The sequence below is a fragment of the Podarcis liolepis genome (genome assembly GCF_965112155.1).
Source record: "Podarcis liolepis genome assembly, chromosome: 5".
NCBI lineage: Eukaryota > Metazoa > Chordata > Lepidosauria > Squamata > Lacertidae > Podarcis > Podarcis liolepis.
This window is the reverse complement of record NC_139556.1, coordinates 75,808,010-75,952,188: the sequence shown is the minus strand read 5'-3', so window position 1 is coordinate 75,952,188 and position 144,179 is coordinate 75,808,010. Positions and strand designations below refer to the sequence as shown.

At 41.7% G+C, this 144,179-nt stretch overlaps 4 protein-coding genes across 8 annotated transcripts in view; 2 read left to right on the top strand and 2 right to left on the bottom strand.

Moving 5' to 3' along the window:
• The window catches only part of PAQR9 (progestin and adipoQ receptor family member 9), a 5,286-nt gene extending 864 nt beyond the window's left edge, over positions 1 to 4,422 (top strand). Inside the window, exon 1 of the mRNA XM_083505161.1 lies at positions 1 to 4,422. This exon is cut by the window's left edge and continues 864 nt beyond it. Coding sequence (XP_083361287.1) covers positions 533 to 1,906 — 1,374 coding nt within the window. The 5' untranslated portion in view covers positions 1 to 532 and the 3' untranslated portion in view covers positions 1,907 to 4,422.
• Positions 4,423 to 43,784: 39,362 nt separating this feature from the next.
• PCOLCE2 (procollagen C-endopeptidase enhancer 2) lies at positions 43,785 to 67,418 on the top strand. Of its 2 annotated transcripts, none has more exons than XM_083503713.1 (9): positions 43,785 to 44,170; positions 49,651 to 49,756; positions 54,587 to 54,842; positions 55,242 to 55,363; positions 60,780 to 60,916; positions 62,368 to 62,519; positions 63,216 to 63,299; positions 64,393 to 64,560; positions 65,813 to 67,418. In XM_083503713.1, the coding sequence occupies exons 1-9, from the start codon at positions 44,079 to 44,081 to the stop codon at positions 65,941 to 65,943; spliced, it is 1,248 nt and encodes a 415-aa protein (XP_083359839.1). In that variant the 5' UTR covers positions 43,785 to 44,078; the 3' UTR covers positions 65,944 to 67,418. The 2 variants fall into 2 exon arrangements, with proteins under 2 accessions (XP_083359839.1, XP_083359838.1); XM_083503712.1 differs by having other exon boundaries at positions 63,213 to 63,299.
• A 2,384-nt stretch (positions 67,419 to 69,802) lies between these two features.
• On the bottom strand, positions 69,803 to 90,778 carry TRPC1 (transient receptor potential cation channel subfamily C member 1). Of its 3 annotated transcripts, none has more exons than XM_083503664.1 (13): positions 90,033 to 90,778; positions 86,516 to 86,670; positions 86,209 to 86,310; positions 84,409 to 84,617; positions 82,961 to 83,092; positions 81,984 to 82,179; positions 80,146 to 80,482; positions 78,003 to 78,142; positions 75,187 to 75,330; positions 72,310 to 72,485; positions 71,981 to 72,182; positions 70,581 to 70,775; positions 69,803 to 70,119 (listed from the first exon to the last, which is right to left on the bottom strand). In XM_083503664.1, exons 1-13 carry the CDS (start codon positions 90,166 to 90,168, stop codon positions 69,892 to 69,894), a joined length of 2,352 nt encoding a protein of 783 aa, XP_083359790.1. In that variant the 5' UTR covers positions 90,169 to 90,778; the 3' UTR covers positions 69,803 to 69,891. The 3 variants fall into 3 exon arrangements, with proteins under 3 accessions (XP_083359790.1, XP_083359791.1, XP_083359792.1); XM_083503665.1 differs by having other exon boundaries at positions 84,415 to 84,617; positions 90,033 to 90,775; XM_083503666.1 differs by having other exon boundaries at positions 83,360 to 84,617; positions 90,033 to 90,772.
• A 1,549-nt stretch (positions 90,779 to 92,327) lies between these two features.
• Positions 92,328 to 143,642, bottom strand: PLS1 (plastin 1). Of its 2 annotated transcripts, XR_014526317.1 has the most exons (17): positions 143,320 to 143,642; positions 123,056 to 123,159; positions 121,129 to 121,292; positions 118,890 to 119,019; positions 117,968 to 118,100; positions 116,114 to 116,195; positions 114,311 to 114,476; positions 114,025 to 114,167; positions 113,414 to 113,509; positions 112,166 to 112,361; positions 102,766 to 102,844; positions 101,577 to 101,691; positions 99,180 to 99,313; positions 97,924 to 98,047; positions 96,175 to 96,299; positions 93,589 to 94,486; positions 92,328 to 93,537 (listed from the first exon to the last, which is right to left on the bottom strand). XR_014526317.1 is itself a non-coding variant. In XM_083503668.1 (16 exons), the coding sequence occupies exons 2-16, from the start codon at positions 123,123 to 123,125 to the stop codon at positions 94,351 to 94,353; spliced, it is 1,893 nt and encodes a 630-aa protein (XP_083359794.1). In that variant the 5' UTR covers positions 123,126 to 123,159; positions 143,320 to 143,642; the 3' UTR covers positions 92,328 to 94,350. The 2 variants fall into 2 exon arrangements, 1 of the variants encoding a protein (XP_083359794.1); XM_083503668.1 differs by having other exon boundaries at positions 92,328 to 94,486.
• Between the last annotated feature and the right edge of the window lie 537 nt (positions 143,643 to 144,179).

Genomic DNA, 144,179 nt, shown 5'->3' with positions numbered 1-144,179 from the left:
CTCCAAGGTAAGCCTAAGGAGATCGAATTACCAGTGAGAGGAGGACAGCTCCGCGGAGAGAGCAGAAGGGATCCCTTTTCTTGGCCAGGGTTTCGCCTAGTATTCAGAGAAAGTGACAGATGGGAAGGCAGGCAAGCAAGGGGGGGGGGAGGGAAGGAGGGAGGGAGGGCTCACGCGGCGGCGGCGGGGGCGGGGCATCCCCGGCTTTAGCAATTAATCGGTGCTCCCGGAGAGCTGAAAGGCACTGCAGTCTATGCCCTGCGTCGGGGGCATCAATCATTCAACCGGCGCGCGGCACCGAGGGCGCAGTTGGGAAAGGGGAAACTTTCCCCGCAGATGATTTAAGAAACCGAAGCCGCGGCGCAAGCGGGTGGGGAGTCTGGCTGAGCTATAGAAATTGACCCAGGCGTGCCTGGTCGGGCTTGAATTACCGCGGCGATGCGCCTGCCGTTTCTCCCTGCAGGAGCTGCTGCAGGCTGGGGGCGAGCGAGGCTGCTGCTGCTGCTCCTGCCTGCCTCCTGCCCTTGCTGCAATGAATGATGCGGGAAGAGGAGGAGGAGGAGGAGGCGGTGGCCGCCGGCGCTGCTCGGGCGAAGCACAAATCCGCCGCAACTCCTCCAGTAGCAGCAGCAGCAGCAAGGAAAGCGGCTTTGCCTTGGTGAGCTTACATCACAATCCCGGCTCGGGCTGCTGTTTCTCTAAGCGGCACGCAGCAGCCGGCGGCCGGCCTCTCCTCCAGCCCCACGCCGGGGAGCCGTCGAGGGAGGAGGGCGCCAGGATGCCCGCGGTCGGCGGATCTGACGAGGGCCAGGCGCCCCCTGGAGCCGCGCCGTCGCCCAAGCCTGCCCGCTCCTCGGGCCGGCCGCCGTCTCGTCGGGAAGGCGGCCCCGGCCCGCTTCTGCGCTGGGACGAGGTCCCCGACGACTTCGTGGAGTGCTTCATCCTGTCGGGCTACCGGCGCCTGCACTGCACGGCGCAGGAGTGCCTGGCGTCGGTGCTGCAGCCCACCAACGAGACGCTCAACTTCTGGACGCACTTCTTGCCGCTGCTGCTCTTCGCCGCCAAGTTCTGCCGCCTGCTGCTGCTGCGCGGCGCCGGCGACGTGCCCTTCCACCACCCGGCGCTGCTGCCGCTCTGGTGCTACGCGTCGGGCGTGCTGCTCACCTTCGCCATGAGCTGCACGGCCCATGTGTTCAGCTGCCTGTCGCTGCGCCTGCGCGCCGCCTTCTTCTACTTGGACTACGCCTCCATCAGCTACTACGGCTTCGCCAGCACCGTGGCCTACTACTACTACCTGCTGCCGGGCCTCAGCCTGCTGGAGCCCCGCGCGCTCAGCCGCTACCTGCAGCAGCGCCTGGGCTGGCACGTGGACTGCAGCGCGCCGCTGGCCGCCTACAGCGCGCTGGTGCTGCCCGTGGCCTTCGCGCTGGCCGTGGCCTGCACCGTGGCCTGCTGCAAGAGCCGCTCCGAGTTTTGCGCCTACCCCTTCGCCATCCGCACCTTCGTCTTCGTCATGCCGCTCAGCATGGCCTGCCCCATCATGCTCGAGAGCCTCCTCTTCGACCTGCAGGGCCACAACCCCACGCTCTTCGTCCACTTCTACCGCCGCTACTTCTGGCTCCTGGTGGCCGCCTTCTTCAACGTCAGCAAGATCCCCGAGCGCATCCAGCCGGGCCTCTTCGACATCATCGGCCACAGCCACCAGCTCTTCCACATCTTCACCTTCCTCAGCATCTACGACCAGCTCTTCTACGTCGAGGAAGGCCTGCAGCAGTTCCTGCAAGGGCACGCGCCCGCCTCGCCCACCTTCGCGGGCACGGTGGGCTACATGCTGCTCTTGATACTGTGCCTGGGCCTGGTCATCAGGAAGTTTCTCAACGTCCCGGAAGCCTGCAAACACGATTGAGGTAGCCTCCCCTTACGGTTTCTGTTGCAGGTCTCCATTTAAATCGCCCGGAGGGTATTTTTTTAAAAAAATATTTTGTTTTGCTGGCTTGCCGCAGAAAAACTCAAGGAGGTTAACTCTCTAAGAAGCCCTGGTACCTTTCAGAGAAAGGTGCTAAGAAGAGCACTGAATTCGTCCAAATCAAGCACTGAACTCCTTAGGGGAAAATGAACACTTCTGTTTCTCTGGAAACAAATTTAGATTTTAGAAAAAGGCGCTCTAGCCGCATCACTGTATACAACTTACTCTTATTTATTGCTGCTTAGGATACAAAGAAAAGCCATTTAGGACCCTTTCTTGAACTCTCCTACTATTTGATCCTCAGTAAATTTTTTGAAAGCAAGCCGCGCCGTCTTACTTTCAACTAATGTGCCTAGGATCAAGGTTTCAGGGGAACAATATGCATGGACCATATGAATGCTATCTACTGATTTCAGACTGCCTAGGAGATGTTATTTCAATTAGCAATATATGCTAGGCCTGCACTGACAAACTGTTGAGATTTAAAACCAGATAATGCACATGATGCACTCAAGGATGTGTGTGTGCATTTTCTGTTAAAGTATTTTGAAGTCATATGCACTGGAACTTGGTTTTCAACACAAGCAGATTGAGTTCTGTTTCTTTTTGCATTAACTAGCCTTGGCCCCCAAGGCAAATGCAGTACTTAAAACTTCTGTATAGAAATACCTTTAAGTAACTGTGAACTATAGTGGAACTGGGTTATAATTTGATCAAAAGCTGTTGGTTAAACTGTGAGAAACAAAAGGTGAGCAGGGAACATAGCCAGCCCAACCTCTACACATAAAGCCCGTCTCTTGCAAAATGCTTGCAAAATACAGTCGTACCTTTATACAGAACGCCTTGTGAGTCTAATGTTTTGGCTCCCGAACGATTGAAACTCGGAAGTGACTGTTCTGGTTTTCAAACGTTCTTTTGGAAGCCGAAAATCCGACAGGGCTTCCCTGGCTTCCAATTGGCTGCAGGAGCTTCCTGCAGCCAATCAGAAGCCACACTTTGGTTTTCGAATGTTTTGGAAGTCGAACAGACTTCCGGAACGGATTCCACTTGACTTCCAAGGTACAGCTGTACTCTGGTTCTGGTGCCCATTTACAAAATATGCATCTCTTGTCAGTTGTGAAGGGTGCACATTTATATAAATGGCACATAAGCTGAAAGTATAGCTGAAGGAGTTGTTCACTTTAGAACTAACATAGTTTCAGAACATCTTAGAAAAAGTAGCACTAAATACAGGACCAAATCACCAGTGAGTTTACAGTGGTGCCTCGCAAGACGAAATTAATTCGTTCCGCGAGTTTTGTCGTCTTGCGATTTTTTCCGTCTTGCGAAGCACGGTGTCGGGAAAGTTTTGGAAAAGCTTCAAAAATCACCAAAGTCTTTAAAAACCTCAAAAAAGGCTACCACACCGCGTTCTATGAGTTGCTCCTCGAAGTCAAGTCGCAACTGTATTAACGATGTTAAGAAAAAGGAAACAAACTTGCAAGATGTTTCTGTCTTGCGAAGCAAGCCCATAGGGAAAATCGTCTTGCGAAGCAGCTCAAAAAACAAAAAACCCTTTCGTCTAGCGAGTTTTTTGTCTTGCGAGGCATTCGTCTTGCGAGGTACCACTGTATTAACATGTCAGAATATGATTGCACTATTAGTTTTCCTGGCATAACAGCCACAGAACAAACTTTCTGATTTGCTTACATACATGCATACATACATACATACATACCCAGGGGGGTATGGCAGAGTTGAGCTGAAAGAGAGCTTTACAACAATCCAATGGCAAGTTCTTTTATCACCTCCTGTGCTATATGATAGTGGCAGGGTTGTTACACCTCTTGGTCAAGTTTACAGTTTCATAGAAAAATATGTGGATGTCCCAGGATAGATGACAAGGAAGTATTCATGAAAGATGCTGAAAATTTTATGTTCACGTTGATAGCAACTGTTATCTCAGGACTATAACTCGGGGGGGGGGGGGGACTACTTCTGAATTTTGATTGTGTAAACAAATCATCGGTAAAACTTATGAAAATAAAAGCTCAGAGGCACAGAGAGAAAATCCGCAACTGTACTGTTTCAGGAGAGTTGTGGAAGTAAACAAAGCACTGGTCCATGATTCCTATTCCAAGAAGAAAAACCAGCATTTAGAAACCTACAATAATAAGCTTTTATGGACTAGAACCCATTTCATCAGGTGCATGAAGTGTTTCCTCAGTTGGAATATAACACACACACACAAACTGGGGGCAGTGATGGGATCATAAGCAGCATAGCAAAGAACAACCTGAATTGTGGGCAAGACATGCTGTGCCATTTCTGTGCAAACTCAGCACAGTGACCACCCACAATGCCTGTAATTGCTTATAATCTTAGCTTTCCTGTGCTAATTTGAATACCCATAGTGTGGGAGAGAACCTTGGGCACAGTCAAGCCCTAAATGAATAAAATCAGACTCCTACAAGCAATTATAGTTTGGCAGTTTTACATCGGGGCTCCTATTGAAGTTGTTCTGTTCATCAGCTGTCTGTTCATCAACAGCGGTGTCCTGGGTGATTTATTTATTTGTTTATGCTTTTGATCATTGTGATTCTCAAAGAACGGATACAGTTTTAAAACAGCACAACTACAATCATAAAAGTGTCACCGGTGAGGATAAAGCCAAGAGCCGGCATTTAAAAACAATTAAACAACTAAGCCGGACAAATAACAAAACACTTGCCTAAAGAGGAAGGTCCTAATTGCCTGCTTAAAGGGGGCAAGCTTCCAGAAGAGAGGATTGGAATGTTCTCTCCCTGGTTTGTGAGCTTCCCCATTTTTTGTGTCAGATTTGTGTCTAGTTTGTCCCTGGTAGACAGCAAAAAGACAATGTTTGCAGGTCACTGCATATATCCACTTCAGAGAGGAGCAGGTGAATGAGCCCCTGACAGAGTGGCCTTGTGTAATGTTATTACCTTCTTGTTGGGTAATATTAGATTGTGTAATGTTGTTACCCTAAATTGGTATAGTCTAGGTTTGTTGCAGAATCTGGTTCCTCAGGTGTGTGTCTCACTAGTTGTCCTGTTGCTGGTAAGGGAACTCTTAGAGATCAAGCCAGCCACAGGACCTATGAAAAGGAATATCATTGTCCGACGTGGTCATCCATAATCTTGCAGACCTTTGGGTAGAGGCCTCTCCTTGCTTACGACAAACACCCTTTTGCTGTCTTGCCTAACACAAACAGGTCAGTCTTTGCCCAAAGTCTGTGTACATCAGGCATTAAAAAGAAAACAGCAGAACATTTCACTCTCCCAGAACACACTTCTGCTTACAGGAAAATCACTGCACTCCAAAACCAAAGGGAGTTTTCCAAGGGAGGTTCCAGCACGGAAATGCCAAATTTGAATGTACATATAAGCAGTTTGAATCAATTATTTTAAGAGTCAAATTGGAAACAAATCTTTCTCTTCCACTCTGGGCTTTTGAATTAGCATAGCAAAGCACAGAGCATTACTGCAGTTGGGAGTGGTCACCGTGCTTATTTTGCATACATCTGAGCTTCTCATGGAAACATTACTGACTGTTGAATTTCATGGCTTTTGAGCTCCACTGTTTACTATTTTGCACCCTCTATACCTCCAAGTATGACTGTAGAAAATCTACCAACTGAAGGTACCTCTTTGTGTGTGTGATGGTGGGTTCCAGTTCACAAAACCTTATGCTACAATATACCTGTTAGTCTTTTTGATGCCACAATACTAAATGATTTTTATTTTTTACTATAATGAACTAGCACAGCTACCCCTCTGTTGATCCATAATCCTACATAAGAACGTAAAAAAAGCCCTGCTGGACCAGGCCAAAGGCCCATCTAGTCCACTATCCCGTTCTCTCAATGGTCAACTAGATCCCTATGGGATGCACAACAACACTCTCTCCCCTCTTGTAATTTCCACCAACTCATGTTCAGACTCCCATATTGACAACATAGCCATTTTGTAGCCTTATCATGTAGCGGTGACCCTGAATTTTGATAGCAGAAACAACACGTATTGTGGGTTGGCCTAAATTGAATACTTCAAAATGTAAGGAAAACATCAGGATCAACTTGGAAGAGTGAACTATTTGTCAGGAACTTAAGAGAAGTAAAATTGTCATTCTGTCCTCTTTCTCTGTTCCTCTGCTATTTCCTAATTCAACATTGTGCAGTCATAGATGGGCATTAAGAGTCACCTAATTTCTGGATAATCCGAAGGTTGTTGGTTTTTTTTAGGTGACTCTGTTTTTTCAGTTTCCTGTTAGATGTGTGGATAAAGAGCACCCCCACCCCCTTAATGAAGAAATTCTAGAGCAGTTCAGGGTATTTCAGTTCAAAAGTTGCTCTGTGATGAACAGTTGCTTTTATTCTTGACCAGACATTCTGTCAGTACTCATATCATTTTAAGGCTGTAAGCAAGGCAGTATTTTTTCCAGAGGGGGAGATAACATAATCCGAGCAAATCGTGACAATAATTGTCATGACATACTGGTATGGTAATATATAATGCAAGGATATTATACTATGAAATTTAGGTGGCAAACCATTGGTTTTCTCCATTGGAAATAAATGGTATCATTTGTTAGTGGATTGTTCCTGGTTTGATTTGAAACACAGGTACTCTTCTCTTAGATCATCAAATCACAGATGAGACCAGAACACTGAGGCCCTCCCATGCAGATAGAATGGTTGGGTTCTGCTTAATAAGCCAAGATGAACAAGTTTTTTGCCTACGCCTGCATCAGAGCAAGCAAACAAGCCAGGAACTCTTTGGCCAACCATAGTTTCCCATTTAATCCAGACTGGGAAGCTATGGTTGCCAGCTTCCAGGATATTAAACCATAATTTGAAGTTGGTTTGGGCAAAATGGGAAACTATGAATAATTACAGGGCTCCTGGTTTAGTTGTGTGTCATGAAAAGCTAGGAGCAGAGGGGCTGTGTGAGGGGAGGGGAAAGGACCGTTCATATTGTGGATAACTGAACTGAGATGTATTTATTATAATTTATATTTGTTTATTAAATTGTATACTGCCCTTCATCTGAAGCTCACAGGGTGGTTCACAACATAAAAATACAAAATGCGAACACAAATACATAATAAAACAAGAACACAGAAATCAAAGCAATAACCTTTCTCCCATAAACATATTTAAAAGGCCATAGAATGTTTAATCAGCCAAAGGCCTATTTATAAAGAAACATTTTCGCCTGGTGACTGAATGATTATCAGCACCAGATTAATGCTAAACCATCATTATGTTTTCCTTAACCATGTAACCATGTTACATTTTAATACATTAGGATTTTTTTATATAAAAAAATTAAATGTGCATATATATATTCCACTCTTCAACTCCAATGAAGTTTCTAGAGCAGCTAACAGAGAGTACCACCAACTATTGAAAATTACAGTCATCACATTAAAACAACAAATAGCAGGCCATGAGTCGAATGACAGGTGTTAAAACCAATTTAAAACACCAAGCCCAGTAAGATAACAGGTATCAGTACAATTATAAATTAAGTATCGGCCACAATCTAGAATGTGAAACCACAGTTTGGTACACATTTTGTGGCCTTAACCTTCATTAGTCTCAGTTATGGCTAAGCATTATATAAAAAGGAAAAAAGGGCCTTGCTGGGGAAATACATGTTTATTGCACTGTATGCAGTATATCAACATTTTGTTTCTCTTTAGCTAAGTCTGCCCAGCCTGTGACTTTGTATAGTTTCATACGCTTCTCTTCTCCAAATGAGGAGCAGCTGCAGGTTTTAACCTTTTATCGTATTCTGCACATATTCCGCGTATACGGCACAGTGAATCTGACATGGGCTTGCTAAAAATAAATGTTGTTGTTGGGGTGAAATTCATCCAGAACAACATAATTGTTTTAATGATTTGCCCCCAAAATGACTCACCCAGCCTTCAAAATAAATAATTTATCCGAAGCATTTCTGCAGGAGAGGCCATTAGAGCATCGAGTTCGGCAATTAAGAAATGCACTGGAAAATGGAAAAGTCAAGGAGTTAACACTCTCACTGCTATGAGAAACCTCAGAATCCAATTTAAATCTGAAAAGAGGTTTATACAGTATAATGAGTGGTGGGTGGGTTTTTTGTTTTGCTTTTTGTGCTTACTAGTTACGTCGTCAGGGGCATCCTGCAAAGCAATGTCAGAAAGGCCGTGGCGAACGGTAAAAATACATTTGATATTTAGACCATGTGATGGCTTCTATATATATCTCAATTACAGATAAAAGCTTATGGTGCTGATATGGTGTTAGCTGTTCTTACAGCTACTTACTTTATTACTCTTTCCACCTAGAGACCTAACAGCCTTTCTCCTAGTCGGGAGTCGTTCCATGATCCGTGGATATGAAGCATGCTAACCATCCCAAGTCCACCTAAGGAGTCAGTTGTTACTTGTGGTTGCTTACATGTGTTTTACTGGATCTATCAGAGGGCAAATATTTGTTTAGAAATCTTTATATACTGCCCTTCACCCCATTTGAATTTCAGGGCGTTGTAAACCCAATTTATATCATAACAAGAAATAATGAGACAGCCGATAAAGTAGATCACGTTAGAGCACCGTTTTTTAATTGAAAATCATTGCTAAGGCTATCTGTGCTTCAGATATCGATTGCCGCATTTCTGTGCAGGATTTCTAGGGTGCAAGTATTTGAATGTTTTAGCCCCGTTGAATGGCACACCTATAGCAAAGGCGGCATAGTTTGCTAATTGTTGATTTATCGTCCGTAAATATGGAGAGAAAGCTTCTATAATATGAAGGTCCATCATTTTCTTTTTGTTTTTAAGTCAGTGGCAAAATCTATGCTACGTTATTTGTGAGCAAGAGGCAACTCCAGATAGGTAAGAGGGCACGGCGCCATTCATTATATCCGTAGACATATTCTATGTCCAGACACCAACTCTGCCACTGAGGGCTGTTTAGGGAAGAGACTTGTACAAAGCTTTGAATATTTCTTCATTTCTGTAATGTGTCTGGATTCAACGCCTTTCTCTAAAACATTGTAGAGGAATGGGATGGCCATTGTTCATTGGTATTTAAGCAGTGGACCCCCTTTATAGAAGATTCCCTAACAGACCAGGGGTAGGAATTCTCAGATCCAGGAACCAGCCCTACAAGCCTATTTAGCCCTCAGGGCTCCGCCCCCAGGTGACACACCCTCCCCTGACACGCCTCCTCTTCCCAGGCCACACCCCTTCCTAGCCCTGCTTCACACCAGCCTCAGGTGTTTTTGCTGGAATGTGATCTTGAACTCTGATCATGACCCCTTGTTTGTTTGGATTGAAGACAGAAAGGTGTATGAGTGCAGAAACTAGCCTACTGCATAAAGTTAAAACTTACAGTTGCTTCTCTGCCCACTTTTGCCTCTGGGCTGGCATGAGGCCCCTGGAAGGTTTACCAGAACAGAATGTGGCCCTCAAGCCATACAAAGCTTACAACTGTGTTTCGTAAAATAGTGCACCAGTGGATGTTATCCTGAAAGCATCTTTATACACACTTATAAAGGGCAGGTGCTTTGCATACCAAGGGAAACCTGCTGGCTTTGGCAAAACATTTTGTTTGAGAGTTTATGTGATATATATGCCACAAAACATAGTGATTTCTACAGAGAACATAATGTTTCCAGTTGCTGCAGAACATGTTCCAGTTCTCAGTTTGTTTATTTTTCATCCCAAGTTGACCATACTACATGTTACAGAATGTCTGAAAGAGTGGCCTGGAGTACATTCATTTGTATGTCAGTTGTACCTACCTAAGAGTGCAGCTAAAAGTGCACTTCAAAGCATTTGTTCACCATCATTATTATTCATTAAATTTGTATACCGCCGTATACCCGTGGGTCTCAGGGTGGTTCACAACACATTTATTCAGAATTCGATTCCTTGAAATCAGTGGGATTTGCTTCTGAGTGAGAACATCAAGGATTATTGTGGCACCTTAAAGACTAACAAATTTATTACGGCATAAATTTTCAAGGACCGCGGTCCATCTCATCAGCTGCACTTTTTCAAAAATGGTTTCCTTAGGACTGGCATCAAAATATTCATCCCTTTCTGAGGCTAACATTTTCAAGTTGAGAGGCCACAGAAAAGGTTGTGAATCCACAATCCTCCATGTTTAATATGTAGAAATGGAGCAGGCAGACAAAAACGTTACCATTCTGCCTTACTCATACTGAGCTTCTTTTGAACTTAGTTTCTCATGTTCAGACTCCCACCTAGTTAGCCATTCCAACAGAACTGTAACTTGACTATTTTCTGTGTTTGAATCAGTAGAAGCCATCTTCTGTATTCCTCCTGGCAAAATTGTACGGGGACGTTGTACTTTGAAACTAGCTAAAATCATTTGGTTGTTGTCCACATGCCTTACAGCAGGATGTTGTTGGGTGACTCCAACTCCCATCAGCCCCAGCCAATGTGGCCTAGTGGTTAGGGATGATGGGAATTGTAGTCCAACAATATCTGGAGGATCACAGGCTGCACACCCTTGCCTTACAAGCAAGGCATCATGCACACAGTAATTGCCCAATTATGCACGTTACAGTTTCCTGCTTAAGTTGTTGGAGCACAGAGCTGAGAATTAAAGTTGCACCTGGATTCTAATACCAGTTTGGTTGCCAGCAGTCAGTATAGTCATTCACAAGTTTTTCATAAGAAGAAAATGTAATTAAGAACTTCACCATAAACACTTGGGACACAATCTGGTTCAACCATGGGCAGAAAGCAGGACAGAGTGCCTGGAGTCCTCCGGGTGTGGTTAGAATGCAACACCCATCCGCTTCTGCCAGCATGGCTAATGGTCAGAGATGATGGGAGTTGTCCAACAAGGTCAGGAAGGCCACAGGTTCCTCATTCTTGGTGTAGAGCCTTGTAGGTCCCCGTCCTTGCCTATATTTCAGGTAGCAGACTGAAAGTTATTACAGACAATAAGGGGTCTATGGCGTTCTCTATATTGCTACTCATCCAGCTCCATTCATTGCAACTTACATCGCTGCATAATGTGCGTATGAATGTAGGGAGGGGGAAACAGGGCTTATTTGAGACTTGGGTATCTTCCAGCTGCTGATGCCATGTTGGGGCCCTGTGGTCGTGGCTTTGTGGTGCAATCCAGCAAAGCTTCGGCACTTTTTAAAGTGCTGCCGATTTCAAGCACATGCTTGATTAACACTCAGAGAAATAAACAGTATGTTGTAGTGCTTAGCTTTGTCTAGATTGCTCACTTTTTTGAAATGCAGTTTTGTTGTCCTCACTGGGGAATTAAGATCCCCCTACCCAAATTAAGTTCCATTGATTGTGCATAGGAATTTAGTCAACAGGATTATGCCAGACATGTATTCAGTCATCCTTCTCAGTTACTCCACCTATAAAATGGGGATTATTTGCTTAACTACCTCATCAGAAATGTTTATGAATAAGTGTCTTCGAAACACTTTGAAAGCAATGCAGAAAGAACTAATGGAGTGTTTGACACTAAGAGTGTTGTTTACTTCTGGTGGTTCATTTTCTCATCTGTAGAAGAAGCATTTATGCCTGTAAGATTTAAACAAACAAACAAATGCTTGCAAACTCTTCCACTTGTGGTTCAGTTTCTGTTTCAAAAATGCAGAAATGATCTTGGGAGTGAACCTTATTGAATTCAGTGGGACTTAGTTCTGAATAGACATGGTTAGGATTGCACTGCAAATTCTCATTGTCTTTACCAAAATGCCTTACCCAGGTATGGTGTGAACAGCAAAGTGTCTTTACAACAGAATACAGAATTGCAAGAGAGGGGTAAGGCAAACATGTTTCTTTTGAAAATATTCATTGCTTTGCCCGGAATTTACCTTTAGTACATGCTTAGAAACAAGTCACTGTCTGTCCTGCCAGTGAAAATAAATAGGGGAAATTCTTGTTGGTTTTATATTGTTGTATTTGTTTTGGTACAACGCTGGTACAGTGTTGTTTCACCTTTCAGAGTGAAAGGCAAGGTACAGTTACACAGATGTAATAATGTTACTTCAGAGAAAATTATTCACAGTCCAGTGGGGCTGACTCCCAAGTAAGTGGGGACAAAATTGTAGCTTCAAAGACTCTATCCCTTTCCCAACCCTCGTGGTCCTCTTTTTGAAACTACTTTTCTGAATGGTACATCTGAGTAGGTGAGACAGACAAAATATATCTAGGGACTTACTCGATGAGTGGTGGTAATCAGATCTGGATAAATTTGAAGGGCAGTCTGTGCTTCAGCCAGTTTAAAGAGAAGGGTTTGGATTAAAGCCAGTTAATTCTCAGTGACTTCCACTGGATATTTATCTTATTTTATTCTTGGGTATTATGTAATTTATTTTTGCTGTCTTTGGTTTTTAAAGAGCCGGGGTGTGCCTGTAAGTACTTGATCTTATAAAAATGCAGATCTCTTTCTCTCCCATGTGTTGCTTGTTGATAACAGCCTGCTGAGAATTTTTCCTTCCCTGTCCTTCTGTTGGGAGCTGCCCAACATAACTTGCACAGAGTAAGAGAGATAACTCCAGCACCTATGTATTCTTTAAGGCCAATTTTATTTTCAGAAGTTGTGGTATGTGTATCTCCCTGGAAAGATTGCTAATAGAGGCATAAACTGCAATCACACTTGCTGCAGAATGGGATTTTGGTTTTTAGAGTCAATTCAGAAGTGTAGCTGAATGTATTTACTTACTCATTCATTCACAATATTTATTTGCTGCCCAATAACAGAGTTTTCTGAATGGCTTTTAATAACAGTAAAATGCAAGTACAAACAATAAAATATAAACCAGGAGAACAAAATCAGTATAACAAATCCTCACCAAGAAATAAATTTTAGATTTTAAAATGTAAGAGTCGAAGGACTAGGAAAATAAAAGGGTCTTGGCCCAAAAGGACCACAAAGTGAGCACTAGGCAAGTCTTTCTGGGGAGACCATTCCACAGCCAGGATGCAAACTGCAAAAATAGTTGTTTTCTGCTGTTGTCACCCAATGAACCCAATATTTTTTGGGGGGGGGAGGGTAAAAGAGGTGAGCCCAGGTGAATATAGCTCACATGTTTGGAAGCACTCATATGTCAGCATCTCCCTGGAAGTAGAAACTCTCCCTTCAGTGGAAATGTTAAAATAAAAACAGCATATTTGAACAGGGTGCCTATTGCCCTGCCCTGGGGTAGGCTTGAGCTATTCATTGTTGAATTTGTGGAGACCTGGTGCAACATAGTTCAAAATATCAGGCATAGCGGGGGACTATGATGTGCTGCTAATACAGGTACAGCTCACAGACATGCGCACACCCAGGAGAGATGTGGCGGGCCCTCTGTTCACATCAGCAGGGACGGAGGATGTGCAGCTTGCTGTTATGCTGTCTAATACCACTTCCAAGTAGTGTGTTCAGGGGGAACAAGGCAGCCACTGAACAACTGCTTTCTTGGTGGCCTGCCATGGATCTGGGGCTATGCACCTTTTCCTTGCATGCATTCTTTCCCTCTGCCTCCTTGCAGGGTGGCAAAAAAGAGGAAGGGAGGCGTGTCCCCAGAACTGGGCCAAATAAAGTTGCACTGTGTTTTTGAGGCTGGGAAGCTGAAATAAGAGACCTTCATTCAGCCACCTTCAGGAGCCTTAAATCAGGTGCCGTGGAAACTACTTATAGTCTCCCTGGTTGATGGCTGCAATGGGGGGGGGGGGGGAATCCTTCTCCAGTCACTTTCCAGCCTCTCTTTATCAACCTTGCAGCTCCCCTCCCTTCTCCTTCCATCCCTTTTCTGTCAATGTCTGTTCATTTCTGGGGGGTTCTTGTCTGATCCAATGGGCAACAATTTCCCCTGGGCTACCAGTGAAGGAACTCCATGGTTAAAGGGCCTATATTGTACATCCCACTATGAGTTCATATTTCTGAGTTTGCTGCTGTATTTAAGAGTTTATTGAATGGAATTTGTTAGGGATATCCTTGTACCTGCTGGTGTATTGAGCACTTGTTCTTGCCACAGGGTTTTGTTAACATGATGCCTGTGAAAATGAAGATAGTAAAGTGCAAGTGTTTATTTTAATCTTCTGTGTTTGCTTGTTTGCTTTTTAAAGGATTTGTTCTTAAAAGTCTTGGTTGCTAATTATATTGTAAAATCAAGGTACTGTACATTTTTTTGGCAGAAAGGGGGGAAGTAAAGAAATCCAAATAAAACTGTTTCTGAAATCAGCTTTTAGATCAGCTTGTGAAGTTTGCTTATGAACATTAGATCTGCTGGACCACAGTTCCCATTGTCTCCCATGTTACATGTAAATGATGGCCTTCGCAGCTGTAGTGATTCCATGCAATGTGTACATAAGTGTTCTCACTGCATTTTTACTGTCACTTAGACTCAGACTGTGATGCAATCTGGAAGATGTAATGGGTGTTACTCATGCTCATTGCAGACCCATTGAAATCAGTGGGACAAATCAGTCTTAGCTGATTTAAATCTCTTTGATTTCATTGTGCTCACTTTAAGCATGGCTCTCTCTGGATCTAGCCAATATGAGCAACTAAAAAGGAAAACCATATGTCATTGAATTGAACAATTTTGAAATGTGTTAAGTTTCAAGAAGGCTACATTGTGGTACAGATGAGCCTTGAACGCTTTGTCAGTGGTTTCATTTCAGTAGAATCAGCCTAGCTGGTCCTACAGTGATTATATTACAAGACAAAGTTAGGGCCCTATCATTTCTTCAGTGTCAGCACAGCACTGGGCACCATATTCTTAATAATAAGTCCTTAGGACATGACTATATTCAGAAACATTCTCTTTAGCTACCGTGGCTCAGGAAGATAGCAAAATCCCGACGATCATGTCATCAGGGTTTGGTTGCTTTAGGTAAAAAGGTAAGGTAAAGGACCCCTGGACAGTTAAGTCCAGTCAAAGCCGACGATGGGGTGCAGCGCTCATCTCGCTTCAGGCTGAGGGAGGTGGCGTTTGTCCACAGACATCTTTCTGGGACATGTGGGCAACATGACTAAACCACTTCTGGCACAGTGGAACACCACGACAGAAGCCAGAGCGCACAGAAAAGCCGTTTACCTTCCTGCCACAGCGATACCTATTTATCTACTTGCACTGGCATGCTTTCGAACTGCTAGGTTGGCAGAAGCTGGGACAGAGCAACGGGAGCTCACCACCATCGCACGGATTCGAACCATTAATCTTCCAATCGACAAACCCAAGAGGCTTAGTTTACACCAGAAGGTCACTGGTAAAGCATAACATTTTGCAAAATTCCGTACAGTATCATTCGTCTTGTTGTGCAGAGACGTCTCTTTTCATTGTTTTGTTGCCAGTTGTTTCTTAGGAAGGATCCAACCTCCTTTTTAAGGAGTGATAAGGAGCTTGTTTTGATTTGTACTTATTATTGACAGTCATTGTGCCCAATTGACTAAACACTGGAGTCATAAGATGCCCTCCTAGGCTGTATATCAGTGCCACAGGCTTGACAGAAGTCTGTGTCAGGAGCTTTTCTGCATCTCCTTGCAATCTCCATTGGTGTTCCTACTTGCAAAGCGCATGTAATCAGCAGGTGAGTTCTCACCTAGTTGGAAGGCAGCCTGCCATATATTCCGTTTTATTTTTGCACCTGTCTTTCCAGCTCCTCCTTTTGGCTTTGGGGTGTGCTATCGTCCCTCTGATCAAAAAGTTCAGGCTGGTCTTGAGCTGGAGAATGAAATCAAGGAGGCATCCTATCCTAAAAGGGAAGTGCTGTAGTAACAGGTGGCTTCAATTGCCCTCACATATACTGGGTACGTGCCTGTTCCAGTCAGAAAAGATACAGGTAGTATCTTTCTAGATATGCTAATTCTACAAACCTGCAGGCCAAGACAGGCAAGCTGGAGTGCTTGGCATCAGAGAAGAGATAGCTATTGCTAGGATTATAGAATTGCAGAAAACTGACTGCGAACCTGTTGAACATGATTGTCTCTAGATATAAACTCTACAGGAAGGAGAGGCGAAGGTGTGCTGAATGTGGCGTCATTCTTCTGGCTGCTATGTACAAAGCTCTTTTTAAAAAAATGAGACATGCACCAAAGTTATTATCCTTTACCCACTGCTTATAGGGAGTGAGCCCTATTGAGTACAGATGGCAGTGTAATTATGTCACTTGAGGTGGTGACCTGTTTTGTTAATGCAACACTAATTCACTTCCTCTCTTGACACACGGTAAAGTTGATGTTGCATTAAAACAAAAAACACCGATTGCCATCTTAAGTGACACAATTAATCATTGTTCACTTTTAGTGGCTCTCCACCTCGGATGTGTGCAGAAGATGAAAGCAAGTGTAAGAATTGTAGGTTTGGCCTTGTGTGTCTAAATATATTCCTTCATTAAAGTGCACATATTCCACCTTTCTTTTAAGATCAAGGAGGCTAACAACAAGCTGAAGCAAATAGGGTAAAATGTAAAGTAGGAAAAACTATGCACGTCTTAAGATTCTCGAAAGAAAATTGGGATATACGTGTAGGTGGGACATATAAATCATTTACGGTACAAGAGATTTTAGCTGTCCACATTAAGGGTATTGAGAGAGCAAAATGAGCCTCTCACAGGAGGCAGTTCCAGAGCCTCAATATGGCGACTGGAAAAGGCCTGTCCCCAGTCCCAATTAAGCATACTTTTGGGAATGTTGAGACACACGAGGTCTGGTGCATATTTCAGGGATGGGGAACCTGTGACCCTTCATAAGTTGCTGGACTCTATCTCCCATCAGCCCCAGCCTCATTGCTAACGGTCAAGGATGATGAAACTACAGTCCAACAATATCGGGGTGGGTGGGGCACAGGGTCTCCACCTTGCCATATATCATGTGGGTGAGATTAACAGCAGTAAAATTTGCTGTTAATCTAAGATAATTCTATAGAAAAGCACTAGTATGTCAGAGAAACCACCATCTGTGTAAGTGACAGCCATTTGTTTAAGTCTGGAAAGATTAAACACTTGTTATCTTTGGGGCCCACACTAAGACAGATGAGAGCTAACCAAATAAGGTGCTACCTCGGGTTACATACGCTTCAGGTTACAGACGCTTCAGGTTACAGACTCTTCTAACCCAGAAATAGTACCTCGGGTTAAGAACTTTGCTACAGGATGAGAACAGAAATTGTGTGGCGGTGGCGCAGCAGCCCCATTAGCTAAAGTGGTGCTTCAGGTTAAGAACAGATTCAGGTTAAGAACGGACCTCCAGAATGAATTAAGTTCTTAACCCGAGGTACCACTGTAGCGCATCATACTTTTTATTCACTGGTATGTATCTGCAAGCTCCTGCTGTGGTAAATTAGGTATTTGCCATGTTGTGCTGCATTGCTGCTGAGTTGTCATCATACCAGTGTCAGTTGTGGTCATTCTCCTGACATGACATTTGTCACAGTAGTGACTTGCAAAAGGCAAGGAAAGGGGATTGCATTCCGCACTAGAAAGCACAATAAAAAAAGAATGGTATTTCCCGGGAATAATTGAATTTCTTACTAAGGACATCAATAATGACTTGCTCGCCTTGGTCTCCATGTGCAGCAGTACCAGAAAGTAAGCAAAATCTTCAGCCTTGTATTACATAGCACTCTGGAGAGAATTGGTTCTCCTCTGTTTTGCAAAGCAAAATGGGAGGTTGATACATCCATGTTGCTGCTTTCTTAGTTTCCTCTGCATTGCCCATAAATACTTCCTGGTTTGCAGGTGTTCTTAACTCTGAAACACTATCCAGCTGCTTCTGGATTGCAATATATAAAGGAAGATTAGTCTGGGTCCTGTTCTGCAAAACATTTTATGCCTTGGGTAGGAAGTGCCACATTTTCCCGTGTATAAGACTAGGTTTCCCCCCTAAAAAATAATGTCCAAAATTTGAGGCATCCTATACACGGATAGATCTCCCCCCATTTTCTTAAATTCCCCCCCCCCAATAGAGAGTGTCCTATACATGGGGGCGTCTCATAGATGGAAAAATACGGTAGTTCCTGATTGTGTGCCTGGATTGAGGGATGGGCCAGTATAGAGCTCACCACGCAATTACTTCTTGTACACAAGCTATTGTACACCAAGAGCAAAATTGTCGTATAGTATCTTGGCATTAGGGACAGGTTGAACATATAATTCAAAAAGTGTATCATAAGTATGGATGGGCAAATCTGCCAAATTTTGGATGCTTTCAGTTTTTCATTTATTCCACTCTTCAGTTCAAAACAACCAAAAGTTCAGCTATTCATGTTTCCATGTCAGTTAAAAAGAAGAAAAGAAAGTGAAATCTTCATGGAAAGTTATCAGCGTTTAACTGAAAATCTCCTAACAGAGTTGTACTGCAAAATTCATTCTGAAGGATGACTACGCTTCAGAAAGTGAACTGTTTTGGGAAGTTCAAATTAGGTAAGTTTGCCTTTAGATATGAACTGAACTGGGATGATGATGATGACGACGACGATGATGATGATTTATTCTCCATTCATACTCTTGAGTTTGTTTTACCATCCATTTTGTCCACCAAGAGGAGGTTCCTAATAATAAAACCTCCATGCAGGCTTATTGCACATCTTAGAAATTGAGCCTGCAATCCCAAGTATGCTGAATTGTGTTAAGGCCCCACTGAATGCTGGGGTCCTTAATTTTCAAGTAAACAGGTATGGAATTGGGCTGTAAGTTTGCATTCAGGCAATATTTTTCTTTAGTAACATAAAGGTAAAGGGACCCCTGACCATTAGGTCCAGTTGTGACTGACTCTGGGGTTGTGGCGCTCATCTCGCTTTATTGGCTGAGGGAGCCAGCGTACAGCTTCCGGGTCATGTGGACAGCATGACTAAGCCGCTTCTGGCGAACCAGAGCAGCGCATAGAAACACCATTTACCTTCCCCCTGGAGCGATACCTATTCATCTACTTGCACTTTGACCTGCTTTTGAACTGCTAGGTTGGCAGGAGCAGGGACTGAACAACTGGAGCTCACCCCATCGTGGGGATTCGAACCTCCGACCTTCTGATCGGCAAGTCCTAGGCTCTGTGGTTTAACACACAGCACCACCCACGTCCCTTTCTTTAGTAATTGTTGCAAAAAAAAACAAGAAGTGAATGGGTGTGAGGCATGTGCCTCCTAAACTATGGTATCAACTGGGACAATGGTACCAAGATTCTTGTGCTATCCTTGCTTTGCTATTCCTGCTGATCCGTTTATCCATTTTTTTGAACTACAACTCCCATCATCCCTATGCATTAGCTATGCTGACTGTGGCTGATGGGACTTGGAGTCCAGCAGCATCTGGAGGGGACCAGGTTGGGGAAGGCTAGCCATAAACACTGCAAAGGTTGAAGAATGGAAGAGGAACTTCCTCACAGAATAAGCAGAAAGGGTTTCCATTACACCCGGTGTGACTTAATATGCACTGTATATCTTGGAGTCAAATTGAACCGACTAAGCAGGTCTGCAGACCTACGCGGACCTGATACAGTTTCCACTCACAATTTAATCTGATCAGAATTAAACATTCATGCTTTTACTGGGTTTCCTATGGGCACCCTTTAAGATTTAATGCACAGGGAAAACATTAAAGTTTTGCATTAAAAGAACTGAGGGCTGTGAGTTTTTTTAGTGCAAAGCAATACCCCCCCCCCCCAAAAAAGCTCTGTGATTCAATATGAATTGTAGCTTATGATACATACACCAGCCATATGTGGTATGTTTCTCTCAACTTTTTAAGTGCTTGTTTTAAGAACAGGCTGGAATACTAAGGCAACTTACCATATTTTTCGCTCCATAAGACGCACTTTCCCCCTCTTAAAATCTAAGGGAAAATGTCTGTGCGTCTTATGGAGCAAATGTGTGGTCTCTGGGGCTGGGGGAGACGACCCGGGCTTCCGCCGCCAGCCCGACCTGCTCTTTGGGGCTGGTGGGGGAAAGCCGGGCTTCCCCCACCGCCAGCCCCAGGGAGCAGCGGGAAGGCTGCACGCAGCCTTTCCACTGCTCCCAGACCTGCTCTTTGGGGCTGGCGGTGGGGGAAAGCCGGGCTTCCCCCCGCCAGCCCCAAAGAGCAGGTCAAAGGGAACCTGAAGCCTCCGGAACGCAGCGGGAACTCCCGCCGCGCTCCAAAGGCTTCGGGTTGCCTTCACTGAAGCCTGGAGAGCGAGAGGGGTTGGTGCGCACCGAACCCCCTCTCTCTCTCCAGGCCTCCAAGGTAGCCGCCTGAAGCCTCCAGAGTGCAGCGGGAACTCCCGCTGCGCTCCGGAGGCTTCGGGTTTCCTTCACTGAAGGCAACTGAACGCACCTTGTTTTAGAGGGGCACTGAAGGGGCGCTGCACAGAGAGGGGGAGAATTTTCTTTTCTTGTTCTCCCCCTCTAAAACAAGGTGTGTCCTATGGTCAGGTGCATCCTATAGAGTGAAAAATACGGTAAGTCCACAGTGGTTGGTTGAGTGGGATGAGACAGAATTGCTTACTTGGCTTTCCAATGCGGAGGTTGCTGTTGGTAACCAAGAGAGGAGGTCAGCATGGTGTGGGTGCAGCGGCAGGAGCATCAGATTGTCTTCGCTGCTGCACCCGCACTGCACCAACCGCCCTGCTGCCTTACCTCTCCCGCTCTTGGTTACTGGCAGTGACTTCCATGTTGGGAGTTTCCCACCCCTCCTTTCTGCAACCACCTGCACCCTTCTACAAAGCCTCTCTGTAGGGTTGGGGGGCCCAGAACAACACGGGAAAGGGAATAGGGCTGCTGGGGGACAGTACTGCTGCTGGGGCTGGACTACAAGGCTAAGGCCCAGGGACCTGCAGGTGATGGGGGCAGCACCAAAGAGGCACAAAAGCACAAGGATCAATCTGTGTATGCCAGGGACCCACCTGGCTGAACACAGATCATAGCAGTATCCTTTCTTCTTATCTTCAGAAACATTTTATAACCAGGGGACTGTTAACTGGACTTGCACATGGCTACACATGCTCATTTTTAACATTTTTACTTTAAAAATTTAAATATAATGCTAGTTATTTCCAAAGAACTGTTCAGCATCAGAGCAGGGAAGGAAGGGATTCTTTCCTTCTGGTAATGTTCTTAAGTTATCTTATCGGAGTATCCAGGTCAACATCTGTAATTTACGGTAACTTTTTTAAAGTATATTTGGTATTATATCTGGTATTATATCACATAAAAATTGACCGATATTTAGAATTACATAATAAATATGAGCACATGCAGAGTAGTACAAGATCCATGCTTACAATATACAATGCTGGTAAAGGAAAAATATTTATTGGAGATATTTCATATATTAAACTTAGTTGTAAGAGATTGCTAATATCCCAGACTAATCCCCCCAAACCTCAATTAATCAGTATTATTAAACCAATTGTTAGTTGCATGTGAAGTTTTTCTCTGCAACCAATCATTTTCCTTGGTTCATTAATCAATTTAAAAAAAAAAGGTTGTTGCAGTTAATTGTCAAACTTCCATCTGCTTGTACCTGTATAACATAACCCTACCACGCACACATGCAGTTGACCACTGGAACGTTCCATCTTCAAAATGGAAAAGGCAAGTAGTATGACTTAGTTTTAAAGAAAAAGACAGGACAGATTCCAGGAAGATCTGAGCACCTGCCAGTTACCAGATAAGCTGCACAAAGCATTATGCTTTCTTCCCCGCTTCCTATTGACAAAGAAGTTGGCAAAATTTATGCAAAGTAGATAATGCAAACACCAACATGCATTCCAGTAGCGGTTTGTCTGGTAGAAGTGTAAACAACAGTAGCACAGTGATTAAGGCATTAGGGGCCACCAAGAGTCCCAAGGAAGGAAACCTAAATATATCCGACACATTGTCATGAGTGCTTGGATCAGAAATGCATTCCAAAGGGGGTGATGATTAGTTAGGCAATGCGTGGCAAGAGGCAGAGCAGGGGAACAGAGTGTACGTAAAAGTCTGGCTCCGCTGAAGCTAAAAGAAACCTGAGATTGAGAGTACAGAACTTACATAATGCAGAGGTATGAGGTACATAAGAAGAACCCTGTTGTGCTTTATGATTTACATTTTTTGTTTTCTTTTTGTTATATTTGCACATTTCCCCCCCCCCCCCATGAATCAATTTTTAAAAAAAGCTTTTTTAAGAGCCCTGCTGGATCAGACCCAAGGTCTAACTCAACTGTTCCCACAGGGACCAGCTGAGTACATCTCTTCTTGTATTCCGCAGCAACCCCAGAGGTGTTGGTGCCTGTGATACCATAGTATGGCCTTATTTCTTTGCCCAAAATGTAAAGAATAATGGGTTGCTTGTTGCTTTATATTAAAAGGAGGGCCTGGTCCGGAAAAGGAGCCCATGGCCTACTTTTGAGCATCCCACAAGCATCTGCTTGGCCACTGTGAAAACAGGGAGCCAGAATAAATGGGCCATTGGCTTGATCCTGCAGGGCCCTTGTGTTATTGTGGGAGTAGTAGGAGGTGTTTTAAATTGACCACGAGGGGGAGCAAGAGGGCCACTCAGTGCAGTCAATTGTACGCTGTCCAGGGAGGTCAAGAAATTGGGCTTTGCGAGGCGTTCCTTGGCTGCGTTCCTGCTCCCAGGTTTCTCAAGGTCAATGCTTGCTTTGCTGCTTAGAGCCCAATCAAGAAATGGAGCTACTTGTAGCAAAGGCATCCAGACTCCTGAATGTGTTTTTTCTTAAGGGGATAACGCTGCTAAACAGTGAAATGTGCAGCTGCACTCAGGGAGAAGTGATCTCTCTGTTGTGAGGTCAAACCCAAGTCCTTTGCTGGGTTGCCGCCCGAGCCATTCGCTTTAAGAGCAGCACAGGATTTCCTCGGGGACCATGAAAAGGGTGGGAACCAAAATGGAACAGTACGATGGGAGTTTGACTGAGGAAGAGTATCTGTCAGAACAGCTGTTTTGATTTCATCGCAGTTGATGATAAATGAAAACGAAAAAGCGTTTGGAAAAGGGAGGAACTTCAGCTTGGGTGACTGAAAAGAAAAATTGGGTGTGAAGCACCGGCAGCTGCAGTGTGTAATCAGCCAAAGCAACCCCACATGTCTCATTTAAAACTAATTGATCTGATGTTTTTTCCATGTAAACAAGATGATCTGCACCAGTGCGAAGTGTGTGCTTTGCTTTAGGAGTGAAAGCCCATTGCTTTCAATGGGACTTTTATTTCCGAAGAAGTCTGTCTAGCTAGCATTGCAACCACAGTAAAGAAAAACGGGCAAACAAAATTATAACTATGAAGGACCACTAGAAGGTGAAACTGTGGGCTGGGAATGAGAGCTCTGCAGTGAAGCGTTCTAAATTTAAAAACCTAAAAATATAGCACTGGAGCTAATACAAAGGGGATCTTACAGTGACTTTTGAGTTCTCTGAAGCTGAAAATGCTGTTGTGGGTGTTTGTGAGTCATCACGTTATAGGCACGTTAAAAGCAGCTTTTTAATAATAATGTTACACGCCTTCCCAGTCTCCGCCGAGCGGCTGCACAGGATTCCAAGGGTGGCAGGCGTGCTATGAAGGGTTTGTGTTTTCTTTGGGAATGTAGAACAACAGGGGTTGTGTGACTTTATGATATATGGTTTATTTACACGGGTAAAAAACCTGGAGCTTTCAGTGGAGGGGCTCACAGCAGCAGCACCCCCAAAACATGCCAGATTATTCCACAGTATCAACATCCCTCCTCTGCAGCCTCTCTGGTTCCTGACTGCATCACTCTAGTCCTAACCCCATTGCTCCTAAGCTTTCCTTTTGTACCTAAGGGAGAGTCCCCACATTTGCATTCTTACAGTATTTCTTTTGATCCTGTGTTGCGTTAACACTTGCTTGGCCATGAAGGTTTCTGAATAACCTTGGGCAAAGCTTTGTCTCCGAGGCGTACCTTCCTGGCTAGCCTGTTCTGGAAAGGTAAGTGAGATTCAAAATAGTGGGGCATTTAGTAATGAGCAATTTTTAGAATTTGGGTGGTCTCCATTCTAAAATAAAATGCCTTGGATTTGGGGTGGGGTGGGGGGAGTGGAACCAAAGTGATTGGCCCACTTCTATTTACACCCAGGTATTTTTTTCAGTTTATCATCTCTAATGATTAGGAAAACGGGAGGGGGGAGGATAAAAAAAAAATCCCAAGTAGAGTGGTACCTCGGGTTACAGAGACTTCAGGTTACAGGCACTTCAGGTTACAGACTCCACTAACCCAGAAATAGTACCTCAGGTTAAGAACTTTGCTTCAGGATGAGAACAGAAATCGTGCGACGGCAGCAGGAGGCCCCTTTAGCTAAAGTGGTACCTCAGGTTAAGAACAGTTTCAGGTTAAGAACGGACCTCCAGAACAAATTAAGTTCTTAACCTGAGGTACCACTGTAAAACAAGAAAACGCTGCTTTAAATCAAAATGTTATTTAAGGAAGAAAAAAGTATAAGCACCAGAATGGAAGTAGTAGAAAATAAACACGCTGGTTAGTCTGCTGTTTGGCAGTCCTGGCCCACGTTCTCCAAGGTTGTAAATACATAACCTCTTGCAGTTCATTATGGCTGGAATCCCAAAATCCCATCCAGAAAAGCTGCTGTTCCTGACCTGGAGCCCTAAAGCCAGTGTATTATTTCAAACTGTCAGTCTTTCCCCCCACATCAGAGATGCAGTACAGGTATGGTCAATGCAGACCAAGTCCCAAGAGCAAACAGCATTCCTCCTGTTTTTACAAGACTTCAAAACGTAGCTCAAGGGGCTGGACGACATCAATTCCAGGGAGTAGGGCTGCTGCTTTTTGTAACATCCTTTCCTTGCAAGTGGAGGGTAGGCTGCAGCCATTATCCAAATAATCTATTTGCGTCTAAGCCTTTTAAAGGGGGGGGGGTACTAGTGGCAAGTGATTTCTGCAGCTCTTTGCATCTTTGGACTGTCCCTATTGTAACAGCAGATGCTGTTACAGGACAGTGTGGGAAAATAAATTTTACCAATGCAAACACACTAAGATAAAATGGTCTGAGGTTCAAAACAGAGGCTTGTAACAGAGAACTTCCTTTGTCCTATCCAAGAAGAGCATCCAGTTCTATTTCTTCCCCTCTCAAAAATTCTTGCAAAGGAATTGTGCATATTATTCATGTGATAAAGGTTGGCTCCAATATAAAGTATTTTCCACTGGGTTTTATATTGGACATCCGATAGATGGGCAAACAAATCAACACTCCACCCAGGCAGGCAGGCAGGTAATATTAGTTTAGATTAGGGATGAATACAGGAAGTGATGTTGCTTTAGAAGTGGTACATAATTTGGAGCATGTTTGTGTGTTACAAAATGCCCCTGAGGTTGTCAGGGATGGTAGGCCAGATCAACCACTGTGTTTGAGCTTAACAAGCAGAAAGCTGCTCAGCTCTGGATCAAAAGGCTGGGGAACGTCAAGAAAGGCAGTCACTGAGCCAGTCAGCAGGTGTGCAGTTGAACAGAGCAGCTAGAACAAGCATAGGCAAACTCGCCCCTCCAGATGATTTGAGACTACAATTCCCATCATCCCTGACCACTGGTCCTGTTAGCTAGGGATGATGGGAGTTGTAGTCCCAAAACATCTGGAGGGCTGAGTTTGCCTGTGCTTGAGCTAGAACAAGCACACACCCTGTCTACACACCCCTTGAAAAATTATTTGCACCAATCTGCATCAGCCAGCCAGCCCTCCTGGCCCACCCTGTCTTCTTGGCAATCCATAGGGCAGACCAACTCCACCCCACCCCCATTATTGACAGCCCTGCCATGTTGCATTCCAGCCGGACTGAGTGCCCCTTCCCACCACCCTGGCAGCAGAATCCATCCTACTTGTGTGCCTGGAGAAGCTTGACCCCTCGCAATCCAGCTTTGGAACAGAGTACAAGCAGGTCATTTTTTAAAAAAAAGGATTATTATCCAGCACATCTAAGGTATCCCATCAGCATGTTTGTGTGTGTGTGTGTGACAGGCATATCTGTTGGCATAGCAATGCCTCTTCTGAAATATATAGCCCCACAGCTGGTAGATCTCAGATATAGTATTGTACCCTTCATTACTCCAAATAGACCACTGCTTAAATTTATTTAATCCCAGGCAGCACATTAAAAAATTCCATAACAATCAACTTTGAATGATGCTATTTCTTATTTTTATTACTTAGGACATTTACAAGTGCAATTTACTTCATAAAAATATTTATTATCTTGGGACGTTTTCTCAGCATATTCTTAAAACACGAAATGATTGTGCAACCCAACCCCATTCTTCTGGTCGTTAAGAGAAGTGTCCTTATTTAAAATGAGATTTGAATGAGATGAGTTGATGCTGTTTAGCAGATTTAGTTTGGTTGATTTCACTGAGTTGTAGTTTCCTATATCTTGCCCATTTTCTTCAAGTACAAATACTCAGGGGTCTGCATTACTTCAAGGCAGTCTTAACCAGACTGAGGCGCAGAAGAGGGAGAATCCTGGCTAGGGAGAGCTATTTGGGCAGGGGGAGGGAGGAAGAGAAGCCATGGCTGATAAAGAAAGCAAAAGATCACTGGAGATAAGCTGTGAGGAAAAGCTTTCAGCGCACATCTAAAAGAAAATGAGCAGAGTGGGAAGGTCTCTGAGGGAGGACTCCCAGGCTCAATATCTGCTTTCAATATCTACTAAGTACCATATAGGCAATCAACATGGAAAATGTAGCAAGAGAAAAGGTGGAAACCTCAGCAGTCCATCCCTATAGAAAGCCCTTTCTGTTTACTTTTGAGGGAAATCCTTTGTCTCTCTCTGCCTTCTGTCATACCTTGCTGTTTGAAGATTACTCCCTAGTTGCTTGAATTTTTCCTCCCTGGATCTCTATTCTCTAATATTACATCTTTCATCACCATCCAGAGCCACAAGGAGTTTAGTTTATATATATAGCTAAGTAAATATATCTGACTAAAAAGCGATCCTTCTGTCCACATGTAGGAAGGATTCTGTATAGGGCAAAACTTGTTTAACTCATTCATCAAAGGCAATCTGCCTTTGCAGAGGTAGGGATTACAAACATTCCCAGTGGTAAAAGTGGGCAGCAGTGGATGGGAATACAGTGGTACCTCAGGTTACATACGCTTCAGGTTAGATACACTTCAGGTTACAGACTCCGATAACCCAGAAATAGTACCTCGGGTTAAGAACTTTGCTTCAGGATGAGAACAGAAATTGTGCAGCGGCAGCAGGAGGCCCCATTAGTTAAAGTGGTGCTTCAGGTTAAGAACAGTTTCAGGTTAAGAACAGACCTCAGGAACGAATTAAGTTCTTAACCCGAGGTACCACTGTACAGCATAGTTCCAGCACTACACAAACAAACAAACAAACAAACACAGAATCAGCCAATCATGTAAATGACCAATGTACTTTATGACACTGAAAATGGCAACAGCAAGCTATGCCAAAAGGGCTTCCAAAGATCAAAGAGACTTGGCTCTAGCTGGTTGCCAGAGTCTCGGGGCCAAACTACATGTTAGGCAGGTTATTCATGCTTTTTTAAAAAGCACTTAATCTGGACAATTTTGTTTTGGATAAAAGGCTGTGGGCCCTAATCTGGAAACATGCTCCAGATCCAAGTTGGAGGCCCATCCAGTTCCTGTTTTTTTCTTTAAAAAAAAAATTTTTTTTTGAGCCAAGTTTTTAAAAAGTATAGATCGCCAAAACAAAAAACAAAAAAACCAACAGAGGGAGGGTCAAAATAGGGAAAGTACAGTCATACATCATGTTAGGTTTGCTTCAGGTTGAGCGTTTTCAGGTTGTGTCCTGCAGCGACCCAGAAGTACCGGAAAGGGTTACTTCCGGGTTTCGCCGCTTGCGCATGCGCAGACGTGCAAAATGACATCACGTGTATGTGCAGAAGGGGCGAATTGCGACCCGTGCAGATGCACAGATCCCATTCGCAACCAGAGGTACCACTGTACTGGTCAAAGGATATTTGAATTAATATCTTGGTAACATAGGGAGCAATGCTATGCACAAGAAACTGGTGTCAAGCACACTGGTGTAAGTTAAGATGATTTAAAGTTGTACCAGATCCAAACCCCATTCAGCAGCTGATGTGCCTCAGCCTGGCAGAGAGAAAACAAGTATTTAAAATAGTGCTCCATGCTAGGTTGCCAGGTAATGTGACCGAGCTGAATGGGTTTCCGATCCAGCGTTGAATGCAAGGATCATCTATTCCAACCTCCTCAACTCGATCATTCATGACAGATGGCCATCCAACCTCTGCTTAAAAACCTCCAAGGAAGGAGACTCCACCACCTCTCGATGGAGCCTGCTTCACTGTTGAACACCTCTTACTGTCAGAAGGTTCTTCCTGATGTTTAGTTGGAATCTCCTTTCTTGTAACTTGAAGGCGCTGGTTTGGGTCCTACGCTCCAGAACAGTAGAAAACAAGCTTTCTCCATCCTCCTAAATAGTCCTTTAGCTATTTGAAGATGGCTATCTCAGTCTCCTCTTTTCCAGGCTAAACATACTCAGCTCCCTCAACCATTCTTAATAAGGCTTGGCTTCCAGATCCCTGATCACCTTGGTTGCCCTCCTCTGCACACCTTAAATTTGTGGTGCCGAGACCTAGACACAGTACTCCAGGTGTTTTCTAACCAAAGCAGACTAGAGTGGTATTATTACTCCCCCTGATTAGGACACAATACTTCTGTTGCTATAGCCTAGAATAGCATTAGTTCTTTTTGCTGCTGCGTCACACTGTTGACTCATGATAAACTTGTGGTCTGCTAAGACCCCTAGATCATTTTCACATGTACTACTTGCAAGCCCCATCTTATATTTTTGCAGCTAGTTATTCCTGCCTAAGTGCAGAACCTTGCAATTTGTCCCTATTGAAATTCATTTTGTTAGTTTCGGTCAGTTCTTCAATCTGTTAAGGTCATCATGAATCCCGACATCAGTGTATCTTCAGTAGAGCTGGGGTTGAGGACTTAACACTAGCTAAGCTATGAATCAGTCATTTCAGCCACACATCTGCTCAATCTGGTAAATCTTGCCCCCACTCCCCCACAATTATACCCTTAAATGGTGAGAATCTAACTACAAACACAGCAGAGCTTATATTAGCCATCTTTAGTTTGTGCAACCACAGACAAAGCAGTATATTATGCTTGGCAAGTCAAGTACCTTTTTAGATACAGATCTCAAGGATTGTTTGGCTTCAGCCATGTAACAATTCCAGTTGATTTATGTAGAAGGAAAAACAAATTTGATACATTGGATCCAAAGGTTCCTTTCCTCCGATACTGGAGGAAGAGTAAGTTCCTTAATGCTGCTTCTTAATGGGAGCTTAATATTTGTAAATTGATTTTTTCAGTTACCACAAATGGGTTGTTGGCAACAGCCTTTTAAACTTGATGTTTCTTGGAAAGGGTAAATGCAGATTAAACAGAGGAGAAATATGACCTGTCGTTTTTATGTCAATGACATTCTGTAGAACCTGCAAAAGCAATTGCATCGAAACCCCCACCCCACAATAAACACCCATCTGGAAGCATCGTTTATCAGCCCAAGTAGTAATTACAGAACCTCTCCCCACTCCACCCCAGTAACTGCTTCTGGTCTGAATCCCACAGAGTGAACTTTTCCCTTTAAAAACACTTCCTTTCGCAAATACTTTTCTGCTTTAATGTAACCTCCATCATCGTACATATTCAAGCATTTTAAGCAAAGTCTTGGTTTGATTATTACAGTTCTGTGCAAGTAAATCAATACTACCTTTTCTGCACCTCTGACAGCAAAATGAAACTGTGTTCTTTATTTGAAGTTATCTAATGGTGCATCTTTTGATTTTTTTTTTTTTTGCAAAATGAAAATAAATGTACTGGGGTGTTCTTGAAGGTGTGTGTGTGTGTGTGTGTGTGTGTGTGTTTAATGCAACATTTCAACGGCTGTCTTACATTAGATGTGCAAGCAAACAATGGCCTCTTGCAGCATACGGATTCCATATTTTTTTAAAAAAAAATATTACTCTTTTTCAAAGAGACAGTGCAGGAACAGGCCATTCCTCTGCTGATATTACAGAACATATGAAACCTGTTTGCACTTCTCTTGAAATCAACTGGAGCTTGGCAAGGCCCATCATATTATAATCCAAAACCAAACCTGTCTTTCCCAAAACCACATTGTTTGTGCATTTATTTAATCTTGATTATTCACTTTTCTTCCCTCCCTGCCCCCATGTGAATTTTGTGGGGAGCACCTTTCCTCTTTTCCTCTTTTCTGGTCTTGCTTTAATGGAAAATGCCCATCTGGCTATATTTCTTGATTGCCTGGAATAGCTGATTGGCATTAAACATTTGATGCCACTTAGTTAAAATGTTTCTTATGCTTTCCTTGTCATCTGCTAAATTTCCCACCAAGATGGCATTTCATATTAGGAAACTTAAACCATTCCGTGATCTACTGAGCTTGGAGCATAACAGCAGCAGCATCCAACACAGAAAATGCTTAGGAATTTAGCTGGGACTGTATTGCCAGGTTCTATTAACCTGTTTATGCTTTCAGTTGAAGTAAAGCCTACAGAAAGCTGGTAGAACAAAACCAGGCTTTTACTGCATTTTCCCAAAATCATGAGCTTCACATATCCTAAGAACATTTTTGAAAGCCTGTTGGATCACACCAGTAGCCCATCTAGTCCAATATCCTGTTATCACAAGAGCCAACCAGATGCCTATGGGAAGCCTGCAAGCAAAATCCTTATAAAATAACGTTCCTGTTTAACTCTCTCTGCAAGGAGTCTGGGGTGGTGAACATGATCGCCACTTTTATCCTCACAAGAACCTGGCGAGGGAAGTTAGATTGTTCTTGTGGGTCGTCCAATGAACCTGAATGTTGGGAGATTCAGGACAAGACAGAAGTACTTTTTTGCACTAAACTATGGAGTTTGCTACCGGCCACCACCAACTTGGATGATGACTTTAAAAGAGGATTAAACAAATTCATGGAGGATAAGGCTGTTAAGACACCATATTAAGTTATAATAAAAAAATTCCTTCCAGTAGCACCTTAAAGACCAACTAAGTTAGTTCTTGGTATGAGCTTTCGTGTGCATGCACACTTCTTCAGATACACATGTGTATCTGAAGAAGTGTGCATGCACACGAAAGCTCATACCAAGAACTAACTTAGTTGGTCTTTAAGGTGCTACTGGAAGGAATTTTTTTATTTTGACTATGGCAGACCAACACGGCTACCTATCTGTAACTGGACATATTAAGTTATGTTTCTGAATACCAGTTTCTGGCTCCTGTCCCACTTATGTACAGAATCACTGGCATTCTTATTGTATAAATTGCAGATAACTCTGCAGTTCACAACATTTTACAATGCACACTGAAAATGAGAACACGAGTGTGGTTAGCGTCATTTAGAGAAGAGCTTTATATTTAAAGGAGGGCTAAGTCCTGAATGGGAATTTATGCTCTCTTTGTGGGCAACACAAAGGCTGGCCATTGTGAGAACTTACTAATTTTTTTTATTTAAAAAAACCTTTCTAATCAATGCTAAAATATGTGAATTGTCTCCAAATTAAGACTGTTTTATTCACCAATGCTTTTAATTAATTGTTAGGCTATTTTTTTTACTGTTTCCATTGTTGATTGTACTTGCACAGCTATCTGCCAATATTTGCTTTTGTTTTAACAAGTATTTTATTAATCAGAATTTGTTTTGCTGTTTATTTACCTTGTAGGAATTATATATTCAAAATGAATGAAAACTGGACTCTTGATTTTCAACTTGCTTTTACTTGCTTAACTAGGGGGAGGATCTGTATGTAGTTCAATAGTAGATCAGATGCTTTGCATGCAAAAAGCCTGAAAATCCAATCCCAGACATCTCCAGATTAGGCTGGGAAATATCCTTGTCCGAAAGCCTGGAGAGCCACTCTGCGTAAACTAGAGGTGGGGAAACGTCAGACCACAGCCCAAATGCAGCCTATAAGCAGTGTTGGACCTTGGAGTCTCAAATTTCAGTGGTGCCCTGTGTGACACCAAAATTGGGTGCCCTCTCACCTTTCATGCTTCTTTCTAAATAATAGTTGTGGTGTCCCCAGCAACACTCCTGAGGCTCCATCCCCAGTGAGACCGAACTGGCCACACTGTCCTAAATCTGCCTCTCCTATGAGGCCTCCCCATTCAGCCCTCAGTCTCACCAGGCAGCTAACTAAGTCTTGAAACCACCTTCCCATTAGCTCTAGTGGAAGGCTGTTTTCAAACCCAATTGCCCTGTGTGTGGGGAGCATTCGAGGGTGTGTGTATGTCACATGCTGTGAACGAAGGTTTAAGACTCCCAGTGCATTGCAAGTTCCACCCCACATACACATGCACATGGCCATCCATTGGAGCCAATTGTCAGGGCTGGACTTTGGAAGCGATCAGGGGAGATGAAGAACCATCAGGATCTAAGACAACCAAGAGTTAGAATCAACGAGTCCCTCTCTCTCTCTCTCTCTCTCTCTCTCTCTCTCTCTCTCACACACACACACACACACACACACACAATGCAAGGTACACTATTGCTGAGGTACATCTTGTTGCTCAAGCAAGACTCAGTTGGAAAACAAAGACCTTTATAGACCTTCTCGCCAAGAAGGAGCCAATGGCCAGCTGAGGTAGCTGAAACCAGGTCAGATCTTCTTTAAGAGCCTGCAGTTATACAACTGACCACATAGGACAGTGGCCAGCAGTTCCGGACACCAGTGGAAAGCTGTTTCCAACCCTAATTTCTCTGTGCAGAGAGCATTTTACAGGGGTCAGCTGGGGAAGCAAAAATTCACCATCCCATACCCATGTGCTGCAATCCACCCACTCCGCAAAATTACCTCTGTGCGACAATTAGGCTTGAATGAAGCCTCCCGCTGGAGGCAATGGGAGGTTGTTTTTAAGTCTGCTTTCTGCATGGGTGTAATTTTCATAGAAGATGCAGCTGGGAAGAGAAAAGTGAATCCTCTTTTCAGCTGCAATCTCCATGAAGATCAGCTCCCTCCCCCCCACCTCCATCAGTTAGGTTTCAAAATAGCTAAAATGCTGGATTCAAGCCTAATTGCAGGATTGTGTGAAAGGGAGGGAGAATTGAAAGATGGTTGTATTCATGTATACTGTATGCATAAATTGGTGCGTTAAAGTGTGAGAATGGAGGCGTAGATGTATATGAATGGGTGGGTGGATATGCCATCCTCAGGCTTCTTTGTGAAGAAGGGCTGGATATAAATTAATTTGGGGGGGGGGGTGAATCAGGCTATGTGTGTGAGAGAAGCAGATACCTGTGTCCTCAGGCAGCAGAATGCTGCAGGGTGGTGCCCCTGTGAGTGCCCTAGCTGCCCCCTCTGCTGCTGCCAGAGAGGCAACATCAACTTCTGGTGAGATCTTCCTAAAGTTCTGTCATGCAACCCTAGTAAGTGGTGCTTCGACAGAGGGGCAGCAGCAAAAGGGGGGGCAGTGAGAACAGCACCTTCTAGTTTTGCCTCAGGTGGCAAAATGGGACAGGCCACCCCTGCATGTATATATACATTCACGCACATATATATCGGAGGGAGAGAGAAGGAGAGAGAGAGAAAGGGGTGGTCCCACTCACAGCCGGCATTCAACCCCAGAACCCAGGTTAGCCCTGAAGGACTGGGTCTCCAGGCAAATAAAATTTCCCACCCTGATGTATGTAGACAGTACTGGATCTGAATAGATCAATGGTCTGACTCAGTAGAAGTCAGTTCCCCTCTGTCCCTGTGTAACTGAGCATAGGGATCAGGCTGTTAGTGATTTTAGAGGTGGAGGGAGAAGAAATATAGATAGATATTTTGTGGTTTCAGTTGGATATTTGCTCTTCTGATGCTTTTATGCAGTTTTATGGTTCACATTACATTTCTGCAGTAACTCTAGCCAAGAGCATCCCTAGTGAAATCAGGCAGCATCAAGTATAAACTTGGCCCACGGTCCAGAATGCAAATGAAGTTTTTGGACAGTGAAAAGCTAAAGCAAGCCAAACTGAGACAAATGAAAACCCTGCTGTGCTGTCGCAGAGCAATTCATTATTCTGTATTTTAGAACTGTGTAAGGAAAATGGACAGAGAAATCCTAAGGGCCAATGCTCAGTAGTAGAGCAGATTTATTGATTGATTGATTGATTGATTGATTGATTGCATGCAGAAGGTTCCAGGTTAACTTTTCAGCACCTCCAGGTAGGGCTGGCTCCTGCCTGAAACCCCAAAGAGTGGCTGCCGATCAGTGTAGACAACTGCTGTGCAAGATGGGTCAGCAAGTCTTTATCAGTATAAGGCAGACTCCTGTGTTGCTATACTCACACCAGGGCCTGAGATATGCCACTGCTGGGAGGGGGAAACCACACAACTGGAGAATACAATAATGGCATAAAAACTACAGACCCTGTTCCCACCTCAGCAATACCCACATGCTGGCCATATCTGGAGGGAGCCAATGAACTCACAATGGTGGGAATGGTGTACCCCACTCCATAAGGCCCAGCCACCAATGCCCCTGCCCCGACTATTCCTGTCCCTACAACCTATCCCTATCAGCTCTGGTTCAAATCCTCTTGTGTTGTCCTCAACCAGAGTTGTGGGACACTACACACAAAGGGAAAGGGGTGGCCTCATAATGCAGCAACTATACAACTCCTGCAGCAGGCAGACGGTCGAGAACACACACAACTCTCCTGTGATAAGTGTCCAAGACCTATTCAGGAAGCAAAAGATCCTTTCCTCAAAGAGAGTGGCCAGGACACGCCTTGACCAAGAGTAGCAACCTCCAGTGATCACTGCATGGGGCACAGAGCTGGGAAGCAGGAGATGGGTGTTCAAGCCCCAGTGATGGGAAGGAGGCAACATGCCCCCATTCACACTTGGAACGCCTGGCCGGAGGTGGGGCAACAGTCATGTCAAGTGGCCAAAAAGAGAGCTATCCCAGGACTTGAACCCATAGTGCAAACACTGCAGTGCACTGTTCACCAAGCCACAGGAGCAGACAGGAATTAGACATATTAGGGGACCACTTGTGTGTGTCACCCTCATAACCAACAGTAGATGCCAGGAGCACACCACCTACAAGAGGAGGGCTAGGCTGGTGGAAGAGCTTACGTTATACATGTTGGAGGTCCCTGGTCCAAATACCTAGGACAGCTCCACCCTAGGAATGGGGATACCCAGGCACACCTGAGCCAATCTGCAGGAGCATCTGAGTGGACCAATAGCCTGACATAAGGAAAACAGTTCCCATCCCCCGCCTGCAATCCACACCCAATGTTCCCTGATAGATCAATCTTACTAGGAAGCACCTCAGCAGGAGTCATTGTAATGTCCCCCCATCATCATTCCTTTTCCTTCACTCCTTATTGACTACTTCATGTACCTTGGCGGCAGCACCCATCCCACCTGTGCACCCTCACAGTCCAGAAAGCCTGATGGAACAGAAAGAGGAGACATCACTGCCCCTGAGCCCTTCACACTCCCTCGCTGCCCTCCCATCACCAGGGTCTCACCTTGAGGCTACCTGAAGCCAGATCCTAACAGGCAGACAGATTGCCAACCCCAGCTACAAAGACACAACACATTTGTCACAAACCCCTAACATGAAAGCCTTTATTGAACATTGTGTCAGTCACAGTGATTCAGCACAGGTGATAATCACCCACACCCAGAAGTGCCCTAACCCTCTGAACTGCATGAATGTTGTACAAGTATTCTTTTACTCATTTTGTCCCTTTTTCTTTTCTTTTTTCCCCTTTTTTCCTTTTTTTTTTTTTTTTTTTTTTTTTTGCATGTTAAAAGTGCTGAAGTGCTTAGGATGCAAAATTTAACATGCACTCCAAAAATAAAGGACTGGGCTTTAAACAAATGAGGAAACAGATTCTTCTATGAAGCATTTTTTTTCATTCAGGAAGAAAAGCATTTTACTATAACGTTATTAGATGGGGGGGGGTGTGAACCAAATGGAAAACAAATTGACCACATTCCAATACGAGGTTGGAATGCTAATACAAAACCAGTCAAGTTTTTATTAGGTTAAAGTTAAACAGAGTGTTGTGCCTCAAGTACTTGGCTCTGCAGAGACATAGAAAAATATTTCCTATGATGGCAGCAAAATCAACAAAAGATGAAAAATGTAAACTTGACAGAAAGCTTATTGAAGTAAACAGAGGTCACATATACTGTGACATTTAGGATCCAATTGAATACTGATAAGTTATTGCAGGAGTAGCCAACGTGGTACCCTCTAGATGTTGCTGGACTACAGTTCCCATCATGCCTGACCATTGGCCATGCTGGCTGTGGCTGATGGGCGCTGTAGTCCAACAACATCTGGAGGGCAACACACTGGCTATCCTTGGGTTATAGGATTTGGCAGAAGAAGCCCTACTATGCTGTCAGAACACTCCAGAGCTGCTCTGCTGGTAAAAATAGGGTGGTTGAACAACTGCTGAGAGACACACATTTTTGTTTCAATCTACCTTATATTAATTCTCACATCTTTGCTCATTTTTAAAATGGGTGTGAATTGTAATTTGATGGTTTCGTATTGAATGAGATTACTTTGTACACTTATCTTGTGAGATCAATTGCCCTGGAAGTCAATTTATTAATCTCCAGAAGCTGCCAACTCACCATGGGCCACTTTGACAGAAGGGCCATCAATCATCTTATGTCCTATTACATCAGGTAATTGAAGGTTCAAACTTGCTTCCATTCAAGCCACAACTGCAATAAATTGTTTCTTCGTTTTGCAGCCCCGGCTAGGATTCAATCTGAGGCTGCAGAGAATTACGAGAGTATTTATAGCTGGCATTGTTTTTTTTATTATTATTATTGTGACAGCTACTTCTGTCACTGTACAGGGCAGCAGAAAAAGTTACCCCCCTTTTTTCATGGAAAGAACTGGGCACACTTGGAGCGCAATCCCAATCCTTCCTTTGCAAGCAGCTTTGAACTTTCCTTTGCCTGCAGTGATATGACACCAAGCACAGTTGTCTGTGGTTTTCTCAAAGAAGTGAGCCTCAAGCCCCAGTGGAACAGAAAAAAATGTTTTTTGCCTGTACCTACAGTTACTACAAGAAGTTTAAGAATACAGTGTTACTCGTAGGAGTCATGCATAAGGCTGCTAGATTGCTAGTTGGAGATTCATGCTATATGTTTAAATTAACAGACAAAGTAGAAGTTGAAGCAACTTTTGTCTCCAGCTTCATTGATTAATTTAAAGGAAATATGTGGCCATCCAGAGTCCAGGCTGGCAATGCTATAGAAACAAAACCATGGCCACATATCTCTTAGGAAAGCTTAGGTGACCCAGAACAACATGAGCATTTGAGGAGATCTTAAATGCATGCATAATTAAAGTAGCAGTGAAAGGATGGGATGGGATGGCAAGGTAAGGTGCATGTAACAAAGGGATTCAACACTGCACCCATTGAAAGTAAGAGAGCTACACTGCAGCCATGCCTTTAATTAGCTGTATGAGCAGGTGTGTCAAGAGTGGAATCTCTTAATGAGTTATAGTAGGTTTCCTGTTGTTGTTCATTTAACAGGCATAGTCATGGGGATTTAATGACTGGATAACAGTTGAAGCTAACAACAGATAAATACTTGGGAAGGAAGTAGAAGCACCATTCAACAGAGTATTGGAAAAAATAATAGCAACAGAAATACCCATGAGAGGATGCTCTGATCTGAAAGTTAAATGCAAGGCTGCCATGTATTATTATCATTATCATTATTATTATTATTATTAGTAGTAGTAGTAGTAGTAGTAGTATACTGCCCTTTGTCTGAAGATCACAGGGCAGTTCACAACATAAAAATACAAAATGAGAATACAAAATACATAATAAAAACAAGAACAAACCAATAATACTCCCCCCACTCACTCCCACAAACAAATTTATAAGACCATACAGAATGTTAATCAGCCAGAGGCCTGGTACAACCACCAGGGTACTGGAACTATTAAAATGTGTGTGTGTGTGTGTGTGTGTGTGTGTGTGTAATAATAATAATTTTGTTATACCAGTATAATAATTAATTAAAAAACTCATAATGAATAGTATATGTACTGAACCACAGGAATATAGTGAAGTGTCTATCTAAATTTACGTAAAAGTGTGTCAGTCCCCCTATGTACCCTAAGACCAAAGGTCTACATGACTGATTCTCAATTACTTCTAGATGCCGCTGTGGAAAAACAGCAAGCATTCTCCGTAAGATTGATTCAATGTAAACATCAAACAAACGGTTCGGTTTTTGCAAGAACTGAACTGAAATCGTATTAGTTCTCTTTCCCCACCTTTTATATCATACAATAAATGCTTTCCAGTTTCTTCTGAGGTGTCAATATTTTCATCCTCAGCTGCGCTTGAGGTTATCCCACTTCAAAAAGAATTCCAGTGTTGCCTGGCATTCTGACTGGTTGGCTCCACAGAAGACCTGGATGTGTTACCAGAAATTCCATCTGATTTCCTCACACATGGAACACATTACCACTATTGTCTCAGCAATGCAATTCCTTAGAAAATTGGAGGGCCTGCTGTGTCTCAGGCTAGCTCAGGTAATGCTGCTTTCCAGCTACTCCACAATTATATTTAAGTGCGTGTATGTCTGCTTCTTATCTCAGATATAATGGTAGATATCGAGGGTGAGTTGATTGAAGATGAAAGGATGCCATTTTAAAGTAACAGGAAGGATGAGAACGTTTACATTTTAACAACTTTACTTTCAAATATATGCTTGAAACCACCTAAAAGAGTGGATCTTGTTATTCCCTTCCCCCGAGGCAGAATCGGTATCTAATCAATGCCAGTTAATTATAATATGCAGTCTTTAAACTACGTAACTGCTTTGATTCCAATATACTCAAATTTGTTCTCTTAGTCAGCAATCCCCATACCATTAGGAATTTTATGTACCTGGGACAGCAGACTGAAGGATAATGCTTTGCTCTTTCAAGCTTTTGCGTATCCTGAATTCAAGCTGAGTCTGTGTGCACCTGTGCTTCATGGCTTACGTATCACATCCATGTGAGTCTGGGGGTATAAGAGGACCAGCTGGGTGATGGTGAAAAAAAGGCAGCCCTGAGTCCAAGGTAGATGCTTACAAGGGCAGTGGACATGAGCCTTTGACTTTTATTTAAAAGGAGCACAAGCTGGTCCAAAGAACACAGTTTTCTATCTGGGCATAAAATGTAATTGCAGTTGGTAGATGCTGAACAACAGTGGGCCCAGGAAAGAACCCCGTGGCCCCCCACTTGTCACTTTTCTCCAGGATGATGATGAAGAAGAAGAGTTTGGATTTGATATCCCGCCTTTCACTCCCCTTCAGGAGTCTCAAAGCGGCTAACATTCTCCTTTCCCTTCCTCCCCCACAACAAACACTCTGTGAGGTGAGTGGGGCTGAGAGACTTCACAGAAGTGTGACTGGCCCAAGGTCACCCAGCAGCTGCATGTGGAGGAGCAGAGACACGAACCCGGTTTCCCAGATTACGTGACTACCGCTCTTAACCACTACACCACACTGGCCATTAGTGAGCACTCTTTGGGTTTGGTCAGTCAACCAGCTACAAATCCACCTAACAGTTATCAGTTGCTAGAAACCACAGCAGGGGAGAGTGCTCCCTGTTGTGCTCCCTGGTTTCTCATAGGCATCCGGTTGGCCACTCTGAAACCAGCATGCTGGACTAGATGGGTCATTGGCCTGATCCAGCAAGCTACTCTTATGGTCTTACGCCCCCTGGATGTTGTTGGACTTTAAATCCCATTAGCCCCAGCCAACATGGCCAATAGTAATTATAGTCCAACTCCTTTTGAAGGGACACAGGTTCCTCATTCATGCCCAAAATAGTCTTTACAGAGCATGGCAGTGGCTAAATAATAACAAAGGCATTGATTATTACAATATCAGTGGCAATGCTGACTTCCTTGTTCCTTTCAGCTTCTGCAAAGAGCTACCCTTGTATGAGGGTGGTCCCCTCAAGAGCTCAGCAAAAGTTTGCTTTCTTGGGCTGCAGAAAAGCTCGCCCTGAAGCGCTCTATGCAGATTATGTTCTGTGGATAATCAGAGGATGCCATCCCTCAGCTCTGTAATTTCAGCCCATTTTATGATCATTATAAAAGGAACTGTAAACATTATTAAAATGAACAGCCAGCCTTTCACTTTACTTGGGTGGACACAGCAAATAATTTCTCTGTGTCCCTGGGTTGCTTATTTGAATAGTTTTAATTAAATTAAAAGTGTGACTTGATTCTGCATCAAAACAAAAATTTCAATAAACTAAAACCATCATTACAATAATATGTAACAGTACATGTGAAAAGGATCGAGGGGCCTTGGTGGACCACAAGCTTAACATGAGTTAATAGTGTGATGCAGCAGCAGCAGCAGCAGCAGCAGCAGCAGCAGCAGCAGCAGAAGAAGAAGAAGAAGAAGAAGAAGAAGAAGAAGAAAGCTAAGGCTATTCTAGGCTGCATCAACAGAAGTATAGTGTCCAGATCAAGGGAAGTAATAGTACCACTCTATTCTGCCTTGGTCAGACCACACCTGGAATACTATGTCCAATTCTGTGTCCACAATTTAAGAAGGCTGTTAACAAGCTGGAACATGTGCAGAGGAGGGCAACCAAGATGGTCAAGGGTCTGGAAACCAAGCCTTACAAGGAGCAGTTGAAGCAGCTGGGTATGTTTAGCCTGGAAAAGAGGAGACTGAGGGAAGATATGATAGCCATCCTCAAATATCTTAAGGGCTGTCATATGGAAGAGGGAACAAGCTTGTTTTCTCCTGCTCTGGAGGGTAGGACTCAAACCAATGGTTTCAAGTTACAAGAAAACAGATTCTGACTAGACATATGGAAAAACTTTCTGACAGTAAGAGCTGTTTGACAGTGGAACAGTCTCCCTCAGGAGGTTGTGCACTCTCCTTCCTTGGAGGTGTTTAAGCAGAGGTTGGATGGCCACCTGTCATGGATGCTTTAGCTGAGATTCCTGCATTGCAGGGGGCTGAACTAGATGACCCTCTATGATAAAATAGAGAACAGGCGATACAACTCACACAATAAATACAGCATAATTAGAACAGCTTATAATTTTTTTTTGCTAAATAAAAAATAGTTTTAGCCTTTCTCCAGAAAGACAACAAAGGACAAGTACTAGCTGAGGACCTCAGGGCAGTGTTCCAGGGGTGTGGAGACAAAATTCAGATATGACATGTGGCATACTATAGGATGCTGAAAAATCCAGTAAAGACAAAATAGTTGAACTGTAACTAAATATTTTGGCTTACCTGATTTACAGATCAAGCTTTAGTCGATTCTGGGATACAATCCCTGCCACAATCGTTTTTAAAACAGTCTCTATAAGAAGCAGAACAGGCACACTGAAAAAACACACACCCAGTATTCCACAAGTATTTAAAATGCAAATAGTATTAAAGGCCAGACTGTTCAGAATCTTTGTGTGGATTCCCTACAGTGCTGGCTTTAAGACATGATTTTACTACCATGATTTTACTACTTTTGGTACAGAGGATGACTTCAGATGTTCACATATGACATCAGATTCCACATCTGTGTACACCTGTTGCTGAAAAACACATCTGAAGCATTTCATCCCTACAGGGAACTTAAGCAACTCTGAAAAGATGTCCACTTTAGAAGGGATCAGTTTGAGCAGCCAAGTTTTTGCTATATTATAGTTTGGATTGTGATTTTATTATTTGTTTTTAAAGATTGTTTTTCACTGTTCGCCGCCTTTGGGTGCAAGAAATTGTCTGTATATTTTTTCCATTCTTTTGTTTACAGCACAGCTTTATGCATAGTGCAGGAAATTCCCCTCCTATTCACTTCAACAGCAAGGGGGAGAATTCAAAACAGATCAAGTGTTGAAAAGTGCCCCAACCATGATGCCAGGCTAGAGGGTAAGATATTGTGTAATTCCACACCCAATCACAGCACACCAGCATATGAACTTCTTGTGACCCCCGAGTTACAAAACCAAAGGTTGCAGAGACCCCAGCTAAGAAGCTGGACTTTGAGCCTGAGGTTGGTAACCAGGGGGCTGCTAAATCCAAAACTGGTGTGCAGGAGACCCCTGGACCAGATCCCACAGCACTAGGGCCTATAGAACCAGAGCTGGGGCCCACATGGCCGTCTTCCCCTGGGCTTGAGGAACTGGATGCCTTCCAATCTACCTCATCAGTCCAACAGCACACCAGGCAGGAAGTGATGAAGAAGTGGCAGTCTGCAAACCAGAGGCCTAGCCCTTTATAGACTTCAGTTCTCACAAAAGGGGTGCAGCCTAGGAGTCTGGACTAGAGACAGGGGCTCAAAGGCCTCAGTCCACCTCTAGTCTTTGTTGGAGCAAGTGGCTCACTCAGAGCTCTCCATGGTGCTGCTACACTTCACCCTGCCTTGGGCTCCTTTACCAGATCAAAAATAAATACAAACTATAAAGACCAATTCAGGCAACAGGGTGCACAGTATGAGGCTGCCTTGCATTATGCCATACACATTTAGGGCTCACAAAGGGTACTGGAGATGGAAAACCTTGGAGAAAGGACACATTTCACAGAAAGGCTGTACTTTGCAGAAAACAGCCCGGCCTCACAACACGCATGGGAACTTGAGCACACTGATGACGTTTATCTGCCTGGAATCTTGCCTTCGGATACCCGGCAGAAACACCCAACACAAGCTCAGCGCCAACAATAGGGGTTGCCAAGACAATGCATACACAGGCAAGTGAAGGTGGGGAGCACATATAGCTGCTGCCACTTCCTGGATCTCTACCTTGACTTCTGTTCAATAACAGGTGCTTGTTTCTCCTCCTTGCTGCCAATTGATTACCACATCCTATTGACACCTCCTGCCTGCGCCTAGGAAACAGCAGGAGGAACAAAAGGACTCTGGAGCCGATGCTTTGCGAAATAGCATGTTGTATAGCCTGGGCCAGCAGCTCCCTGTTCAAAATATTGCTTCTATTCTGGCTCTGCTTCTGATTCGCTCTGGCAAATTTCACCATTATCTGGAGACCTGGTAGAGACAGCAGGAAAACAGGTCTGCATCAACATCCTCAAAAGTGGATCAAGATTTTAATCACATCACCCCAACTCTTGGTAATGTTGCTGCCCAAGTGAGCCCAACCCCTGGGGACTGACCACGGCAATACCTGTTGAGAGTCTCACCCTCCACCAACTTGCCTAATGAAGAAGAAGAAGAGTTTGGATTTTGGATTTGATATCCCGCCTTTCACTCCCTTTAAGGAGTCTCAAAGCGGCTAACATTCTCCTTTCCCTTCCTCCCCCACAACAAACACTCTGTGAGGTGAGTGGGGCTGAGAGACTTCAGAGAAGTGTGACTGGCCCAAGGTCACCCAGCAGCTGCATGTGGAGGAGCGGAGACGCGAACCCGGTTCCCCAGATTACGTGACTACCGCTCTTAACCACTACACCACACTGGTGCCTCCTAAATCAGCGGGGGAGATCGTGTGGGCCTCCCTTGGAGCACAAGACGCTCAATCTCAGGGTTGTGGGTTCGAGACCCACTTTGGGTGAAATATACCTGCACCACAGGACTAGATAATCCTCGTGATCCCTTCCGACTCTACAGTTCCAACCCCAGCCAGCATGGCAAATGAGTGATGGGAGTTGTGGTCCAGTGATATCTGGAGTGCTCCCCCCCCCAACTCTGTAACCTTCCACGCTACCGAATGGCAGCGTTTTCCACACGCTAAATACACGTTGCGTGTGTATCTAAACTTTTGTGAGGAACCACCTCCTGAGAGGAGGAGGAGGAGGAGAAGGGAAGAAATCTAGGTCATTGCCTTTGAAATGGACCTGCCTCCGCTCACCGTAAAATTCCGGTGTGAGAGAGGGCTCTTTATTTCTTAACTGTGAAGCATTCCCCCTCAAGAGCTCTCTCTCCACCATAAAGGGGAGGAGGCCGAAGGGGGCGGCTATTCTCTCCTCCCCTCGCCTTAAGGAACAAATGGGATATTCACGGCGAGGGAACTCCTCCAGGGGCAGCGCCGTCTCCTGCCTCAGCGAGCCGCTTTATAAAAGTGCATGCCCCCGAACCAATCCCCAACCACGCCGCCGTTGCCCAGGAGCTGACGCGGCGGCCCCGACTGCGAGCAGGACACCATGAAAGCAGCCGCCTCGTGCTCCGTGGCCCTGGGACTCCTGCTGCTCGCGGCCGCGCAGCCCGCCACCAACCGGCAGGCGCAAAGACCCAGGTAAAGCCCGTCGATGCAGGCGCGCGCGCGCGCGCGGGAGAGCCAGCGAGCAAAGAGCCCCCCGACGGGCAGAGGATCTCCCGCCGCCTGTCCGCTTCCTCCTCTTGCTTGGTTGCTCCTCTTGGCGCCGCGGCGCCGCCTTGCGAGCACGCGACGCGCGCGGTATCCATCCCCACGTACGAGCCCACCCAGTAACTGCGCGCGTCTGACTGGCCTCGCGAGGCGTGCAGAGTTTTCCGGGCGGTTAAATTGCCACAGGTTTATTCATTTGCCCGCTCTTTCCTGATGTTCGTTCTTGTTGAAATGTGCTGCGCCGACGGGGAGGGTCTCTTGCCGCGTTGCCCTGCCCCGTGCAAGAGCAAAAGTCAGGCTTTGCGCTCTCTCTGTGTGTGTTTTCAAAGCATGGGAGGTCTCGCTGCCTCGGCCTCTTGTGAATGCCCGGGGTTTGTTGGTTTGCATCAGAGTTAGGAACGCTAGGAAGTGACCAAAAAGGAGTGCTTCTGAGCATGTGCAGATTGCATTTCCAGACCCTCCGAGTGTCCCTATTTTCCAGGGACGTCCCTAATTTAGAGAAGCCGTCCCTATTTCTGATTTGATCCTGAAATTTCCCGCTTTTCCTTAGGATGTCGCTAATTTCATTGGAGAAATGTTGGAGGGTATGGAGTTATCCGACCCCCTAGCCGTTGGAAGGCAATCCTATATAGGGAAGGGGTTGTCTTTTAATGTTTAATGCTTTATTATGTTTTTATATATGTTGGAAGCTGCCCAGAGTGGCTGGGGCAACCCAGTAAGATGTGTGGGGTAGATATAGTAAAATTATCATTATGGAATGGGAGTCCCTGTTTTCAACGGAGAAATGTTGGATGGTATGCATTTCCAAGTAACTCCAACTGCCCCTCCTGTGCATTCCTTAGGGGGAGTAAGGCGAATGAAAAAGGCATGGTTTCTATGCAGTCTGTTGAGATTCTTGCAAGGCAGAGGTTGGAGATGACCCTGGAATTCCTTTCCAGCTCTACAGTTCTGTGATTCTAGGAACCACAGCACCTCTTATTTTAAGCACAGCCTTATTGGCTATTGTCCGCTGAGATCATCATGCGTTTATAAGTATTCACAAACAGGACTGTTTTGAGAGGAGAAAATTACAGCGGACCAATAGGGGCTGTCTCTGGTCTTTGCTGTGTACCAAAGCCGTTTTTTGGGGGGAGCTCAGGGATATATAAGCTTTAGTTCTTTCAAGTTTTCTGCCTGAGCTACGTTTCAAAGTTTTGTGCAAATAAGGAACTGGGAACTAGTAACCAACTTCTGAAGAAGAGCCCCACTGTTCTGTTCCATAGAATTAGAGGTGATTTACACTTAGATGGTATCCAGGTTTGCTACTTTGTTCACCACAGTGTCACCCAGTAAATATGGTGATGTCTGAATGGGATTTGAAAAAACACAAGTCTGCAAAGACCTGAGACACACAGTGGACAGATACCGCTATGAACAGCCACAGCTCTCCAGAGCATGCCAGCCACATGTTTAAGGATGCAGTGTTCTGTTTTAAACATATACAGCACACTGATAGCCACTGCAAAATATAGGGAGTAAGGAGTTTTACATATGCCATATATATATGTTGGTCTAAGCAAAAGGAAAATTATTTATTTTATTTATTATAGTGAGATGACGTCCTTAGACACACACACACACACACACACGATTTAAAAGGGCATAGATTGTTTAATTAGCCAAAGGCCAACTCGTTAATTAAATAATGAGTTTACAGGTCTCTTCATCTGACCTTTTTCCTTCACAGCTGTAATGAAAACCTGTGCATTTGTGAAGATTGCAGACAAATCTGTTTTGCTGCACAATACATTTGGCAGCCAAAGCTGTCAATCTGTTCCTAACACACACACACACACACACACACACACACACACACAGAGAGAGAGAGAGAGAGAGAGAGAGAGTGTAAAACAGACATGTGCAAATGGAGCATGCAACAAAATGTTGCAGCGTCTCCCACCCTAATAGGAAGGCTCTTGTTTTTCACAGTTCTAGGTAGCCACGTCCTCCTGTAGGATGCATACTGTGTTCTATCCTATGCCCCAGTTTTCTATTTTTCTTTTTTCAACTGACATTCAGCATTCCGAAGTTTGCATTGAGTGTGCTTGAAGGGCAGCTTTGCTTTTGAAACTATTATTTGAGCATCTGCAAACCCTGGAGGTTCCCTCAATGATGCTGAGATCTCCCTCTTGTTTCTGGTATCCAGTTTTAGCTACAATTCTGTCAAAGCCGCCTGAGTTTGCTGTTAGAGTGAGTGATGCTATCTACAAACATGATGGTGTGTTGTCATTTTCTTACACCATTGTAAGGCAAAACACCATGGTTGAAGTGATCTAACTTGTGTCAGTGATTATGTGAAGGACTCCCGTCTAGAATCTGCAGAACTCCCAAGTGTGGCTCTCTTATTACAATGCAGCAACTTGAAGCCTTTTTGTCAGGAATGGGATGCTTTCGTGGACTGCACACAATCCCTGTAGAATCCTTCAACATGGCCTGATCCTTTCCTGATCCCCCTTTCCATCTGTATGTCAGATGGAAGTAATAGCAGGAGACAACTCAGGTCCTTCTGTGTGCAGAATCCAAAGTGTTATGATAGTACAGGATTTATTTATTTTATACAGAGTGCTGCAGTTTGGGGAATAGATTTCTAAAAGTGACAAGTGGAACTTGCCACAGAGTGTTGCAGTATGTTACAGGGATGTTCCTGTTTGGGGTCCCAGCCAGCCATGTCCTCTCAAAGGATACTTCATTCAATTCCCCCCACTCTCATTCCTCTCTGCATTTTCCCTTTTCCAACTGCACTCAACGTTACATAGCTACTAAACATACTCATTCCTTAGTTGGCAGAGGAGGCAGGGGTTGTTCCTCTTAAAATATTATCGTATATCTGCAGAGCTTAGGGTTTCTACCTCCCAGAGCCTGCATTTTGGCTCCGATCCTGTTGGCACTCACTACCTGAGTTTGCTATTAGGGTGAGACAGTGATTGCCCAGCCTGTTATTATTCCAAATTGCTTTTCTGCAAGATAATGACAGGCAACAATTGAAATGTGCAGGCAACAATTGAACTGGTGATATAATACTGCTTCTGAAGGTCCGTGAGTCTTTATATTCAAGCTGATGAGTAAACCCACTGAGAATCGAATCGGTACACCTTCACATGAGCCTTTTTCAAGGAATGCTCGATTCATCTGCTTAATCTCCACAAGTTACATGGAGCCTTAAGCTCTGTCTGCCCAGCTCCTCTTCTGTTTGGATGGTAGATGTTGCCCAAAGCAGAGATGCTAGAGTGGAAGTCCCCTGCACCACACCATATTTATTGGTCTTTGTTTCTGCTTTAAACAGTAGGCCGAGAATTCATGAACTATCCAGTGCAAAAACACTTCTGGGGAGCATCAGAGCTAAATTTTATTAAATTTGCCACCTCAGTAGTTCAGTGACCTATCTGAATCTTGCACAAGGATAGGGAAGCCCTAGAAGCGGCCTCAGAACTACTGTCCGCCCTTCTAAAATTACAGTATTTATCAGAGACTTAGGGATACACCCTTTGACACATGAGACTCCAAATGCTTTTTCTTTAAATCCATATGTATGATAAATGTAAATCCTGGACTGAGTAGAGGATTTAATTTTCAAGTGTCTGTCCTCTGCATCCTATTCCTCATGAGTCCATTCCCTCATGGCCCGAGAAACACAAAAAGAGGCTCCAGTAAGTTATATTCTGGGGTCAGCCTAGTGATATAGGAATGAATCTAAACTTCTGTCTTTTTAAAGCCTGTAATATCTGTAGGATGGGATGCGGGTGGCACTGTGGTCTAAACCACAGAGTCTAGGGCTTGCCAATCAGAAGGTCGGCAGTTCGAATCCCCGCGATGGGGTGAGCTAGGTAAAAGGGTTACTGTTAAACCGCTCTGGTTTTTCAAAATGTAATATATTCTCATTCAACTTTGTGAGTAAACCAGTCTCATAAGATTTTCAAAAACCTATTTACTACTAAATTGCTGCTTGCTAGTTATGCCTTAATTGTTCAGTCATTCTGAGTATATAGCCTTGGTTTGTAAATTTCAAAAACGTAGGTGAACCACAAGGCTTCTGGTAAAAAAGAAAAGTAGGCCATGCAAGTATGAAGTCAGTCCATTGCTGAATCTAGGTTATTCCTTCATTTGGCATTATTCATTTTTTTTCAGTCACTTTTGTGCCATCTCCTATTCCAAGTTAGTCTAGATGGAGATGAGTCAACGGGTAAGTCTTGTCCAGTGACCTTGCTTTTGCTACTCCACCCAGCCATGAGGTCTGTTGGGTTTTTGCCTTTTGTTTACTGCTTGAAGACTTTGGTCTCATTTGCCTGCCTGGTAATCTTACTAAGTCGTGTCTGTACCATCTCTTCATTCTAATACATAGGATAATGGTCTTTTCCCCTCAGTACTACTGCAGGGGCAGTTATCCATCGTTCCACGTTACCTAAACACATTGAGTGCTGCAATTATAAGATATTTCCCTTGCTCTCTCCTACCTATGTCCTGAATTCCCAATATATCAGTTTCTCATTATACAAGAATCAGATCTTATAACCTTCCGTAAATATCCAGTTTCATTATTATTCACTCTGGCTACTTTAAATAGTTCTCCACCACTTATCTCCATTCTATGTTAGACCTTTTCTGGTTGTCCCTAAAGGTAATGGGACCCCTGACCGTTAGGTCCAGTCGTGGACGACTCTGGGGTTGCGGCGCTCATCTCGCTATATATTATCCATACACATTTAATTCGTGATTAATATTAACAGTATGCTACTCTTCACAAAGCAATTTAACCATAGCTAATCTAAAACAGAAGTGGGAGCTTCCAGTCTCCTCTCCTTGAGGCCATACCAGAGGAGAAGAGGGGAAAACAGGGAGTGTGACAGCCTTGAGTGGGGCTAGGCTCATTCTCCTACTAAACTATAGTCTAGCACTATGTCTGAAAACAGCTAATGCATGTAAAGCATTTTTAATACTTTGGGATGGGGGACTGCTGTATACACACATCAAATTACCACCAGAGACAACTGCAAAGTACTACTAGACAACTGATAAACATCCTGTAGTTCTGCTGACTACCTTGGCAGTGGTGTGCATGAAAGAGCAAGATAGAGATGGGTGTTAGTTAAGTTTTCCTTGGAATTCAGCTATTTGGCATCTCCCTATGCAGAACAATCATTCTGTTCCTCCACACATACCCCCATGGCATAGACTTCATTACCTATCAGTAATGAATTGCACTCTATAGATGCCAGTTATTTTAGGCAGCTGTATTGTGTTACATTTTAAATAGTTTAATTCCTTTACACGGATGCTCTAGAAATGGTGTCAGCAGTACATATTAGATAACAGCCATTCTACTCCGCCTTTATAATACTGTCTCAGAAGTAAAGCTTTTCTTTGTTTTCCAGGTCTTTTAAATGTGGTGGAATTCTAAGCGGAGCATCGGGGTTTATTGGCAGTGAAGGATTTCCAGGAATCTACCCTCCAAACAGCAAATGTACTTGGAAAATCACAGTAAGAACTTTCACTGTCACAAAACACATTGAAAAGAATAACATGCAGTCCTTCTCTTGTTATGAAGTATGCAGTATGCATTCAAATCTGCAGTTCTCACATGCAACACTGACACTTAAATTTTAAGACCTTTGAACCTAGACACAATCTGGTTTCGTCATTTAATGTAGTTAAGGTCAACCAAGATCAAGCTATCTAATTTAACAGTTCTAGAAGGAGTCATTTGTCTCCTTCTGTTTAAGTTTTACAAGTGGTAAAGGAAGGCTAGAAAATCAATAAATTCACCCAATACAGGGATTGTAAGATAAATTGGAGGGGAATCAGGCTCTATACAACTTTACTCCACTCCTTGTATCCCATTTTTGTCTCAAAAGAATGGAGACAGGCAAAACCCAATAGTTGCTGCAGAGCAGTAGGCAAGCAGCAATTTAGTAGTGTTTTTTTGAAAATCTTATGAGACTGATTTACTCACAAAGTTGAATGAGAATATATTACATTACAGTAAAAAAGCTGGTTATTATCTTTTTCTAATTTTAGAAGTTGGTCATTCAGCACATTGGATTGTAGACATGACACAGCCTATGAGTTGTAGTGCTACTACAGCTGTTACTCTTACCATCTCTCATAGAGTAATTTATAGAGCACAAAGCATCACATACCAGTGGTTTTAACACAATCCCTCTCCTTGACGGTCCTCAGTGATTTAAGATGAGTAATCTAAGAACACTCAGTACATACAATATATAGGAACATGACATAAAAATAGCATTCGAGTCTGTCATAAGTCTTTTACGTAGATAATTTAATATGTTCAGTAGCTGAAGTCCATTAAAAGGTTGGTGACAAGAAACCTGTTTTGAAAAATGTTCCCTATTAACTGGAGGTACTCGGTTCATTTTTCTTATAATGTTCTTTTATGGGAGGAATAAGGAATGAAGCATCTTCCAAGTGGGGAAAATAACCTTTTAAATACAAACAAATGGTAGGATTTGCATTTATGAAATACAGTACATATTAATGGGTTTGTTGTTGATCTGTGGCCATATACCACAAAGCAAAGGATGATGGTTTCTCTGCAATTATATGGATACGTGTATTTACTGATATATTATTATTATTATTTATTGAATTTATATACCACCCTATACCCGGGGGTCTCAGGGCAGTTCACAGAATAAAATCAAGATATAGAAGCACAAAATACATAATAAAAATAAAAACAACAACCCAATAGCTCCCCTCTCCCACAAAAAAAAAAACACATTTTAAAAGGGCATAGGATGTAAATCAGATCAAACAAATGCCTGGTTAAAAGGAATGTTTTTGCTTAACACCTAAAGGTGTATAATGAAGGCGCCAGGCAAACTTCCCTGGGGAGAACATTCCACAGATGGGGAGCCACTGCAGAGAAGGCCTGTTCTTGTGTTGCCACCCTCTGGACCTCTCAAGGAGGCAGCACATGAAGGAGGGCCTCAGAAGATGATCTTAGGGTCCGGGTAGATTTTGTGAAGGGGGCTGAGAGGTATTGGGAGACCCCTGTTCCACTCTGAGAGCTACCATTCCCAGAGCGGTTTAACAGTAACCCCTTTACCTAGGTAACTCTGAGAATTGTAGTTCTCTGAGGGGAGAGGGGTCTTCTAACTACGCTCGGCAGCTTTAACAAACTATATTTCCCAGGATTCTTAGGGAGAAAGCATGACTATTTAAAGTGGCATGGTACTGCCTGCCCTAAAATGTATAATATAGATGGGGCTGTAAATGAGAATAGAAAAATATTTCCTTCCCCAATAAAGTTTTTAACCTTAACACCCTATAGCTTAACAGTTATTGTTGGGGCACCATAGCAGAGTTTCATACAGTGGCATCCAGCAGAGTTAGCATTCAACCAAATTTATTGTGGTGTCATAATAAGCAGCGTTAAACTTTAGCTCTGTTGCCAGAAAAACTCACAGCCCATTGAACTCCTTAACAAGGTGTGGGGAAAAGCAGCTACCAACAGTAATCTAGAGACAGTGCTGTGATTCTGTCATATGTTCACTTACAGTTGTGAATGCAGTTGGAGCTGCAGATTAGGAACTGGGAGTAGGAATCAGTTACTTCATAAATGTGAATGAGCAGCAAGAGATGTTTTGTTGCCTGTAAAAGAAGAGAGTTGACATATATGCGTAACAAGATATTAAGCTGACTGGCATTTCTCTGCCTGTACTCCAGACATCAGAGCATGGGCAGATTAGAAGCAAATTAGTCATTACTGTCAAGATCACAGACAGAACATGAAAGTCATTAAATTAACCAATTGAACTGAGACATTATCCCCATTATGACTCAAATGGGAGCAGAATCAGACCCTGACTAGCTGAATTCAACACCCGAAAAAAAAGATTAGTTGGGTGATCATTGGGTGAGGTTTGCTCACATAGATTTTTTTTTCTTTTCCTGCTGAGACAGCACTAGAAATAAATATTTTTGTGTGAAATTTATCACCACAAAAACTGCACTGCTGTACCCCACTCACAAAAACAAATCCTTGTGCGTATTCAGTAATAGTGTTTTTGGAACCAAGCCAATATCTGCACTTGCAAGTTGCCCATTCATAAAAAAGTTACAGCATCTGGCTTTCTGCAAAACATTTCAGACTTGGGAAATGTTTATATACACTCATACATATAAAGGTTTCTTTAAAAGTCAAGCAGTGTGGGGTAGAGAATGGGGCTGCATGTTGGAAATAGAGAGCTTTCACTCCCCCCATCTCTTTTATGGTTTTATTAAGTCATATCCATGACCTTTGATTTCCCTTCCATTCCGTGGGATTCACTGGAAGCAAAGTTTGAGATAGCTCAAAAGGTTTTCTCAAGTTAGTAGTGTGTGCTTTGACCTCTACACATCCAATTTGTTCATGCGAACCTCCACTGCCACCCACCCCACCAATCCCTGCAATACCTATCACAATTCTTAGGTTAACACCTTCTTTTTAGAAGCCTCATAGTATAATGCATACATTTGTTTTCAAAGTGGCTTTACTCAAAACATGCTTCACTCAAAATATGTTTTCAAATTGGCTTCACTCAAAACATGTTTCCCTTATCGTGAACCCAAGAGATCTAAAAATAAAAGTTCTTAAAAAAAACCCCAGCAGCTTAAGATTTTGAATTCACTCTCACAATTTTGTACTCTCTGAATGTGTGCTCTCTTCCATTCTTTGGTTCTTTATACTCTTCCCTCCACCCAGAAGCCTCTTCTAGTCATTGAAGGTAGTTGTCAGCACCTTGGGCGAGCAAAAGCAGCGGTCAAAGGATCATGCTGCACCACAATTTCCAGCTGTGCAGCAGCTGTATACTGGTGGGTGCACTACCAGGGAGCAAGAATATAAAGTGGGGAGAGGAACTATGTATGCACAACAGTCAGGGAATCTGGGAAGCTTTGGTTGGGAAAATAGCCTTCTTTTCCCTGGAAAGGGAGGAATTGGTTCATTTGTTCCCTAGAGAAAGGGTGGGGGAGAGAGAAAGAGAAACTGCAGCTGTTTTATATGCTTCTTCTGTGGCTGGCAAGAAAGGTTGGCAAAAAAACTACATTTGTTAAATAATCAAATGGGAACAGTGCGTATGTGGGGTTGTGGGGAGGACATCTATCTAGTCAACATTGCCCAAAAGAATTGGTCTGGCTACCTTGCTACAATTGTCCCATGACTCAAACCTCAGCTGTCTGACTGTGGTGAAGTCAAGGGGTCATGGTTACAACAGATGCCTCATCCAGTCTGGGTGGTGGTCCTACTCTTACCATCTCACATGGCTGCTGAATACAGGAGCCACTGGGTAGTTCTTTATAAATGCATGTAATCTAAAGGATTGCATCAGCTCTACAGATGTCTTTTGAAACTTTTTGGCAGGGGCCTTCCTGTTGCATCCACTCATCAGCATATCATTTTAGATTTGTGCATGCAAAAAAAAAAAAAGAATACTTAATATTTATAGTATTGTGATAGCAGCTTTCAGAGTTTTAAGACAACATTTATGGTCTCCTTAGGAGATGCTTTATTACTATTTCTGTTGCAGCTGTGAAGTTTAATAACTCATTTGGTTCCTTAATTTCAGTCATGCAGTTTCACACATGAGCCTTTTGCTTTTACTACAGCTCTATTTGAAAATACTTAGGAAACACAAAATCACCCCCAGTTAGCAGATTAACACAGTCGTTAATGCTGTGGACATAGCTAGTCCAGATAAGAGGTAATAGTTGAGCATGATTTATTCTCTTGAAGGAAGCACAAAGGTATTAGCAATTGCTTTATCTTGTGTGTCCCCGTGGCTGCTGTGATTCCCCCCCCCCCCCACTAAGCAGGGATCATTCACAAGCAATTATGCATCTTTACATTCAGTAAATACTGAACCATAGAGCACCTAACTTGGATGGAATCTCCATGTATTTAACAGTAAAGCATGGGTGCTTGCATATCTCTATCATACCTACAGAGCCATGCAAAGACACAAGCCTTATGCAGAAACATGGTGAAATCTTTCACCCACACAATCAGTCTTTCAAGGGCAATGGAGGAATGCAAGCACTATTGCTGTTCAAAGTGCACACTAGAGAAGGTGAATTGGCAATGCTCTGTAGACTTGGAAGGTAGGGAAGAGGAGAGGAGCAGAATGTCTTATTTGTGTAAACAGAAGGGGAAACATTTGGGGGATGTTATATGAGAAGAAAAGGGGTTTGAGAAGGACTTTATATTATCCTTGTAAGATATAAATATATGTAGAGAGTAAAAGGTAGACCATGAGGTCAACATGTAAACCGCAGACTGTTAATCTTTCGCTTCTTTTCTTTCTACAGGTTCCCGAAGGGAAAGTCGTGGTTCTTTCCTTTAGATTCATGGACTTGGAAAGTGATAACTTATGCCGATATGACTTTGTGGATGTGTACAACGGCCATGCAGACGGGCAGCGTCTTGGCAGGTTCTGTGGCACGTTGAAACCTGGTGCTCTTGTGGCCAACAGCAATAAGATGCTGGTGCAAATGATTTCAGATGCCAATACAGCTGGGAATGGCTTCGTTGCAAAGTTTTCTGCAGCAGAACCACATGAAAGAGGTATTCTGCAAGTTATTGAACCCTTAAGGTGATAGACACACTGAGCTCTGTACTTTCATGTAAGAATCTTCGGGGGGGGTTATAAAAAAAAGTATTTTATTATTTTCTTACATTACGAAGGAATCTTTGTAAAGCCAAAGGGATTCATCTATAATTGGAAGCCATTTGCTAGCCATCTAAAAAGGTGAAATACATAAAACAATGCATTTGCTCTATAAAATTTGAAGTAAAAAAAACACCCCAGTAATATGGAAAGGAGTGCATTGTGTGATATGATTCAGTGTTTCACCGAAATTTAACATCTTGCAGGCTGGGATTATAATGTGCTTTGTATGAGAGTTGGGCAAACACCGCACAAAACTCTGGTTTTTGGCCTAGCATTATGTTGTGTGTTTTTAGGAGACCAGTACTGTGGTGGACGACTAGACAAGCCTGGTTCCTTTAAAACTCCTAATTGGCCTGATCGAGATTACCCGGCTGGGGTTTCCTGCTCATGGCACATTGTAGCTCCAAAGAATCAGGTGAGCTGTGTTCACACATATGGCCTCTGCTTTCATCTTTCCTATCTGCAAAAGCCCTCTGATTCCCATCTTTCCTTCTAGCTCTATTCCACCTGAAGAATTTCTAGCATTCACCTCCTCCAGATGCTTCCTGTCAGCGACTTTCAACCCCATCTTAGCTCACAGTCACAACCAGACCTACAGCACCTATGAAGTAGAGCAGGGGTCAGCAAAACTTTTTCAGCAGGAGGCCAGTCCATTGTCCCTCAGACCTTGTGGGACGCTGGACTATATTTTTTTTTGGGGGGGGGAAATATGAACAAATTCATGTGCCCCACAAATAACCCAGAGATGCATTTTAAATAAAAGCACACATTCTACTCATGTAAAAACATGCTGATTCCCAGACCATCTGCGGGATCCGGCCCCCGGGCCTTAGCTTGCCTACCCATGAAGTGTAGTAGAGCAATCAGAAGAAAGTGGCTACTTCCACTCTGATTTAGGCTCAGAAAATGGCTACTTTGAAGAAAACCCTGCTCACCAATTAGCAGAGCTGAACAGCTGGGTATTATATTGATTGCTGAGTTGCTAGGTGGCAGGAGAAATAATGGTATTAGCAGCAGCACAGTGAGTTTCATGGGAGATGTTCTGAGCATTTATCTTCTTCTGTTACATTGCACTGCAAGTCCCACTGCATTGGAACAAGTTCAAATTCTGATAATACATTTAGCCTTTTAATCCTGTTGATAATTTTTCATTTGTTGTGCAGCTGTGTGGCCCTTGTAAATAAGACCTGCTTTCATCAAACATGTAACTGAGACACACACAAAATACAGCTAGGGTAAAGTTAGGTTTTGTTTTCAGATTTCTACGTCTTATGAAAACTGTTCTCCTTTTAGGTAAGTTATAAATTCTGCATATGCACCTGACAAGAGAAATCATATTCTCACTGTTCATTTGCCCCTGCTTTACCTGTTTCCTTTATTGTTCTAGTGTACCTTTGTCTAGTTTTTTGTGAACATTTATTCCCATTGACTTGCTCTAGTTCAGATAAGATTTTGTAGGAAAGGAAGGATTGTTGGGTTAAAAGACAGCAAGAAATAAAATATATTTTCTCATTAAATGCAGTGTATATGAACAATTTCTGAGCACCAAAGTGAATAACAAATGCTTTCTTTTCAGTTTAAGAACATTATGGATTTTCTGTTCAAAATGATTGACTCAATATTTTCTCAGCATGCCTACCTAGAACCAAGTACTGTAGGGGCACTTGCTACACTCCACGGTGTCTAAATATTGCCACACTCATTCAATTCCCTTTGCTTTTCGCACTTTCAGGTTTTAATTCCCTAATCTATTTGCTCATTCTATCGTTTTCTTAATCTTAAGGATGCTACCATTTCATTTCTTAGGACTGAAACCACTTTGCCTTGTTTCATATCCATTTGTCGGTCACCCCATATTAGTTCTACCTACGTGCCTTTTCACACTATGGCAGGCTACTCAATCTTTGCTTTCTCTCTTTTTTGTTGTCGTTGCCTAGGTTTCTGCTCCATATAACTATATTATGGCAGGAGGCACTTAGTGATTGAATACCTTTATCTTCAAGCATATTTGGTAGGTTGGCTGCTTTTCATATCTACTTTCTGAACCCTTGTCCATGCCACTTTGAGTTGCCTTTTAATCCACTTCTCATGACCATAATCCTCCAAATGAAAGAGCTGGCCAAGATAAATATATTCTTCTGATCCTTAATTTTCTCCCACCCCCTGCATTGATCAGGATAATATTTTCTTGAACTTGGGGCTGTAGATCAGCTTAGTCTTTTCCTGTATTCATCTTTAATCCACATTCCTTGCTTGCTACATATGGCTCATTTAACAATTTATGGATAGCCAGTGATTTAATTGAACGTGATAAATTACAAAGCATTTGTGATTGCTCTCATTTATTGCCAAACGTGCCTGAAAATCTTTTCAAGCTCTTACTGAATTATACCATCCCGTTAGTGTACTCTTCACCTCTTGGGTTCTTATTCTTGAGAAACTGTATTTGCAAGTGCTTAAAACATCTAACCATGTACTTATTCTCAGTATATTCCAGCAATGTACTTATTCTCAGTATATTCCAGTAATGTACTTATTCTCAGTATATTCCAGTAATGCTTCTTGTGAAGGTCAATATCTACCAATGAATCAATGCCTCGTTAGCTCACTATCAAACTCTTGCTGCATTTTAATTTCACCTGAATAGCATCAAATATTTAAACGAATCAGGAGAAAATGGATCTCCCAGCCTGCTTTGATTTATAGAACTGTTATTGTTCAGTTAGGGTTCTGCCTTTCCATTACAGCCATTATAGGCACAGGGAAGGAAAACATCTTATTATTAACATGGCATAAGCGTAAGCTTATAGCTATGCCTCTCAGCACTTGCACCCTGTAGTTGATGGGGTGTTGCCTTAGGACAAGGGGTAGCCACACTCCTGTCCACTCTTTTACAACAAAAATAGTAATTGGGACATTGTAGATCAGAACTGGAGAAGATGCACACACAGGATGGAAAGACTAATGGAGAAAGTAAGGCTCTCAAACTGCTATGGCATTGTTGTCAGCAGAAAGAGCAGCACCTGGTAGTATTCATCAACTTTTTTTAAAAGATAGGACTAGTTTACTCATTCTTTGGGGGGGTGCATTTTCTAAAGAATTTGAAAGAACACTTTACAAGTGCAAAAAAAAAACAAACAGGATCAGTGGAGAAGTGGCTATCGTGTCACTTGCACACTAGTAACTACCAAACTAGCAGTGCGGCTTTATGAAAAACCTCATTTTTTCCGTAACAGCAATACCTCTTACAGCAGTAAGAGAAGTGTTAACTTGATGGTCCCACACAAGAACTGAGCAACTAATGCACAATAAAAAAATCAACAGCTGAAAAAAAAGTGGGTGGGGGCTTTTATTCCTCAAACAGTTCCCTTTCAGCAAGGCTTTAATCTGAAGGGCAAACTATGCTTTTGCTTGGTGCAGCTGGCAAAATATACTTTTTAACATGCACATGCCTGCTTCTATTTTCTTTCTATTTCTTAATTAAGCATTGTTTCAGAGTATCAAGGTGTCTTGATGCAACATGAGATAGTCATGATATAGCAAGGAATTAAAAGAACGGCCTATATATACATAAAATGTTTGGATTCAAATTACATGGAACTAAATAATAAAAAAACACACAGGAAAAATACCAATAGAGATTCACGTTATTGGTATTGTAGTAGGCTGTTCTGTCACCCAACATATTATGCTCTCTGAGAAACATGTTATCATCTTTGTTCTTACTGTTGATATAGACACACCTGTTACAGCTATTCATTCACCCAATTATCATCTTTGTTAACCTGCTTTTCTACTAATAGGTCAATAAAGTTTCTTGCAAACCAGTAATTAAAATTTGTTTCTACTAAGCATAGCACAGATTAAGCATGGTTTGTTCAGGTTCAGGCAACCCAGCAAGCAGCAGTTGATTTTAAATGGAAGCAAATTATTCTGAACTCCTTGCAGCTGTGCTTGAGGAAGAGGGAAGACAGGAAGAGCCTGAGGCGCCCTATTGTTTAGCATTATGTCCAGACCAGACTATTATATTAGCATTTGTCTTCCAGGCAATGTGTTCAAGGAAAATCCCATGAGATGTTGTTAAGAGGGGTTAGAATTCCATACACAGTATTCTCCTAAACAAGCAGCGGGGTTGAGTTATTTTTATATATACAGCCTTGGAAAAGAATTATAAAACCCATCTAATAACCATGAAGCATTCCACTGGCCATGCCAATTAGCTTGCCGGACATGACTTTCATTTTGTTTTGCTTTGTACATATAATTCACTTAATATGGATATTGCCTTCAAGGATTTCTGTTTTAATTTATGCAACAGTATTTGAGCGGCAATATCATAACAGCTTTCTGTTAATATTGTTGTTTCCTTCTTTTTAGAAACCAAAATTCATCTTTATTACAAATACTTATCCAGAGTTTGATCTTATGTGGTGTTCAACCCACTAGTCTGAATTTTCTGTAATACGTCCTTATTCATTCACAAATAGCAACTGCTATGATGCATGCCAGGCCTTGTTCTGGTCCCAGGCTGTGCTTACCAGAAAGCAGCATTCTGATGTTGCTTTGTCCACAGCCTGCTGTGGACTGAGCCTTATATAGGAGCAGGAATTCTCTCTCTGTGGTAAGATCTGCCTTTATTGAAAGATGCTGCATCAGTTAAAGGCAGAGGCGTACCTAGGGTCCCCTGTGCCCTTGCAGGGAGCTGCATCAGCACATACACACCCCAGAAAAAAACCACTTTACCACAACAGCCACAACAGAAATTACTGCATTTTATACAACCCAAGTACTTGAAGGGTCTGGAGTGAGGGCAAGGCAAGGAAGACTGGCAAAAAAAATCCACACCCCATTTGTGCCATGGTGTGAGAAGCTGTAGTGATGTATGGAAGTGGGAGCTGGACCATAAAGAAGGCTGAACGCCAAAGAATTGATGCTTTTGAATTATTGTGCTGGAGGAGACTCTTGAGAGTCCCATGGACTGCAAGAAGATCAAACGCATCCATTCTTAAGGAAATCAGCCCTGAGTAGTCACTGGAAGGACAGATCCTGAAGCTGAGGCTCCAATACTTTGGTCACCTCATGAGAAGAGAAGACTCCCTGGAAAAGACCCTGATGTTGGGAAAGATGGAGGGCACAAGGAGAAGGAGACGACAGAGGAAACTTCTCCTGTGTCTGATCTTGCTGCAACAATGGTATCTCATTGCCACACACACATGTATGCCATGCACTCTAGTCTCCATCCATCTCCCTTCATACAGCCTTGCAATTTGTCCTACCACTTAGCTCCCAACTCTTGTCTTAACTCATGACCATATGTAACTGGAGACATATTTCTCGGCTGATTTTTTGCACCCCACCTGCCTAGAGGGCAGTTTCACCAATCCCTATGTCTGCCTCTGGTTAAAGGGGCTCAGCCCACTCCAGCAGTCATTTGCTTTGACAGAATCAGGTGGAGTCTGATAGGACTGGGCCTTCTGTGATGGAGCCCCTTGCCTTAGGAGAGCAATGTGGCGTCCTCAGTTTGGTGGGGCAACAGTTCCACGGGCTCATCTTGCACACTTGTTTCTGGGGCCAGCCGTGCCCTGCATGCAATTTCTGTTCCAACTCAAAGCCCTTGATCTCCTAACTGGAGATGGGGAATCTGATCCCAGGGTCACGGCAGCTTTAATGTACTGCATGAAATGTTTTAGGATCATCTTTTTAAGAGTCTTTGAGATGCTGATTAAATCCAAGGTGCCAAACTGGATGGCCTCTGAGGATCTTTGTGGTTTTAGGGTTCATTGTGAAAAGAAGTAGGCCATTAAGTAGATTCTTAATTTCCTTCCTTGCAGCTAATAGAGTTAAAGTTTGAAAAATTTGATGTGGAGAGAGATAACTACTGCAGATATGACTATGTGGCTGTGTTTAATGGAGGCGAGATTAATGATGCTAAGAGAATTGGGAAATACTGCGGAGACAGTCCTCCAGCGTAAGTAATGGTATTTATTTCATTTAAACTGCTGTTTCTATGAAAAGATGAAAACTGGATAGGCATGGCTGCTGTTTCAGTACAATCCCATCCATGCTGTCCTTTCATCCATTATCACTCAGATTTTTATATGATTTTCCTTGCCTTAAAATTTACTGTAGCTGCAAATTGGAACAACAAACTGCAGCTTTATTACAAACGTTAAATAGCTTTGCTGGCTATTTTAACAACCAGTTTTACCGCCCTACGTTCCTCCGTGTGGAAGGGTGGGGTAAAATTTAATAATAAATAACAATGATAGTGTAGTTTTTTTAGGAATCTTGAGTAAGTATGCAAGTTAGATAACACACAAAGATTTTCTTTTATTGTGTGTTGTGTCATATTGATGTATGCAATTGCATTAAAGCACAAGGTTTTTGCCAGCATTTTTCTTGCTGTTTTATACTTGTGTATTTTAGTTGACGTTTAATAAAGAAATTATTTTTTGAAATCAATTAGTGGGGAAAGTAGAAAGTCCTGATGAATATAATCTCAGTACCATGGGGGAAATAATTGTACATACAGATCCAAGCAGCATATAAAAGTCCAGATGGGAAGGTTGATCCTTAGCTATGTATTGCAGTGCTGATGGACATTGTATTGGGTGGATGGCATGCACACATTTGCATCTTGATGCTCATGTGCCTCCAACCTAGCATGCACTTCATCTATTGTGGACAACTTTTGTGAAGGGCTTCCTTTATTCCTTGCACTGCAGAGCTCAAATTAAGGTGGCAACCAAGTTTTCCCGTGTTTCCCATTCCTGTGGACCCTGGGGCTAGTTAGGAATGGGCTCAGGGTTCCAAACCCATGCATTTATTTTCCAAACTCAAATTATGAGTTTTGTCTTAATCACTGATGCAAATTTATAAAGAATTGACCTGATGAAGTTCTACCAAGGGAGTATTTCTGATTTAAATCTTAAATCTACAGGACCTGCTCCTGTTCCTTAAACTCAGCATGTGCACAAAACATTTCCAATGTTCTAGAGAGTCAAGACAAATCATATACAAATCAGCAAGTGGACTGGTGGATGTATGATAATATTTCATTTTAGATCTGCTTGTTTTTTGCTTAACATATTTGAACGTTACTATTTTCCTGAGAGCTTAAGTACATATTTACCGGGGGAAAGGTTCCTTAAGGACTTGTGCTGCTTACTTCACTCTGAAAACATATCCAACTGCATATTTGGTAACAGGGATCTTTATGCTCCCGGGGGGGGGGGGGGAATCAGATTAACAAAGGAAGATTCGGTTTTCCACTCAATTTTAGTAAGGATATTTACACATATAGTCTCTTTATGTGGTATGTAGTTCTACAAAATCTGTTGGCTGCATATAGTTCAACAAGAAATAATATGACAACTACAAAATACCCTCCTAACATAAGGATGCATGGTTCTCTTTCAGGCCTATTGTATCTGAGAGAAATGAGTTACTTATTCAGTTCTTGTCTGATTTAAGTTTAACTGCTGACGGCTTTATTGGGCACTACAAATTCAGGCCCAAAAAAATACCTACAACCGTATCACCTACTACCGTAACCCTCCCTGCCACCACAAGTAAGTCTGAAATCATTGTTTAATCTTTATTGAAGGTGTTGGTAGGAACAGGCAGGGAAGCTTCAGGATCAGCCTTAATCCTTTTTTAATTTTTTAAGAATCATCTTATTGTAAAGAAGAGGTTGGGGAAAAGGGTCGCTTTGATTAAATCAAAGTAAGAGGACCTTCCATTCTGAATGCTCATGTGTGTAGTGATGTCACATTAGTCTGGAATATTGTGATTTTAATGAGCCCTGCAGTCTTACTTGCAGTGTTGTGTGTAGATTGTCATAAACAAAATGAGCATAAAGAAGGCTGATGGTTGGTTGGTTACTTAGAAGACCTGGGAGCATAGCATGACTGATAAAATTGTAATAGATTCGGGAGCTCTTTTCCTCCTTGACTGCAGTTTGCGTCAGAGTTAGATATGCAGAATATCATCTGTGCCACCATGAATGTGAGGTTTGATCATTGACACACAACTGTGTTAGAGCTAGAACTGTAGCAAACAGCAAGAGTACATGGCGCAAGTACAGAATATTGGTTTCTTTGAAGTACGGTGTGTCTGGATTATTTGGGCTTTTTGCTTTGGGAATGTCAGTTCTCTCTGTATTTAATAGAGTAAACACACAGGAAAAATGAAAGTCCCTTTTAAATGACTTCTGAAACACTTGAACTGACTTCACTAACTCTGCTTTCTCGACCTCTTTGGAGAAGCGGCGAAGCCTACAGTTGCACTGTGCCAGCAAAAATGCAGAAGGAGCGGAACTCTTGAGAGCAGTTACTGTTCAAGTAACTTCGGTAAGAGCAACAAGTATTTTTTTCCCCTTTCAACCAGTGACTTGGGCATGTATGCGTAGTTTCATGGGAGGGTCAGAGCCACTTATTTGTAAACTACCATTAGTGCACAAGGAAATTCTTTCAGATCATAGTACTTGCATCTCTTACACTGTGTCTATGACTCAGTTATATTCCTTCAGATGTTTTACAGAGAAGACAGTGTGGATGTTTGTCAGGGGGAAAAACTGTTCCAGTCTAAACAAAACTGAACAAACAGAAAGCAAACTGTTGCTCTATGAAAGTGTTGATTCAGTGATGATGCTGGCATGTTGTCTTCTTGGAACAGCCTGTATTCCTTATTCACTGTGACAATTTTGTTGTATGTACTGCTGTAATTCTGGTTGCATAATCCTTCTCTGCAATGCAAAAGTTGTTCATTATGGTAAAGGCCTGTGCATCTTTTCCTTACCTATTTAGATATAAAACTGTGATGATTGATAATATTTGATTCAAATTGTTAGTTGCTTTAACTTGCGCAGGGCAACCCAAAACAACTTACAACCCAACATTTATATGTGGTTGTCTCAATGCAACAGGCCAACACAACTAGCAGAATACTTAGGGGCCAACCCAAACTCTTCTAACTCTGTAGCCCAGCAGGGCCTTGCTGCACATTGTGACTGTGGCAGAAGTTGGTAGGAACATGCAGATCACTATGCCACCCTGGACCCACCACCAAACTGCACCTAGCCTACTGCAAAGTGGGGGTTGGGAGACAGAAAGATGCGTGTAAGATACTGACTCCACTTCATGTTAATGTTACAGCATCTCCAAATCACAGTCCTTTTAAGATTCTGTGAACCACCAAGGTGGCCTTGTTAATTGGGTGGTCAGTCAATGTCCCAAACAAACAACTCACAATAAAAAGGACACTTGTCTAACACAACTCACAATAAAAAAGGACACTTGTCTAACTCACATAGCCAAAGGACATACCGGTACTTGTTTGAGACTTTTATCTTCTGTGCACATAAAGGTGAAGTGGTCATGTAACTGTTTCATTGTGTTCCAATCACATTCCAGTGTATTAATCCTATGTATTTCTTTTATCTAGTAATAACTGGATCCATTATCACAACCAACATTAAAGGTGGAAGCTTGCATGCAACAGTATCAATTATTAACGTCTACAAAGAAGGAAATTTAGCGATCCAACAAGCAGGCAAAAATATGAGTGCCAAGATCATTGTTGTTTGTAAACAGTGTCCTCTTATCAGAAGAGGTAAGTAATTAACAGAATTCTGCTTTTTGCAACTAACACTAATTTCCTAATTACTTCTTTAATTTTCAATAACTTTCTCAGGACACTTTATTCAGAATCAGATTGATCCTTTATAGAACAAAATGTCAAAGCAAACTATCCAAATATTACATACTGATGGGTGTGGTTTTTTTTAACATACTGATGAATGTTTGAGAAAATTCAGAGACCGTAACAATTTGCTTATAGAATTGCTTCTCTGAAAGCTCTTCAGTTAATCAAAATTAGTTAAATAGTGCAAATGAGTTGAATGAGAAGAGAGGATTGGTTGCTGAATCTGCTGTTATAAAGGTCATACCTCTGTAAACCAAGACAAATCTAGGATAATAGTAGACATACACACACCTTTAAAACTGAAATATATTGAGGGTGAAAATTTGGATTCAATTTACCAGTTCACCATCTACTTGCATTATACCACTATTTGACTCTCCTGTAGGCAAACAGAGAAGGCTTACTGCTTTTCATCCAAATCAATCAATCAAACTCAATGGAGGAAAGCAAACTCAATGTAGAGCAGGCGCTAGTGGGGCATAATGAAAATTAAATAAAAGTCGGTTTTTTCCAACATTTTAGTGAGCGCCTGTTGATTAAAAAAATTAGACAAGATTTAATCTAACAGTGATTGCACTGCTGTTAACTTTTTAACAGTTAGCTTTATGCCTCCTTATCACCTCAAAGTGAAAGGACCTGTTCATAATCTCATTTCAGTACATCCTAATATTCCCAAAACATCCAACCCTATGCCATGGATACCTTCCACAAATGAACTTATTCTTCCTTAAAGGTCAATGTTTAGTTTCAAAATTAATTAATCCAGGAATACTCAGTATGGTGCCTTCCTGATTTTGTTGCATCCAACTTCCATCAGCCCCATCTAGCATGGCAGTGTTCAAGGATGGTGGAAACTATGGTCCGGTAATGTTTGGAGGACATCACATTGGCAATTCCCTGGTCTGGTGTTTACATTTCTGAGTAAAGTCCGATCTGTTTCCCTCTCTGAGAGGAGAAACCAAAATATATTACACTCTGAAATCTACACATTCAACTAAGAGATTATAAAAGCTATGGAAGGCCATTTACAATACAGATATACAGGTTTACTCAATGATTACACTATAAAAATTGCAAGAAATAATATAGCTGTATTTTCCAAATTGTAGAACCAGAAATTCTGTTCCACTATTTTTTAAAACTCTTCCCCTCTCAACAGGTCTAAATTACGTCATTATGGGACAGGTAGAAGAAGATGGCAGAGGTAAAATCCTGCCCAGCAGTTTTACAATGAGTTTCAAGACGAAGAACCAAAAGATCCTGAATATCTTGAAAAACAAGCAGTGTTGAATGTGAATTTTTGCAGCTGAGTCCTGTCATCTATCCTCCAGAATCTCTCTTCATGCAAATAAAATAGGAGATTTTCCAGGAACGTAGTGTACTTTCCGGAATTTTTCAACCTTGTTTTCCCCATAGACTGATGTTGCAAAAATCAAAAGAAAAATACCATGATTGCCAATTTTATCTTTCAAAACCTTCAGCAACATCAGCCAGCCTGTACCATACCAAATTTTCACTACCGTGAATTTCTTAATTTATACTTTTCTCAGAAGGATTTTTTTAAAAAAATGACTGATGTGATGAAGTGCAATATTTATAGTAATTCATTTTAACTTAGTTTTCCTGTTTCTTTGCAGTATAAGCTACACTTAATAAACACTTCTAAAAACTCAGTGGCTTCAGTGTTGGGATTGGATATGGAAGTTCCAGGTTCAAATTCACTTGGATATGATGATGTCCACAGCACAAAGGTGTTTGCACATCGTGGCAAACCATTATTAAAGGTTTACTGTGACTCAAAACCATTCCTTCACTTTTCCCCTGGTGTGAGCAGGAGCAACAAACCATGATCCCCACATCACGGCAGTTTATTTTGCTTCCAAACGAACTGCATTCTAAAGCCAAGGTTTGCTCTTCACTTATAAGGATTGCTAATCTGAGTAAAACAACTGTTTGTTGCTTAAACGTGTGCTAGGGGAAGAGTAAGGGAGGAGCAAAATATGCATTCAAAGCAATTCATTAACTACCATTTAAAATGACATTAAATTGGGCATGTGTAGCTTTGTACAAGACATGATCTCAGCCAATCACACCTCACAAGGACTTCAAGAGGAAAAAATGATGTCCTGAGCTCCATGAAAAAGACAAGATACAAATGAAACAAATTTATTACCTGAGCTTTTAGGCAACAATTCTTTAATGTCAAAATGCTTATTAGGAAATGAAACAACTCTTTAAAAAAGCTTAATACAGAAGTATCCAATTCAATAATGATATGAAATGAAAATTCACTTTGAAACACAATGAAGTCTGGAAGGATTACCCCAAAGACATCCGCTGGCTCATCAGCAGAAAGCCATCAACTACTGTCGTACCTTATTGGATTCTGCATTGTATACAGTATAAATCCCAAATTCTGCAGCAAAACACATTCTCATCAGGTTTTCTTCTGAGTTTTTTCCTGCATCACTTATTTTGTGCTATTTATGCTGTGTGCTTGTGGAATGATAATGGCAAGATTTTTTTTAAAAAAACAGAAACATAACATATGAGAGAAGACTAGAGCAAATCATTTGTAACTACTCCTTAAAAATAGTTACAACCACAGTACCACAAGATAAACACTCTGGAAAGGGCCCCTCAAATTAGTTGTAAGAACCTGGAAAACACAGGTTTTATCATTTATTTCTATAATGCCTTTTTAAAAAGCAGAAGCACAGTTTATAATCTGGCTGCATGAAAGAGGCAGAAAAACAAGAAGGGGGGGGGAATAGTGTAACAAAAAAGTAGCTTTTGTTCCGCATTTTACAATTAAGATCTCCAAAGCACACAGTTTCATGTGATATTCTGTATATGGTATCAATGGCAACAATTTTTCTGAACAGATTCTTAGATTATCCATTAGGTCAGCATTTGCCTCCCCCCACAAAAAATAGTTATTTATTCTGTTTCTGTAGTGTTTCAACAGACAAGATATAACATATGGCACAAAGCATTCATATATCTTAAGCCACCAGCTTTTTCATAAAACTGGATTGAGTCATTATTTATATTGAAGTCTACATACAATTTAAAAAAAAATCTTTAGGTAATCTGCATTCTTTCTAATGAAGCCACACATATATCTTTTTAATATACAAAATATATTATTTTTTTCATAAAAACATCATTACAATAAATAGGAGGAATATTGACTTAAACCTTGTTCCCTCATTCATCCCGATTTACGCTACAAGGAGACCAGCACCTTTCGCCCTTAAATTCTGCAAGCTAATATAAAGTCAGACAACGGCAATTCCTACTATATTTATACCCCATGACATCAATGAGACTTAAGCACACCAATGCCCTGTGCAGAAATAACATTTTGTTACTATGGGTGTGCTAAGTGTTAACCATGGCATAGGATTAAGGGTTATTCCAACCATCTTTGCCCATGTGGGTTCAGGTTGAACGAAGAGGGTGGCACACATGGGGATGTTGGGGTGATGTGTGTGCTCCCTACACTTTTTTCACTCACATTTTCAGGTTAAGTACCTGAACAAGCACCAGTCTCTTAAAGAACATTATGTCTGCAGTCTCTTAAAGAATATTATGTCTGCACCAAGCCTAACAGCACTGGATTGCGCCCATCACCTCGCAATTAAAAAAGAAAGTCTCATGTAATGCATTGAAGGTTTTCCTTTCCAAGTAAACAGAACATCAGTATTCCGTACTAACAATCCCTAGCTTAATTCTTCCTCAAGTAGAATGAAACAGCAGATAATTACAATACTTATTATATAAATAAGTGATAACATGCGAAAGCAAGATGCATTCAAAACAGGAAGTGTAAGGACAAAACCATTAATATCTTCATAAAGTATTTCCCATGAACACACAGGACCCAATCCCATTAAAATCTGGGATGCTTCCAATTAAATCAGTGAGTTTTAAATTCACTGCATCTACCTTAACCCACTGATAACTAGAACTGGTGCCATAATCTCCCAATCCTTATGCGTAGGTGTAGATTATACACGCAGAGAATTTCCATTCTAAGAAATGCTTCAGCATGACAGCAAGGTGTCATTTCATTAACAGTGTTATAACAAAGAGTGCTTGCCTATTGCAGCTTTCCCCAACCTTTCAGCATGACTGTCGGGAGCTGTGGTTCAAAACATCTGGAAGGAAACAGGTTGGGGAAGGCTGCTGTGATCAGCTAATGCTGTGATCTCGGAAGACCAGCTTTGAATGCATTTCGTTGTCACCTGTAGGACATCTATACAGGTATATTTAGGAATAAAGTGGCCGCTTACCTGCTGGGAGACGCCACTTACAGTCCAGCACAGGTGGCGGCAGCAGGTGCCTGCCTGGCTTCGCCAACACCAAGTCTGGGGCCCACACCAAGTCTGGGGCCCACAATTGAAAAATCTGTATTTCATGTACTGTGCGGTAAGTGTGAATTTAGGAATTCACTTGAAATCAAATTGATTTAAATAGATCCAAAAGGTATGGACACAGATGACACCTTAGAATTATCTATCAGCAATTTACTCAACTATTTTCTAAAATATTACCATCAGCCCAGTTCCAAAGTGATATCTTTGGTATCATTCAGTAGAGTGGAGTACAAAAATGACAAATATTATTGTTATAATGATATGGCTTTTCATAGCTTTTAAAAATGTATTATATGATCTTTATTGATAGCCTTTTCACAAATGTGCTCTTTTAAAGTATTCCAATATCTTCCTCACATATATACTTCTACTTGAAAGGATAACAATTCTTTTAATATTGTAAATATAGTTATTTGTGCTGCCTAACCTATACTGGTCTTGGGGATGGAGATTCAATTACTGTTTCCTTCTCAAAAATGCAAATGTGTGCAAACAAATCATAATCTTAATCATGTCTATCTACTCAGAAGTAAGTCCTATTGAATTGAATGGTGCTTTCTCCAAGGGATAGGAATGCAGCCTAAATTCTGAGATCCAATTGTTAATGACACATTACAAACTCTACATTTGCATTTGGCAGACTATGTACAAATTTTACATTTTGTATACTTAATAAAAAGCCTCAAAAGAACAAAAAATATTTACTTTCTTCACAATTGAGTTTGGCTGCATCACATGCAACGGCATTTTAAAAATGTAACAAGAAGAAATTTCCATCGTTTATTATTTGGGCTGAAAATAAATATATTCCAATGAAGGTGTCTAAATTTAGGCATTTTATTTAAAACCTTGATTCCTAGTTTCTTTGATAAAATATAGCATACTTTGAAGTCCGGAACCCAAGTAGGTCTCTCATTTCATTTCGGAATTTTGATAAGTCTTGCCGCAGCTCATTGAGATTTTCTACAGTCGCTTGATCAGTGCTTTGCATTCTCTGTCTCATGGAAGTCAAATAACGATGAACTAAACAACACATTACCTTTTGGTAATTCTCATCTCTCTTTTGCTTCAGATTTCTCCACTCCTGTAAGCAAACAGTGACATATTACAGTGGTACTTCGGGTTACATACGCTTCAGGTTACAGACTCCGCTAACCCAGAAATAGTGCTTCAGGTTAAGAACTTTGCTTCAGCGGCAGCAGGAGGCCCCATTAGCTAAAGTGCTACATGCTTAACTCCTTAATAATATACTGCACATATGCATCTTATGCGTCTTGAAGCGCAATCTGCATTTCGACTACTTCAGCCTGTATGACATGCATGCATGCACACGCACACACACACACACACACACACACACGACAACCATCAACAAATTCTAATTTCTTCTCATCTCCATTTACAAATCATTGTATCTTTTGGTTTCTAAAAATTCCTGGGCACCGCTGGGCACTCCCTGTTAGTATTTTATAACTATTTGCAGGGGATTGGACTACATGACCCTCCAACTCTACAATTCTATGGTTCTATGTTTCTATTTCTTACCTTTAAGCTATTCTGTCGCTTGACTTTGCCAGATGATGTATGAGAGCCGATCCACTTACTGAGGCTGTTAAATAGGTAGCATATAGTCTTTGGAGATGGAACAATATTGAAGGGTGGTGGTAGCGTACATTTATCATCAAAATAGCTAAGCCAGAGCTTGGCACGAGCAAATTTCCATTCTTTATCTTCATGATTCTAAATTAATGGGGGGTTGGGAAAACAGATATCAAAAGGTTCTGCTGAGCGGTGATTATAAATTACAAAACTAAGTGATGGAATTAACACACACAAAAGTTCAACCCCCATACATGCACAAAGAAAAAGATGCACCCAATATTTAACCATGTGCATGAAGCTTCTTATCACCTGTCCATCTCCCCTTTGTAAGGGTGCTGCAGGTGAGAAGAAGGGATAGCTGACAGCAAACCCACCAAGAACCAGGCTCAAACTTGGGTAGAGGCTTGGGCTCAGTTCATAATGGGGCCAGAATTTCCGACAATACCTATTACCACCATGTATTTACATGTCTATTTTTTCTTTCATAAAATGTATACACCGTTTGATTGTAAAAAAACACAAAACTTCAAAGCAGTTTACAAAAAGATAAAACAGTAAAACCGAGCGAAGTCCACAACCACATTTTAACACATACATTCCTAAGTCTCTGGGTAGGCTTGTCCAAACAAGAATGTTTTGGGCAGGTGTCAAAAAGAGTACAGTGGTACCTCGGGTTACATACGCTTCAGGTTACATATGCTTCAGGTTACAGACTCCGCTAATCCAGAAATAGTGCTTCAGGTTAAGAACTCTGCTTCAGGATGAGAACAGAAATCGTGCTCCGGCGGCGCGGCAGCAGCAGGAGTCCCCATTAGCTAAAGTGGTGCTTCGGGTTAAGAACAGTTTCAGGGTAAGAACGGACGTCCGGAACAAATTAAGTACTTAACCCGAGGTACCACTGTACAGTGAAGGCACCTGCTTGATCTGAATGGGTAAGGATTTCCAAAGTACAGGTGCTGCCACACTAAATGATCAAGCTCTAACAAATGTGGAATGGGCATTTTGTGTCACCTGATGGAGGGACAATTCCGCTGATCAAAGTGGCTGAGTGGGCACATGCGGAGTAAAGCAATCTTGTACATAAAAGGGTCCCAAATTGTTATGGGGTTTATATATGCTAAAAATAACAGCCTGAGCCCAGCCTAGCAGCAAATTGGCAACCAGTGTAGATACCTGAGCACAGGTGTTATATGCTGACAAGATCCCACTCCTGTCAGCAATTGTGTTCTAGCATTCTGCACTAACTGCAGCTTCTGGATCAAGCCCCACATTGTTGTGCTATACAGAATCAAGAGCACTGTTGACACTTAAAATACAATAAACCTTGTTTTCAAAACACTTACCGCTATCAGCTGAAAACTTTTATGGAGCATCGCCACCAAGAGCTTGGTAAGAACAATTACAACTACTACATTGTATGTGCCAACAATAACAGCACCCACAAAAGACTGTAGTTCTTCGCCATAGCTAAATCTCGTGACAAAAATGGCTACGTGTGCAAGAGAGAATATGTACCAAAACAGGGCAAAGCAGGTGCCAATAAATCTGAAAAAAAGAAAAACTGTGGTTAGATAAAGTAGTTACTGTGCATTAAAGGCCAGATCAATGGAATCAATGCATTCATGTTCTATAAAAGAAAAACTGTGATCTCAATCAACACTATGAAACTCACGAGTGGAAGGTATCATTGCTTTGCTGCTCACAGAAAATCCCAGCACAGTCCTTTTCTTCATCCACAGTGAACCCTTTATCATACAGTTGGGTCAACCCAATGGTGAATGAGAACAACACAAGAAGAAACATTCCAAGAAATTTTCCGAAGTCCTGCAACATCTGCCCCATTGAAATCTGTAGGAACATATTGATTTGTTCTCAGTTTTAAACAGCTATGAAATATCAAATGGTGATTGCATATTAAGAAGGCATGCTAGAAAAACTATTTCCAGGACAAGCGGATTTTCCTGACCAAATTCATGACACTACAAAAAAGTCAAGCAGCTGTTCTGAACACTGTTGGGAGGGAGCTGTGATAAAACCACAGACTACAAGAATTAAATTTTATTGTACTGTACTGTACAAACACACATGCTATTTTATCCTGAATCATTTTTATTCTCATAGTAAAAGTAAAATACAGACTGTTTCCTTAACTCAAATGATATATCTGAAGCAAAAATAATAACTATAAAACGTAGAATCAATGATAATCTGGGGTATTGTTTAAGGAGTTATGTTGCTGATATTACTTTTTGTATCTTTATTTTAGATCTTATTATGATTTATGGGGAAATTGTTCAGTTTATTTGCATACTTTTTGCTGTTTTACTTATTTATGACAACTTTTGTTATGCTTGTACAGTGGTACCTCGCAAGACGAATGCCTCGCAAGACAAAAAACTCGCTAGACGAAAGGTTTTTCCGTTTTCGATTTGCCTCGCAAGACGAATTTCCCTATGGGCTTGCTTCGCAAGACGAAAACGTCTCGCGACTTTGTTTTCTTTGTCTAAAAACAAAGACATGTTTTGTTTATAAAGTTAATTTATTTTCCCTTCAATTTTTGAACTGCTCTTTACAGTATGTGTGACTTTAAAGAGCAGTTAATAAACTGTTGTTGTACCAAATTTGGCTTTGTTTGGACTTTTTTTGACCATAGGAACGCATTAATTGATTTTCAATGCATTCCTATGGGATTTCGTGCTTCGCAAGACGAAAAATTCGCTAGACGACAAAAATTGCGGAAAGAATTAATTTCGTCTTGCGGGGCACCACTGTAATTAGGTACTTTTTCATTTTAGAAGCCATCCTGAGCATGGTTTTAAACTACAGAAAGGAGGCATACAAATAAAACTATACATATAATCTTCAACATTTTCATGACTGAAGATGGTATGAAAAGTTTAACTATGTTCAATGAGGTTTACATCCAAGCATGAATGCAAAGGATTGCAGACTTTTGAGTAAATATGCATAGGATTGGGTTATGAAATTAATAAACAGATTTAAAGCTTCTGGTGTATAATTTCTATAGCAGGGTTAGCCTATGTGGTCCCCCTCAGATGTTGTCGCCTACAATTTTTATATTCCCCAGCCAACATTGTCCATGATCAAGGATGATGGGAATTGTACTCCACAACATCTAGAAGGCACTATGTTGGCTATCCCTGTTTTACACTAACCCTAAAACAAAAATGGGAAGGGCTATAGCACTTTCTCTGGAGTACTGCACAGATACTAGGGGTAACAGATTCTTTTTTTACTGCCCAGAGAGATTAATAGGATGACAAAACAAATCCTGTTAAGGGTAGCTATAATTTAGGCACGGACTTTAGTAGTCAGCGTTACACTTACAAAGTGTTATACATTTGGAGAAGACACTTTTTTGTGAAAATCTGAAGCGTTTGTTACACAAAAACTATCTTATTGTAAAGATTGTTTTTAGTAGCAGTGAAGTTGGGATATATCCATCCCGCATTTTGACCTGTGTATCCACAAAGCATCTTACAATAAATATAAACATCAATTTATTCAGCTTTTCAAAGCATTTATTAAAAGTGTTCATAGTTGGAGATAAAGGAAGATGGCAAACTGCTTTGAAATTATATATGAAAATATGAAGGTGTTTAAGTAATATGTGTTTCATTTCACTGATGGGGTGCAGTTTATGGGCATTTGAAAGTCATGACCTACTTGTGGAAAAGTATGTGGGTCAACCTATGGTCACCAACAAGAGCAACTAAAGCTCCAGTGTGCCACTGAATGGGGTGACTGTTGGCTGTTTATGTACAACTGGATTTCTGACTTCACTACATAGAGGGCTAATATAAATGGATGTTATAGTTGCAATATGTAAATAAATATGTACGTTACATAGTGAATGTCTTCAAAAATGAATATGGACTTTTTAATGTTCAATATGTTGCCTCCCTGTACTATTAATGAGGAATTTGCAATAGAAAATGAGATAAAGTTGGTAAAATAGAAAGGAATAAAAACTGGAGAACTCTCCCTGTTGTGACACGAAGTGTCTTATGGGTAACATTTGATGTTTTTTCTTATATGTCTCATGTGTTAACTGTAATCGGGGACAAACACAACAATAATATGGCTCTTTGAGCTGTGTCTAACAGACAGGTGTGCACTCTTTTATATTACCTTCCTTGGTTGCTATTGTCACACAACTAGATATCTTTGGAACTAGGCCTCTGAATTATTTCCAGAATATCTGGCACTATAAATAGGAAGTGCCGCTAACGCTTTGATCTCAATTCACCTTTGAATGGCACATAAAGCATCTTCCTTTTTAAAGGATGCTACACTCCTTTGTGTACCATGTATAATGCCATTTTCATTTCATTTCTAAAGTTTCTAGCCCAGTGAAAGAACCACCAATTTATATGCCCCAATAAGCCCACATAATCAGGTCACTATCCAACTACAGAAAGAATAATTATCAATACACACAATGAAGGAAATTTAAACATAAGTAGAGAGTCTATCTGAAAAGCCAGAGGCAATTACACCTAGCCATTTTGTCCCTAGGACAACTTACCTGAAGTGGCCCTAGGACAGAGCTTGTTGTATACATGAAGAAAAGTCGAAGGTAACTCAGAACGTTGGCAAAAGCAAACAGACCTTCTGCCACCAGGGTAGGGTGGAAGGCATCCCAATCCTTCCTCTCAGCAAAATTATGGAACTAGAGTTTTTGAAAGAAGTTGAAGTTACTTTAAGTTATAACAGATAATCCAGTGGCAGCTTTCATCAACCAATGACACACATTATCTGTAGCCTATCTTCCAACCATGAACAAATCGCAAGCACCAAGGGTCACAGATTTCCTTTCCCCCTTTTAAGTCGTGAGAGGCAAAGATCAGCAGTAATGGTTTATAATTTGCAGGATAATGATATTTTGCTGTTATATCCAAATGCAGCGAACACTGATTTGCACAAACCAACGCTCAGTGTATTTTGGATGACTATAATTTGTCACATATCCGCCTGCTCATGTAAAAAGAAGAGATAGCAAGACAAGGAGGGAACACACCACCCTCAGGCTTGCTCATAACAAAGCATGGCTTGACATTGCTACTGAATGTAGCCAACAGGAGGCTGCAAAGAAACAGGAGTATTCTCCAGCCGCTAACAATCCAGGACAAGATCCAGCACTGAATGAGGTAAAATAATGGACCAATGATCAAACAGCTGCCCTACTGACTTTTTTTTTTACACTCAATTTATTTCTGTCTAAAATATAAGCTAGCTTTATTTGAATGAGATTTTCTGACTCAAGGCAATATTTTGTCAGGATAGATATAAACCTATTTAATCTGGAAGGTTCTTACATGACTAGCAAGCAGAGCTAAGAAGATACAGCTTTATCTTGCACTCCAAATGAACACCAGACAACAAGAAAGGCAGCTCTGAAGATTCAGCCACATGAGGAAAAAATATCTGAGTGGTTCAGATTAATACAGTTGCAGCAAGACAATTTCTGCCATCCATTAAGGCTGGTACAGATTTGTTTTCTCTCCATTAGTCATGACTGGGAGTGGGCAGTAGATCACATGCCCCCGTCTACAGTCCCTTCCCTCAAGAGCACGTTTCCTTGTGACTCTTGGCCATTTTTCAGTATCATGTCTGTATTAACATTAACAATGATTAATCCTAATCAGGGTACATTCCTCACTCAAGATTCATAACCCGGATTCAAATCTTGGGTTGGGAGCAAATTGTGACTAATATCTACCACAGTTAACGTAGATGCAGAAGGAACACTGTACTGCAGAGACTGGTAAGATATCACACCAAACCAAGGGGTGCAAAATTAAAAAGCTGCACATACATTATTATCATGAAGAAAGGCCCATATTATTATTATATATGGCATGATTAATGCACCCAATACTTTAGCGACCTGCATTTAAAAATAAAAAGGTCCCAAAGAAGCTTGTAATCTAAAGTGAAGAGAAAACGAAAGGGAAGGGAAGGGAAGCACAAAGGATGGATGTATCAAACGCAGCCACACTCCCTTAGGGCCAAACTGCACAGTACAATAAATGTGTATCTGCGTTTACATTTCTCTGTGTGTTCCTCTCTACCCACGCGTGCTTTAAGCATCAGCTGCAAACCCCAATCATTATCAGGATAATGGCACTGATGGAAAGGCCTTAAAGCCTTTCTCCATGCGGTCCTGATGAAAATTCCCCCTCTTCCCCCAGTCTCGCTTCTGCCATTGGCTCCGTGGCCTTCAGCAAGTCACAATTCTAAGTCTTAGTGACTTATGCGTAAAATTGGAGTGTAAGCAGCACTCCACCCAAAGTTATTGTAAGGGAAAGAAGGATAGAGGATTTAAAGCACTTTATTAATTTGCAAAGCGATGTATAAATTAATCAGATTTCATCATCTTTAGGAAAACAGATGATTTGCTGATCATCGCAAATAAGCCAATGTTTCACAAATATTCTCCAAGAAAATAAAGGGAATGTTTATTCCTGCATTGCAGGGGGCTGGACTAGATGACCCTCAGGATACCTTCTATCTCCACAATTCTATGATTCTAGGCTGTAGCTAAAGCTTGTAACACAGCCTTCACTGGAAAAAAATGCGCCTAATTAGAATTAGTAGGTGTCTGGTGTATAAGCCTCTGTATTATATACTCATATGGCACATAAATCCCCAGTTTCATTTTATAATGAGACTTATGAATGCTCTGCTTTCCTTTGGGTCACATCTGTGAGGTCAAGAGGGGGTGGCCTTGTCATCCGGGCAGCCCAGGACTTCCATACACACTAGCCAGGCTCGCACCCCAGGGAGTCACTTTGCTGCTGATACTGCAGCAAAAACAAGGCGGGAGTCAGCAGTTACCAGTTACCAGTCTCTGCATCCACAGGAGGCGCTGTGATTCTCCAGCAGTTTGACTTCACCCCCAGTCACACTCCAGATGGATGACAACAATGAATGCAACTAATTTCAGATAAGACTACAAATCTACTTGGATGAATAGTAACGTTGCTGTTGGTTCACACCCTTTTTTTCTATAATAGAATAAAAACACTCGAATACACCATCAAACACACCAAAAACATAAGAAAACAGAAAGACTCAACATGCAGCTATATCTTCACATGCTTACTTTCTCTACTAGTGCTAAATAGATGGAGACTGAAATCAAAGACATACTTTGAGGCTTTAAATTAAGAATGAGTGTTCCTAGGATGCCCTCCATTTTGAAAAACAGCGTAATTTTATGCTGGTGTCAACCACCAAGAGTTTTGTTGTTTTAAAACATTTTTTTAAAACTTCTTTTTTTAAAAGGTTATACAGGATTCTGCACAACACAGTGTTATCAAACACTGAGTTGATGTTTACCTTGTTATGGGCAACTACTTTGAGAGCAAAAGTTGCCAAATAGAGAGAATTCATGACAAAACTAAGTTGATTTCGGGATTCTTCTAAGAAGTCTTCTAAGCCTTCATACCAGAGCCTTTTAACATCTGACCACACCATTCCTTAGAGCAGAGAAACAGAACGCAGTTAGTGAGATATACTAGATTCATTTCACAGTGATTTCAGTCACAGAGTAATGGGGAGCAGAGGAACGTAAGAACTGTGTGTACTGCCAAAGAAGCATTGGGTTAAAACATGCAAGAAGGGATCCACACCTTCTAAAAGACACTGGGAATTATGCTAACAACATAACTACAACAGCCAAGCAAGGGTACCACTATAGTGGCTTGGGTAGATAGCCACATTTTAACCTGGAGTCAAAACTCAAGCCATGTTGGTGCTATCCTTTAGCAGCCTTTCACATTCTAGTCTCTCTTTTCAAAGTCATAATCAGTGTGGTTAAAAATAGCAAGAAGTGAGTCTCAAAAGCAATGTCTGTATCTACATATCTTACTAAGGAAAAAAAACTCTTCTATGTAAATAACATACTCTTATGTCAATGGTAAATGTTAATAGTTTTAAAATTTCTAGGCAACATCACATTATGCTTCCCCCACCCCACAGCAGTACATTCTATACTACTTTACTATTAAACATTTGTAATAATAGCAACATACACAATTCCAAACTGGGCATAAAGAATATATAGGGCTATTATTATTTAAGCAGTGTGCTTCACAAAAGATTAAGTTACGGTTTAGTGTTCCAAGTACAACTGTAATTTTATTTGCATTTAGAAAATAATAGCAAAGGTTGCTGAATTCATTTTAACAAACAATGTTGAAGAGTAGTGATCCATGCTCCCTCTGCTGGTTCTGTAGTTACTTCAGATAATCTGCAAACTGTTTCTGGAAAGGTAGCTGCCACACTTCAAGGAACAGAGTTTTCTATAAACATGGTGCAAGTCTACAAATATTTAAGTTCTATTTTCATAAAACTTGTTATGTGGACTGTAGGAATGATTTACACAATCCTTCCTTCCATATAAAGGGGGCGGGAATAGTACAAAACAACAACATCACAGCTTTGTTGTGTATGGACTGGGGACACACATTTTCATGCTCCCACATCAGGCATACTTCAGCTATGTGTGAATCAGCACCACAGGGACTACTTCTCATACCTGAAAACTTCTTACAAAGTATTACTTTCATGTATGAAAATGGAATGTGCAACTATAATATATGACAATTCCAACTTTTGTTGTTGTTGTTGAGGGGTAAAATAGATATGAATACAGATGTGGGTGCCTGTCACAGGTCTGTGAAATTCCTTTTTTTTTTTAACAACCAAAGATGCAACCTGGTAAGAACTAAACTCACCCCCTTGCCTTGCCTTAACTTGCTACACTTTTATCACTTCAAGTACTCTTCTCCCCACCCTGACTCACTTCCAGTACTGAAGGTGGGGAAAGAGAAGAAAGTCTACACAACGGAAGATGTGAAGGTATTCAGCTTCCATGATCTGACATCCACCTTTTTTAGACCTCCTCAGCCTACAGTTAGTTCATATAAGAAATAGAAGAGTCGCATGAACCAACGAAGAACATGCCTGCCCACGTGTAAGTCTTTTAATGGTAATTTGTTGTTTGGCTGAATTCTTATGAGACTTTCACCTCTAGGATCTGTTTAGAAACCTTAAGAATCACTAGGACATTATTTTCCCCTTTAAAGGTATGGAGTTCCCCAGTGATCACAGAGCCTTCTCCCCTTAGCATAAGCAAATACACTCAAAGGAAACTAGTAGAGGAACGTAGACCAGGAGAGGGTTTAAAAGGTACAGGAAACCAAAAGAGTTCTCGCATTTTCCTACTGCAGTGTTATGTCTGTGCACACAAACAAAACTCCCAACTCTTATGCCCTATGTAGATCCAACTACAGCATAATCAATCACACCCCTAGATAGTAATGGCACCTAAGCCTGGTAAAAATAATAATATATCCTTCAATTATATTAAGACTGGTATGCTCCTCCCTGTCAAAATAAGATGAAACATGTCTTTTTCCATTACTAGACAATATTGCCAGGGTTGTAACAATTAATTTTATAACCATTTTATACTTACCAATTAGCCAAAATAGTAGAAGATAGTCTATTCTCTCCAACTCTGGCCCCATGGTATTTTTTTTATCTTCATTGTAGACAAGTGAGTACAAGTTAAGCAAGAGGAGAAATGTGAAATATGATGCTCCATGAATGATAAACTTCATAAACGGAGTGTGAATTATACGGCCTATTTGAGATTTTGGAGCCAACAAGTAACAAAGAGACAGTATTGGCCAAAATATGCCAACTGTCAGGACAGTCAAAATCTTCTTAAACGTGTGCTTGCGACGGTAACCAGCCATTTGTCCAAACCAGACAGTATTGAGAAATTGCTGGCAATTAGACTGAGAAACAAACTGCAATAGGAAAAGAAATATACATCAATAAATACTGTCCAAAGTAGCCAATAACTCATTACTCAAGCTTTATTTAAACCAGTGGGGAGAAAATGGGGTAAGATTACAATTGTACTGTACAACTTATACAGTTGTCCCTTGGTATTCGAACAGAATGCGTTCCGGAAGTCCGTTCGACTTCCAAAACATTCAGAAACCAAAGCATGGCTTTTGATTGGCTGCAGGAGCATCCTGCAGCCAATCGTAAGCTGCAGAAGTCGCGACAGACTTTCGGCTTCCAAGGCAAAGTTCACAAACTGGAACACCTACTTCCAGATTTGTGACGTTCGAGTTCCAAGTTGCTCGTGAATTAAGCTGTTCGAAAACCAAGGTATGACTGTAGTAAAGGTAAAGGAACCCCTGACCATTAAGTCCAGTCATGGACGACTCTGGGCTTGCACACTCATCTTGCTTTACTGGCTGAGGGAGCCGGCGTACAGCTTCCGGGTCATGTGGCCAGCATGACTAAGCCGCTTCTGGCGAACCAGAGCAGTGCACGGAAATGCCGTTTAGCTTCCTGCCACAATGGTACCTATTTATCTACTTGCACTTTGACATGCTTTCGAACTGCTAGATTGGCAGGAGCAGGGACAGAGCAACGGGAGCTCACCCCGTCACAGGGATTCGAACCGCCAACCTTCTGATCAGCAAGCCCTAGGCTCTGTGGTTTAGACCACAGCGCCACCCGCGACTGTAGTAGTAAAAGGTAAAAAAGTAAAGGACCATTGGATGGTTAAATCCTGTCAAACGGGACAATGGGGTACGGTGCTCTTCTTGCTTTTCCAGCTGAGGGAGCCGGCATTTGTCCTCAGACAGCTTTCTAGATCAGCATGACTAAACCACTACTGGTGCAATGTGACACCATGACGTAAGCAAGAGCACGGAAACGCCATTTAACTTCCTGCCACAGCGATACCTATTTATCTACTTCCGCTGGTATGCTTTCAAGCTGCTAGGTTGGCAGAAGCTGGGACAGAGCAACAGGAATTCACCCTGTTGTGCGGATTCGAACTCTAATTTCAATGGTTCTGTTTTTAAGAGGTAAAATTTAGAATAATTATTCAGGATCAAGATAACAAACACAACTTCAAAACTAGGGATGAACAAGTCTGTCATTTTAGTTTCTTCTCAATTCATTTTTTTTTCAATCCTAACTTCAGTTCTCCACATTTCTCCATCAATTCATGAAGTTTAAGAAAACTCATCAACATTATAGAGTGAATTTCTCCTAATACACATGTTTCTGCAAGCGATTTTCTCTACCATAATGGATGTTCTCCATTTGATGGGACTAGTATTGGATACAACTCTTTACTCTTCACCTAATGTTGTGGTTCTTTAAACTATTAGAAGCAGTGTGCCTATGAAGATATGTATCTATCATAGTTGGGTCTATTCCATCAATTAGTCGGACAGCTTTATAATACATTAGCAAAAAAAGAAAGAAAGAAAAAAGACATACCTCTTTTTGGTTGTATTTAATAGCAAGCTTTAGGCGACTCAAATTCATTCTCTCTTCTAACAGCCCCCTTTTATCCACATGCTCATCACTTGCTGTATGGTTGAGTATAACTTCAAGCTCCCGAGAATTCCGTGCTTGTGCAAGCAAATCTTTAGCAAAGGTTTTACACTGTTGAGCTAATTCTTCATAATCATTTCTAGGATATAGAGAAGGTAAAAGCATACTAGCATACAATGGACATGATGAATATATTTCACTTTAACTCTTGGGAGGCAGTATGCTGCAGAATAGCAGCTGCAGGGAATCACAAGTGTAGAGAGTGCTCTTGCACTCAGGTCCTCCTTGTGGGCCAAGTAAAACCAAGATGCTCCACTTTATGAGCCTTTGGTCTCACGCAGAGGTCTCTTATGATCTTATGTCTTTTAATGTTAATTTCACCAAAGAAAGGTCCTTCCTCTATTCAAACTGAATACAGACTGGAATGAGTTAAAAATGAATTTGATTCAAATGGATGATTTAACTCATCAATGAAAGAGGACTGATTTAAAATCAATGGGCTGGATCCAGACTAAATCAGGCAAGCTTTAGTCTAATTGAAATCAATGGGACAAGTTAGTCATGATTCATTTGATTTTAGTAAGTGCGACTAACTTTGTTCTAGATCCAACCAACAGACTGCAATCAATTTTTCCCATTGTGTAATTAACACATTTAGTCAATGATTCGTACAATCATTTGCTCTAGCAACTGAAATGTATTAGTTTGCAGCCAAATTGGTCCTTTATGAAACTTAGGAGCATTAGCCAAAACCAATCCTAAGCACAAATGCATAGGATTCCACTGTAAATTCACTGATATCATTTACAACTGATCATTGGGATTTTGTTGACTCACTTGTGAAGTGCCTGCATCCAATTATATTTAGAAGCATAATACTAAAAAGGAAACAGTAGTAGAAATTAATTTGCTACTGATACCTGAATTCAACTTCCACAAGGCTTAGTTCTCTTAAATCTGCACTAAGTTCAAAGGCTCTCAGAATTGGATCTTCCTCCGTCAACATTATTAGGGCAGGACTGGCCAAACATCGATAAATATCAAGACGAAATCTGTTATAAAAATATCAAAGAATACATCTTAAGTCAACCAGTTTTTATTCAATAGCATTTTCAGCTCATACTTTGTTTGTAATCTGTTTAATTTCAGGTATCTGGTATATTTATCTACATTTAAAGCCATTTCCAGTACAACAAAAGAAACACAAAATGCCCTAGGTACTCCTCAAAAGCATGTGTGCTAAGGCAAATTACTTAAGTTTATTTTGGCCTCAGCACTGAAGAAAGCTTATTAATGCAACTTTGTAGTAAACAACTCACCTGGTAGCCAGCAGGAGCGAAAAATTTCTTGTGGCAACTTCATGATCAGGCTGACAAATGAGGGATGGATTGCTCTATTCCTATTCTGCCAGCCTGCTTGTTTTCATGCTAGCCATTAAAGAAGAAAACTTATTTTCTCCATGACCAGCAGAGAAATGCAAGCTACTAGCTGTTTGGCAGGCTACTAACAGTTTTACACAATAGCAAATATAGAAGGGGGGGTACATTAGTTATTTCAAAAGGATAAGCACACTACTATTAAAATGAAAACTGCAGCAAATACTTGCAGAATTCCCATTATACTGGAAGTGGAACCCAAACTTTAAGTCTGAGTACATACAGTAATTAGAGACATCCTGTACAATTCAGCTGGAACATATTTGGTTGCTATGCTATTTGCAATCATACAATAACTCACTAACAGGGGTGTCTGAATGTAACTGGCTCCCTAATGGCTGAAAAGCCTGGAGGCTGGAGCACAGAAAAGTCTGTCTAGTTTTGCTTCCATCCTGCCCTGCCACATCGCCACCCTGCCACCCATTTATGTGCTGCATTACAATCTTGCATAAATAATATCAGAACACAGTACAAAGAGGGGAAAACCTCTCACGTCCCTCATGCTGAAATATGTGGCAGGCTAAAAATCTTGAGAAAAGGGACAATCCTCTTCTCAGTTTAGCAGAAGGTCATGCAATTATCTATTTCATGCCTGTAGTTTATAATGACCTGAAAGGGGGGGAAATAACCAACCCTCTTTTATAAAAACTTCTCTCCTGGGTCACCTGAAACAAAGGAATCTGCCTTATACAGAGTAAGACCACTGGACCATCTAGTTCAATATTGCCTACACTCTCCAGAGCCATTTCTCAGATGCATGGGATTGAACCTGGGATATTTTGCATTCAAAGCATGTGCACTATCATTGAACTTCGGATTTTCCCTTGAAATGATTATTACTCACTACAAGTGATCAGGCAAGTGGTTGCTTAAAATCTAGTTCTTCTAAAAGACAGGAAGGAAATTACATGCATTAATAAACAGCTAATTACTGTAACCTGGAGTGCCGAAGGCTATCTTTTTTGTTCTTGGCAGTACATAATGTACATTCACAGCCAACAGCATGAGGTTTGGGTAGTGACACATCTTGCTTTAATAGCATAGTGAGAATTTCATAGTTGTTACGGTGAGCAGCTAAAATGACTGGTGCCACATCCATTGTTGTTGAATATTCTGGATTCTGAATACGTTCCATTAATTTCTGAAATAGAGAGAGAAAGAAGCCTGGGCTTTATGAATTGTTAAATCAGAGATCTAAAAGCTAAAAATTGTCAAATCTACAGGCAAAAATAATATATTTACTGCAGTCTCTCACATTTTAAAACTTTAAATCTTCAGAACTGATTGTGCTTATAGCAGAAAATATAATTCCCCTTGTTAATATTGTACCACGCTGCCATTTAATAGCTACATCTCTTTTAGCTAGAGCTGCCGGAACTGAATTCTGGCTGAAAAAAAGCCCTAGTTATTGCCACTCTACTTTTGCTTAAATCTAAGATAGCCCTGGCTCAGTCCAAGTCTGAGTATTGATAATGATAGCTACAGGGTACAAATAATTTTAAAACCCCATCCTTTCCTCTCCCAAAAATGAAAAAAACAAAAGCAAAAAAAAAAAAAACCTGCTCATTTTCAGATATATAACCAAAAGACTCTTAAATGTACTCTCCAAAACTTCCACTATCAAATACAGTGGTATCTTGGTTCTCAAATTTAATCCGTTCCGGGAATCCGACTCCCGAAACAATTAGAAAACCAAGGTGTGGCTTCTGATTGGCTGCAGGAGCTTCCTGCACTCAAGCAGAAGCTGCGTCAGACGTTTGGCTTCTGAAAAACGTTCGCAAACCAGAACACTTATGTCAGGGGTTCAGGGACAGAGGCACAGGTGAGGGGGGAGACGGAGAGCGATGGGGAAGAATCCCAGGACAGTGAGGAAGAGGATGACAATGACTTGAGGTCTTCCATGAGTCTCTCAAGTGAATCGGAGGATTCCCAGAAGGGGGCGCCCCTAGTCAGGCCAAGGGGGGTCGCAGGGGGGACCTGCCAGGAGCAGGGAAGCAGCAGGGAAACCCCGAGTGGGAGTGGGAGATCGGGGCCGGCTTCCCAGCAGGAACGGAGTGAAGAGGGTGGAGTTCCCAGTGTGACACACGGAGCAGAGCAGGAAGGAGACAGGGGAAGGAGATCGGGGCAGGACGTCCTGCCGGAAGGGGCGGAGAGTAGTACAGGGAGTAGTGTAAGTGTCAAGAGGAAGGTCAGGGGTAGCGAACGCGCGCCAAGTTCAAATGTGGAGGCGCGCGGAAATGCAGAGAGCCCGGAGGAGGAGCCTGGCCCCAAAGCACGAAGGAGGGGGGAGCAGGCATCTGAGGAATCCGCTTCAGGAGAAAGCAGGAGGGAAGGAACCCAGGGGGCAGAAAGACCCTGCGGAAAAGGAAAGACAGGAAGAGGTGGACTAGCACAAGCCTCTTAAGCTGGTGTAGGGGCGGGACCGATTCAGAGGGGACTTCAAACGTCTAGGCTAAGAGACGCGGGGCTGCGCGCCTCGGTTGTGGAACCAATAATGAACTGCAATAAACATCCTTGTATATAAGAAGAGCTTGGCGTTGGTCTTTTGTGAGCTGAGACCTGAGGCAGCCCCTGACAACTTACTTCCAGGTTTGCGGCATTCAGGAGCCAATTTGTTTGACAACTAAGCCATTCAAGAACCAAGGTACCACTATCTGTGCTTAACACAACAATCTGAGCAGAGCAACAGCATTAAGATGGGGAATAATGCTTTTAATTTATGTAATACTAACAACAATTGTTGGTCTACTGGTTCGTTTGGGTCGATGATTAAGGAGTATATCTACAGCTCCCACAACCTCTGAGTCAATGGCCACCAAGAGTGCATCTGTAGACTGAAAAAATGGAACATTAAAGCAGAAGTAATAGCAACCTGCATACTAGGGAACAAAAGACTATTTTTCAAAAATGACAAAGATAGGTTCACTGAAGGAAAATGTTTCTTTTCTGAAACAATAGGTAAAAAGAAGTTAAATCTCATGATTATTCCAATGGCTATAATCATCATCATCAAGAAGAAGAAGAAGAAGATTATAGTACCTGACAGCCATAATCCAGGAGCAGCTGTAGTATGTCTAGATTCTCATTTTCAATAGTTATGGTAATAGCATTTCTCCCAAGCACATCCACACAATTTATGTTCATATCACCAGAGCTATTCTCTTCTAAAAGTTTTTTCACCATGTAAAAGTCACCTGAACCAGTAATAGACAAAAGATCTATTTTAGTGCTTTTTATTTGCTGATATTCCATCATATTATATTATACAAGATGATATTTATTCCTCTTTTCCTCCAATGGGCTCAATATGCGATGCATCGCTCTCACCTTCTCTGTATTATCCTCAAAACAACTCTGTGAGGTAGGTTAGGCTGAGAGTTGGTAACCCAGTGAGCTGCATGGTTGAGTGAGGATTTGAGTCACATGTTTCAGGTCCTAGTCCAACACTCTAACCCCTGCACCACAAATAAATATTACACTTGCTTTTAAATTCAGTCATCCCTACAAGCTTAGTTCCATGTTCTTCTGTGCAGCAGATGTTTTAACACTCTGACTTAGTGACACCACACGGCTTTTTGAAGTAGAGATTTTAAAAACCTACATCCTACACTTGCAATGCACAAGCACTGATCCTGCACCTTACATGCACTGCCTAGCCAATGAGCAACGCTTTCAGCTGTCACATTCCAGTGGCAAAATAAAGCTTTAAGGATCCTTCCCTCATCCTGCTCACCTAACATACTATTAGCACTAATCATATCTTGTAAGTAAAATAGATGCATAGGAACCAGTGTGGTGTACAGTAAATATGTGGAGTATATAACATTTTTATCATGTACACTTAAATACTTTATTCTGTTTGCTATGTTCCAGTCCATGAGAAGAAACTCAGGATCTGGAATAATATCCTAGATAGAAGAACTATGGTGGCAACAAGTGGTGAACTGGAAGAACCACTATCCTTTGATTGAAAATTAGTATACAAAAATACTTGATCTATCTACGAAGCAGTAGGTAATACAGCAGGTGTAGGAAACTAGAAATGATTGATGAATTGTGAGCAGTTTTATAGGAAAAAAATTAGCTTCCCACCAAGTAAATTTCTAGAAATGAAACTCTTTATCTAAAAATCCCCCCCCCAAGACAACTATACAAAAATGCTTGAACTTCATAGTTATTTAACATCTCTTGATGCAGGTGCAACCCCACAAACAGAATACTATAATCCTGCTTATCTCCCTGAAAGAATAACACCCAACCTCTGCCACCATCTTCTAACATTTACCTTTCTGTACAAGGTAGCAGAGGCGACATATTATAAAAGTCACATATTGTTACAGGTCATACCATTTCAAATATTTCCACAGGACCAAAGCCACACAACTCACAAGGAAACCCCCATGTTAGTTTAAAAATATGCCAAAAATATTGGGCTCCATATTTCTAGGTAAGTTACATCTGTTTCTTCCCATTGTGTACATATTTTTAAAATTTAAACAAAACAAATTATTTGGATCCAAGTGGGAAAGTGAAAAAAGTCACAATGCCTTCAAACATTTTGTGTATTAGACAGAAATGTTGAATTTATAACATGTGAATGTCTTTCTGATATTATATATTTTTAAATTTTAGTAAGGCAATGCTTCAGCAAGAGAAATTGAAATTAAATTAGCATTAATAACATAATGCGTAACAGCAATCAAAATAAGAGCAGTTAATAATTTTTGTACTTATTACATACATTTCTAAACCTCAGTAACTTTTATGTTGTCCACATATATAAAGAATCACTTCCAGATTATTACTGTTCCCCCCACTTTTTACATGAATGCATGTGAAAGAATTAATTAAAACCAACAGGCAGGGCAAGCCTGTCAAAAGGTATAATGAGTTAGCCAAGTCACGTGCCAGATGACTGGGGAAGGCGGCAGCATTGTTATGGTCCCCTCATTCATTCCCCATGTCAGCTGTTTTGTGGAGCACCCTGTAAGTGGTGAATCTGTCTGCCCTGCATAGGCTGAGTGACAAACTAATGAAGAAAATGACTGTGATGGGTAGGCACACAGTGCTCTGTTGACTGCCCTACTGCACATAAATGGCAGGAGGAAAGGCACAAGGCCAGAACAAGCTGCAAACGGGGGGGGGGGGGGGTACTCAGGTGGTCAGGGCCTACCTCAGTTAAATGTGTTCACTGGTTCTCCCTCCCTTCTACCATTTTACCCTCACAGCAACCTTGAGCAAAGGTGAGGCCACAAGTGTGCAACTTGCCCAAGTTCACCTAGCGTGTTTCACAGCTTGAGTGGGGATTTTAATCCAAGTCTCCTGAACCCTCGCAACTCAGAAGGTGACTGCAACCAGGAGTAGGCAGTGCATCCCATGAAAGCAAACTAGCAGAAATGCAGTACTTGGACATAAGAGAGCTCAATTGATTACGCAAAAAGCCACAGAATTTCAGGTGAACTCTCTTCCCAATAATGGAGGAAAGGGAGAAAGGCCCTATTTGTCCTCAGGGACAGAAGCCAGCAACATTTTCAACCCATTGCGCAAAGGGTAGACCAAGGGTTCCCAACCATTTTTTGTCCATGTCCCATCTAAGCATCTCTAAAATCCTGACCCCTTCCAGCCCGCCCCTGACATATAATTCTTATTATTCTAAAAGTGATCTCCTATTCACACAGAGGAAGCCTAAAAGGCCATTAACTGTTAATAACTCATTCTCGAATTGTCTTCCTTCAAAACCAAATTGCCCCCCGTGGGGGCATAGCTGTCAACTTTTCCCTTTTCTTGCGAGGGATCCTATTCGGAATAAGGGAATTTCCCTTAAAAAAAGGGAAACGTTGACAGCTATGCCTTCGGAACGGGGGGGGGGGGGTAGACAAAACACCCCAAAGGATGCTCATTCAAGGAGATAATTTTGCTGCCAAGTTAAATCTGACTTCCTAAGAAGGCGCTTCATCCACCTTGCCCCTTCTTTTGCGTTTTCCCTGGGGCATATATATATATATATATATATATATACCACAAGGCAGGGCGAGGAAGGTTGGGTTTGAGAGGTAGCGAACAACCTGAGCAGGTCGTCATCATCCAGTGAGGAAGTGGGTGCGGGTGTGAGAGGCAGAGAGGCTGAGAAATATAGAGGCGCACATTCAAATCCAGGGCATAGCTGTCAACTTCTTCCTTTTCTTGCGAGGAATCCTATTCGGAATAAGGGAATTTCCCTTAAAAAAGGGGAAAAGTTGACAGCTATGATCCAGGGACTGGGAGATCCTGCAATCCTCATGGGCAGCCTCATCGGCTGCTTAGCATCCGTTAACACACTTCGGCCACCAATGTATAGCGGCCACCACCATAGTGGCAATATAATATTCCCGGTATCCATCACTTTTCGCGCAGCGGAGGGGGGCACGGACTCCCTCTCTCCTCAGAGTTCATGAGACCCTTAGGAGCCGAGTCGGAGGTTTGCGCGTCAAGCTGCCTCCGCCGCCGCCCTAAATCCACGCCGGGCCGCTCCTCTCTATCCGAGGCCCGCAACGGCCCGTCCTAAGCGACGCCCTACCTTTGTCGCAGGCGAGCAGGAAGAGCTTCTCGTCCAAGGTGGTCTCCTCCTTCACCTGCCGGACATCCTTCAGCGCCAGCAGCTTGTTAGGGGAGGCCGAGGCCGACTGGTCCGCGCTCTGGTAAAGAGCAGCCATGGCCCCGCCAGGCGGAGGCCCATCGGGAGAGGCCGCGCCGCGGGAAGGGCCCTTCCTCTACTCCCTCACGCAGCAGCAGCAGCTGCAGCCGGGGATCCGCCGCCCGCCAGGCCGGCCAAGCGCGCCCCTCTGGCACGCAAGAGGCCGGAGAGCAGCCGAGCGGCGATGGAGATGTCAAAGCAGGAGGGAGAGATCTCCGCGCAGGCGCAGGGAGGCTCCGCGGTGGCCTAAGCAGCCGCGCTCCCTCTTCATTCGTGCCTCGTGAGGCAGCTGGGAAACATCAGCGTGCAGGGGAGGGGGCACAAGAGCAAATATTCTCATCCCTCCTCCGCCGCATTTTAGACCATAGATACAGCTATAATTCAGGTCACTGGGAGGTATTTTGAAAGGAACTGCCGCAGGCCATTAAAATTTGATTGCACCGCATCGCAATGCAATCCCCCTTCTTCTACAAAAAGGTCAAGGTGGCAGACAAGAGTTCTCCCCCATTGCATCCTCGCAACAATCCTGCGAGGGAGGTTAGGCTAGGTGAGTAGTCCGAGGTCACCCAGTGAGCTTCCTGCCTGAGTGGGGATTCGAACCCTGGCCTTCTAGGTCCAACGCTCGACCCACTGGTTCTGTTTTATGGAAACTTAACCTTGAACATGCTTACGTGCAGGCATTTGAAGCTTGTTATCAATTGAAGCAGGCACCGTGCTGCAGCAGAAGTAACTTGCCGGGTTGGCCCAAGCCATTTTGCAGCCTATGGGTTTTTTAGAAAAAGAACCTCAGTGAAATTTGGTTCAGTGTGGGAGCTGTGATGACCTGGGTTTGAATCCCTTCTCCCAAGAAAACACCAAAAGGGTGAGGAGATACTTGTCTCTCAGCTTTCCTCCCTTTTTCCTGCTCCACATATTCACAATGTGATTTTTTCCAGACCCCTCTATCTGTGGTCCTCTCAACTGGCAATGCTGAGGATTAAGCCTGGAACCTTGTGCACAGAATGTAGGATGCTCCCTTTCCCCCAGTTTTTAAGTTAGAGGAAGCTGTTCCAGTCTGTCCTTGCTATTTGCCCATGGCTGCTGATGCCTTCTCCTTCCGTGTTGACCACAGGAGAAAATCCCATCAGTTTTCAATGGATGCTGGTATTGGACAACAAGGAGAAGAAGAGGCAGAGGGAAACTGGGGGCTGGGAACTGTAGTTTGTTAAGGGTGCTGAGTTGTTATAAGACCCCTACTCCCCTCACAGAGCTACAATTCCCATAATTCACTGTGAACAGGGATTGAGTTAAACCACTGTGAATTGTGGCTCTGTGATGGGAACAGGAATTTCCTAACAACTGTCAGCACCCTTAACTATGTTTTCTAGGATTATTTGGTGAAGACATGACTGTTAAAAGTGGTACAGTGCTTTAAAAATATATGGTGCTGATGCAGCCTCACTAGACTAAGGGCTTCTACAGGAGACTATAGCGTATACCTTGCTGTCTATATGGCTTTTAAAGATATGGGAGATTTGTCATATGCAACCCATCATAACATGCTCCTCTGCATTAAGCTAACACTGGTTTGTATGGCTAAATGTTCAGATACAGTCCTACACTCCTTGAATATGAATGACCAATTCTTTATGATCCAGGAGTGTGGTATGTGCCTACAGTAAATTGCCTCAAAGGTTTTGCCTCTTGGATGACAGAGCCAGCCACACTTTGAACCAACAACTCTAGGCCTATCTTGAACTGGCTTTCCCCCAATGACATATTTATCAGTGACTTAAACTGATTTATCAGTTGTTGGTTGCATCAGCATCATACAGTTCAAATGGCATCATACCACTTTAAACAGTCCTTGTTCCAGCCCCACCAAGAATCTTGAGAACTGTAGTTTGTTAAGGGTGCTGAGAACTGTAGTTATTCTATAGCATCTCCTAACATCTCTCAGCACCCTTAACAAACTACAGCTTGCAGATTTATTTGAGGGAAGCCATAACTATTTAAAGTGGTATCATAGTGCTTTAGATGTATGGTGTGAATGTGCCCGAAGTCTAAATGTGAATCTTTTTACCAATATATAGTCTGCAATAAGGAGACTATATATAACTATATATAACTTTCCTATGAGAAATCAGCAATAGGAAGTGCACACATATTAAAAACATTTATAAGAAAGCTCATCACATGTAAAGAGAGGCCTCAAACTGGACCTGTCATCTCTCTTTATTGCTTCTTGATATAACATTTTAGCTTGGATATTTTCTCATTGAAAGCCTTACTACGTACATAATTTTCATTTTGCTTATTGTCCTTGTTATACTTGTGCTTAGTTTTATTCAATGCCACAAACCACAACCAATTGTTAATTTTTCTTTAACAAATTACTTTAAAAAATATGTTGAAGTTGTTTCATATTACAAGCATTTCTACAGAACAATATTGACAAGAGGGGATGTTCAGTTTTAAAACATAGAATCATAGAACTGTAGAATTGGAAGGGACCCCAAGAGTCATCTAATACAATCTCCTGCAATGCAACTCATTTAAATAAACAGCAAGTTCCATCTTCAATACTACGTTTGCAAATCAATTTTATTTTTTAAATTTGCTTTAACCAGCTACACTTTTTACTAATCAAACTGACTAAGGGTGCAATGCTATAATCAAGATGCAATGGCTAAGGAGCTGCAGGATATGGCAGAAACACCACCACTACACCATGATAACTCTATATCAGCTTATCTTCCCCATATTGTTAAAAAGGGTATAGGCAGTGCTATTTTTCTAGAAAAAGAGGTGCCAGAACTCACCATTAACTCATTCCTTGTTCTCTTATAATGGCAATGGCGCCCACCTGAGAGGGGCCGGAACTAAGTTCCAGGAAGTTCCAGCTGAGAAAAAGCCCCGGGTATAGGGTTGTTGACTGTTCCCTAAATTTAACTGAACCTGCATGCTACACTAACCTTAATACAGATGTCTTTTAAATACTGAAGTTTTGGTACACAAAAACTACCACTCAGGGACCACTGTAAATGTATTGGGTCTCATTATTTGATCAAATTTAAGGGATTAGAGAAGGGCTGATTCCACAGCAAATTCCCCTCATCCTTCTCTCACCAGTCAAAACCATGATTAAGGCCTACAATCAGCACTGGTCTCTTTATGAAGCCAGCTTCCAATTCATGATTTCTAAATTTGAATTAACTGCAAACTCTGGTTAGTATTAATCATGTTTAACAAAGGAGGTTCTCATATAATTGTTAACCATGGCATAGGTCTGCAGAGGACGAGTGAAGGGAGACTGTGCAGGAGAGGGGACGGATTTTGATAAGGGACGTCCCAGTCTCGCATCTCAACCTTAGTATTTTAATGAAGGCCAAGAAACAGGGTGTTATAGCTACAGCTGTCCTCATTGTTTAGTATTTTTAATTTCCAAGTATAGTAATACATAAGAACCAGAACAGCCTAACCCCTCTCCCCTTCCCAAGATCTTACCTTCCAACTCCAGCAAATTATATTCACCCACAACAATTAAAATGTACATCAATTAATCAACTAAAACCTTTGTTGATTGCTCTACTAACAGTGCAAGCCTAACCATGTCTACTCAGAAGTAAGCCCCAAATAATTCAATGGGACTTTAGGATTGTAGCCTAAATCAATTAGTACTCAGAACCTCAGAGTTTTTACTTAGAAGTCAGTCCCATTCAGTGCAATGAAAATTACTCCCTAGACAGAATCCTTATGATCAGAAGGTTTTAATTTGCAGCCCAAATTCCAACAGGAGTTTGGGTAGTCCCTTATAATAAGGCAAGGACTTTCAAGGTCTTTCATGTGCAGACTACGTATTAATAACACACTGACATAAAAACTTAATTTCACAGCAGTTCCTAAAATAGCACTTTAAAATCTTGATAATTTGTGCACTATGAAAACAGCATGTATCATATTCATTTAAAAAGGCTATATAACATTGTAATCTTATTGGTGATTACTGCATTACATTAGCTCACAAATTACTGATATATAAAACTTTTCAGATGAAACCTTAAATATAAACAATTCTTATATTAAATAGTCTCTCTATACATCTCCACATTGGTTTATATAAATTATCTCTGTTTTACAGCTACTAAATTCCATTAGTCTGTAAACAATGAGGCATTCATTGTGTATATCATGGCAGAAAACATTTGTAAAAAAATCTTCTTTATTTTATTTTGTTCAGTCCTCTTCCCATCAAGCAAGCAAAGACGGTCATCACCATTTTTGGCTTCACTTCTACCAAGTCATCCGGCAGGGCATATATACAAGCACCAATTTTCCGAGCAACTGATATAGCATATCTTGGAGAGAGAGAGAAAAAAAAGTAGCATTATTCATCTGGCATTAACTAATGAGATATAACAACCTTATTATTGTAGCATAGCCATTATTTTGTTCTAAAGATGTATTGCTTATCAAATTCAGGCTACAACAAACAATTAGCATATCCATTTCCCTTGCCTATAAACAATTTGTAGCCATAGATGTGAAACAAAATATTACACAACTGCTGTTTACTTACTATAATTATTGTTCCATCTTCCGGTATAAAATTTACTGCGGGGGTGGGTGAACTGTGGTCCTCCAGATGTTGGCTTACAACTCCCATCATCCCTGACCATGGGCACCACTGGTTGGGGCATATGGGAGATGTAGTCCAACATCTGGAGTGCTGTGATGTGTAGTATAAAACTACTATACTCAAATAATAAAAGATGACATGATTGTTCTACCCGGACACTGAGGTCCAGAGCCAAGCGCCTTCTGGCAGTTCCCTCACTGCAAGAAGCCAAGTTACAGGGAACCAGGCAGAGGGCCTTCTTGGTAGTGGCGCCCACCCTGTGGAACACCCTCCCACCAGATGTCAAAGAGAACAACCACCACCAGACTTTTAGAAGACATCTGAAGGCAGCCCTGTTTAGGGAAGCTTTTAATGTTTGATGCATTACTGTATTTTAATATTTTGTTGGAAGCCACCCAGGGAGGCTGGGGAAGCCCAGCCAGATGGGCGGGGTATAAATAATAAATTATTATTATTGTTATATTATTATAACATGCAGTAAAAGCCTAAACAATAAACAAACTAATAGCGTAGCAGAGTCAAGCATGTTAGCAGCTTATACTTAGAAAGTATAAAGAAAGTCTTAGCTTGCTTCCAGAAAGATAAAGACTCTCAAAGGGCCAACTTTCATAAGAATGAGCAGCATATTATTGAAACCATACTACTGAAAATAGCATTTTATGTGCTTAAAAAAAGTCAAAAGGTAAGGTTTTTTGTGCGTGTCAGCATTTAAAAACTTTTAAGACAGTTCCTATGTGCAGCTTCCTATGACTGATTTAGAGCTGTGGCATTAAAGGGAAAGGCATTCAAAGAAAAAGGAAGAAATTAACACATTGTATTTGAGCACTGGATTATGCCACCCATGAAAACTCTGGTATCCCCCTCTTTGGATGAGCAAGCAGCTTTCTCTGAGCTGACAACTGTTCCAATATCATTTGTACATATAAAGCATGCTGAATCAGTGTTCCTAACACTTGATACATAACTCAGCAAAGAGAAATGGGTTGACATGCACACAGTAACACTGTAATGATGATCTGGGCCCCACTGAAGAGGTTTGAATGCATCTTTTTGATGTTTATGAGCCTGAATATATACCCCATCCTCCCTGTCTCCTCATCCCTGATTGCACTGACAACACTACACTTCATTAGACACATGATGTTAAAATATACAGGCAGGCAGATATGAAATAGAGGGCATTTATCTGCCAGCTGAGAATAACTCTTCATGGATCTGAAAAAGAAGGCTCTCGTCCACAGTAGCTTACAGCACAAACACTGTTAAGTCTAAGGTGCCACAGACCATTTGTTCTTTTTTTCTGTAACAGAGTAGGAATTAGTTGACATTTACAACTAGCCATGTACATCTGGGCTGCATCAGAGTCTCCGTGTATAATAAAGGAAGAAATATTCTGCAAAGACTTACTTAGCATTGTTCAGTTTGTCTGTTTCAGAAAGATCTTCCCTCTTGACCATTTCTGGACGGATTGCTTTTGGCGCAATAGCATCTATTAAATCTAGTACAGGTAAACTAGTGCTTATGGATTTGTCCTGGAAGGAGAAGGTGTTGAAAAGTTTCACTATCATTAATGAATGGATTTTCTTTAATACTCTTACCAGTATTTTCACCATGTATCTCCCTTCTCTTTATCCACTATCTCATTGATAAATAAATCCTAATATAATGGTGTGGCAGCTAAAACACAGTGTATGTAATAACTGCTGAATCATGAATGGTCAAAGTCATGTTTTTCAATACTGTTGAATTTTCTCCTTTTTGACAAATGACCTTTTATAACCACCTGCTGCTTCTTTTCCCATGATAAAATATCCGTTATGACTAAATAACATTTTGTTATGAAATCCTATCAAAAGGTTTTGGGGAAATCTCTTGCATCTCCCAGAATAATTCTGCACGTTTGTGGATATTTTTTCAGGTTGACTTTCTTATGTGAATAGGATTTCCTTCTACTGATTTGCAAGTGGCATGATCTGCCTATTTCTAGAATCCTAATACTACTTTGAGCTTGCCATTGAGCACTGCATTTTCTTCCTGGTTACTGAAACACACTTCCTCTCTGCCTTAAAATAGATGACCCTGCTCACCTCCTTCCAGCAGTTAAAGCAGATGGGCAGTCAAGTGCATGACATCAAGGAATCAGCAGGAGGCACCACAGAATTAGCTTTACTCCTCCAAAGTCTCAGCATGCTATTCCTACCAGGCAGATTAAAGCTATGATTTCAGACTTGCTCTTACAGCTTCTAAGCACCACGATGCATACTGTGCCTTTAAACCCAGCAATGTTCTCCTATCTCTACTAATTAAGCTGATGTATCTTAATAAATGAACTGGCCATAAAATCCCATTCTAGTGCTAATAATTGTGGATTACGTCTGTCCATCATTACTCTTCTGTCATTCTGTGTACCCCATGTTCCAATGCCACGAGACCACTTTCTAAATTAGAAAGAGACTGATCTGAACTCTGAAAAATATTGGCTAAATATTCATGTAACATTTACTCGACACTTTTATTTTCCCTGGTGAATGGCCAAATCTTCAGAGAACTACACCGGCTCAAGGCCTAATGAAACTGATATTGCAACCAGGCCATTCTCAAATATGTCTTAAAACCTTATGGAAATGTTGATATTTTATGAAGCAGAAACAGTTTTATTCTCAACCACACCAAACAGATTTCAGTCTCTTTGTTAGGTTTGCTCCCTCTAGTGGTTTTAATGCAACATCATATTACAAAAATGTCCCAAATGGCACTCCTGCCTCAAAAGGGGATGGATGTTTAATACTGTCTTCTAAGAAACCCATCCTGAGGTTTTAGGATTACTGGTTAAATTGAAAGCCTCCTGTCACATGCTAAAATTATTCATTTCCATTAAGCAAAATTTCTGCTAGTTACATAGTGAAAGTTCATTACAAATACGGATCTACACACCCACCATCTTGTATAAATGTGTTACTATTATTTTGTAATCTAAATGTGGTACTGTTTTTCATGACATTCATAATCTACTTGCATTCATAATCCATTTGCGGCTATTTATACACAACTTATATACAATAACTAATGCACAACCTTTGCTATAGATCAATTCCCATCAAAATAATTATGTTTCTGATTAATTCACATTTCCTTTCTCTAGAGTGTCTTCATTACCTTGAAGCTAGTTATTGAAGTACTCTTATTTGCATTTGCAAGTGTCTGATTCACCCATTTAATAATAACCGCATCGTTTACTTTTTCCCCCTCACCAAGGTCCGATAGTACATTCAAAGTGTACCTGCAACAGAAAGAACACAGTATTTTCAGCTAATAAGGAATTTAACAATTCCTCCGTATTTTCCTGACAACGTGTTAAAACAGTTGCAAAACACAACTTTCATAGAGAAAAAAATTATAGAAAATGTGCTTGCAATGAGTACAGAAAAAGCAGGAGGGTTAAAAGCAAACTGCAACTTTACTGAAATTGACACAGCACCAGGCAGTATAGTAAAAGGTAAGGTAAGGTAAAGGACCCCTGGATGGTGAAGTCCAATCAAAGGTGACTATGGGCTGTGGCGCTCATCTCGCTTCAGGCCAAGGAAGCTGGCATTTGTCCGCAAACAGCTTTCCGGGTAATGGGGCCAGCATGACTAAAATGCTTCTGGCGCAATGGGACACAATGTGATGAGTGCCAGAGTGCATGGAAATGCCATTTACCTTCCTGCCACAGTGGTACCTATTTATCTACTTACACTGGTATGCTTTTGAACTGCTAGGTTGGCAGAAGCTGGGACAGAGCAACGGGAGCTCACCCCATCATACGGATTCAAACCGCCAACCTTCCGATCAGCAAACCCAAGAGGTTCAGTGGTTTAAACCACAGCGCCACCCGCTCCCCAGGCAGTACAGGGCAGGGACTTCAGCATAAGCCAAGTGAAGCACAATACGGCCCAGCTGCTTTGTGGCAGATAGAGCCAAACAAAGAGGAAACATGAGAGAGAATCAGACGCAGGGCAGGCACTACCGCCACTAGTCACATTGGGAAGCATCTTATAGATCACCCTCAAGATCACCATGTTTGTGCATGGTGGGCGGTAATTTCAAACACAAGGACTGTGGTATGAGTTGAGGAGCTTCATTCTTCTGCCTGCCTGCTCTCTGCTCCAAGTTTCTCCAGTTGTTTACTGAATTTTGTTGCTAAATAATTTTATGCTGTGATTCCTAATTCTGTAGCATATGACTTGTGCATATATTCCAGATTGGATAAAGTCAAGTTCCTAAACTGTACCTATGAATTTTCTGACAAGACAAACGCCCGAAAATAATTTATCTGACTTTAAAAATAAAACTGCAGACTGGTTGCAAATAAATGAAGAACATATATTGGTTTTGAAAACATTTTGGTTTTGTGAGCTATAATACATCCTCACCTTCTCATTAACTGCCACACCAGTGCCAGTGTCAACGTTGGGTTGCCTTCATTGAGGTCCTGTCCACCAATCCCAACCAATGAGAATCTGGCCTTTGACTTCCCCAGTTCCACTGCATAGTTACAATTTTCAATCTAAAAGAAATGACAAATCAAGGTCAGAAACTATTTGGAACCATGGGCGTTGCCAGGATTTATTGGGGGGGGCTGGCTTTATGTTGAGGCAGCAGAGCCAAGTTATCTGTGATGCAATTGGCCAGTTAGTTAAGTAATTTTATTTATTTACTTGATTTGGGGGAGGCAGCTGACTACGCCCATGTTTGGAACGATCGTTTATCAAAATATTTTAATTGGAGCAAACCAACCACAACACCAGTGCAGCAAGAGCACCCTATACCAGCAGATGAATGTGTTTATAAACATATGTATGGTGTCATGCTTGCTGCTTAGGCATGCAGTTAGACAAACTTCATCCAAATCTTCTGAAAGTATTAGCTTTTATTAATATGAATCAAGGCACAGAAAACCTAGGCATACACTCCTGGTGAAGGACTACTAGGCAAATACGATTTGGCTAATTTAATACTCTCACCTGTGCTGGCAAGCATTTCCAACCTTTTTTCTTAACCGAACTGTACAACACACCTCCCTTTCCTAAGAGCATTATCTAGCCATCTGTAAACAATAATAAGTAAACACAGATCTAAGCTCAACAAAAAGAACAACATCCAGATCAGCTAAAGTAGTGGCACCAGAGGTCACCAGTACTTGGTCCACCACTTAGGATGCAATTACCAGAACCCTTCCTCAAAGCACACAGTTCTTATACTGGCAAAGTCAAGGATCTGCCTTGAGATGTCACATTTATGGACAGCCCTCCTCCAGCAGGCAAAGCACATGCCTCAGAGGTCACAATATCACCTTCAGCAGTGTCACCTAAAGGAATGTCAAGTGGGCTATCCAGATGGCCGTCCTGTTCTGCAGGACTAGAACCATCTTGCACCCACCCTGGTTTCAGATACTCCACTTTTGAAGTGTTAAATGGCACCCATTATGCTGGTACCTGCAACCATGGTGAGTCACCACTTGATACTCTCCTCATGGCCCATCAACAAGCAGAGTTCACAGCTGCCCCCTCTTTATGGATATGTGGGTCATGGCTTGAAACACCTCACCGCCAATCCCTGGGGATAACTGAGTGAACTTGGAAAGAAGTTCTAGACTTGGCCTCACTGGCTAACATTTTCTTCCAAGTTCCCATTTGGTTTAGTGATCTTCAGATGAAGTTGCAGGAATGATTAGTAGAGGCAGTTGCCTTCAGGTAAGGAAAGCATGTCCCCACTAGGTGCAGCCTGTCCATTTGCCTTCCATATCACATTATTATTTATTAAATTTGTATACTACCTTTCACCTGAAGATCACAGGGTGATGACATAACACAGTGGCCCTAACATGCCTACTTCCAATGACTGTAGAGGCCATAGAGTCCTGTAGTTGTATCAACAGAATGCTTCTACCCTGGCTTTGTTTGTATGTTTAGTGTCTGTATCCTGTTCTGTGCAGGTGACTGAGTTTTGTATGCTTCATATGTATGCTTACCTACCATATGTAATGCAGAAGGACTTTTATTACTAGACTTGTAGACGGTGGTTTCGTTTCACTTTCTTGCATAATCTGTTTTGCATTATATCTGCCTTACATGTGTTTTGAGTTCTCTGCTATAGATGCATTCATTGTTCCTGACTTTAATAGAAGCCTTGAGGTTTTCAATCTGTTTTCTAAATAAACATGCATGTGTGAAACTTGAACTGTGTGGTCTGTGATGTGGTTCACTTTTCTTGGGTGAACTGCCCCTACATGTGTTCTGAGTTTTCTGCCACGGATTCACTAATTGATATTAATGGCAAGGACAATCTCAACATTCCATTATTTCTTAATAATATCCTGCATGTGTGTGCAACTTGACACGTGTTCAGCAGCTAAGCTCAGCCGCTTGAGTGACCTGCTCTGCATATACTTTTAGTTCTGGCTCCATGCTTGTGAAACAGCTCTAAATTCTGTTGCATTCGACTGATCTGTGTTGGCCATTTATCATGGTTATATCGCTCAATGCCTCGAGACTTGTAAGTTCATTCAGTACCGTAGGTGAAAACTGCATTTTCTGTAGGCATGTATGCCTCTGTGACATGCATGCTTCATCCCAAGTGAAGCATTTGCTGAGGTCCAGTCTAAGGGCCACACCAAGAAACTTATTTCAAGAGTTGTAACCATATTAATATGCTACCTTAAGCAAGGGTGAATATGGTAATTCAGGGACACCAACACCATTCATGATAATGCGGTTTAAGCAAATGGCTGAGGAGCCACTGTGGTTTCCAAAACAGACACTTTTACAAACCTTTTTCATGTTACCCCCAAGTGCAGGATACGGTGGTTTGTTGACATGGTTCCATTGTACAGGTACACGAATCATCTCATAGAGCTGGAAGATTACTAAAGCATCAGCAAGGTCACTGGTCAGTGTAGGGAGAGGGAGAGAGAGAAAACATATATATTTACACAAATAAATTATATGTTCCCTGAATGCAGTCAATAGTGTATCCAAGTAAATTTATGAGGCTTTCATTGCTTGGTAATCCTCTCTTTTCCTCCTAAATTATTTACTTATTTACTCATTATCACAGTCACTGAGAAAATCTATATCTATATCTAAATCTCTCTCTATATAATAATAATAAATTTTATTTATACCCTGCCCTTCCTGGCCAAGACCAGGCTCAGGGCGGCTAACATCAGGTATAAAAACAATTGATTAAAATACAACTTAAAAACAGGGTTAAAATACAACTTAAAATGCAGCCTCATTTCAGTGGAAGCCCAGATCAAAAACTATTTGTGGGGAGAAAACGTCAAATCTTCACCAAGGCCAGCTATCCAGACTGGTCCTACGTGGGCCAGAAAAAAGCCAGGGAGGTCCTCAAATAGGGGTTCCATCACAGAAGGAAAAGGAAAGAGGTGGAGGGGATCAGGCTGATTCCAAAGGCCAGGTGGAACAACTCTGTCTTACAGGCCCTACGGAAAGATATCAGATCCCGCAGGGCCCTGGTCTCATCAGACAGAGCGTTCTACCAGGCCAGAGCCAGGGTCGAAAAGGCCCTGGCCCTGGTTGAGGCTAATCTGACTTCCTCAGGGCCTGTGACCTCTAGAGTGTTGCTATTTATGGACCTTAAGGTCCTCTGCAGGGCATACCAGAAGAGGCAGTCCCGTTCTGAATCTGGCAGTCCCAGTTCTGAATCATAGAAAGAATAGAATCATAGAATTGCAGAGTTGGAAGGGACCAGGGGGGTCATCTAGTCTAATCCCCTACAATGCAGGAATCTTTTGTAAGGCTCAAGCCCACAACTCTGAAATTAAGAGTCTAAGGCTCCACCAACTGAGCTATACCAGCCTATCATCTCCAATGATCAGAAAAACAGTACTGTGTTATCATTGATCCAAGCAAAACTAAGTCCTATCAATTACAATATTTTCCAGTGAGGGTTACACCATGGATCAGTTAAATGGCCAGTCAAGAATAAAAATATTACCTGTACAAATGGTTAATGTAAGGAGTTACACCCAAAGAATTCATCCAGTTTCGGAATGTTCTTTCTTCCTTACTTTCTCCTATAGCAAAGGGTACAAAATTTCTCAGATAACACATTTTATATGTGCCATTACTCTGAAAGAACATAAAAGCAATGTATCTTTTCCTGAGAAATAATCTCTTCTGATCTGGCTGTTAAAAGCTCTGGGTACAAATGGAACAGGCATCACAAAGCAGAAGAGGTGTTTACTCTTTCTATTAAAAAATAGTAATTTCCCATGACACTAGGTCTGGGTTGGCAGTACTATCCAAAGAGAGAAAACCTCTACTGTTTGAGAGACGTAGTTGGTGAGGAGTGTAAGAACTTAAAATCATAAAACCAAATTAAAAGTACTTAACATATTTGTATACCAACACTAGTCCACAGAACTTTGGAAAGTATATAGGGGGAAACAGTATTTCCTACTCTGCAAGTGTAATTTGAGTTTAGCAGAGATAAAAGGTAAAGGGACCCCTGACTGTTAGGTCCAGTCATGGACGACTCTGGGGTTGCGGCAATCATTTCGCTTTACTGGCTGAGGGAGCCGGCGTACAGCTTCCGGGTCATGTGGCCATGGAAACGCCGTTTACCTTCCTGCCGGAGCGGTACCTATTTATCTACTTGCACTTTGATGTGCTTTCAAACTGCTAGGTTGGCAGGAGCAGGGACAGAGCAATGGGAGCTCACCCCGTCACGGGGATTTGAACTGCCGACCTTCTGATCGGCAAGCCGTAGGCTCTGTGGTTTAACCCGCAGCGCCACCCGCGTCTGTAGCAGAGATACAGGCTACCTAATGCAATGCTGCCCCTGGAGTACACTGAGGGAGTACACTGAGAGGGCATCTGAACCTTGGTCTTCCAAGTCCAAGACCCCATGGCATACATTTAGGGCAGATTAACTTTGGGAATTCTGCTGTAGATGAAATTATGTGGTGTTTGATTTCCACACTGTCCTTACTGTTTTGATCAAAAGCATCTGATTTTGGCTGTGTACACACCATGCATTTAAAACCCATTTAAAGCACATGACTTCCCACAAAGAATTCTGGGCACTGTAGTTTCACACACACACACACACACACACACACACACACACACACCCTGTTCCAAGTTACAATTCCCTGCACCCTCAACAAAGTACAGTTCCCAGGATGCTTTGGGGAAAGTCATGTGCCTTAGATATATGACATGTGTGCAGCTTAGTATTTCTCAATGGGGCTCTCTGTGACCTGCATCTATTTAGAATCAGGATGGAATGAGATGGTTGAGACCCAAGGTGGAAAAACACAGAACGTACCACTTCAAACTGCAGGCAGGGGGTCCCTATATAAAGAACTCCCTGAAGATATAAAACTAGTAGTACAGGGAATGATCTGGTCAACAATCTGTCTCACTGCTGTGCAGTTTTTATTGCAGGGTGATGTTTTTACAAGGGTGAACATTCATAACTAGTGCATCCCCCTGTTACCTAAGATACTACTACAGCCAATTCTATCTTTTCTGTATTCTTATCACTTTTTGCTATGTGTGTAGACACAGCAACTATTTTTCTCTTTATTCTATATTACTCTGCCCTTCGCTTTCATTCGTGCTCATTAGGAACCAGCCTATATAAATGTTATACTACGCCACTGTATGTAATCTTAATTATTACATACAATGACATCCTACACATGGCTACTTATCTAAGTCCCACTGAGTTCAATGGGGCTTTTCCAAGGTAAGTAGGTAAAGGATTGCAGCCTAATTCAATATGTGATGTGTAGAAATTAAATATTTAAACAGTGCTGCCTAATTTCAACATATTTTAACCAATTTCATGTTGTGAACAGTGAGCCAAAAAATAAAAATTGCCTTATGTGGCAACCTTATACAATTCTTTCCTCAAGGCTGTTTCTGCTCAAATTGAGAAACATTACTTTTTCTCCACATGCTTACTTAATTGAGAAAACCTTGTGATTTTAAAATTTGGACTACAGTGTATTTTGGGATCAATGATTAAAAGGAGCTGTGTTGATATGCTTGAGATATTTTTTTAAAAAACAATCTCTAACTCAAATGTATTTTGAACATTTCACAGATAACTAACAAACGCTTCCAGGAAAGCTTATTACTGAAAGCATAAGAAAGGAAATATGTAGAACTTCACTCAAAGTAAGAATTTAAAAACTGCATGCTGAACAATACCAGAAAAATCCATTCTAGACCAATAGCAGCAATAGCGTGCAAGTTGAAAGAACGTACTTCTGATTAAAAGGAACCGAGGAACTAAGAATAGCACACTGTATTTAATATGCCACTCTAAACAGGATTATTCGTTAAAAAGGAACCTAAGAATTCTTAAGCTTTTCACCTTTTTGAAAACTGGCCAGCTTTCCATTACCTCCCCCCCACTTCCTTTTCATTATTCAGAATATACCTTCTGGAGACACAGACTGAATTCTATGTAATGGAAGGGACAAATAATAGAAAACAAAAACTGAGCTGGAGCACCATATATATAGCCAACATGCCCTATGGCACTTCTCATTGTGTGACTAAAATATTATGCAGTAGCATTATGCCAATAGAATAAAGAAGAGAGGGCATGAGTCACTGAACAATATGGCACACCTCTCTCTCTCTCTCTTCCCTCTCTCAGTGGTACAATGCTAGGTACAATTTAATTTATCAAAAGGCTAGTCAGTAACAACACATCCCACAATCTTTCTGTGGAAACAGAAATAAGAATCTTCGGGCATAATTGCCAGCTCTTGTTTCTCTGTGACAGCAAAAATCCTTGTTTATCCATCACCAATACAAAATCCAAAACACTAGAGCAATAGCTTGATGCATGAAAGGCCCCAGTGTCTAAGCAGTGTGGGAGAAACACTACTGGATGCTAAACAGTCTCGCCACCAGTAAGGCAGACTATTTTCCCTTCAGTCAGTTGGTCCTATTCACAGTTGTATTTGTTGTCTTTTTATCATGCCCTTCATCACCATGTGATGACAAGGTGGGTTACAAACAAGATAAAGCAATCTCTAAAATAATAAAACAATATAAAATATAGCACTGCTACAACTGCTCCTTCTCAATGCAAACACCAGTAACGTCACACTTCTATATTATTAAATGCCTGGTGGAAGAAGATTGTGTGTGTGTGTGTGTGTGTGTGTGTGTGTGTGTGTGTGTTTACCAACAGAGAGAAGTTGCAGTAGAATCCTAATGCCTTGGAAGATGATGGCATTTACACAGGACATAAAGGCATACCCAGAGTATAGCTCTGGACCAGAGGAACTCAAATCTGTATCATTTTACTGTATTTCTAAAAGAGTATTCATGAAATTAGAATTTGAGCCAGCTGAGAGAAAGAAGAGACACTGTATTGTTCCAGAGGATGAAACTGTCCCTATTTGTGTGTCTAAAGTCTTGACTCTCCTTCAGTCCTTATTTGTGAGACTCCAAGTCACGGCTCCTAAAACAGCCCTGTTATGTATGAAAACAGCCTTCAACCTTGCATTTATATATGAATGAATTAATATTTTTCTCTCAATTGTAACGGCATATTAAAAAGAAAAATAGGTTATATGACCAGTGCAGGAGGATAATTAGGAGGGGGAAGCAGTCATAGCAGGAAGGGAACAAAATCAATCATCTCAAGATAAATACATTTACAGGCTAAAGAAAAATACTAAATACAGTACCTACATTAGGAGGAGTCAAATCTGCATTTCATGAAGAAAAATGGGAAAATTATAAATGGTCAAATTATGAAAGCTCACCTCAGAAATAACTATAAAGAAATTGATGTGCTCACCATTCATATAGTAATATTTGACACACACAAAAGCCCACTACAAAATGCAGGCAATGAGGATAAAACTGGATGAAATGCTGGAAGAACAGTGATCAGATCTTACACAAACACTTTCTTCTTTTAGTTCAAAGCAGACAGAGAAGCTTGAATCATATTGGGGAAAAGGTGTTTTAACAATTTTGCTATTCGGGGTCTCTTGAGGGACTCACAATAAAGGACTCGTACAGAGACAAGATTATAATATTTGAACATCAAACAATAACAATATTCTCTGTTAAAATATATAATGTACATAAATAACCCAAAGCTATAAAACTGAGCACTGTCCTCCCAAGTGCCATTTTTCAGGCCATTACCACAGAACCTTTCCACCTGGTCATTATCAGTACCAGTTGCTTGGTTTTAGTGACAAGAGAGAGAAAATGGTTGCTGTTCACTTGTCTCAACTCCAACAGCAGTCTTCTTTAAAGGGCTGCAAGTGCCATAGCCCAATGTGGAAAACAAAACTCGCAGGCCCTTTGTAACAGAAAAAGAATATAAGCAGGCAAGGTACTTATAGTTTTGGAGAACTTCACAACTCATCTTAAAATTTTAAAGAAGACCTCACTACTAATCTGCTCTTAAGATTTTAGGGCTTTGTAGAGAGGAGGTAGACAGGCATCCTAGCTGCACTGAGATAATATAGCCTAACTGCCCATAATGCTGGTTGCTCCTGCTAGGGAGGCCAGAGAATTCCAATGAAAGGAGTGGTGGAAATTTTGCTTGTTCAGTCTGTGGTTCTTCCACATCCTCTGTTTGAATTGCTGCTTCATCAGTTGGTTCTACTGCTACCTGGACTTGACTCCATGTGCATACTGGCTGCAGATTTATAACCAGTAATGAAACCACAACATTTCTACAGTTTCTGCTTGTAGTCTGTAAACAGGTAGGTCTCCCTCTTATTGTTCCACTATTATATGCACACTGGTTCCCGCTGATCAGCAAACTTTTATTTTCACCTAAAACTAAGGGACACCAGCTTCCAGAAATGACATATGGGATGCCAAAGTGGTTATTAGTCAATTACTTTTTTGCAGCTTGTTTGGCAGCAAGTGTATCACAGTCTTCATCTTAAATCTTTTATGTACTGTTGATCCATCACCACACCTTGTCCTTTTTCTTTAACTCCAAAACACAAATCAATAGGCAATAAAGATGGTCTCCGCTTAACATTTTTCAGGTCCTCTAGTGTTCCCAACATGTTCATTCAGGTATGACTGCACCTTTTCACTGGATGTCCATTTGGGTAATAGGAAGTTGTGACTTTACTCCTGAGATTTGACCCAACTCTTAATCACTATGGCTTCTTCTAGGAAACCCATAGTGACTGATGAAGATGTTCTACAATACGTTAGCAGCTGTTTGGGGCATTAACAGATCATTTTGCCACTAATACATTCCTTATTCCTGCACAATCCGGCTCCAAAGTTAAGTTGTCTATTTGAATTAAGCCTAGTAGAGAAAAAGTCTGGATATGTACCAGCTGTGCTGCTTTTTCTACGCTGGCCTTTCTTTTACTAGAATGCTCACAGGTCTGACATTTCTCCTCTACACTCTAGTGACCCCAGGCTAGTAAAAATGGTCCCAAGCCAGTTCTACAGTTCTTTCAAATCCATTGTGGCCTATTTAATTATGAATTCCCTCTGGTGCTCTAGCATGATGAGTGTAAGGAACTACCAGCTGTTAAATCGTCTATTCCCTCAACTGTACTTTCCTGTGTAGGACTCCTGGAGAAACAAAAAAAATTGGCTACTCATGTAGATGTAGTCTTGTCTCATACTCTTCTCCTTTTTCTTCCTCTAAAGTTTTACACACAGTTTCCAGGAAATGAATCACATGGGCAATATATTTGTCACTTCCCTGTAGCTCCTCCAATTTATAGGTCTAGAATCGGAGGGATCAAGTTTTTCAAATGATGGATTCTCAAATGATGGTGCTATACTGTCTTCTTGTTTTACAAACCTTGTTTTTCTAGATGTTACTGCTTCTTCATTAAAATTATCTGTCTGAGAGCCTATCAGCACTTCATGAGTTTGCATTACTGCTTTACGAATTTCATTATTCCAGACAGTCTTCTCAGTTAAAATACTTTATTGGGCTCTGCCTAGCAACACACTATTGTTTTACATTTTCCTTGTCATTTAGTGGCCCTTAGTGTGGCTTTCCTGGCTCATATTTGCCGTTTCTGATTTATAGGCAATATTGAAGTTGTACAGTGACAAAGCTGCCACCCACCTGCATCCAGTTTTGCAGTCTTCACATATGTCATGAGACTATTATTTGTCATCAGTCTAAATTCTGCGCCATATTTAAAAAACAAAGATATTGATCACAAATAGCCCACATTAAGGCAAGAAATTCTAATTTATGAACCGGATAGCTGCATTCAGTAGAAGTCAGTCTTCTACTAGCATAAACAATGAGTTGAGGTTTTCTGGTCTGTACCTGTCAGAGGGCAGCTCCCAGTTCAGTGTGTCATGCATCAGAACGAAGAGTATATGGAAGTTTTCCATCAGCAAACCCAAGAACTGGTGCAAAAGTGAGACTCAGTTTTAAAGTTTCTAAAGCATCTTGAAAATTTTCATTCCATCTATCTTCAAGTATTTGTCCTCCATTCCATTTCTTCCCCTTTCCATCTCCAGCAAGAAAGCAATTGAAAGGTCTTGCAAAAATGGAATATTGGTCTGCAAACCCCTGGCAGTATCCAGTAAATAATAATAATAATAAAGCTGTGCAATTCTTTAATAATTTGTACTGGCCATGCTGTGATATCATGTGTTTTCTTTTTATCTGGGTGGAATCCATCCTTAGAAGTAACATGTCCCAAATATTTTATAAATGTTTGAAACCGTTTACTGTTTGAAAGTGCTAACTTCAATCAACATTTCAGAACTTTCACATTTTACTCACAAGTGGCTGAAAAAAAATCATCAAATCTTCCAAGAATGCTACTGTCTCAGTGAAATGCATGTCATGTATGACACTTGGCATAACTCTCTGGATGGTAGCAGGAGTGTTTGTCAACTGCCAAGCCAATTCCAAATGGTATGGTGAAAGCTATCACTTTGCCCAACTGAGATCTGATAATATCTGCCTTTGAGGTCCAACATGGAAAAGCACTTTTGCCCACAAAGCAAATGTTTCTTCCATCTGAGGCAGTGGGTAAGTGTCTTCTCAAGCCATGCTGTTGAGTTCTCTACAGTCCACCACCATTTTAGTGAGTCCATTTCTTATGATGCAGCAGCATTGGTGAGGCATATGAGCTGCAGGCTTCCTTAATCACACCAAGTGGCACAAGCGTTGTCACAAATATTCAAAATCAGAAGGTGATACCTTTCTAGCCTGTTCTTTAAGAAACACATCACTTGTGAGCTCAATTTTCCCCAGTGAAGAAACTGAAACTCAGAGGTTAAAGTTATTAAGCGTTTGTGGCTTTATTAGAGAGGAGACAGCCAGCCATCATCCAAACTGCATGCGGTGCTGTAGGCTAACTGTTGACAATGTTGGCTGCTCCTTGCTTCAACTCTCTTACTGAGCATATGCAGGAACATCCTTCCACCAGAATTCATAAAGAAATATGTATCAGTGGATTATATTTACATACTACACTGTTCTAAATTGTTCTTGAAGCTGCTATTTGCCATGTTGGGGAGAACCTACAGGCACCAAACACGTTTCCCCCCGTTGTTCAAATAGCTTCAGGGCAGCAATTTAGACTCCAAAAGGGGGGATAAAATTAGACACCCCCCTTCACAGTGCTGCTTCTCCTCTTGACCAGTCCCACCCTGACAAATGCTTTGAACATAAACAACAAACAAAAAAGTAGGAACAATTATGGTTCTCTGAGTATCAACTTTAATTTGGCCCTGAAGCTAGAAAAAATGATGCTTTGCTTTAGATGAACTACATTTGTGTAGATGGCATGATCTGTAGAAGGATAACTAATGTATTACTTAGAAGGAGTAGATAATGACCACATTTGGATGATCATAGCTTGGTTTAATAAACTGAGATAGGAAAGAGCCTCTTTGCTCCCTTAATTGCACAATCCGGCAAACCACCCAGGAAGTCTACTATTAACTACACTTTCTCATTTTGTCCAAACCAGGATACTCTGATTAACAGCTTCAGAACTGTTAAACCAGTTTCAAAAAGTGGCTTAATAACCTGGTTTTAAAGTAAGGAAATATTCCCTCCCAATGCAGTCACCACCAACTAAAAAGCAATATTCATTAGGACTACAACAGAAGAGGATAGTGCAAAACCTCCTCTCCCTACCTGTTGTGATCTCCCCAGTCCTTAGCATAAAAAGTGCATATTAAAAGCAAAGACACATTTAATACCATATTTATTTGGGCCCTCACTTTTAGCATCTAAGCTCCATATTCCTGTCATGTAGGGAGGGAGGAAGAGAGGGAGGAAGAGAGGGAGAGAGGGAGAGAGAGAGGGGGGAGAGAGAGAGAGAGAGAGAGAGAGAGAGAGAGAGAAGGCAACCCAGTAACAGTTCAATTAGTACTGGGCAGTTGTGCCATGTTTTTCTCAAAAGCTGGCCAGAGCACAATGCCAAATGATCAGCCACAGTCGGTTTATTAAAGGATAAGTTCTTTCTAAACGGCAGGCAAGAGATTCAGGACAAAAAAGAAAAAAAGAAATCACTTCACGCAATGCACAATTAAATTATGGAATTTGCTGCCAGAAGAGGTGGTGGTGGTGGTGCCTGGCTCAAGGCCAGACTACGCAAGATGCTATTAACATGATTAGCAATTGTGTGGATGAATGTCTTTTTAAAAGGAAACTCCAGGTGCGGGACTCAATCCAGATGGAAACCTGGCGTTGAGGGTATTGGGTTTCAGGCTTTGCCCCCCTCACCTGCTACAAGCGGGGAGTGTGAGTCTGAGTGCAAGCGAATGAGAGAAAGAGAGAGAGAGAAATCTAGTTGAGAACACAGCAAGGAGCAAAGGGGGGGTTAAAGGCTCCTTCGCACCCACAGCAAGGCTCTCATGTCTTCAACGGAAAAACAGCCATTCACACAATCGCTAATAGCATGGATGGCTTATCATCTGGGTAGGCCCTTTGGATGGCTTTGAAACAGATAAATTTGCAGAGGACATATCTATCCTATGCTGCTTGCATTATAAACGAATGGGACCTTCAGGTTTAGAGGCCTTTGAATAAAAGTTGCTGGTTGAGTAACAGCTGGAGTACGTTGTGGCCTTCAGGCCCTGAATGCATGCTTTCCAAAGGCATCACATTGGCCACTGTTGAAAAGGCTATTCTGAAGTGGCATCCGTTGCACCACAGATCGTCTTATACCCATTTTTATGTATTTTACCTACGGACTGCATTTATACAGCTGCCCTATCACTGGAGTAGATAATTCTATAGGAGTTAACAGGTGGGTTGAATTTTCCGTGAAAACATTTTGGAAGAGAAAATATCAAGGAAATTCTGAACATCTTAATATGAAATAATTGAGGATTATCATTCTCTAATGTCACTATCAGTGTTTGTTACATTAGCTCACCTTCCAGTAAATTGACATCATAAGAAGAGCTTTCGGGCTTCTGCAGGGCAGGGTACGTATTAAAGAGATTTGCAACGAAGGCCATGTTAAGTTTAGGATTGCCTGCAACCACATCAGCAGGAGTCACAAACTGTTTGCAGCCCAGTTTGTCTGCCTGTTGAAGCATATATTCAGCCCTCCTCAGGTCATTTTTTTCCTTGAAAAAAATATAAAGAGTAAACCTCACACTTCAAAAAATACTAATTTTGACATTTTATATAAAATATCTACATCTTAATATAAGATTGCACTGAACATAAATTACAATTCTAGATTGAGTTGCAGACCAGGAAATTGTTTAGAAACTTATTTTATTTGAGAACTTTTTTGTTTTCAGGACATTTCACTGCACAGAAAAAGCTTGGCTATTTTAGTGTATTTTTGGTTTCTATGGAAACTGCCCAGGGTGGCTGGGGAAACCCAGCCAGATGGGCGGGGTACAAAAAATAAATAATTATTATTATTATTATTATTATTATTATTATTATTATTATTATTATTATTATTATTACAACCTAAGCCAACCAGGTACACCGTCCAGATATTTCGGACCACAACTTCCATCAGTCACAGTCATTACTGCCACGCTGGCTGGAGCCAGTCCAAAAAAGCTAGAATGTACAAGGGTTGGCAAATGTTGACCTAGTGAATCTGCCAGGCTTAAACGTAGCCCACAAACAATGTATTGAAACCTGCCAGAAGCTTAGCAGCTGCCCATTTTTACAATGCTGGCCACTTAGCAAAACCAGTAGGCTTGTCAATATCTTGGTACACAACAATACATGACTGCTGCACTGCATTCAACCTGGTGGGCAGACTACTTGTTGGGCAGGTCTGAATCAAAGCTCAGTGCAAGGTTCAGAAACAAAAGTGTGAAATGACACCTTATTGGAAACACTGGAAGCATATAAAAACCTAAGTTTTTCTCTTTTGGAAACTTCTGATTTTTTAATAAAATCACCTGAACAATTACAAAATGCTGTCAACAGAGTTATGGCTCAACAGAGTTAGTAGATGGCTCATTTTAAAAGCAATATCAACTTAAAGTTTCAAAAGTCCAGACCTTAGCCAGCTATACACAAGATCCATTACAGATGCTCCACAAGTTTTGTGCACTCTGTTGATTTGTGCTTGTAATTCAAAATGGTTTGCAGCTGCTTAGTACAATGACATTCTGCAAACACACACACATATACATACAAAACTTACATTGAGGCCTGAAAGATCAATAACAATAGCTGTTTCTCCACTGTTGCTTCCTTTTGGTGCGATTTGATTCAGCAAATGGTAGTAGGCTCTTGAGTCCTGAAACGAACAATTGAAAAAATCTGAACAAAAGTCCTTGATGCTCTCTGACGGGCAGATACTGAGAAAAGGAGAGTCATATTGGCATCAGCTGCAATAGTATGCTTTAGCCTCTCATATAAACTCAACAGGAAAATAAGATTAATTTAGTTCTTCCTGCACCAGAAAGGAACAGAAGAAGCAAAAAAACTAGTATTATTTTCTGTTGGGAGCAGCCCAGAGTGACTGGGGAAACCCAGCCAGATGGGCGGGGTATAAATAAATAATAATAATAATAATAATAATAATAATAATAATAATAATAATAATTCTTCTTCTTCAACTGATAGCTACTTGAAACTTGCAGAAAGCAGAGAAGAACAAGGGTGAATGGCAATGCTGTGATCTAAACAGTATCTCTCTAATTTTGATTAAAATGCAGCTATAAAAATATTTCTTTTATAGTCTTGGCTAGTTCCAGTTGAAAGGTTCTGATTCAAAATTGTTTTGCTTTTATTTGAGCGATCAAGCTATACCTTAATGTCTTGACTAAAGTTGCTTATTCTCTTCCATCCAGCATTATCCAGATGGTAGTTAACCCAACGTAGCAGGAGTTCTTCTGGAGACAGTTTCATTAATTGTTCTAACTCTTCCCCATCACTTAGCAAACCAATAAGAGCTGCAAAAAGAGTTTTCAGGAAAGCTGGCTTACTTTTTTATTTTTTAAAATCATTTAAGATTTCACATATATTTCTCAAACTTTAGAAACTTTAGACAAAAATGAATGCTTTATCATGTATTTCAGACATTATATATTATTACCTTCATTTCTGGAGATTTCTATATCAGCAAAAAGCCCAACTTTAATGATTTGCCACAATAGTCCTAATACCAAATGTGGCTTCCCGTCTTTTAGATCTTGTGATCCAATATTGACTACTGTACAGCCAATAGCTGATGCAGAATTTAGTGCAAGATCTAGGTTTTCCTAAAAGGAAAAATAAAAATGCATTTTGACCTTGACAATAACTACAAATGCAAAAACATACAAGTATAATAAAATGGTAATGAGGAAAAACAAAGGATGGGTGGTATCAAAGTAACATGTCCCATCTATGCAAGTATTTCTGCTTGCATACATCTCAAATCTCCTCTGGAGGATTGGGGGAACCCCTAGATCAGATTTAGGGGGTGCCCAGGGAAGTTCCCATTGTCCAAGCAGAAATCCTTGTGCTGATGGGAATGTGACTTAGTTCTACTTTGCACTGACGCTGATGGGGCTTCTAGCAAAGATTTGTATGAGTTTTTCAGAAAGTCATTTGTTGTTATTGTTTAGTCGTTTAGTCGTGTCCGACTCTTCGTGACCCCATGGACCAGAGCACACCAGGCACTCCTGTCTTCCACTGCCTCCCGCAGTTTGGTCAAACTCATGCTGGTAGCTTTGAGAACACTGTCCAACCATCTCGTCCTCTGTCGTCCCCTTCTCCTTGTGCCCTCAATCTTTCCCAACATCAGGGTCTTTTCCAGGAAGTCTTCTCTTCTCATGAGGTGGCCAAAGTATTGGAGTCTCAGCTTCAGGATCTGTCCTTCCAGTGAGCTCTCAGGGATGATTTCCTTAAGAATGGATAGGTTTGATCTTCTTGCAGTCCATGGGACTCTCAAGAGTCTCCTCCAGCACCATAATTCAAAAGCACCAATTCTTCAGAGATCAGCCTTCTTTATGGTCCAACTCTCACTTCCATACATCACTACTGGGAAAACCACAGCTTTAACTATACAGACCTTTGTTGGCAAGGTGATGTCTCTGCTTTTTAGCTTTTTAGAAAGTCTTTTTAGAAAGTCACTAAGCTTTTTAGAAAGTCATTAAGGTAACTTAAATGATGGAAATCAATGGTGTCTGAATAACTATTCCAGTATTATCTTCTGAAATGCCTATCCAGGTCACTAAACCAGATGGAGAACAGGCACTATCTGTTATTGCTACTTTTACCTTGTTAGTCATTAAAAGAGCCATTGTCAGAAGACCCCAGAGAACATGTACTCTAGGGTTTCCAAATTATTTCTATAGCAATATAGAAATTAGACATGCTTTGCTCTGTAAATGTAGTATCCACGTAACAAAACTGCTTATTGGAGCAATACAAGGTCATACCATGTGGCACAAATTCACAATGGCTTTGCAACAACAAAAAATGTAGAAATGTTCCCAGAAGCTATCTATAATCAGAGGTTCACATATCTTTGTTTTCGGGAAGTGGTAGTTATAGGGCTACAACAACAGATGAAAATAAAAGAACTGGAAATTTAAACTACAGTGGAACCTCAGTTCTCAAAAGCCTCAGTTGTTGAACGTTTCGCTTACGTTTTTGAACGTTTTTCGGAACTTGAACGTGTGACATGGCTTCTGCTGAGTGCAAGAAGCTCTTGCAACCAATGGGAAGCCACGCCTTAGTTGTTGAATGTTTTGGAACTCGAACTGTCTTCCGGAATGGATTATGTTCAATAACCGAGGTTCCACTGTACCACAATAATGCACTGTTCTCATTTTTTATTTTGCAAAGTACTTTCAAGCAGTCCTTCTGAGGTAGATTTGAAATACTTAGGTTAGGGTTGTGCTGTACTCACAGATATAGTGAATGGAGTAAGCTTCTTCTTATTAATAGCTCTTTCATCAATTGTATCTGGTTGGGATAGGTTAATCATTTTGCTGGGGAAGAAAAGGGAAATATTTAATTACAACTTTCTGAAAAATTAATATCAGTCTCATGGAAAGGACAATTTTAGCCTACAGCTACTTCAACAATTAAAAAGGATTTTGGCATACCAAACTGGCATACCAAACTCCATCTACAGTGGTACATCAGGTTACATACACTTCAGGTTACACACTCCACTAAGCCAGAAATAGTGCTTCAGGTTAAGAACTTTGCTTCAGAATGAGAACAGAAATTGTGCAGTGGCGGCACAATGGCAGCAGGAGGCCCCATTAGCTAAAGTGGTGCTTCAGGTTAAGAACAGTTTCAGGTTAAGTACGGACCTCCGGAACGAATTAAGTACTTAACCTGAGGTACCACTGTATAGCATAACATCAATAGCATAAAAACTACTACTGGAAACTGTAGGACTACAAGGAAGTAGGAAAATGGAATATTAACAGTGAAGGCATATATGACTCTCTGTAGAGTTTGGGCAACTTCACAATGGATTGTATATAATGAAGATTATATATATTGCTAGAAAAGAAGGTTTGCATTTCTTCAATTAGTAAAATATATTTTATTGTTGTTTCTAAAAATTATACCCTGCTTTTCCCTTTCACAAAGGAGTGGATCAAAGTCGATTACAAATAAAAAGCAACAATCAAGTCATTAAAAATACATTCACTCCATCATTGAAAAATGTAGGTTAACAAAACTCAAAGCACCAGCAAAAAGCAAAAACACAAAACAGTACTAAGAAACCAATGCATGAAACATCAGCTTGCAATTTGAGCTTTTTTGCTGAATAAATGCAATCTACCTGATTGTCTCAATGGAAAATCTGAGACCAGCAGACACTATGGAACACATCACCAGGGAGTGTTTGCATATTATGTTTTTGTAAACATTATGTGAACAAAATGCATGGCTGACTCACAGCTCATGATAGGAGAGAAATAAACCATGAATGCAAGCTTATTTATTTGAAAAAGCTATACACTGCTTACCTACAATAGTCTATAAGTTACAATACAATTAGCCCTAAGTCAACCACTTCATGGTTTCTTTCTTTCTTGGTCATGATTTACTGCTACATACGAACAAGGCTAATGTCATTTATATGTAGATACAAAAGAGACTGATACCAGCTAACAGCAATTATTTATAATTGCCTCTTCTTGTGTTTATGAAACCACCACTCATGCAGTGAGTGCCAACAGCTATATAACAAAAAAACAAGCCTTCTAAGAAACAAGAAGGGTATAATAGCACGTTCAGGGGAACCCCGAGGCTTGTAGAAATACAAAAAGGAATAATAAGAAGGAAGAAAGCACGAGGAAGCAAAACAAAAACAAAACACAGTCCAATAAGGACCACGGAATGCACTGTCTGTTGTCTGGGGGACAGGGAGGGAGTGAGAAATTGGAAGAAAGGGAAGCATTATTAGGTGCCCTGCTTGGAGGAAACAGGTGATTGCAACCCTAAACAGGGGCATTCTTTTTAGCCTGTAACATTTTGCTGCCGCTCCCACCTTTTATATTCTATTAAGGAGTATGTGGGGCAGTGCAGAAGCTTCAAAATGAAGGCAACACAGGCTTTAATTCCTATTCATTTCATCAAGAGAAATAAGAATGCACTTAGCTGTCTCACTGAAAATCAGCGAGTTCTCATCATGCTTAACTGGATCATGCTTCATGCGTTTCAACATGAAAACTCACCAGCCAGCTTGGTTTTTTTGTGATTTATTTTTTTAAAAAAACCAACGTAATGCTAAACATACCAAAGGAGGATGCCATCAGCAAGTGACTTAAAAAGGCTATCATCTGTTGGATCCATAGGGAGAAGGTGCTTACAGTCTGGGTCATCGTGAAGAGCCTTGTTTATCCAGTTAACAAAAGCAACCTTTTCCTCCTCTGGAAAAAGGAAGAGAAAAATCTTAATCTAAAAACCAGGACAATTACAAAACATAATCACAAACTGAAACTGAAAGGGACTCAATGGTCCATCCAGTCCAAGACTTGAGGAAAGAGATTCTATAGCACAATTCTTGGGCAGATTGTCCCACTTCTGAACGAGTGGTTAGGAAGTTGTAATATTTCTCATATACAGCTTCTCCAGTCTATCACAGGGTTGCCATACGTCCAGAATTTCCCAGCCATAGCCAGTATTCGGCCCTCATAAGGAGCATCCAGGCGGAAAATGCTTAAATGTCCAGGAAAATCAGGGCGTCTTATGGCCCATGCTGGAAGTGTAGATTTTAACCAATTTCATTAAAAAAATAGCTTAAAAACCTCAATTGATGCATTCAGCGTCAAATGACCACAGAATGGCTGGTGCTGATGACAGCTTGAACCCAACAACATCTAAAGGACATCTTGTTGCCTATCCCTGATGTAGAATTTATCATGGTCCGAATAGCCTTATGCACCAAGGAATACGTGTATCCAGAGAATACTTTTAAATTATAAAACTATAATGTTACTCTGGAAAGTGAACTTTAGTATACAGTGATTTAATTTTTGTTTTAATATTTGCTCTGGCATACATATCAGATTCTCCAGAGAGCGCAGTAAGAATTATTGAGAAAATCCAGCAGGTCAGCCTTGAAATATCAGCGCTTCAGCCATTTTCTACTATTCAATATAAATGCTACCTTTACTTCTACAGGATTTTTTTATTTGAACAAATGACAGGTTATTTACCTGAATAAGAGTGCTGGGTCCCCTCGCTAGAAATTGGTGATGTTCCTCCAATTGCAGTAATTCCCTTTTTCTTGTTTATGGATTTCCGGAAGGATTTGCTAATATCTTTACTTTTCAGTTCCTGAATAACCTGGAACAAAACAGAGAGGAACAGTTTCTACATGCCAGACTCAACAACAGAAAATATGATGCACAAGAGCTACCCGAGGAAAGCGCTTACCTATGTATAGAGGCTAGGGGACTGCATTGAAAAATTCAGAGAATTATGAATTTTGAAGGATAACTGCGTATAAAGTTGCATATTGCTCTGGAAATTTCTAATTAGGCAAGTTCATATTTAAATGCAAACAGAACTTAATTTCTCTCACACTCCTTCCACCTTCCAATCCTTTTCCAACCAGTCCAAATAACCACTTAACCCAACCACAGTATGTTTTAATAAAGCTGTAATGTCAAATCAGCAATGTAGGAAAAGGGAAGAAAATAAGAGAAAGGAGAGGGAGGAAATAACTAAACGGGGTGAAATAGAAAGAAGTGGGCAAGTGTACATCTTCCTGGAAGGGACTCTATAGAATAAGGAAATATATCACTAGTGCAAAATATAACACCGATTTCTTCTCTCTCTCTCAAAAGTGCATGCAAAGATACTGTGATTTCAGATTATGCTAAAGCAGCACTTTGATTTTTTTTTTAAATGATGCAAATATGTTTAGGATAATTTTACATTATCGTTATCAGCTAAAGCTGCATAATAGAAACTGAAGCTGCATAATAGCCAATCAACTATGTAACCATTAAGCTCTTTTTCCTTTCAGACATTACTGGAGATTGCTAATTACAGTCTATATGGTATATTCACCCATCATCCCGTTCAATTATGCAAGCCCTCCCTATCTTACGATGAGACACTTTGAAAAGTTCCATCTTTTAATAGGCTATATCACTCCTGCGTCATTAATCTTTAAAATGCACTACTTCCAAAGTGCTTTTAAATACTATTTTTTAAAAAACAGCACAGGTTAGCTGTCACTGTAAAAACAAAAATGCTCTGCACCGCTTTTATGAAGTCTGAAAATATTACCTGGTTGATAAATGTTTCTTTGTTAGTCCTGGGCTCTTATAACACATCTGTTAAATGGCTAGCATCCAGAACCAACCAAGTAGTTTACTAATACAAAAAGAGCAGCAACACAAGTGATACTCTTATTCATGTCTACTCAGAGTTAAGTTCCACAGGCTGCAATAACAGCTTATTTCTATATAAGCGTGTACAGACCTGCAGCCTTAAGGAGTAATCCAATACTAGAAATACGCTGTCTGAGGGGCTGTAGATGGTGGAAGCCCCTCTATGCCCATTGCACACCATATATGCCACCAACGTAACGGAACAATACACACCCTACCAGCACATCTGATGTGCTGGTTAAAGTGTGCCAAACAAATGGCTGAAATAGAGTTATGGGGAAGATCGGGGCAGCATGGGCAAAAGCACAGTGGTTTCCAGTAACGGCTTTCCAGTTGCTGCTTCTAACTGTGGAGGCAGAGCATATCAATCATGGATAATAACCATCAGTAGATCTCTTCTTTATCTTCTGAGCTAAGTGCATATAAGATTTGGCAGCTATTGCATCCTGTCTCTCTCTCTCTCTCTCTCTCTCTCTCTCTCTCTCTCTCTCTTTCTCTCCTTCACACACACACACACACACACACACACACACACACACACCCTGCCAGCAATGCTTCTTGTATAGGATTGCTCAGTTTGTTGTAGCAAAAGCAGTAAAATAGTCTTCCACCGTGCTGAAGATCAACACATTTATTGTGGCATGAGCTTTCACTAAAAAAAGTCTATTTTAGCAGATACATTTGATAAAGAAGGATCTTCCATTTATTCTCAAAACTATAAACCTTTAAATTGTTATTCTGAGTGTGTCTGGTCACAAGCTCTTTCTTCCAAACCCAACAGCATTTATGAATACCAGTGAATGTTATGGAAGCAGGAACCCTATAGCTATTCCTCAACTAATGTGGCAGGCAAATCCATTCTTTTACTGCTCACATTCCTGGTGTGCTGATACAGTACATAAAGGTGTGTTGTGTAAAGCAAAGCTACAGTATGTAACCCAATATGCTTCTAAAAGCACAGTTTAGTAATGGCCTCATGCTTCATTTATAACCAACAGTACTAAACTAGTTTACTATGGGTAAACAACAAAGGCCGAGAAAGTAGTTCACTTACTGATACAAATTCTTCGAAGTTGATTTTGCCATCCTTGTTGTTATCAGCCACTGCTATAATTTTTTCTACAATTTCCCGGACTTTATAGCCAGGCAAGGGAAGGCTTGCTTCTTTGAAAAGATCCTGAAGTTCGTAATCACTGACATAGCCACTGTTATCGATATCTGTAAAGATAAAAGATCATACCTGAGGAATCACTTCTCCTCACATGAACCTACCCAGAACCTGCATTCATCATTCAAGGCCCTTTGTTGTGTGCCTCCCCCAAGGGGAGCTGCAGAAGGTGGCAACATGAGAACAGGCCTTTTCAGCGATGGCTTCCTGGTTGTGGAATGCTCTCCCCTGGGCACAACATACATTTTATTTTTTTCCAACCTGCTGTTTTGTACAAGTCAGGTATACTGGAAAACTTCTATCTCAAAGCTAAAAACAAATGGCTGTGAATAGAATGGATATCAGGCTTCTGGAACTTGTAGGAACCACAACCTTATTTTTGGGTGACCCCGTTTTTATTCTAGACTGCCAGCAAACTCAGGTGGCTGAGTGCCTACTACAGAGAATGGTAGCCCTTTTTCAACAGTCAACTAAATTGGGGGAGAAATCCAAAGTTGCTGTCAGCTTCCTCACTCCTGCCAGAAGATTGCCTAGCTGTCTCTTGAGATACTTATACCTTCCTATATTGACGATGGACAGCTGACTGTTTTTGTAAAGCAATGAATGTTATACTCTTTCTGGGTACCTTATGTTGCCTTATTCCAATTCTAAAATCTCAATTTTCACTGAATTATAATTTATCATAGGCTATTTAAAAAAAGAACACAGCATGCTTGTTTGTTGTCTGCAAGCCTTGTGGATAAAGACTAAAGAGAACCTAAAGAAGCCAGAAGCTTTCTGGAACCATTTCAGAAAGCTGAGCCCTAAAGGTGTACGAAGGAGAAGAGCAACAATTTATAGCCTCAGTTAAGCATGCTATTGATTTTTCTTTTTTTCAAGTGACAAAATTATCATAACCTTTAGCTGTAGAGTTATTTATTAACAGTAGCCTCTACAAAATAAGCAAGTATCACAAAGTACAGTTCTCTTGAACTAAAAATGAAGAGCAGTATGAGGAAGGAAGGGAATCCTAAAAGATTAATCCATAGACCTTCAATTGCTTCAAAATATTAGTTTACATTCTATTATAAATATTGATGGGAACTGTGGTCTTTGAAGTGAAGCTGGATATAATCAAGATTATTATTCTCAAGAAAAAGCAGTGAATACAGTTGGATCTGAAGGTTCCCTTCTCCATTGGAGAATGAGAACCTAATCCAAATTGTCATATTTCAAATAAATGTTGTAGTAATGTTTGTTTTTTTAATTCCCCATAAAAATATAGCAATGTTATGATTCAAAATCAGTTTCCCTTTATTTTTTTAAGAAAGAGAGAGGATATTTCTTCCCCTCCCCTTTGGCATGCATAGCTAGCACATTCAAATGCTTAAATTTCCTCATACTTATATCCTTCCCTTTCTCCCAATGAAATCACAGAACAGATTGTAATACGGAGTATGACATACAATAAAAAGTAAAACTAACATCATGATAACAACGTTATACAAAGTGGTAGCGGTAGCAAAAATGCAGATTACATTCCAAAGGCCCAGGTAAACATGGTTTACACCTTGTACCTAAATGCAGCCAACATGGGCAACAACTTAATCTCATTTGGGAATGAGTTCCATAACTGCAGAGTCACCACAATGAGTGGCCTGTTGTGGAAGCAGGAATCACTCATAACTAATCACAAATGTCTTTAAACTAAAGGGACAGAGACAGCCTATGAAACACTCAGGGGGGACTATGGCATGCCTCTTTAAATGGCAATCTGTTTGGCCATCCCAGAACAGGACAGCTCAAAGGGCCTGCAAAAGCTCTGCACACATACCTATTTTACTGAATGCTTCTTTTAGTTCCTCCAGTTCCTCACGAGAAATGGTTGTTATGTTATTCTCCATCTCTTGATTTCCAGTTGTTTTCAGTTCTTTATTCCTAAGGATAATCAACAATGCATGTAACAAAGCATACTCTAGATAGAAAGACACAAGCAACTGAGCAATGGAAATGTGCAGTAAAAGGTAAAGGTAAAAGTAAAGGGACCCCTGACCATTAGGTCCAGTCATGACCGACTCTGGGGTTGCGACGCTCATCTCGCTTTATTGGCCGAGGGAGCCGGCGTACAGCTTCCGGGTCATGTGGCCAGCATGACTAAGCCGCTTCTGGCAAACCAGAGCAGTGCACGGAAACGCCGTTTACCTTCCCGCCGAAGCGGTACCTATTAATCTACTTGCACTTTGACGTGCTTTCGAACTGCTAGGTTGGCAGGAGCAGGGACCGAACAACGGGAGCTCACCCCGTCACAGGGATTCGAACTGATGACCTTCTGATCAGCAAGTCCTAGGCTCTGTGGTTTAGCCCACAGCACCACCCAATATTATGTCAATTAGTATTTCCAACCTATGCTATTTTGAGTACCTAGACACCACTACCAAACCAGGGCCACTACCTGCTTTATTCCCATAGTTCTCACCATGCAGATACAACTTTATCAGTAACAACAGCTGGCCCAATGAATGTCTCCTGAATGATGACAGAAGCAGTGGTGTAGTGGCAATTTAGCAGTGCAGGAGCTCATCATGACAGCCCCTATAGCCATGTCCACAGACAGTCCAAAAAAACAGGGAAGGTGATACAGAAAGCAGAAGGCCCCAGATTCAGTCTCCAGCATGTCCAGGTAGGACCAGGAATGTTCCCTACCTGAATCCCTAGAGACCCTTTGCCAGTTAGTGTAGACAATAATATGCTAGACAGAGCAGTGGTCTGACTCAACATAAGGCAGCTTCCTGAAAAATGCAGCAACTGTGCTGATCCAAGATATATTACACCACTCCTAAGAGCAGCACTAAATTGCAGCTGAGTTAAGGACTAGTAAATTGGCAAAGGGCCATACAGCGATTAGCACGTTGGACTTTGGTTTGGGAGCCTGAACTCACACCCATGAATGGCCATAATGTTCACAGTCGTACTTAGGCTAGTCACTGACTCAACTAAGCCTATCCCAGGGTTACTATGAGAATGGGTGGCACTGTGGTCTAAACCACTGAGCCTCTTGGGCTTGCTGATCAGAAGGTCGGTGGTTCGAATCCTTGCAATGGAGTGAGCTCCCATTGCTCTGTCCCAGCTCCTGCCAACCTAGCAGTTCGAAAGCACACCAGTGCAAGTAGATAAATAGGTACCGCTGTGGAGGGAAGGTAAATGGAATTTCCATGTGCTGTGGCTTCCATCACAGTGCTCCGTTGCACCAGAAGCAGTTTAGTCATGCTGGCCACATGACCGGAAAGCTGTCTGTGGACAAATGCCGGCTCCCTTGGCCTGAAAGTGAGATGAGCGCCACACCCCATAATCGCCTTTGACTGGACTTAGCTGTCTAGGGGTCCTTTACCTTATGAGAATAAAGTGGGGTAACCCACAGTCAAGTGTGCCAATGTGACCTCAAAAAGAACATAAGAAGAGCCTGCTGGATCAGGCCATCGTCCTGTTTTCTCAGAGGTCAACCACAAGCGGGACATGGGCACAACAGCTCTCTCATTTGCAGTTCTCAGCAGCTGGGATTCAGAAACATACTGCTTCTGACAGAAGAAGTGGAGCACATCCATCATGCTTAGCAGCCAATGAGAGACTGATCCTCCTTATTCTCTCTTAAAGCCATCCAGGTTGGTGGCCATTGCTGCCTCTTGCAGGAGTGAATGCCAGTTTAACTACACACGGTGTATAGGGAAGGGACAAAAGTTTTTCTCCATCGACTTTCACTGTACCAGGCATAATTTCCATCATGAACGATGAGCAAGATAAAGATATGTATGTTAAACTGCAAAGTAGCACACAGTCTGCTATTTTACACGCTGGTGAAGCTCATTACAAACCGACGACAAGAAAGCAATCTGTATTTTCCAACATGTCCTTTAATATGACACTTTTGTGTCTCTTAAAATAGTGCAAGAAAGGCTTTCACCAGGTAGATGAATGAATACAGCAGATGGTGTAAAACAGGCACGTCCAAAATCCATTTTGGGGGCCTAATCCAGCCGGCCGGTCGGTTTAATCCGGCCCCTGTGGCAGTTTATTTCCTGGGGTAAAATCCCCCAAAAAGCTCAACAACTTCAATCCTAAGAAAAGCTCAGCAACTTGGGCACCCAGCTTGAGGAACTTTTTTACAGTTGTAAAAAAAAAAAAGCTCAACAACAACAATGTTCACTTCATCAAATCTGGCCCTCTTTGAAAAAAGTTTCGGCACCCTGGTGTAAAATCAAGGTCAGTGACTACTGCAACATGTCCTTGATAAATAATGGTGCATAAATAGCAGATTTATTCCAGATTCTCTCACATATAACTCCACTTTATTAGTTACTCTGCAATGCTTACTCAATGTTTTTGAATTATTGCGACCAAGAGGGGCACTCTTGCACTACTGTACAACAAAGGCAGGAGGGGGGGGCGGGGACCTGGAACTTTTGTGGCATGAAAAGTTACAGCAGGAAGTTAAAGGACATTTGCTGATGTAAAACAAGGCAGCATGACTGCCCCAAAACTTTCACAGGGACCATTGAAAGCAGGATCACATATAACTGCCCCAATCCTACTGTATCAGCCATTTACATTTTGTAAAGCATGGTAATTTATGCAATTAATATCACATCTAGCCTGGCCCTTAACTGCCAAAAGCTACGGGACAGAAAGATTAGCTCTAGGATGCTTTGGGAGCTTTTATTGCAAGAGAAAACTGGACAGACCACTGGCAGTGATGCTTTATGTACACAATGGGGTGGAGGAGAAAGTACAGGCAAGCTGCATAATATGAATCAATAGTTGCCTCCCAACAATATTATCCTTTTCCTTCCCTTTATGCAAACAAAATAAAACAAAAATAGTAATGTTAATATGCACATGGCTCATTGTCTACTGCAGGCACCAAACTGAACACAAACGGTGAATGGAGTCCACAATGATCTCAGTCACTTTATCTACAGAAAAACAAAACAAAACAACCACCAGGGTAATTTAATTGTTAAAGTCGTGATTAGAGACCATTTCCAGGTGACCCAACACTGAACTTTAGCCAGGCAACGAATGGAGAAAGGGCTTTTTTGTGGTGGCACCCCTAATTCTGGACTGTTCTCCTCAAAACTGTTCCTTGGGCACACAGCTTGAGGAACTTTAGCTGGTAGACTAAAACTTTTCTGTTTGTCTAGGCCTGGGATGCCCAACATGGTGCCCGTGGGCTGCAAGGCGCCCTCTGACACCCCGCTTGGTACCCAAGGCCCACCTGCCCCTCCCATTTAAAAATAATAATAATAATTGAGGAGGTATATGGGGTCGTTCGGTTGAGCAGCTTGCGTTCTTTTTTTCCTGAGTATAATTTTGGGGATTGTGTGCAAATGTTAGTAAGCATTATACAGGCAACAATCCAAACAGCAAATATAATTTTTTGTCTAAATAATATTAGAGCTATTTGTAACAATTTTTAAGCAATGATCATATAACACTATGCTCTGACCTTATTGGGATTAAAAATACGTTTTCTAGAAATCCCATTTTGGGGGAGTTGTGAATTTTCTGTCCCATTATTCTGTCACTATTTTGCTACTTACACTAAAATGATTCAAGGTGGGATCTTGGAGTATGATTTTAAAAAAGAAAGAAATGGGGGGGGGGAATACAAGTTGCAATCCTATGCATTTCGACTTGGAAGTAAATCTTATTGAATTTATTGGACCTTCTGAACAAACATTCTTGAGATTGTGGGTGTTTCCTGAACAGGCAATAAACAGGCTCCAGAAGTAGGGTTTGCAGTAAGTGTTCTGCAGTTTGCTTGTGAAAAGCAGCAGTACTGCAGTTGGGACAGGCAGAGAGAAAGTGAATGCAGAGGGACAGAAAAAACTGCAAGTTGGTGGGAAGTGGAGTATTTTGCAGTGCTGGGCATCCTTCTGGGGATCTGATGCAAGTGAGCAAATCTGCAAGTTTGTTTGTGCTAACATGAGGATTAGTATTAGTGCAAGGGGATTTATTCATCTCCGAAAAACCAGGTGGGCTGAAAACAATACCTTTCCAGCATCTAGTGCTATGGGCAATGCTCACCTGAATTTAGAGAACAGAGTGTGAAAACTACCCGTAGTTCATTTATTGCTGCTGTTCACAGAACAATGACCAGGAAATGTGCCATCCCATCCGATACTTTGATTCTGCAGAATGTACTTTGATAACACTTTGCATAGTTTACGAAGACAAGACACATTCAACTCTTACGTTTTAAAGATCTATACTACACTGTTATTGTCAAAAGACGATGATTCATATAAATAAAACTCAAGACAAGCAAAATAATGTGATTTGTATCCTGTTGACACTCATAATTTGTAGTGGCTACATTTTAAGCATGCTTGTGAGAAAGTTCCATTACAACTGTGCTTCCTGTACGTAAAACTTGGTTGAATACCACTCACTGGCTTTAAACTCCCAGGTCCATTTCCACAGTCATAAAACACTCAGTCCAGAGCAGGCCCATTCACCATTTTAATGAGTTATCACAAACTAGTTCTTAACTTTCACCATCAGCCTCTCTTGACTTACACCAGAGAGGTCAGCAACCTTAGATCTGAGTCTTAAAAGAAGCCAATTGGAAAACCCTTATTTATTACCCTCAATCCTTAAAACAAATTTTGAAGAATATTCACTGTTTAAAAAACAAACTGAAAATCTTGGGTGGCCTACAAAGACTTCTGAGAGAAAAAAGCTGCTATTAAGGGGGGAGGGAGAGAAAACTTACAAACGAGAGACAGTTCAAACACGCAATTATAATTGGCAAAGCTGGCTTAGCAACCAGATTTCTGGCTCACATTTTAATGGGCACGAGCAGCCAAAATTTAGGACAGCTTTCTCATAGGAACATATTTCAAACAGGTAGAAAGCATAGTTTTGGATTATTCCATATTTGTGGCAATGTGGCCACACTTCTCTCACCAGTGCTACATTCTGAGAAAGTTCCATATTTGAAAGCCACATTCTATATAAAATTATGTCCAGTTTGTCGATTTTGAGCTCCTGGAAATACTGGCTCCACAAGTCAGTGAAGCTGCAAGTATAATCAGTTCAGTCCTTGCCAAAGCAGGACTAGGCCATACACGCTAATGCTAAAGATTAGCACAGCAGATCAAGATACAGAGCCACTGACTATGCTATTTAGTCTCTCATTAGTGAAATCTAAAATATAATTCTCAAACACAGATTTGCACTATTGCTGCCAAATCTCACTGTGTCGGGGATGTGTGTGTGTGTTTCCTTCATACTATGTTTTAAGAAAGTCAGCAATGCCTATTTCATGAGATGTAGGTTACTTTCACAACTAAAAATAGAAGTCAGTGCCCTTGGATATAAAGGATAACTCGCCTGACTGCAGGAGTTGGGGGAGGCTAGCTAGAAGTATAAAAGTTAAGCACCTGTGTGAGTTTAGCAACAGGACAAGACGGCAAGGGAGGTCAACCTTCCCCCTTCCTTTTCGTTCTTACAAAGCCCTGCTTCCTACATGAACAGACCCAGCAAACAAACAGTAGTTACGAAGGCTATGGATGGGCGAATGTGTCAGTTTCATTTTATCTCATTTTCTCACTCTCCCAGCCTTCAGTTCAGTTCTCCACATTTCCACATCCATCTGTACTATATTAAAAAAAAATAATAATAATCCTTGTGAAAATTGATCAGCACTTTAGTCCATTTCCCCAAAATGACACCTATTTTACAAAACAATTTTCCCCCAAATAATGCATTTCTGTATGTTATTTTCACCAATATATGCATTTATATGCACATGCTACCCTAGTATGTGCATATTTGTACACAGAGAACTACACTGCAAAATTTGGAGAAGTGTGATCTCATCTGCAGTTTGGTTCCTGCTTTGTTTTGCAAAGTGTGAATTCAGCAAGTTCACCTTTAAGTGTGAACTTAGTCAGATTTCTCCTCCATCCCTAATGAAAGCAAGGAATATTGGTGGAAAAACTCTTTTAGGTCAAACCCTTATGAGTAAGCTGGTGGGGACCAGCAATTGGCAGGGCCAGAACAATATCCATATATACACACCAAATCCATATGCATCCAAACACCACCACCCATTCACAAGGGGGAGGGCAATTCAGATATGGAGCATAGTGGTCTGAATCCACTGGGATGGGGGCGGCACTGGATATTTGTGTAAAAACTATGTAGTTAGAGGAACAGCTAGACAGCAAAAGCAATATATAATTAGACAGCTTCAAAAAGGCAAACAAAATCATGGAGGATAAAAAAGGGTTGCCATTTGTCTGGAATTTCCCAGACATACCCGGAATACTTTATCCGAAAGCAGGGTCCAGGCAGAAATCGGCTAAATGTCTGGGAATATCCAGACTTATGGCAACCAATGTCAGCAGTGTTATTTTTGCCAATTTCCCTTAAAATTACAAACTAAAAAATGCCCAAATCCTTTATGATTTTGAAAGAAAAGCTCAACTACTTTTCTCTTTTCTGTCTGGATTTTCACTTTTTGAAATACAGCAATCCTAATAATAAAGACCATTAATGCCTACTAGCTGTGGTGGCTTTAGGCTATGTCCAGGATCAGAAGCCTACCAGTTTCTGCACATGAAGAAAACCCTCAAATCCTGCTTGAGATACTCTGTCCAAATGGCCAATATATCCGATTTCATACAAACATTTCAATTTGGATACTTTTGGAAATATTTCAGTTTTATTAGCTTTCATAAAATTGAAACCAAATAAAAACTTACTGGTTTACAGTACAGTTCTGAACTGGGTTTCTTAACTATAAGGAGACACTGTTCTATGGCAAATGTGGAGAGCCAGTGTGGTGTAGTGGTTAAGAGCGGTAGTCACGTAATCTGGGTAACCGGGTTCGCGTCTCCGCTCCTCCACATGCAGCTGCTGGGTGACCTTGGGCCAGTCACACTTCTTTGAAGTCTCTCAGCCTCACTCACCTCACAGAGGGTTTGTTGTGGGGGAGGAAGGGAAAGGAGATTGTTAGCCGCTTTGAGACTCCTGAAGGGGAGTGAAAGGCGGGATATCAAATCCAAACTCTTCTTCTTCTTCTTCAAATGGATGCCGGATTACTGTTACAGGAGAACATCTCCGATCCAGATTTGAAGGGACACAAGGACATAATAGCAGCCCCTCTGGATCAGGCCAAAGGCCCATCTACTCCAACATCATGTTCTCACAGTGGCCAACCAAATGCCTATGGGAAGCCCAGAAGCACAACTTGGTCCAACAGCACTCTCACACTTGTGTTCACAAGCAACAGGTATTCAGAAGCATATTGTGAATTCGGGGGAAACACTTTGGTTCCATCTTTTTACTGGTGCAGTGTTCGTTTGTATGGCTCAGTACAAATGTCACTACTCTAAGGAGTCACAAAGCGGCTAACATTCTCCTTTCCCTTCCTCCCCCACAACAAACACTCTGTGAGGTGAGTGGGGCTGAGAGACTTCAGAGAAGTGTGACTGGCCCAAGGTCACCCAGTAGCTGCATGTGGAGGAGCGGGGAAGCGAACCCGGTTCACCAGATTACGAGTCCACCACTCTTAACCACTACACCACACTGGCCGATTGAGAGGAACTCAGTTAATTCACAGATCCATATAAACCCCTAATAAGTCAATACTTGAGCATGTATGTTGCCTCCTCAAAATAGCATTGTGCTTGAGGCAATAATAAACCTCTGTGGTGTTTGTTCTTTGATGGTCTTTTTCTACACACAGGTTATCTCACTTGAGGTGCAAGTCATAGAGCAGGCATGTCCAACAGGTAGATGGTGATCTACAGGTAGATCCCTGGATGTCTGCGGTAGATCACTGGCGCCCCCCAACAAAGCTCAACAAGTTTGGGCCCCCTAAAAAAAGTTCAACATTTTTGCCCTGCACCCCAAAAAAGGGGTATATCACTGCCACTACTCTGTGAGTAGATCGCAGTCTCTTGGGAGTTGGCCACCCCTGTCATAGAGAAATGAACATACAAATGTGTACTTACACGATCAATTTTCAGTAAATCCAACTTTGATTAAAATTAAGTATATAACATTTTAGCCACTACATATGTGTGTGGAAGGAAAAGTGATCACTTGACAATAGCTACCTACCCCTTCCCTCCTCCCCCCTTAAGCATTGTGCCTCAAGTATTCATACATAAAACAGTCACCCAAATTCATCAATAGTATCAGTTTCACAGTTTGCTTAGCCTGCATGATTGAAAAGGATCTTAGCACACATGTGCTTTGTATTGTATTCCGCTTCAGTAAGAAAACACTACAATAGAAAAACTGGATGCTATGGAACAGGCAGCATTAAGATAACATTTTCTCTGAAATACTACAGCAAGCACAGCTAGCAGCAGCACCAATATATGCCAGGTTGTCTAAAAAAATGCCATTATAAGGACTTCCTTTTTTGTTGCTGGAGTTTGCTTGACAACGTTCTGAGATATAGTATTGTATGTCTTTCCCTAGGCGGTTATTATATCCTGATGGTGGGATATAAATAGCTGCAATTGCAACATTAGGTTTTTTCAATCAGAAAAGTTAGAGCCTTCTTTATTTATATGTATATAGGCTGTTTTTTCACCTGAAATTTTTCAAAGGGGCTAGACAACCATGAAAATTTGATCCACTAAAAACACAGAGAAGCAGAACAGAATAGCAGTAAAACCACTACTAAGGAGCCGGGAGGTGGGGGAAGGGGGGAGGGATACTTTAGGAATCATCTGATCATTTTAACAGACAGGTGGGCTCATAAAACCCTAAAAGGAGTGTCCCACTTCTCTTAAACCAACACCTGCTTCCTCCCCCACAATCCTTCAGCTTCAGCGGTGGAGATCTGCCCCTCCACAGGACTAACTATGAGAATCCAGAGAAATATGAGAAGAATAAGCATTTGGTCTGGCAAACAAGTAGGATGGCCACCTAAACCAGTGTTTCCCAACCTTTTTTGGGCAAAGGCACACTTGTTTCATGAAAAAAATCTCGAGGCACACCACCATTACAGCCCCGTGACGTCAGCGCGCAGCGTCACGCCGGGAGGGACGCACGAAAGTGTAAGTTTCAATTTTTTCCCCTCCCCCTTGCCTTCCTTCTGTGCCAACCGCCAAAAAGCCAAGACTTTAGGGCAGCAGGTCGACACGGAAGAAGCTCCTACCTAAGGACAGGTGCGACGGCCGTGTCCTCTTCTGCCACACTTGGCAGCCCTGCCTCACGGTCGTGACTCCCACCCTGATTTCTCCCCGCAGGTCAAGCGGCACAGGCAGCCCAATGTGTCCAGCCCAGACACAAGCCCCGCTTCCCCACTCTAGATCCTTAATGCGACCAAGTGCTCTGGACTCCCGAGCAGGGTGGGAAAGAGGACTCGCATCTGGTAGCCTCCGGGCTCCTTGCCTGCTCGAGGGATGGCATTGCAGGCAAGCTGCCGGCCGTCGCCATCGCCGCCCCCTCATGCGAGTGGACCTGCCCGGAGTGGTGGGCCGGGGGAGGCTCGCTCTCTGTGGGGATGTGGCCCGCACGCGCGGCCCCGCTTCCTCCTGCCCAGGGCTGAGCTCCTTACCCGTGATCTCGGTCTCGCGCACGCGGATCCCACTTATTCCGAAGCTCGCGCCACCAGCCGGGGCTCTCACACCGTGCCAGGGCGAGGCGGTGCGGCCCACTGACGTCATCGCGGCTCGCCGCTGCCCTCGACTTCCCTGTTCCCTCCCCTCCCTCGGGTCGCTGTGGTTACCGAGGACTGCAAGCTGCTCGGGCGAGCGTGGGGCATTAAGTGGGAGAAGGAAAATTAAAATTAAAACTCGCCTGAAGGCCGCCTCTCTGGATATGAAGCTATCTTTCGAATTTTTTAATTTTCCCCGCGGCACACCAGACAACATCTCGCGGCACACTAGTGTGCCGCGGAACAGTGGTTGGGAAACACTGACCTAAACAACGCTCCCACAGAAAGAAAAGAAAGATGCATCATTAAAAACGGATGACAAAAAGCGAGCATAGATTGCATGTGCTAATTTATATGTACAGATGTACTGTAATTTAAATAGAAATAAAATACATCTTAGAGTAGAGGGAAGGTCTGTGACCAGGGTGCCTGCTCGCTCTGGGCATTTGTTTCAGCTAAGGCTTGGTCTACATGCACAGCAAAATGACCAGGCAGAATTCTGAGGCAGTGAACCCTATGGCTTGTGAGTAGACTTGTGAGTTGTAGAAAGCAGTAGACTTTAATACAACAAGTATGGGATATCATTTTGAATATTCCCCCATGTTTTGAAAAAAACTCATTTTAAGTTAAAAAAAAAAATCAAGCAAACTTGGCCATGAGGTGGAAACACTCCTTGCTGTGCAGGCTTTCTAATTGCAAGTTTATTATTTTTAAAAACAGGGAATATTCAGAAATGTCACCCACCCGAACTGTCACCTTCCCAAACCCCTCTCCCACTGAGCTTTCATCAACTGGTTTGGTTTCTGTGACAGAAAGTTGTAAGCTTGTGCTTCAAAGTGCAGTGTGGGAATAATCAATGTGGTTGTCTCCAGATGTTGTTTGACTACAGCTCCCATCATCCCTGACCACTGGCCATGCTGGCTGGGGATGATGGGAGTTGTAATCCAGTAACACTCAGACCGCAAAGGGGGTGACCTGGGGAAAGTACCAAGGTCCAGACAGAGAAGCCTGATGTGCTACTATCAGCCTCCCTGACCTGTGGTTCTAGACCTTGGCTTACAGTGTCAAACTAAGACTAGGAGACTCAAATCTCCACTCAGTCACATCAGTGACCTGGGGCCAGTCACTATCTCAGCATAACTGACCTTAGGGTTCCTGCGAAGATACAAATGGCAGTGGAAGCATGTATACCACTTGGAGGCTCCTTATTCGAAGAAATAGATGTGTTATGTACTGAGCTGAATAGGATCCAAAATGCAGCAGTCTGATTCGTCCTAGAACAATAGGATTCAGAATGCAGCAGTCTGATTGGACCTAGAGCAATGCAGCGGTATGATTGGTCCACAGGCGCCACCCAATCCAGCTCCAGGTGGAAGTGAATCCACAACCTGATTGGCCTACAGGAGAATCCCGGAATTAGCCAATCATGTGCAGCCCACTGTGTAAATAATGTATATAAAGCAGATATTGTGGGGGAACTTCCATTCCTTATCACCACTATGAGCTGAATAAAGAGCATGAAATCCACTCTCGACTCCGAGTATATTTCAAGATGCAATAAATAATAGTAGTAATAATTCTAGAACTTCTTTGCTCACTTTCTATGTGACTGCAGGTTATATTTGCAGCAACATCACCTGCAGAAAGGGAGCAAGTGAGCCAGACACAGGTTTACCACTTCAGTAAGGGCTAAGCCTTCAGAGGCCAGAACTCCTGCAGTGAAACTGGGGGCTAATCGGCTATTTTAAGGCCACTCCAGAAGCTAATAATGTAGTGATCAGCATAAATGTACAAAAGGTCCCAGCTTCAGAAACAAATCTTCGACTCCCAAGTGCAATGAAGTTAATTAGTTATCACAGTGAGCTTCAGGAATTTGTATTATTGAAATATCTGAAAGACATTAACAACGGTATTTATTACAGGGGAATATGGCCTTCTGTTACCCTGCTAATTCCTGGCACAACTCTACATGGTTGAAAAGATTATTAGATTAGATGACTAAGATACTATACTACAACCAAGACAGGATTTTCCGTCATGGAAAGACTTTCCGCCCACAGTATTGATGTTCTACCTAGATGCATTTGCCTGAAAGAGAATGTAATCTACATGGCAAGAATTATTAAATTAGGATACTCTTTCCATTTTCTTAACAATTATAAAATACTGTAATAACACCTTCAAAAAGCAGAGAATGATTTTAGTTAAGTATTTAAAATTTGAAAAGAGCTGGATAAAGCATTTTATTCGAGATCCACAAAGCCCTTTAATGTGTACAAAATATTGTATCTGTTGGTTCAAGGAACACCAACAGAGATTTAAAATGGCAAAATACGCAGCAAAGTAAAGTGTGGAAATATACGCTATTAGATCTTCCAAAATTTCCCATTGCCCCTTGCATAGGAAAAATCACACACACTTTGGTATATTAAAGATTGGTTTACTTAAAAATTATTTGAAGATCCGATCCATATGCATCAGAAAATTGCTCAGCCAGTGAAACCTGGCTTAGTTACAAAGTGGTGAATGTTCCTAAATTATTGGTATAGCAACACGAGAATGGCTTGTGAGAGCCATGCAGCTAAGCTGGAGCAACCAACTTACACCTCTGCTGAGCTGCTCAGGTAGACTGGGGTAGAACAAAGCCTTGATTACCTAGTTCCTCCCAAGATGAGGGGAACTGGACATAGCTAAGCCTGACAGGACAGTTTACTTTATGGTATTAACTCCTTCTTGCCTTAATTAGACTTTAGCAACTTGGTTATAGGACGCTTACCCTATAAGCATTTTGTGTACCACTCATTACTCTGAAAAACACTTGTAACATTCACTTGCCCATTCGCTAGACTGGGCTGCAACAAGAGCCATTGTGCAGCAAATGGTTAGAGTGTTGGACTAGGGCCTGGGAGACTGGGTTTAAAATCCAAACTTGACTGTGAGGCTCATTGGGTGTCCTTGGGCCAGTCACTGCCTCTCAGCCTAACCAACCCCACAGCCCTGTTGGAGGGATTAAATGAGGAGGGGGAGAAAGACATACCGTACGTCACCTTGAACTCCTTGGATGAAAACCTGGGATAAATGCAATAAATAAATAAAATAATTACTGATCTGGTAACACTACATGTGAATGGGCTGATCACACATGTCAAATGTATTTTCACGTGCTGGGCATCGATAGCGCAGCTGGAAATTTTTAGATCGTGGGCTTAATGGTCTGCTGTTTTACTGGCACTTACATGAAAAAGCTACAGAGAGATGACACGTGAACAACTTTTGCCACATTAAGGGGAACTTGGTTTAAAGGTCCACACATTTCTGATCATTCATTCATAAAATACCTTAGGGGAATGCAGCACTCCCTCCTTTGGTTCCCTTATCTCTAAATGTTGCACACTTTGCTGTAACATGGGAGACTGTTCTCTTCACAAAAGGATGAGTCTTCAAATTCTATTCTGCAATCCCCTGCTAGCAGAGACAAGGAGAACCACAGAAATAGTGCACTCAGCTCTCTTGGGGATGCAGGACCTCATGTTACTCTCCCTCTCTCTCTCTCTTGACCTACTTTGGGAAACAACAGTAGCGGCATTGACAGGCTGTGATCAAGAAACTGCCATAGGGAGTGCACAGAGGGATCATAGTGGGGAAGTAGATGTAACAGATACAAAAGGGACGGGTAGGGTGGAAACATCTGTGGTTCATAATAGAGCATGAAGCTTCTAGCAAGAAAACGTGTCTATAAATGTAAAGCTATTAGGAAAATTACAGGCTAACATTTCTAAACAGAGTGATTTTGGTGAAGAACACATTTGGCAGCAAAATTAAAGGATTCCAGAAGCAGTGATAAAAGAAAAAAAAAAGCTTGAGATAAAGGGAAAGGATGCTAATGACAGGGGAAAGAAAGAGTGTGCAAAAGCAATTCAAAGTGGTTTGCACGTTCAAGTAGAAATTACACATTGAACACATCTAATAATGTGAGCTGAAGGGCAGCGAGCCAAAATTTGAATTTATTTTTAAAGGACTGAATTACTCAGCAGTTCATATATAATTGTACTGATGTCAGCACATCTGAAAAATTTCCAATGTGTGCTGTGGCTTCTTTTCGGTTGAAAAAGTCTTTCACACTTGTGCTACAGCCTTAAAAGTAGTTGAATGCCACTCCTCAAAATTACTTGCCTTGTTACAGAAATTGCTTATCAGTCTTGTCTGTAATTGCACTCCCTCAAAGAAAAAGATTGTACTAGTATTGAAAATTCTCGATCAATTCTTTATCAAAACCACTTAACAGTGTACCCACACTTTAATCTGAACCGCAACTCTATAGGACTCAGACCCAGAACCCATTTCCAATACTGGGGCTCACACTGGGACAGTGTAGGCACTCTGAGCACACACAAAGGACATTCTAAGCCAGACTGTTATTTGGCACAGCAGTAGGTTATTTTAGCAGCATCACCGAAGCAACCTGTGATATTAGTGGGAGTCCTCAGAATCTGTTATAACCAAGTACACATATAGAATCCAGTGCTTCCACGTCAGGTACACTTGCCTCCAGGCTATGATTTATTGATTTATATATTACATTTATATCCCACCTTGCCTCCAAGAAGCTCGAGGTAGTGTACATAGTTCTCCTCCTCATTTTATCCTCACACAACCCTGTGAAGTAAGTTAGGCTGAGAGTGAGTGACTGGCCCAAGATCCTACAGTGAGCTTCATGGCTGATTACGGATTTCAACTCTGGCCTCCCAGGTCCTAGCTCAACACTCCCAACTACTGCACTGCAAGTGTGACCTCTGGTAGTTCTTATTTTCCAGACTAAGTGGTGCTTGACCCTTATATCATTCTGCTGTACTAAAGCCTACCTCTTGGATCCTGAAGAGTCACCAATATTCTTTATCCTACCCTTTTCCCAAAGAGCTCAGGACAGTGTACATTCTTCTTTCCCACCACCACCAGTTTTAATTCTTTCAACAATCCTGCAAGAATGAATCCACCAAGAGATAAGCTCACTTCAGAAGCGACCTACCACAAGTTCTAAGAACAGGTGGAGGGAGGAGCAGGGTCGTGCCTGATGGACATCCTGTTGGCTCCATCCACAGACCTCTTTATTTGTTGGGTGGGGGGGACCCACCTGCATTTGGTTGAATGCATATAGACTCCCCCATAGGACTGGGAACCCAACAGAAGCAGGCACTCTCACTACTACATGTATCCCTGGAATTCATGGGATAACATCTGAAGGGGACTATAGTGACCGGCTCAGTGTCACCAGTAAGTTTAATGAATGGGGCTTCAAAGCTGGGTTACCCTCAGCAGAGTCTGGCACTCTATCCTTACCACCATATTTGTCAGTTCATCTCTCAAGCATCTGTACTATAAACTTATATTTAGTTTAGGGTGTTTCCAAAGTGGTGTTTATTCTGGGTTTGGTGCACTCCCCCCCCCCGCCCCAGTGTCCACATCACTGGCATCAAAATTAAGTATATTTAAAAAGAATATTGACAACTACCTGTTTGCAATATCTGAATGACCCATTTGCAATATTAAGCACCCATGGTGCCATCAAATATGACATCCTTAAGAGCCTGCAATTCTAGTCACAGATACTTGGGAATAAGTTTGATTGAATTCAATGAGAGTTCCAAACAGCCTTGTGCTACAGTTAGGTAAAGTGCTGAAAAAATTCTGTCACATATCTTTACTGCCTCCCCTATTCCCTCTTCCCGCACAGAATTACAAGTATCAGAGTCTTCTGGGAAGAGGGAATGGATGTGGAACTAGTTTAAGTTTATTGTATAAATATGCCCTTGGAATTAATTGGAACAGCTCAAGTTAAAACCTGAAACAGCTTGTGACACAAAATGTAGCATTCAGGTATATACCACCTTTTTGTTAAACAAGTTTATTGCTTTATTATAGTTACTGCCCAATATACAAAGCTATTAAGTAGGCAAATTACCGGTAATTCTGAAAAACTGACATTGACAGTGGAATAGATTTATTTGGCCTGCACTTATGGCTAGTAATAGTAACTATATCTGGTTAAAGTTTCCTAGGTTGCCCTTCATCACACAAGTTGTTTAAATATTGCAGAGACTTAATGCATCCATAAATCCTTCTTATGTCTTACTGACAGAATCTTCCTCTTTCTATTTAATTTTAGAAACACGTATAAGGTCAGAATTCCTCACAGTAGGAAACAATGTGGCAATTTTCAGCAGTAGTAAACAGGCATAATATTGTAATAAGGAGAGTCACTATTGTCCAACCGGATCAATAAGGATCAAAAGTGAACTAATGCTCAAATAGAGTGATGAGCAATTACGTAACTCAGAGAGACACTCAAAAACAGAACATGCAAAGCTCACACAGAAGGCCAGTTTACTAAATACGCATTGCAAATATACAGTATCATAAGATAAGGGAAGTTTCCTTGCCCCTCCACCAAAAAAGTTTTTCCAGAGAAGCTGGAGAGGCCCTCCTGAACATTGTGGCATAGACTCTGTGGGCAGAGGTCCTCCCAGTTTGCAAGTGATTCCTTCTTCCCCAGCAGCTCTGCACAGATCTTATCCCACGTTGCTCAGGCTCCCTGACCCCTAGAGCCCACAAGGCAGCAGTGGGAAGGAAGGAATGGGAAAAAATTTCCTCCCATGAATTTCCTTTAGTTAATTTACCTTAGGATCCAAGCCACTGAATTATATTCTAGAGCTGGAAAGCATCTGGAAAAGAGGAACTAAAACGATCAAGGGGCTGGAGCAACCCCCTATTTGGAAAGGCTGTAACTTTTGAGGCATTTTAGCTTAAAACAAAAAAGTTATTGGCATGATTGTGCTGTGAAAGATTATGTATGTTGTGCAGAAGGTTGATGGCTTTCTCCCTCTATCAAAATACTAGGATCATCAAATGAAGCTAAATGTTGCAAGATGTAGGACAGACAAAAGTATTTCTTTACACTGTGTATAGTTTAACTATGAAATTCCCTTCCACATGTTGCGGTAATGGGCACCAACTAAGACAGCTTTTAAAAGTGTTTAGGCAGCTTTATCCTCCACAAATTTATCAATGAAAGGTGGTTCACTTATTTCAAGCCATTATCAGCATGTGCCTAAGTCTTTGGATGATCATAACCTACATGCATATTCAGGCAGAGATCCCAAGGCAAGTTATTTGCTGCTAAGTTATCAACAATATCTTACTGAGGATGGTAAAACAAGGGAAATTTAGGCCAGATATACAAGGATGAAATCTTAATCCTATATAAATAATCAATAAGACTGTTATAGACGTCATGCAGCTATAGATAACACAAATCATTTCCTGTTTTCTATTCCATATTTCTTTTCTCTTATCCTTGCCTATTTAGCTAAATCGTTGGCTTAAGTTTCACAACAGAATGAGACATTGGTGTAATATGATAAATGCTGGCCTCCATCTCCCTTTAGCCCCAGTCAGCATGACCAATCGTCAGACATGGAAGCTGCAGTTCAGAAACATCTGGAGGGCCATAGGCACCCCAGCTAAGCTCTAAACACACTCCTTTCAGTTCATCGCTGCAAGTTCTAAGTGAAATACTGATTACAGGTTGTTCTGAACAGATTATATATAAACACACAAGCACAGCATAATACATAAAGCAATACGATCAAAGGTGAGCTACCTAGCCTATTAGGCTGACACTTTAATTACCATATATGGATGCAATTGCCAGTGATCACACTTGTTATCAAGAACAGCCAAGTACCCAAGGGAATAGATATTTTCTGAACTCTTGCAAACACATGCATCTGCTACTTCTCTTGCATATATATTCATACTTTATTGCTTTAATTGGTCCTTCCTTTAGCATAGATGAAGTAAACTAACCTTCTACATCAAATACTAATACTATACTGCTGAATGCAGGAAGTGCTAGTTTAACATATATATGAAGCTGTTGGGAACATTAGAGATTTTTGACATATTGAGTGGTATATAAATGCTTTAAAATAATTAAGCAAACAGGCAGTTATTTGGAGATTCTGAGCAAGCTGTCATCTGTAAGCTGATGACAACTAATTTTATTTTTCTGTACTGAGTTAGGTGAGACTCAGAAGGTCTTGGACCAGCGCTTAGAGACTGACGCTCATCCAGACCACAGCAGCAACTTGAAAATGAATTCTCATAAGACAGAAGCCCTGTGGGCAGGTAGTTCCTAGGTCTGAAGCAACAGGTGCATAGGCTTGATGTGCTCTTAGAGCCATTGTTGTCATTAGAGGCTCAAGTGGTCTCCAGGGAAAGGACTGCCTTTTACTGTTGCTGGCTGGTTTTCCAGCCATGGCCATTCTGAAGAGGTAGAACCTTACCACAGTGATCCACAAACTGGTAACCTCAAGACTGGACTACTGTAATTTAGTCTGTGCGGGATTGCTCTTGACTTTGGTTTGGAAGTTGCAGCAAAGCTTCTCTCTGGAGTGACTTACTGCGAATGTATAACACCAATTCTGAAAGAACTGTACTGGGTGCCTATGTGCTAAGAAACCTGCTTTCAAATACTTGCATTGACTTACAACCCCCGATATAATTTGGGTCCTGGGTACCTGAGAGAATGCCTTCTTATGCTAACCACAAAAGCTCCCAGGTGCTGCTACATGAGGGCAGTAGACCTAGCTTCAGAATCCAGCTAGTAGAGGATGCCAGTCCAACCTCTCCCCTAAATCTCCCCATTTTGACAGGTGGGAATACAGGCGACAGCAGCTTCTGCACACTGTAGTGCTCTTCACCAGTGAGACTTCCCCACTGGCAACCAAATTCCCCAGCCAGTGGAGTTGGCAGATCTGGATAAAGAGACATGCATGCCTCATCCACACCCCCTCCAGCACAATGGGTCAGAAGTTATTGTTCTGCAACACAAGAAAATGGACCCCTGAGTGCCAGCTGCAGTAACAGCTCATGAGTGAACTATTTCCTTCCTGGCCATGGGTGTGGCCGGGATTTTTGTTAGTGGGGCAGGCCCTTTGTTAGGGGGGACAGGCCCATAGTTAGCTATGTATTTTTATTGATTGGGGGGGGCAGCTGCCCCCCTTGGCTACACCCATGTTCCTGGCTCAAACAAACTTGTTCTATTTTTCTATATTTTCCCCACCATCAACTTCCATGCCTCCCTAGGAACATCTTCCTTCTGGTTTTGAGAACCAATGCTATCAATTCTCACAATGTGTTGTCAGTCAGCATTCAGAAAGTTAGTTTAGTGTGTTCCTGAACCATATTAGATACGTACTTAAAATTGTTCAGAAAACCATAAGGATATTTGAGAATTTCCAGAATGCTTGTGTATTGGTTCTCCCCAGTCTACGGCACTGCATTAATTTTTCATACTCGTCCATTCCTATCTTATACAATAAGCATCAAGATAGATCCTGAGGTTAAGCAGCGCTCATTTCCTCTCCAAGGATCAAACACTGCAGGAAAAGAAAAGTAACATTGCTGCACCTGAAAGTCTGGAAATATCCCAATTCTTCCATATGATCTCAGACACACTTTTGATCTTTGAAAGGATCAAGGAAGGGGGGTAGGGAATTGCTTTAATTCACTGCTGTAGGTAGATTTTATACAGGGGGGAGGGGAATCTGGGTGTGGCCAGTCATGGATGAAAAACAAATTGCCAAGAGCTCTCTCTCAAATGCATCCATCTTATACCCCTGAGGACAACTGGGCCACAAACACGCTGCCTTCATCTTGTTTCCAAAGAAGTAAAAGCAGCTCCAGCAGCACTGAGGAGAAGCAGACTGGAGAAGCAGCAATTACGCAGCAAATTGCATTGCAGCTCTGCCTTCATGTAGTAACGGGGACCAACAGCAAACTATTCAGGAAATAATGAAGGGCCATATACTGACGGTGTTACCTTTTCCCCTCAGGAGGTTAAAGTTTGGTTTTAGACTGGCACTTCACAAACACCCAGCCACCCCAACTGCGCTCTTGTAATATTTCTGCCTGCGAAGAATGAGAGGCGGAGAAAGGAAACCCATTTTCTTTTATCCTATTCTGCCTGTGTAAAGACACAACACAATCCCAGCCTTCTCTTGCTCTTCAGTTACAAGCAGAATATAAAGTTCCACTCGGTTTCGTACATGACCACCTCCCTTGGTAGGAGGGGACAGTTGTTAAAGGGCGAGAGGAGAGCTGCTTTGTAAGTCAAAATGTTGCCATCCTTCCTCACACGCCTTAGGCAACACTCCCTACTAGGCCTGCTTACTAGACACGGGGGTTGTGCCAATTTGCAAATGGGGGGAAAAAAACAACTGAGCTGACAAAGCCCACAAAAGTTTCCACACTCCTAGAGAACATAAACCCGGCATTTCTGAGCAGCCGCCCTGTAGTTCTAAGAAAGGAAGGATGCAAAGCCCTTGGGAGAGACCGGGGGGGGGGCAGGGGAGAGGTACCTGTGAGACACCCGAGGTTCTGCGCTGCTTCCTTTGCCCGCTGCTGCAACGCGCAGTCGGATTTAGCTGCAGCTCCGATTCCAGGCGAGGTTCCTCTAAGCGCCGCAAAGTAGAGAGAACACCTGCAACCGGCCGGCAGTCGCCGCACTTGCTGATTGGCAGCTGTAGCAGTCCATCGCCTTGCGTCCCCGGAGATGGGAGGCGGGCTTGGATCAGTAGAACGCGCTCTCGGCAAAAGGAACTGGGAGGGGATCTGTTGGCTTTGTCGTTATGGGATCAAATTCCAGAGATTATCAGTGTGCTTAAAAAAAAAAAAAAAGAGTGAGAGAGAGATAAATTGATTATCGCAGCGTTCTGAAGAACTGGCTACTGAGTGTTTGGTTGGCGATTTTGCACAGGTTCCCCCCCCCCCCGCCCTGCGCTGCAATCCATGCGATTTAAGATGCTAAACAGTGCAATCCCATGCACGTTTACTCAGTGGGATTTACTCTCTAAGAGACGCGGTATTTTTATAGTATTGCAGCCCAGGGCTACAGTTCCTTTTGTACACTTGCCTGGAAGTGGAATTACTCATGAGCCAACATAGATAAGATCCTGCTGCACCACTGATTGCTTCAGTTTTGTTAAATTTATGATGCCTGAAATAAGATTTTTATATACTGTAATATTTACTATATTTTGTTATTTGTCACACAAAATAAATAGCACTCATGATCCAGAGCATATTTTCCCACCCAAATCTTTAAACTTGAAACACACCTAAAAAGATTCTAGGTTTTCCTGCACCTTATGTTTTTATCTAGTTGTGAATTATGATACCCAGGTCCAATGAAAAAATAAACTATTGAAATACTAAGCAT

Excerpts from the sequence above, each read along its gene's own strand:
- TRPC1 (XM_083503664.1), bottom strand. The coding sequence starts at position 90,168 with ATGGCTGCTCTTTACCAGAGCGCGGACCAGTCGGCCTCGGCCTCCCCT. Across the intron at positions 78,143-80,145 it reads TCTACTATTTTGGCTAATTG|GAATGGTGTGGTCAGATGTT; the intron begins GTAAGTATAAAA and ends CTCTGCTCTAAG. Across the intron at positions 72,486-75,186 it reads CTGTCCTAGGGCCACTTCAG|ATTTCAATGGGGCAGATGTT; the intron begins GTAAGTTGTCCT and ends ATGTTCCTACAG.
- PLS1 (XM_083503668.1), bottom strand. The coding sequence starts at position 123,125 with ATGGAGAATAACATAACAACCATTTCTCGTGAGGAACTGGAGGAACTA. Across the intron at positions 119,020-121,128 it reads ACTTCGAAGAATTTGTATCA|GTTATTCAGGAACTGAAAAG; the intron begins GTAAGTGAACTA and ends GTTTTGTTCCAG. Across the intron at positions 114,168-114,310 it reads AGAAATCTCCAGAAATGAAG|CTCTTATTGGTTTGCTAAGT; the intron begins GTAATAATATAT and ends CTCTTTTTGCAG.
- PCOLCE2 (XM_083503712.1), top strand. The coding sequence starts at position 44,079 with ATGAAAGCAGCCGCCTCGTGCTCCGTGGCCCTGGGACTCCTGCTGCTC. Across the intron at positions 62,520-63,212 it reads AACCCTCCCTGCCACCACAA|AAGCGGCGAAGCCTACAGTT; the intron begins GTAAGTCTGAAA and ends ACCTCTTTGGAG. Across the intron at positions 64,561-65,812 it reads GTGTCCTCTTATCAGAAGAG|GTCTAAATTACGTCATTATG; the intron begins GTAAGTAATTAA and ends CCCTCTCAACAG.